At 41.2% G+C, this 144,179-nt stretch overlaps 1 protein-coding gene across 3 annotated transcripts; it reads left to right on the top strand.

Annotated features, from left to right (window-relative positions):
* The first annotated feature begins 29,632 nt into the window (after window positions 1-29,632).
* LOC148018002 (FAD/NAD(P)-binding oxidoreductase family protein) lies at window positions 29,633-116,639 on the top strand. Of its 3 annotated transcripts, XR_015687664.1 has the most exons (10): window positions 29,633-29,901; window positions 51,313-51,394; window positions 51,525-51,668; window positions 51,839-51,897; window positions 53,573-53,640; window positions 53,740-53,791; window positions 53,935-54,096; window positions 54,470-55,072; window positions 110,397-110,538; window positions 116,164-116,297. XR_015687664.1 is itself a non-coding variant. In XM_087661427.1 (9 exons), exons 2-9 carry the CDS (start codon window positions 51,364-51,366, stop codon window positions 116,371-116,373), a joined length of 1,329 nt encoding a protein of 442 aa, XP_087517553.1. In that variant the 5' UTR covers window positions 29,636-29,901; window positions 51,326-51,363; the 3' UTR covers window positions 116,374-116,639. The 3 variants fall into 3 exon arrangements, 2 of the variants coding, with proteins under 2 accessions (XP_087517553.1, XP_087517552.1); XM_087661427.1 differs by lacking the exon at window positions 110,397-110,538 and having other exon boundaries at window positions 29,636-29,901; window positions 51,326-51,394; window positions 116,164-116,639; XM_087661426.1 differs by lacking the exon at window positions 110,397-110,538 and having other exon boundaries at window positions 29,637-29,901; window positions 116,164-116,639.
* Window positions 116,640-144,179: the final 27,540 nt, after the last annotated feature.

Below are 144,179 nucleotides of genomic sequence, written 5' to 3'. Positions count from 1 at the left end.
TCATGTGGATTCATCATGTGAGTAGGCTAGGTGAGAGCTAGTTGTGGGTTGTGTACCAAACTCTTGAAATGATAAGAGTGTGTTCAATGGTCCTAACTTCAATCTTGTAGAGCGTGATAATCTCTCTCTCTCTCTCTCTCTCTCTCTCTCTCTCTCTCTCTCTCTCTCTCTCTCTCTCTCTCTCTCTCTCTCTCTCTCTCTCTCTCTCTCTCTCTCTCTCTCTCTCTCTCTCCCCCACCTCAACCATGCGATATTTGACGCAAAATGCTTCAAGACTAATGGAATTTACCATAAATTAGTCCTTAGGATACCTCATCTTTAACACCCCATTAATCTCTCCCTCCCTCCCTCTTTCTCATACACATACACTCCCTCCCTCCGTCTTGGAAATTACACTTCGAGACCATGCATTAGGTAATTCCAAAGCTATGATAGAAATGAGGATCCCATGAAACTTTAGAGCAACTTTGACCTTCTTTTGCAAAGGATTTGGGTGATAAATACTTGCATGTTTGTTGATAGCAATGTCCTAGAGATAGAGGAGAGCAATAAAAAATCGATAATATTCAAAGGAAGCTCATACATGACAATGGTGTGACAAGGAGCTCTCTACTCTCTATGTGCCTAATGAGAGCAATAGTAGCTTGATAATATTCTGAGTAATCTCGTGCATGATAATGGCGTGACTAGGAGCTTTCTACTTCTCTATGTGCTTAATGATGGTAGGACCAATGAGTAGATATCTGGGCTATGAGAGCAAGCTTCATGCTTTAGGTAGACTAAAAGAGCGTGCAATGTGCTTACTACTATAGGCACAAAGGTAGGCCCACAAGGTGCACCTCATAATAGGTGAAAAGTAGGCCCCAATAAGCATAAGAAAAGAGGTGCACACTAGAAGAGGTGACACACAAACTTCTAAGGTTCATCTTTCTTATTCCATTCACCATGAGAGAGTGGATGGGGATGGAATGTTGATGATGTTATGGGAAAGCTTTTACAGTCAAGTGGTTTATAGTGTGCAATGGAAACTTGCAAGGAGGAAGGAGGACAACAATAGGCACACAAAGTACCAAGAACAAAGATCATAAGTAAACGATGCCAAAGGGTATGATGATCAATGCATATATTATTTAGGTTTGTGGCTAAACCATGGAAAATGCAACTCCCCCAAGCTCTAGTGTCATTAACTCATTGTAGCTTCCCCTCTAGTTGTGTTCTTCCCCTTCCTCTCCTTCCTCCCCTTTCTCTTCTTCTTTTTCTTCTTCTTCCTCTTCTTCCTCTTCTTCCTATTCTTCCTAAATATCATAGCTATTCTCAAGAAAAACCCCCATTTCTCTTAATACTCCCAACCTCAATATGATTAAAATCCACTAGCCCATCAACAAGCTATTCCTCTCCATCAATGTGTATAAAGAGAAACCCAAATTGTAATTGAAGAGGTTATTTTATGGTGATTATGGAGGCCTACATGTACATAGAAATGATGGTTCTTTTGTATGCTTAGTGTGGTCATAATGGTCTTACATGAGTAGCAATGGTATTTATTCTGCATAAGTTGGTAGTAATGGATGAAAAGGGGTTCCAATGTTACATTTATAGACAATATCAATTCATAAAAGAGGTGACTATTGTTAAGGTAAAGGCTAATGGCCAAAGGCCAAGTGGATACACACTATATACTCATATATAAGGGAAGATGATGAAAGATATCATAATTTCCATTAAAATTTGTTTTCTCTCTTTCTATATCTCTTTCTCTCTCCCCCCATAGCTTTGATTATGCATCCTACCATCAATTTCCCTCAATTGCTATCATAACAGTGTTCATGGGAGGTTATGGGTGGAGTGAGGAGCAGGAGGAGTTAGGTTTCATTGTGAGGTCAAGGATTCGATCTTTATTTCAACATTCATGCTTGCTATCTAGATTGGAAAGAGTACCTAATCTCATTATCAAGCTCTTCATTTAAGTCAAATAGGTGTTCTAGTTTGGGGAGCCCTTAGGCTCAATTTTGGGGTTGTTGTAGCCTAATTAGGAAGCATTTGGATAGCCAATATTGGCTGGATTCAAGGTAAAATAGTTTGGTTTTAGCTCGAGGGTTTCAATATATGTATATCCACTATATCACATATGTTCAAGGCCTATTTACAAACCCTTATCTATCAAATTTTTTAAAAAATCCTCCTTGCTTGGAACCACTTGTGGACATCACCCATAACTCTCATTGTCTAGCTAGGGCTAATCCTACTTGAGTTTGTGACTTGAGTCGACTTGCTCATGCCTTGAGTTTCCACATACCCAAGGTACTTCTAATACTTGAATTTTCACATTAGGATCTTATCAAATTTAACACCTTGCAAGCATGCATAACTAGCATGCTTATTCCAAGACCACCCAACTAGTTAGGAGTCAACCACTTAATTAAGCTTGGATTGAGACCCACCTTGAAAATTTTTTGATTAGATCAAGGTATTGAAGGGTATTATTGAAGCAAGCCCAAATCCTTGACATCTATCGAGTATAAAGAGGCTTAGTGATTAACATACTTGATAGTGTAGTGTATAGTCCATCCAACCTATCAAGTGGCTCAAAAACTTGTTTGTGACTTGAGGATCTAGTTACCTTCTAGTTCAAAAACTAAGAGGTATTGTCTTCCATTTTTGAAACCTAGAGGTGTCATGTTCTAGTTTTGGAACCAAGAGGTATTATATTAAGTGTGTTTAGCTACAATCTCTAAGCCCAAACCTTGTGCACTACACTTAACTTTTAAGAACCAATAATACCTTGGTGGAGACTTGTATTGATTATCTAGCCTATCAAATACTCTAAGCCCAAACCTTGTGCTATACACTTAAGTTTAAAAAAAACCCAAAACACCCTATTAGGACTTGTATTGATCATCTAACCTATTAACAAGTCTATGCTTCAACACTAGCTTTGAGAAGCTAATGATCATTTTGTTTCCATTGTCATGACTATAGACGTCCACTTACGAAAACCTCGAGAGATTTACCATTACATAGGAATTTAATGTTCTTAGTCAATGTCATACTAGTCTTTTGTTTTGCCATTCTTCCACTCCCAGAAGTGCTTGTTTTCAAGACACAATGCCAAAAGATTTAGTATATGTGATTGTAAAACAAGACAATGTAAGTGGTAGAGTGAAGAGTAGAAGAACAAGTTTGAAGACAAGTTACAATGTGAAAGGGGATGAGTTTGTGAGTTGCCCATGATCATGCAAATGGTGTCATGTGTCCATGGAACAAGCTCAAGAGATGTCCAAAATAGGGACTAAGGAAAAGAGTAAGTAGGGGAAAAGGGAGACTTTTGGGCGGGAAGATTCTTGGAGAAGAAAGGGGCTAAAATCTCATGCAAGTTGCAGGCTCTAGTGAGGAGAAACAGGATGAAGGTTTTTTGCCTCATAGACTTGTTCAAACTACATTTCAAAGCTATAGGGATTGTCTCGTACCTTGTAATTCTTAATTTACTTTGTAAAAATGGGAAATTTTTTGCTTGGTTCTTGGTATTGGGTGTTGTTCCTAGTCTCACAAGGATCGAGGCTAAAAATGCCACATTACTTCACTCATTAATTGGATTGTCTTGTTGTCCCTTTGGCCAAGGTGAGATCTACTTCAAGGGCTCTTTCTCAATATAACATTTCCACCCAATCCAATTCTTCTAGTGAATATTGAGATGTGTTGAACTTGGTTCAATTTTGCCTCTCTATTTTACTTAATCAATTCTCTATGCTTGCATAAATCTAGTGACTTGTCTCATTTCCCTAGTCTCATTTCCTCTTTTAAGTATGCTAGTATCTCTTGAATTGTCCTCCCAATGTGCACTATCCTTATTTGCTAGTCATATTGCACTAGTAGTTGCTGAGTATCTATTGGAAATTTATTCAAGTCAAAATCTAACTTATCCACATTTCAGATTGAGCCAAACATAGTCATTAACTATTATTATGTTAAGTTCCTTGCGTGCATCCGATCGTCCGTGTGACATGTATGCACGCATGCACTCCATCATCCAACTTGTGGAAAACCTATCTGTCGCGATGGGTATTGAAAACTCCTCATGCAAGGATACTACTATGCAGACCTTGCTCCCCTCAGGTATGCTATTCCAATGATCTAAGACATTGTGCCGAAAAACTTGTTGGCACAACTCTCTCATACAAGCCATCACCCTCCTCCCTCATCATTCATGATGACGGCTCCTGTCCTATCATCTACAAGGTATTCATATCCCTCTGGGGTATAACTAATATGTGTCCTCTCCCACTTGCGACCTCACGACTGCGCTCCCGGGCATATCCAGGAGACCCCTGTACATGACTCTGAAATTATTGTGTATTTGATGTGTCGCATACTAAGTGCTAAAAAAATATTGTTACTTTCATGGGCTAGTAAGGTCCTTTAAGTGCTATGGTTTTTGTTGCATGTGGGCTCTATAATATTCTAATGGTAAGGTCCATTTCTTAGAGCATATTTCCTTTGATTAAGTTGAGATAGGTGATTTTATTAAATGGCTAATATTTGGTCTCTTTGGGTCTCAATTTCCTTAGATTTCTCTCTCTTTGTTTGTTTACTTAGGATTGATTAAATTATTCCCTTATGGTTCTTTTCTAGATTTATGTTCTTATATATAGTATATCCCTTTTTGCAAGCAATGAATCCTTTTACCAATATGCTACTGCAAGCAAGTGCAATGTGCACAACCAAGCTTTCATTTTTCCATAATCAACATGACTCAATGCAAGTGCAATCATCTTTGTGATGATGGTGCTCAAATAGATTGTTTACTTTCCAATTCAGTTGTGATGTATGCAAGCAAATATTGAACCAAAATTTTTAGAATCACATACTTACAATCTAGAAACTCTTTGTTTGATGAGCCAACCACTTCATGAGTGTCTTCGTTGGTTAATTAGGCCAAGGTTATGATCTCCTCAAGGTTGGAGTTGTAGTCTTGATAATCTACTAGCACGATGCCCAAGGGTTTGAATGCAACTTCTAATTAGCGCCTCCATTGTTAACCCCAATGTAAGAGAAGGGGAAAAAAAAAACAAAAACAAATCCAAGAAAATTCAAAAATGTAGACTTGATGGAGGAAACAAGAGAAGAAAAGGAAAAAGGCCCAAAGGCAACTTGAAAGAAGGCAAAGGGAAAATGCGCATTTTAAAATGCAAACGCACCCCCAAATTTTGTAAAAGAGTACCAGGTGGGCCTGTGTATTTTAAAGAGTAGACAAGCATAGGTGAAGTGATAATGAAATAGAGGGGAATAGGAAAAGAGGACCTTGACAAGATGCATGGTCATGTAAAAAGGGGATGGGTGCCCATAGGGATAATGGCAGGTATAAAAACCAAAAAGGGAATGGAAGAGCTCATTATTATTATTGGTGTGTGGCTAAAGTGGCTCTCTTCTTCTCTTCTCCTTGCTTGTGCTTATGCCTATGTTTGAGAGAGGGGGTGTGAGAGTGTGAGGGAGTGTGTGTGTGAGGGTGAGGGACTATGGTGGAGAAGCTCTCCATCTTCTCCTCTCTTCTTCTCTTCTCTTCTCTTGTCTCGCGCGTGCAGCTATGGAGGATGGAGCTTGAAGGTAGAGGATTGAGCTTGCTTGAGCTCACATCTTGGATTTTGGAGCTATCGAAGTGCTTGAGGGAGAAGGCTACTCAATTGGGCATCAAGGTAAGCTCATTACACTCGTAGGATTGAGAGTGCATTGGCTAGGTGAGAGATAGCCATTAGTTGCTCACTTGAAATGCTTGAAACAATAAGTGGTCAGTGGGTCTTGGCGGTCAAGTGTGAGCTTCTAGTTCATTTTTTTTCCATTGCTAGAACCAATGGATTCAAGCTTGAGCACTTGCGCACTTCAAATCGAGTGTCGAAGTAGGGTTTTATCCCCGAATTGGTGCTTGATGTAGGTAGGAGATTTGGGAGTTTAATCTTCCAACCAAGTAAGTATTTTGAGTTTTTAATGAGTAGGCAAGTAGGTTAATTCATTTCAGTACTTGAGTTGTGATTTTTGCTTCATTTAGAGTAGGATATGACCAAGAAATCAAAACGAATCATTTTAGGGTTGCTACTGTAAACAAGCCCAAAATAGGGCAAAAACAAGGGAAAAGGGGGGTTGAAATCCATTGACAAGGCAAGAGCATGAATAGGGCAACACTCGGCCACTAGATCGGGGGTTTAAGACCTAAGGGAAGGGGGGTGAATGCTTATTTGCATTTGCAGCACAGAGAGAGAGAGAGAGAGAGAGAGAGAGAGAGAGAGAGAGAGAGAGAGAGAGAGAGAGAGAGAGAGAGAGAGAGAGAGAGAGAGAGAGAGAGAGAGAGAGCCACGCACACATTGAGTACACATAAGTTGAGGGCTATTTGCAATAAGAAGGAACACACCAAGACATAATAAGTGAATTGAACCCACTAATAGGAGATGACCATCAGACTTAGACGGGTGACTAAGAACCCCGACCAGTAGAACCAAGAGAGAGTCAAGACACTAAGGCTCATGAGCATAGAAGGACTGACACCATTGGAGATGCATCGATGTTGGACTTAATCAGCCTGATAGATAGCCTAGTGGAGCAAGAAGCCACTGACATGCCAGGATCTAGCTCCAACCGCGAGGATGACTAGCTCGATTTGGGAGATTTTTAAGTCGATATCCAACAGATGGTTAATAAATATGACTTACAAGCTAGGATGGAGTACCATGGTAGACCGACTGTGGACATCGTAGTAGACCTCGAGGAGGAGAGGAGATTAGCACATTAAGCACTACAACACATAGCAATGTACAACCATGAGCGGTGGGCTAGAAAGTTGTGGCAAGACATCGAGATGCGAAAAGTCCAACACATTTTAGCTCTAGCCAATAGGAATCAAACATGACCTAATACAAAAAGGGAGAAAGCACTAGAGGCAGACTTGATGCTAAGCGAGCTTCTCACAAGGTAGCTCATAGACAATACGGCCTCAAAGCAGAGCATGGCACCCCTAGTAATCTCGTTGCTCGCAAGGTTAGGAATCAATTAGGGCTCCAAGAGCCAGTCGAAGATCCCTGCAGTTGTAAAGCAGTTAGAAAAATACCAGTCAGATAATGACCTATATAGCTTCGTAGAGCAGTTTGAGCAAGTTTGCAAAGCCAATGGTCTCATGGATCTTGCCTAATGCTCACAAGCCTTTGGACTTTGCCTAGGCGATAGGGGTAGGACATGGTACACTAGCTTAGACATGTGGTGGAATGGAATAACTTCAACAACCTCAAGGATCTCTTCATCAAGAGGTTCTCCAAGGGCTAGGTATTCCAAAAACCTCATAGTACAACTGATGAACATCAAGCAAAAGGACAACGAGGACATTAGGGATTACGTTACCCACATGCAGAGTCTCTTTAAGAGAATTCCATCTAATGAACGACCCAACAAAAGAGCGGTCTCCAAAGTGTTTATAAAAGGAATTTACAGTGAGGAAATCTACAAGGCCTTAGCAAGCAACTCGACCTTGCAGAGAGACATACTAGCAAGGGTCTTCAAAGATGCCATACAAGTGGACAACCAGCTCAAGGGGAGAAGTTCGAGGAGCTCAAACTGAGATAATGCTAATTCTAGATCCTCAGAGAAAGCCACAACATCTAGCAAGAATTGCCAGTCCCAAGCGCCCCCAAGACAAAGGGAAAAGCATTGACTAGAGCCAAGAGCTAGTAGAGATAAAGTTGGAGCTAGCTAGGCTGCAAGAGATGGTGAGGAGACCTACATGCCCACATGTCCAATGCATGCATTGCAGCGGAAATCACCTTCTAGCAGAATGTTAAGACCCTCGGTCTCGACCTTGTGCCGATTGTAGTAGGTTCGGCCATGATGCTATGCATTGCAGGCTACCAAGGAGACTTCCATACTCCCAGCCATACAACTAGCTATACTTAGAGAATAGGCCACCAAGATTCTTTAGAAGGGGAGCCTGGTTGGCTCTTTTAGCACCTAACAATGTGAAACTAGCCATCCCTAGAATGGAGATTAATCCCACAGGCATACTTAGGCCACTTGGACCTTTTGAAACCCACCCATCGAGCAATGCTCCAGTCTATTATGTGGAGGAGCTGAAATGATGTGAGGAAGTATACACGAACCCTTATGTCTTGTATGACAAAGAGGGCAATCCTATTCTCATGGACTATCGAGAGTGCTAGTGATGGCATTAGGCAGAGGTTGGGGTAGAGGCCTAGGAGGGTAGGAGACCCAAGAGCCGATTGCATGTTGGACTTGTGGTCACTCAGGGTATATATCTTCGTGTTGCCTCGAGAGGGAGAAAGCCAATTGAGATAAGGCTGACCTTAGATGCCTAGAGTGTGGAATCACCCACCTATTTGTTGATTTCCCTAGATGGAAAGCACGCTCTAGTTTGGCAATTGTACCATTAGTACTATTGGAGTTGAAACACTCAACGGAGAGGCTACGCCTATCCCGTTGCATGTTATGACTTGAGCACAGATAAAGCACACTGGCATATTACTACTAGGGCCTAGTAACCTAGATGCAACATCAACAGGAAAAAGGAGCCATAGGCAAAGGAGGAAGAGAACCAAAGAGAAGGTCACGCTTAAGAGGGAGAGTGCCATGACACTAACCGCAGGGAAAAAATTCATAGATGCAAAAGCAAAAACCCTTGCTCTGAAGACTATGGAAAAGGGGAGTGCCAAGGTTGGGGAATACCCAAATTGAAGTGCTAGCTTGAAGCTATAGATAAGGTCAAGGAGTGGGTGAGAGAAGCCCAAGAGCACTTGAAGGATGTTGAGCCCATCCTAGAAGATGAAATCGATGAGCTCTCTAGTGTGAGCACACTGGTTTCACCTATGTAACTGAAGTCAAGAGACTCATCTGCACCTCGAGCAGTACCACATAGACAAAGCTCAAGTGCCACGGGCTAGCAAACTAGCCATGGCCATTGGCCAAGAAGCATGGAATTAGGAGGTAAGTAAGCACTTGACAAACTTCTTACAACAATAGTGGCAACCCCTGTGACTTTGCACTTAGGAGACCTGCTTAGGCAACTCCCAACGCTATGGCAAGAGTTGAAGCAGTGGATGGAAGGACCAATCGAGAAAGGGGCAACTGACTTACATGACCACAATGCAGTGACTTAGATACCTAGCTTGATGTTGCACTCAGTGCTACCTAAGTCCTTACATGCTAATGCTTTTTGGAAGGCACAAAGATGCATGAAATATTGCCACATAAAATTCATGTAGTCCATGACATGATTTTCCACATCAATTTCATGTAAGGACTTCTTAGGTTTGTGTCCATGACATGTCTTGTAACAGCCATAATATATCAAAGAGTGATATTCTTCCTCATTCACAAGCAAATATGTATGGATAGTACAACAATGTTTTTAGCTCAAGGATTGTTATAGCATATACATCATAATCTCCACTCTTATAACACTTGTTACATATAGTAACAGCTAACAGTAATCTCTAAAATTGTGAAATCTATAATTTGCAACCTATGTCAAACTATGTACAACCTAAAATTGCTTGTTTCTAGTAGTTGACACTAGTTGCCAATGCTCAAGAACCTATATACATCTTCTCTATAGTAGACAATGTAACCCTTGATCTGTTTTGCAATTTCTAAACAACTTGCATAGAACTGTAGAAAAAGATATAACAACATGTGCATAATAGCTTGAAACAGCCTCAAATTGAAAAACAGAGCAAACTAAGCCCTTATGAAGTATCCGTAAGAATTTGCCAAACATTGAGTCTCATCCAAAATGAGATCTTGAAGTTTTTTATTGGTATCACTAGCTAGAGACTCCCTCCTGCTTTGATACAAGTTGTTGGAGCTACAAGGAGAATTGAGATTGCACAAAGAGAGAGAGAGAGAGAGAGAGAGAGAGAGAGAGAGAGAGAGAGAGAGAGAGAGAGAGAGAGAGAGAGAGAGAGAGAGAGAGAGAGAGAGAGAGAGAATATGCTATGTTTGTGGTGCCTCAAATAGCTCTTTTGTGAGCTACACCTTATTGTAAATCTCGCTCAAATAAGAAATAATGATTGTGTGTGTGTGTGTGTATATATATATATATATATATATATACATACATATATACATATATACATATAGTTAGGGTTAGTGAGTAAGATGGACAGCTGGCTACGTTGGCCTTTACCCTAATAAGTGCTAACCTCACAAGAACCTCACAACTATTGTTGCCAAGACTGAAGGTCTTGTAGCCCAAGACCCATATGTATAGTAGAGTTGAGGAGGTTAAGGGAAAATTTCTAGATGATATCATTGATGATATAAGCATCGTGAGCATAAGCAATGACATGAACAATGCTGATGTAAGTAGTAATATAAGTGTGGTCTTAGAACCTTCCAAAGCATCTTCTAGGACCTTCTTAAGTTCTTCTAAAACTTTCTGGAAACTACTAGGAGTTCATAGAAGATACTAGGTTTCTTGGTATCCATGACATTAGCCCTCCTTTAATGATGGGTTTCATGAGGAGTGGTGGGGTTTCTTGATAAGGCTCTTGGCTTCAATGGATGTTGTTGATAAAACTCCTTTACTTTAGTAGGTGCTCGAAAAAAATGGGAGGCTAGTGTTTGCTCGCTAGCATCATAACCCTTCAAATGAAAAATGTATTCAAGCTTTCCATGAGAGATTCTAGAATCAAGGATAGTCTCGACTTTGTACTTTGGGTGACCTTCAATTTCAATAGATGATGGCAATTGTAAGTTTTTCCTCATTGTATAGGGTGCATGGCTAGTCTTCGAGACCAAGACATGGAATATTATGTGACTTCTTATGGATTATGGTAATTAGAGACGACAAGTGTCCAATGATATTGAACGCCCAAGTATTTAGTAATTTAGCTTTTTTGAACTATGAGAAGAACATAAATCTTATGATAAAAGCCAAATCAATTACCAATATTGTAATTTGGATGCTGCATCCATTGCCAATTGGAATTGTCTTTATATCTTTCCTTGGCTTGTTGAATATGTGACTTTAACTCCTTATATATCTTTGACAAGTGTTCAACCAGATTCATAGATGTTGGATTCTTTACTAGGTGACTCATATAAATGTCCATTTTAGGTTTCTTTCATAGTTAAAAAATAATGGAATTTACCTAGTAAATGTATGACTATAATTATTATAGGTGAATTCAACCAAGCGGAGTAAACCCACCCAACTATTTTGATGGTGATGGGTTTACCCCCCTTGGCTGAATTCCAAGACTTGATTTACTCTCCTTGTTTGTCCACTACTTTGAGGGTGGTTTGCCAAAGAGGGGTTGGTTTGGATACTTAGGAGCTTAAGGAGCCTACTCTAAAAACTTCACATAGCTATGGTCCTTGATCAAAAACAACATAATCTAGTAACCCATAACAATGGTAGGTACAAGGGAAAGTCAAAGCCATGTCTTCACCATCAATAATTATCCTATTGAGGTGGGGATAAAGGGTGCCGTCTTAGTAAATCTATCAACCACCAGAAGAATGGAATTAAACCCCCTTGGAGGAAGGTAGATTAATGATGAAGTCCATTGACACAGATGATAAAGATGATTAGGAATAGGCAAGGGATGAAGCAACCCATGAGGTCAATGGTAGCAAGGGACTTCAGCTTTGTTGCATGTATCATATATGTACAAATTCTTTGACTAATTTTCACATTTGAGGCCACCAATAGTCTTGAGAGATGAGTTGTATTGTTTTGTTGGTTGTTTGTTAGTCCTAGACTATTCTATAGTCAAAAGGCCATGCCTTGTTTGGAGTATATGTAGCTACATCAATTTGGGTGCTATACATAATAGCCTTTGATAATAAAGTAGAGTTTCAACTTCTTGGAAGCCTTGAATACTTGTATACCCTTCTTGAATTTTTGCTTGATATTTTGGGCAAACTGATCCTTGGAAAGTTCTTTTTGAAGTTGTAGAAGAAAGCTCACATCTTCTTGATCTTAGCTTGTTATTGTGCAATGTTGGAATTGTCTTGATTTTAAGAAAATTAAATATTATTGGTCATGAAGTGCATCTCCTTTTTTAGATGCAATAAGATAGGAGCATAAAGACAATGCATCTAGTTTCCCTTGTTGGTTCCCATGTCATTATGTTATTAAAAAATCTAATTTACAAAGGAAGGTACTCCATCTTAGTTACCATTGATTCAAGGCTCGAGAACTCATGAAGTACTCTATATTTTTATGGTCTATAAACACTGTGATTTTGTGGGGTGCCCACTCTAAAAGATCCTTCCATGTTTCAAAAGATTCAATAATAGCCAAAAGCTCCTGATGATGAATTTCATAACTTATTTAAGTTATTGATAATTTTCTAAAATGAAAAGCCACTTGATGTACTTGGCCATCATCACCACCTTGGGAAAGGATAACGCCTCGAGCAAAATGAGATGCATCAGTTTCCAAGAAGAATGGCTTAGATAGATCTACATGTATCAATATGGGGGCCATAGTGAAGGCTTTCTTAAGTGTTTGAAAAGTTTTCCCTTTGCATTAGAGTTCCACATAAGTTCATAATTTCTAGTTAATCGCACGGTGATCTTGACATTATCCTTAATGAAGTATGATAAAAGTTTATGAATCCCAATAAGCACTACATATCTCAAACTAATAATGTGTTTCCCATTCAAGAATAGCCTTCACTTCTTTCCTTTCATTGAGATTCCATTTTCAAAGACAACATATCCAAGCAATTCTGCTTCTATTGATAAAAGGAGAACTCTTTCAATTTAACATGCAATCCCTTGTCACGTAGCTTATCAAGAACTAATTGCACGTGATGCTCATGCTTTTTTTATTCTTGAAAAATATTAGAATTTTATTTGAATATATTTTCACCAAGTCATCTAAGTACTTATAGAAGATGACATTCATTAGATGCTAAAGTTTGTTGGAGCCTTTGTGAGACCAAACGGCATGATAACATGTTCAAAGTGGCCATACCTTGTGCGAAAAGTTATCCTCCATTCATCACCTCTTATTTTAACAAGAGCATAGGCCCCACAAAGATCAATCTTTGTGAATATCTTTGCTCTTTCAAATTGCTCAATGAGTTCGAGGATCAAGGGAAGTGGATAATGATTCTTAATGGTTATCTTGTTGAGTCCTCTATAGTTGACACACATACAGAGAGAGCCATCCTTCTTCTTGACAAATAATATTGGAGCTCTTGCTAGTGGCTTCTAGTGCCATATGAAACCACTGGCTAGATTCTCATCAATGCATTATGATAATCTACCAATTCATCTTGAAATAGCTTAAATAGGTCAAAGGGTGATTCGGTTTCCTCTTGTAGCTTGATGGTAGAATAATAAGGTCAGTACTTGGGAATCATATTTGCTCTCTTATTTTCAAACATATCTTGATAATCATGATATTGGACTTGAAGAACTTGCATGCATTTTCTAATAAAATAACTAGTTTAGTTAGCAAAGCATGTATTAGAAAACTAGGATTTTCATGGTTGGTCTCATGAATACCTTGTTCCCAACGTAAATTGATCTTGCATTTTCTCTTTTAGTAAATTGTGTTAGTCTTGGCTTAACTTTTTGAGTTTTTTAATTGATATTGGGATTGTGTAGTTTAAGAAAAGGTAGACCAATGATGATTGGATTGCTTAGGAAACATATAATAATGAATGTTATATTATAATAAAGTCTCTAAATGTTACTTTTATAGGGTGAGTTTTGTACTTGACATCACCTAAAGCAATATGATGGTTGTCTATTTCCACTATAGGAACATGGCTAAATTTCTCTACAATTGTGATATCATAATGGATAGCAAACTTCTTATCCATGAAACATGCAGAGGCTTTAGAGTCCAAAATTCCTTTAAAATCTAGCTATCAATGTGGTGTTGTATAAACTCTTATTGACAACATAAAACTTGAAGTAGCTTTAGCAAAGAAGGAGGTGCCTTCTAAGAGTTCTTGATTTTCATCCAACCACATAGCTCCAAATGTGGATGGGTATCCATGTTCCCTAGAAATTAGGGCATAGTAGAGCTTTGTACTTGCAACCTCTTATTGTAGGACAAGGTTGATCAATATGTGTAGGCTCTCTAAAATAGAAACACAATCCTTGAGAGCATCATTGTAGCTTTTCTTGAGCTGAGAATGGATTAAATCGAGTTGAATCAATCTTGTATAGGCTCGATATTGATTTTTTATATTCCTTGGGAGGTCATTGTTGTCATGGCATCTAAACTTAATGAAGCTACATGGCACTTCTCTTGATGTCTCTCAAATGGCCAATTATCACATTTTATAACTTGTTGAGAAATGAAGTCGCTAAATATGTGAACATTTGGCATTGTCAACAAAAGCTCTTTCATAGCATCATTCAATCCCCAATGAAATTGACTAATAAAATAATCCTCGTTCAAGTCAAATCACAAGTGATTTGTGGAAATTTAGATGGATAGGTCCAATTTCTTAACATAGACTTCATATTTTGGTCTCGGTAACTCTAGCTCTATTAGTGTCTCTAAAGGTAGATGAGAACTCTTCAACAAAAGATTTGAAATCATAAAGTAGAGAATATCCTTCTCATGTAAGATTGTGAACCAAGAGAGGGTTATACAAGAGGAGTATGCCAATAAGCCCCATTTGAGAAACATCATCAAAATAACACTCAACTTGCATGTGAATGATCAACTATATCTATTGCAAGAAACCTCTAAGCTTTAATCTCATTCCATCAAAGTTTTCAAGTAGGCTAATTTTTTGCTCCCTCCTATACTAGGAGGGAAGCTATAAGATGTTGAAAAGTCTTCTTGATGTAGACTTAACTCTTGGAGTTCTTAGAGTTGATTTTGAAGGTCTTGGATGGTTAACTCAAAGCTTGGGTTTTCTCTGCTATAATCGTGCAATATTACTCTCATGAAGTTCTTGAATTTTTTCTCAAATATTTTTTAAAGTTTTGATGATACTTTCCATTGCTATGTCCCCATCATAACTATGTAAAATCAAGTATGGACTCTTGCCAAACTGTGATCATGAACTTGGCAATGACAAGGATTGTCACCTCATCACTTATATGTGAATAACTTGAAAAAGAATAAGAATTTATTGATCTATTACAAAATAATAATGTACAATAATATATTTCTTGGTACAAAATTAATTCAAGACAAGATCTCGATACAAGTCTAGCTCAAAGACAAGACAAGAAGTAGAGATACATTGCTTGAAATGGAACTAGGAGGACTTACCTCACAAGAACCTCACAACTAGTGTTGGCAAGATTGAAGAGCTTGTAGCCCAAGACCTCTGTTTATACTAGAATTAACCTCCTAATGAGAAATGTCTAGATAATGGCATCATTGATGATATAAGCATCACCAAGTTGAGTGATGACATAAATCATATTGATCTAGCACTAGCACTACATATCAATCAATGATTTCACATCTACATTGAATGGGTTTAAGCTTGTGATGGGTAAATAATTTAAAGTACTTAGACAAGGAAACAAATAAAGAGAGTGGTGCGAAGAAGGTATGTCCCACCTTTCTTGAAGACAATGAAGATGAATGAGTTCTTCAACCTAAGGCGATGAGACTTAATGATGGAAACACATTATTCCAAATTTGTTATTCTCATGAAACAACCACCCAAAACGTTCCTTAATCAACAAGTTCACAATTTTTTCTAAGGATTAAAAGACCCTCTAAATGGCCAACTTAAATAAATGAGGCCAAATTCATTTAAAGGATGCTCTCATCTACTAAGCCCTTAATAAGACCCAATAGGATACAACTTATCTTCAAAAATAGCACCCATACTATAGAAGAGGAAACCCTAAATGGTCTAAATGACCAAGATACTTATCAATAATGCTTTGAATGTGATGGACTTGGACACTTGCAAAGGGATATCCCAATAATCTATGCTTCCAACGTAATGAGTTGGTATACTTGCAAGCTGAATGCCCTATCAAGACGATTGCTTGACCACTCTATGCAATCTAAACTCTTTGTTATACAAATAAAATGAAAGACTATGCCTCACACACTAACCAAAATAACCCAGAATGCTCTATGAACAACCAAATGTACTTCAACCTATTTTCTTTGAAAAAGATTTGTGAAGAATACTCTCTTATAGCAGTAAAAACTCTATCATTAAATAGTGCAATAGTAGGTACCAAAAGCTTCAGATCTATCCTCTCGCTTACCTATTTTGAGCAAGAAGGTACCCATAATAAGGAAGGAAACATTGTATCTTGAGTTTTCTAAAGTTTACTTTAAGAGTGAGCGTATATAAGCAAAACTATATTTAAAACTCCCTAAAATAGTCCAAATCATGCTATTCCAAAGATAGGCAATAACACCAAGTGTATGGCCTAATTTCTTCATGCTTTTGCCCTATTTTCCATTATGCTTGAGTTGGAGATTTTTGATCTACTTTCCATGTTGCCTTTCCTCCTGTTGTTCATGCTAATGATGGTGCCAGACAACCTACACTTCCAACTCCTAAAATCCTAGGAGGGCTACCCCTATTCACAACTTAATGTTGCCTCATTATGCTTTGCTTTTTGTATTCTATTGGGTACTCTCATGTCCACCTGCCTTATTGAGTCTCTTGAATGTCCTAACTAACCACTTATCCACTTGATCTTTCACCTATACATGAAGACTAGCTCAAAATCTTGTCACGTACTCTCAATAGACTAATCATCACAATTCTCATAAACACAATCAATCACACTTAGTCTAAGAGACACATGAAATCTTGGCATGATTTAGAATCATGTAGAATTTTAGTGTGTGGACATGCAGTGCCATGACATCCGCCTATGACATGTGCCACCCTTACTCTTCTATAGGTTTGAGGTCTTCTTTATTCTCCATAAGCTTTGTTTCTTCTTCTTCATCTTCAATATTTTGCTTTGCCTCTTCATCTTCAAGCTATGGCTCTTCATACTCCTCCAATTCCAGCTCCTCCTAGTGTGACCATGCCCATGGCTAGTCAGATGGCTCCACCAAATGTTGGAAGCCAAACGATAAATCCTACTGTTGTTCTAGGAAATCAACAACCAATTCCTAACCAAGTGGTTGAGCCAATGGAATAGTAGGTAGATGATCGCAACTATGAGTCGAGTGCCTCGAATGTCCTTAGCGAAGTTAAGGATATGATGAAGCACTATATTGATATAATCACCAAACAATATAGATAAATAGCCACGGATGTCAATTTCCTTAAGAAGTGGCAAAATCCCTGAAGAGGGTGCCCCCTCAAGATTCAGTTGTAAATGGTGTGGCGGCCAACATTTCCCTAGGAATTGTCCAAATGTTAAATGTGACATACGTGAAAAGTTTGGCCACTTAGCTAGTACCCGTTGGAGCAAGATTAGTTCTCTCCAGCAAGGAAGTAAACAACCAGGTCTAGTTAATTATCGAGCACAAGGAAGCAATCTTTAGAAAGACGAAGGACCGAAGCAAATATTACAAAGAGGGAAAGCTATGGTCGAGGAGCTACTAAGTGGCAGTGGAGTTGGGCTTATAGAAGTTGTTTGTGTCAATGGCATTGAAGCTTCTAATCTGCAAGTCGTTACAAGAGGTCAAAAGGGTAAAGAAGCTGATAAAGACAAGGTAAAACTTATCCAGGCAAACTCTAAGCAAGATGATAAGGGGACGCAAGTCCTTAATCCCGATATGGAAGGTGGACCTCTAAAAGCTATCGATAGTAAAGCTGACCCCAAGAAGGGTAGGGAGTTGCCAAGGAAGAAGGCAAAAGCTAAGAAAAATGCACCAAATCCAGTTCAAAGACCAAAGAAGAGAACGGTCTGGCGAGAAAAGCGAGCTCTTGCTAGCTATCATGAATTTGATTTAGCGAGTTCTCTTTGCGAAGTTAAGTCAAATGTACACCTCCTATAGTTGATTAAGTTGTATCTAGAAGTGCATAAAGAATTTAAGAAGATTCTTTGCACTAGGTATATTGTTGAGCCTTTGGGAATAGCCCGAGTAGGAGATGGTTTGTTTGAACATGTCAAAAGGCATTGTCCAAGGGTAGCAGCATACGTTGATGGAATACTAGTGGACCATGCTATTGTGCACATAGGATCCTTTGTCAACATTATGAGCAAGCAAGATATGTGCAACCTTTCTTTTTTTCTATGCTTTTTTACCAGTGTAGTAATAGTATGCTTAACATGCCTCCACTTTGTTTTAAGCCCTGTCTCTATAGTTTGAACCTCTAACAAATTTTCAATCTTCTCTTGAAGCTCAAGTTTAGCTACTTGTAGAAACAATTCAATTTTTTGACTTGCAAGAGCTTTCTGTTCTACAAGATCTAACCGCTCAAACTAACTTTCAAATTCTTGTAATAACTATGTAGTAGCCAAAGCCCTTATTAAGTTTTAGAACGCACTCTTGGAAAGTCTTGTGGGTAATCAAACTAGTGTCCTTAATGTAAAATTCTTCTTGAAGTGTCTTCTTGAAAGCTACCCACTAGTTAGCATCGCGCATGTACAATTCAATAACTCGCGCTTCAATTCATCTATAGTGACATGTATAAAATACCAACTCCATGAAAGTCAAGCCACCCCAAAGAACTCCATCTTTTGAGGATATGTTTGCAAATATGTAAATACATTCCTGCCATTAAACAACTTCATCTCATGCTCTACTGCTTGCAGAGCACTCATCACAATAGTTTATGCTTGAGCATAAGCCTGCATCACGTGTTGTTGTTGTTGTTGTACCTACATAAGCATATTTATATTTTGCACTAATTGCTGCAAAACATCATTGGACACTATGCTTGAAGGTTCTCCCATCATGCCTTTCCTTCTACCAACCTTTCACGTTGAGTTCACCAATGTCGAAGGGGTTTTAGTCAAAAGATCTTATCCACCAGGATCAGAGAGAGAAGGAAGTAGAGAATAGGATATATAAGAGAAGAAAAAGAATAGGCAAGGGATTCAATTTTGTAAAGGCTAATATAAATACAAAGATGAATGATTCAAAGCATTATGTACCAATAGAACATGAGAAGATAAACAAAATCCTTGTCTGGGACTACTCGGAAGCAATGTCCAAGCATTAGATCTCCTAGAGCTCCCTGATAGACAAAAAGCACACACCAAGCCACTAGCTTTTTCTTTACTACTTTGATGGCAAATCAGATGGTTTTGTTGGCTTTGAAAGGGGGTGAAACTGCAGGACATCTACTCAGCATTCTCCCAAATCGCTCGTTCTTCTTCCTCCTAGTTCGAAATGCTATTTTCTACTTGAATATGCCGATCTTGCGAATTTGGAAGCCCCTCTTTTTGCATGAGATCTCCCTAAACTGGTTGAAAAGCAACTTGCTTTTTGTATGTTATCCTATTCTTGAAGTTGCCTTTTACAACTTTTTCAGATATTTACAAGAAATAATATAAAAAATAGACTAAAATTATCCAAATGTCCCGTATTTTTAAACCATCCATACTATGGACATTGACATTAATGACTAATATGGTATTGACTCTCTAAATCAATAAAAAACCCGGATGATGATGCGCTCTAGGGTTTTTCACACTGAGTTCGCATAGCAGCACGACAACAATCTAATGAACCAACCAACAACTAATACTGCGACATAGCAAACACCATGCAAGGCACTAAATGGCAAGTGGTATCAAAAATCGACATTCTCACTAACACTTGCATATGCATTCACTGGTCACAAATCTCAAGGAGCTATAGTCACCCAAAAAGCTCTCCTTCACGTAAGGAGCACATTCATGCCCGAACTAGTTCATGTGATGCTCTCTCGTATAATTGAAATGAAAAAAAAATTATGTATAGTCAAACTCTTGGATCCATGTGTATTTGTAGCAATATCAAACGTCATTGTGTACACAAATAGCCCTTCTCAATAGAATTCAACATACACCACTATAACATGATCACACAACCCAAAAACATCACCTACACTTATTGCAACAAGAATGAAAAATAAATGATTTTATGATTTTGTTTCCGAAGATTATCACATGAATTCGAATCCCTATACTAATATAATTACTTTTTGCTCTTTTTTAAACAATATTTGCAAACACAAAGATGACTCTAGATTAGATACACACAACACAAATAGTACTACTCAGAAAATCTATTAAAAAATCAATAGTATAAATACATCTAATGACATCGAGCTTTGCATGCAGATGTTCAAGCTATACATTCAAAACCATAGGAACACCCAACAACAAATCGAGTACTGTCTTGAAAATGCACAATGGTGTTGGTACTTGATAATAAACGAAATGAGAATGGTGAACATCTCTGGCCATAGACCATCACATACATCAATGGCTTCACAAACTACACTCATCTTCAAAACTTGATGGACACATCCAAGCATATACTTAACGAAAACCCACAGGTGAATAAAATGGAATCACAAATGGTACAAACACTGCTATCATCTTCAATACTTAGGTTTTCCTAATAATTTAATCGTACTAACACAAACAATACATCTCATTGAATAGGACTCCTAAAACACATACTTGACAAATTCAAACCACAGTACAAAGATACATAGGACAATCCACAATGAATAGTTTTCACCCAAGTTCTACTAGACACTAGAACAAATCGCATCTCCACATATACAATCAAAATCTTGCATTGCAAATTCAACATCTCACTTGAGGCCCTGATAGAATTTTAAAAAGGAGAAGTTGATATGACACTTAAAAATATATATGGCGGCAAATAAGTACACTCATGACCGTGAAAGGCCTACCATGACCATCGAAAAGGTCAGGTAACAACGACATCTACACCCTACTCCATGGCACCCAAAGCAATCAATTCAATGCTATCATATACCTCCCAGGTAAGTACTCAAAACATAGCTTCTTTAAAACCCACAATATGTTTAACACAAAATATATAACAAGGAATAAGTACACTCACAACCATGAAAGGCCTACCGTGATCATTGAAAGGTCAGGTAACAAAGATGTCTGCACCCTACTCCATGACACCCAAAGGGATCAATTCAATGCTATCATATACTTCCCAGGCAAGTACTCAAAACATCGCTTCTTTAAAACCTATTGGGGGTAAAGGTGCCTTCGCCTAGCCGCCAGTGTATTACTACATTGATAGTACCCGCCACTGCACACTACAGGTGGCGAGCGCCCGTCACAATCACTTATTCTTTATTCTTTTAGTGACAGTTTGAATAAAGGAAGGCCCGGCCACACATTGTGGTTGTTGGAGTTCCCACTTTGAGTCTCTCTCTCTCTCTCTCTCTTGGCTCTTGCTCTCCATCCACCATAGCTCTCACCGCCGAGCTTCTTCCTCTTAGGTTCCACTTCCCTTTCAACTGGTATCAGAGCAAAGGCATTGGAGCTTGCCTGGCACTCTCTTCAGCCCAGATTTGAAGAGCTTCAACACGAGCTTCAATGGCAGCCATGGCACCTTCATTTGCAGGTATGTTTTGATCTCCTGCCTCCTCCCCGAGCTTTCGGACCTTCATCGACTTCTTCCCGGGCTGCATTGGAGCCCCCTTGACCTTGCCAAGTGCTGCCGAAGGCTGTTCTAGATCCCCCAGCCCCCAGGAAACAACCAACACAATTTTCGAATCATTTTTAGAGGGCTGGGCTGATTTGCTTCCCGACATTTCCCTGCTCCTCCTCGGCTTCCCGGTACTCTTGGCAACCTTCTCGAGCATTGCTTGACTCCTCGGCATTGGTGCTTCACTCCCGGTGATCGATTCGAGTGCTTCCCCCTTTAGCCCTTTGCTGTATACACAGTCCCAGGACTGTCAAAATAGGGCAGCACTTGACATTTACTGTTTAATGCTTCCTGGCATTGCCCGTTTGATGCCTATTGATGCTCGGTGATACTCGAATGTTATGGGATGCTATGTCTATGCTTTGGGACAGATTTGGAGTAGATTTGAGAACTGTTTGAGCTTCATATAATAGTAAATTGCTTGTTGTAATAAAGTGGGCTGAAGCTCATTTACTTGGTGTATGCATTGGTTCATGGATACGGGGTGCTTCCTGAAGGTTTGAATGATCATACCGATGTATCTAGAGGTTGCCACATGCTTCTTCTTGGTTTCGAAATGCTTTTGGGCTTGTATTAAGCTCCGACTTGGTTGTTCTTCACTGGCATTTGGCTTTAGTTGGCATACTTTGGACGGGTCTATGCCTATTGTCCACTGCTTGACATTTAGGATTCTTGCACTTATACCTTGGTCAGATATGGATCCCACTTGGTTTGCCCATGCTTGACAATTACTTGGAGCTTTATCTTCAGATGTATTTGAGCATTTTGGATCTACTGGGCATTACATTTGGTTGTCAGTTACATGCTCTTTGGATGCTTTCAGGCTTATGCTTTACGGGTCTGAGATAGCTTGGGATTTATGCTCCGGATGTACCCTACTGGGATTTGGCATATTTGATGCTATGTATTTGATGTATTAGAGCGTTGATTGCTCTCTTTGCATCTGACTTCACTTCCAATGGGAGCCTCTTTGTATATTCAGATGTACACAGAGTCTTGTTTACAGATGAGCTTGAGTTTGTGGGACAGTTACATACATTTGCTCTCTTGAGAGCTTTATGTCTGCAGTTTGTCTGTAGTGGGCTGATTTGATATGCCTATTGGGGCATGCACCTATTTCTATCACAGGTTTGTCAGTTTTGTATGCATCTTGGATGGTTATGTATTGAGCTTCTTGCTCTATCAGTTATACTTGTGCTTGGTCTCTTCTCTTACCCTGAGACCCATTACATGCATGACTTCTGGACCTATGAGATGTCTCTTGCTTAACAGGTTATTGGTTTGACAATTCTTGGTACCTTCTTGCCCCTAGAAACTCACTATTGGATGTATCTTGCTACTTGGCAGTTGTAGTGACATATGTATCAGTGATTGCTTCATTTTGGGATAGTTTTACATACTGTTGTCATTTATTATAGCAAGCTGAAATCTACAAATTTTGAGCACTTCTATGAGGGTAATGCTTACTATTTGATGTTATCTTGGTCATATTTGGTGGACAGGTGCTTCTCTTGGTGAAATCCACCTTTTCATCTAGTTTTAGCAGTGGCTTTAGTGCATTTTCTGCTAATTACTGCAACCTGTGATTTTGCTTTTTTGCTTTGATTTGGGATAATAGGGTTGGTCATCTGAAAGATACAGCTCTCTTTAACATTGCCAAGTTGGATGGTACCAACTATGGGTATTGGAAGTCCCAAATACGGCAGGTTTTGGTGCAGAAGTTGCAGATTAAACCCTTGTGTTTCAAGGATGTCAAAACTAAGGATATGGATGATGATGTTTGGAAGGAAGTTGATGAGCTATGCAAGTCTACCATTATTTTGTCACTCTCAGAAGAGGTCCATCATAATGTTGTTGAAGATGAAAATTAGAGTGCATGGGATTTGTGGGAGAAGATTTAGGAGCTTTATGCGCAGTAGAGTCCTATGTCACAGATCTATTGGCTGAAGCAGCTAATGGACCTTCACATGAAGGAGGGGACCTCCCTTTCATCTCATTTCAGTTAGTTTCACACTATCATGAAGAGTATGTTGTCACAGGGTATTGAGTTCAAAGACAACTTGCACCCGTTGTTTCTGCTTAGCACCTTGCCTAAATCATGGGATGTATTCTGTAATTCCATATGCACGAACAAGCTTGATGGGCTAAAAATCAAAGATGTTGAGAGTGCTTTATTGACTGAGGAAATCAATAGGAGAAACAATGATACTTCCCGCTCTTCACATGCATTGACCGTTAGAGGTGGTAGAAATGGTAGGCATGATAATGATCATAAGGGCAGGGACTCTCAGAAGTCCAGGTCCAAGTCACGTGGTCGCAATAAGTCCCGTGGATGGAAGTCTAATCTTACCTGTCATTATTATGGGAAAGCAGGACATATTAGGCCGCAGTGCCATAAAATGCGTGATGATAAGTGCAAGGAAAATGGAAAAGAAAAAGTGCATGAAAATTCTTCTGAGCGCAGTATTGTACCTACAAAGTCTAGTGTGAAGATAGAAGAGGTTAATGTCATGTAGGCCACTAATTCGGATGATGATTACATACTTACAGCTTCTGCATGCGATGCCTTACAGCCTTCTGAGATACATTCTATGTATGCGCAGTGCTAGCTCTTGGATTCAGATGCGTCCTTTCATGTGACACCCTGTAGATATTGGTTTCATACCTATCATACCATGTCTGGTTCCGTGCGTCTTGGTAATGACAGATCTCTTGACATTGTGGGCATTGGAGTTGTTAGGTTGCAGTTTTCTTCTGGCAGTTATTTTGTTTTGCATGATGTAGGCCATGTATCTACGTTGACTCGCAGCCTTATGCCAGTTGGACAGCTTGATGATGCAAGATATTTTGTGTCCTTTGAAGACTCTGCATGGAAGAATACTTGTAGCAAGCTTGTACTTGCAAGAGGTGCTAAGTCTGGCAGCCTCTATACCTTACTTGTATCTGGAGCTACATTGGATCATGTTTTATTTGTGGGTTCTATTCCCCATGTATCCCTTTGGCATGCTCGTTTGGGATATATGTCTCTTAAAGGAATGAAAATGCTCAGTGCTTTGCAGTATCTTTCGCCTTTTAACTTGTCGCATTTTGATTCTTGTGATCATTGTTTGTATGGCAGACAAACTAGAAATACGCATAAAAAGTCTGGTAAGAAACACATGGGTGAGTCCTTGGCTCTTGTGCACTCAGATGTATATGGGTCCATGCCCTGTCAGTCACTTGGTGGGGCCAAGTATTTTGTTACTTTCATAGATGATTACTCACATAAGGTTTGGGCTTATCCCATAAAGAGAAAATCCGATGTCTTAGACACATTTCAGCGTTGGCTTGCATTGGTAGAGAACCAGTCTAGGAAAAGGCTCAAATGCCTAAGGTCAGTTAATGGGGGTGAGTATGTATCACATGCTTTTGAGCAGTTTTGTGATGAGCGGGGTATTAAGCGTCAGTTGACCACCCCTTACACCCCACCCCAGAATGGTATGGCTGAACGCATGAATACGACCATTCAGGAAAGGATCTGTAGCATGCTTAGCCAAGTTGGCTTACCACAGCACTTTTGGGCTAAGGCAATTACTATTGCAGTGATGCCCCTTACACCCCACCCCAGAATGGTATGGCTGAACGCATGAATAGGACCATTTAGGAAAGGGTCAGTAGCATGCTTAGCTAGGTTGGCTTACCACAACACTTTTGGGCTGAGGCAGTTGCTACTGCAGTGCATCTCATTAATAGGTCGTGAAAGGTGAGAAGGATCGAAGCTTGCACTCGAGAGCTATGGCGGGAGAGCAAGAGCAAGAAAGAGAGAGACAAGAAATAGGAACTCCAACAGTCACAATGTGTGATTGGGCCTTCCTTTATTCAAACTGTCACTAAAAGAATAAAGAATAAAGTGACGGTGACGGGCGCCCGCCACCTACAGTGTGCAGCAGTGGCGGTGACTGTCAGTGTAGTAATACACAGGCGGCTAGGCGGAGGCGCCTTTACCCCCAACAACCTCCCACTTAAAGGCGAATCCGCCCTAGTGAGGAGTGAAAAGAGAAAAAAAAGACAATACAACCTGTACACATGTACAACAAGATGATGAAAGACGTCATCTCATCCCACGCCCATCAACCTCCTGAGAAAGGCAAAGCACTTTGTAGAGAGGCTTTTCGTGAGCAGATCTGCAGGATTCTGGTTAGTCGAGATCTTGACAAGGTCAAGAGACTTGTCCTCAACGACCCCACGTATGAAGTGATACCTCACCTCAACGTGTTTCGTCTTTGCATGGAAGACCATATTCTTGGCTAACTGAATAGCACTCATAGAATCCAAATGTAGTGTAGGGATAGTATCAATACCAAGGTCAGCAACCAAACAACCCAACCAAATGGCCTCCTTGCAAGCCTCAGTGTTTGTAACATATTCGGCCTCTGTAGTAGAAAGGGTCGTGCATTTCTGCACCTTGGACATCCAAGAAACAGCACCTCCAACATAGGTGACTACATAGCCGGAAGTGGACTTTGTACTATCTGCATGTCCTGCATAATTAGAGTCAGTGTACCCCACGACTCCTGTATCCTGGTTGCCATAGCATATGCACATGTCTCTAGTGCCCTTCAGGTACCTCATGATACTCTTCACGGCATCCCAATGCTTCTTGCCAGGTGTAGCCATATAGCGTGCCACAACACCAACTGCAAAGGCAATATCTAGATGAGTGGCGATCATGGCATACATAAGAATGCCCATTGCAGATGCATAGGGAATCTTGGCCATCTCGGCCTTGTGCTCATCTGTCTGTGGATAATTAGCTTGTGATACCTTCACATAAGAAGGCAATGGACAACCAATAGGCTTTACGTCGTGCATGCGGAAGCACTTAAGGACTTTATGAATGTACTCCCTCTGTGACAAGTAGAGGAGTCCTTGATGCTTGTCGCATCTAATGTGCATACCAAGTATGTGAGCGGCATGTCCCAGATCTTTCATCTCAAAGCTCTTCTTGAGCTGAGCCTTAAGAGTATCTAGCTCATCATGAGCTTTCCCTGCTATCAGCATACCATCCATATAGAGTACCAAAATCAATAAAGAACCATCACGGGCTTTCTTCGTGTAAAGACACGGATCCATAGCACTCCTGTTGTAGCCCTGTGACTGCATAAAGGCATCAAACTTATGATACCACTCCCTAGGTGCCTGCTTCAAGCCATAAAGACTTTTCTTCAATTTGCACACTAGGTGCTCCCTGCCAGGTTCTGCAAAGCCCTTAGGCTGCTCCATATAAATCTCATCATGCAAGTCCCCATGTAAGAAAGCCATCTTGACATCCAACTGGTATAAATCCAAGTCAAGCTAAGCAACCAAAGCCAAGACTAAGCGCATGGTGGTCATCTTAACCACAAGAGAAAAGACCTCATCAAAGTCCACACCATGCTCCTGCTTAAAATCCTTTGCTATCAATCTAGCCTTGTATGCCGGCTTGGGGTGTCTAGGGGACTTTTCAGCTTGTACACTGACTTGCATGGCAAAGCCTTCTTGCCCTTAGGCAAGGAAACCAAATGCCAAGTGTCATTCTTATGCAAGGAGTCTATCTCAGACTGCATAGCCCTCTCCTAGGAGTGACTGTCACCCCTGCGCATAGCCTCATCATAAGTGAAAGGCTCTCGTGCATTTGTAACCAAGACATAATGCATCGAGGGCTGAAATCTATCAAGTGGACGTCTGTCTCTAGTAGACCATCTCACGGTAGGCTCTGCTGCCTGCCCAGCTGCCTGTCCAACACCCTGACCATGAGCATCTGCTGTAGCTGTAGGCTGTCCAACTAGTTGTGGGGAGCTCTAGGCTCCTCCTGAAATATGACCCTACGGATCTCAACAACTCTCTCAGGCTGCCTATGCACTTGTCTTCATGGAAGACTACATCATGACTGCGGATGACTATCCGCGCCTGCGGATCCCAGAGATGGTAACCCATCTCGCATTCATCCCCATAACCAAGGAAAATGCATTTGACACTCTTGGGATCCAGCTTACTTCTCTTGTCCCTGGGCACATGGCAAAATACCTCACATCCAAAGACACGGAGATGCGTATAAGAGGGAGGTTTTCCAGTCCATATCTCCTCAGCAACCTGGAAATCCAAACCACTAGAAGGTGATCTATTTATGATATGCATAGTTGTACTAACTGCCTCAACCCAAAAGCTCTATGGTAGGCATGCGTGGCTAAGCATACTACGTACACGCTCCTAGATGGTTCTATTCATCCGCTCAGCCAAACCATTTTTTGGGGGGGGGGGGTGTAGGGGGTGGTCAACTGACGCTTAATACCCCTCTCATCACATAACTGCTCAAAAGCACGTGAGACATACCCACCCCCATTATCTGTTCTTAGACATTTTAGCCTATACCTAGGCTGATTCTCAACGAATGCAAGCCATCTTTGAAACACAACCAAGACATTAGATTTCAGCTTAATGGGATAAGCCAAACTTTTCGTGAAAAATAATCTATGAATGTAACAAAATACTTTGCACCACCCATAGACTAACAAGGCATGGGTCCACAAACATCCAAATGTACCAATGCCAAGGGCTCACTCATGCGTGGCCTACCAGACTTCTTATGCATAGACCTATTCTACCTACCATAAAGACAATGCTCACATGAATCAAAACATGCATAATCAAGGTCGGTAAGTACTGCAAACCAGAAAGCATTTTCATTCCCTTCAAAGACATATGGCCCAAACGGGCATACTAAAGAGATACATGTGGGATAGAACCCACAAACAAAACATGATCAAGGAAAGAAGTGTATACAATCAAGGGATAGAGGCTGCAAGCCTTGGCACCTCTCGCAATCACAAGTCTGCCATGAGTGATCTTTCATGTAGAGTCTCAAAAAGATACACGATAACCTGCGCCATCAAGCTGTCCAGCTGACATGAGACTACATGTCAAAGCCTACCATTGCACATTGTAGGTGGCGAGCGCTCGTCACAGTCACTTATTCTTTATTCTTTTAGTGACAGTTTGAATAAAGGAAGACCCGGCCACACATTGTGGTTGTTGGAGTTTCCACTTTTGAGTCTCTCTCTCTCTTGGCTCTTGCTCTCCATCCGCCATAGCTCTCACCGCCAAGCTTCTTCCTCCTAGGTTCCACTTTCCTTTCAAAATCCACAATATGTTTAACACAAAGTATAAAAAATATATCTAACAATAGTAACATTCCTTGTAGAACAATAGAGTCCAACAAACTAATAAGAAAACAAACTTCTAACGACATCGGAATACTAACCTCAACCACTACAAATGTTGCCACCAACTTAAGCATAGCTACATTATCCAACACCAACTCCAAGTAACACTTATCAGCCAATCCAAAAGTGACAACGTAAAGAGACAAGAGCTTGCACTTTAGCTACAACATTAGATGTAAATAAAATGGAAAGGTCTACATAGGTCACACAACGAACATAAAAAAAAGACTCTAGCAACATAAAAGAAAACTTATTAAAAATATGAAAAAGGATATCCAAACCTACCAATCATTCGAAGAATTTTTTTTAGTTTAGGATCGAGGCAATATTGGATAGCAAAGTAACAGCCAAGAACTTAGAGCAAGAAATAATTCTGAAAACAAATTCAACTGTTGCAAGCAACAACAACTTATATGGACACCCAACAAGATGTAAAAAAATTCACTTTTTGAATAGAAGAAACTTGATTTAGAATATCAGTATATTGTATAAGATGTATTCCATCCTTCATGACACTTAATAAATAAATATACCTATCCCACTTTGTACTTGATTGATCTTTTTCAAATTTTTAAAATCAAATATATTCATCATTTCTCAAAAATCAATCAAATATTTAATATAATTGTTAATTTTTAAATATCCAAAATAAAAGAATACCTGAATTTTTGGATATTGTTCCTTATAGAAATTTCACAAATCAACCAGGTGCTGCACATGTCAACCTAGTTAAAATATTTCCTTAGAGAAAATTCTCTAAAATCCAAGAAAAATTAAACGCTATAGCCTTCCGCTTGGGCGTGGGGGTTGACGGGAGGGCGCCGGGCGGAGAGTGGGGGTAGGGGCCAGCAGGCCGAAGAGACGGGACAAGCGTTGCTTGTGAGTAGCAAGCGGGCCAAATTGACAGAACATGTTGTGAGTAGCTATCGGAGAGACAGAGAGCTCGAGAGAGAGAGCGCTTGTGATTGAGAGAGAGAGAGAGAGAGAGAGAGAGAGAGAGAGAGAGAGAGAGTCTGTGTGTGTGAGATCATGAGAACTCTTCTCCATTGGACCAGACGCTCTAAGTTTCGCTTTCTTCCAGGAGCCCAATTTTCAACCCAATCTGCGGTATGATCTGATTCTTAACTCGGCTCACTTGAAATGCTAATCGCCGCTTAACAGTGGCCTGCCTGAGGTTGTCTCAGTCCTTGAGACTGCTTTTGGGTTCGTGCTACTGGTCTTTGAGTCAAATGTGTCCTTTTCTCTGTGCTTGGCACGTTGATCCTTCATGGTACTCCTCCTGATTGAAGGAAGACGGAAAACTAATTGTTTCGGAACAGGTTATGTTAAGGAAGTGCGGGGACGCAAGCCGTGAACCTGGAAAATGAACAGCCCCAAGTTCTCTTAGGGTAAAGGGAAATCATTGTGAAAGATATCCCTTTCAGAATGATCACCTATGTCAGGATGTGAGTGAGGAGGGGGATAGGGAAGCTATGCCAGATAAGGGACAGGTTGGATGTGATGGCAGGGCCTAGTTTGGGAGGGTGGGTTGCCTCATGAAAACTATGGCACCTTGTATTGCGACTAGGAAGAAGGCTCGGGATCAGCCCCTTTGAAGGGAACTCGTCGAAGGACATGCTTTGACTGATAACGATGGAGTGCGATTCCACACCCCAAACTGATAACCGTGGAATGCAATTGTAGATCCCATACCAGATAGGCCTGGAATCTCCCCGTTATTACTATATAGATTTGTGTGATGCAGTGAATACTCTCAGTCGTCACCATAGAGACCCACTCCTTAAACTTCTCATAGGGTTCAAACTTTTGAACCCAGAAATAGACCCAAGCCTCATGAGAGAAGTCATCAACCAATAAGTTTATAAAGAGTTCCCAATTTAGAGTTAAACCTTCCTAGTTTTGATTTCAAGGACACAAACATTTCTTATGGGGGAGGAAGTGTCACGAAAATTAATGGGATAGCTATGGGGAAACATTATTAGGAGCTATGACAGTTCGTGTATTATAGACTATGAAGTATGAGGATTAGGGGAGAATGATTGCATTATAGGTGAGGTATTGTGAGAACACAAAATCGAAGTAGGAATAAGGGAGAAGAGAAGAGTAGATAAAAACACAAAAGAAACAAAAGGAAAACACTGATCTGAACATTGATACAAGGTTGCACACAGTCAGCCCATGTGCTATAAACATAGTCGGGTTCCTACATATGGGTATCAAAATTTCCCATGTGGGAAGAGTTCCACGCGTGGGTAATTTTTACCATTCCATACTTGACCTTTTTTTCATTAAATAGCTTGGAAATGTATGGAAAAAACTATGGCTACAGAGGTGCATTAGTGAGGGTGTTGGATTGATGGGAAAAGATGAGAATCTGACTGAAGAAGATAAGAGAGAATGTCTGGTTGGAATGATGTGATCAATGAATATATGTGGAGGCATGGGTTCGGCGGCTTATAAATAGCCACAAGAAGCTAGAACATGTTGATCTGATGCTAGAAAGGATGATGCTTGCTGAAAATGGCTGTTGGATGAAGATGTTAGGCAAGAAAAGGTGCATTATCCATTAAACTTTCATTAGCTCATTAAATAGCCCCAAAACTTAAATGCACTTAAGTGTATTTCAATGTTCTGTAAGTAGATGTCCCTATTCTATAAATAGAGTGTGCGGTAGGTCACTTAACATCTTGTGCTATCTTGGTCAATCAACATCACGTGGCTACCAACTCCTCCTCCAATTGCTACCCACTCATTCCTCATCACCTCTAGTTGTTGCCATGGTCATCCAAAGGCTAACCACACTTGCATTTGGTTCCAACTTCTCATGGCCACCACCTCGAGATGGAAGCCTCCCTTGTAATCTCAAGGATGCCTCATGCTCAAGCAACATCAAGGACATACAAATGAAACGCATTGACTGTGATTATGTTTGGGCCCACAAAGCATTGGCTACTCCATAAAATCCAAAGGGAGCTTATAAAGCGCAGTCTCGCCATTGGATGAGCCTTTGGAAGCATGGATTGCACATGTTGAAGCTAATCTCGAACTTGTGTTACACACAACAAGAAATATTAAATAGTATCTTTAGGCTCAAACTTTACCTGTTGGAGCTGTTCATAGAGGATCACTCTATGCATGGTCAATAGAGCTTGATGCAACATCTGAAGCTTGTCCCACACCTCTAAAGCTGTCTTGGAGTTTGTAGGAAGTTAGTGTTGGTAGAACCTTTGTAGAAATGCATCATCGAAGAGTGGAATACACACAAGCATCATTTGTATACCATGTAAGCACAGCTTTCTCATAGTTGTCATGGTCCTAATCATTGAGAAGAGGAGTTGGAGTTCGGGGCCACTCAATATCTCTTGAAGCAATGTACCATAAATCACTTATACACAAACCATGCTTTCATGATAGCACTCCATGTCAGATAGTTAGGGCCATGAGATTTATCATCAGTAGAGCAATTGGGAGGTATCATTTTGAAACGATCGGATGAGAAGATAAAGCAAAGAAGAGAATCGGAGAGAAAGTACAGCTAGAATATAGCACAAACTGCACTTAGCACGAGTTCACATGCAGTGTGAAGATAGCTGATCAAAAAACGGCTGCTGAAATAGGGACAACCTGATCAAACACAGCAAACAGAGCTAGAGAAACAGTTGCCCAGCCTGTAGGCAAGAACAGAATCGAAAATGCAGATGCTGAACAGCAAAACAGAGTCAGCAGAAGCATTAAATACAGGTTGTATAGCAATAAAATAATGCAGAAATGAAAATTCAGGCAGCCATTGTCAAAAGAAAAAAAAATAAAGGCGGGAAAATAGCCTGATTTGCACCACAATCAGGTTGCCTAGGCAGCAGCAGTCGTAAAACAGCAGAATCAAAAGTTGGCAGACCTGCAATAGTAGAAAACAGCACTGCAAGACGTAACATGGACGTTTGATACCATGTCAGAAGTTGGTGCAGCAATGGAGGCATAGACGACTGCTGTAAGAGTCTACACAACACGAGAGAAGAACTAGAGATTGCAAGAAAAGAGAGAACACAAGGACACTGCAAAGAGAGAACTCAGATATATTCTTAGGAAATGGAATCCATATACCAAACATGAGATAGTTGCATACAACAATGAGTCAAGGCTGTGTGGGCATTGGCATTGACTCTCTCTCTTTGTGACAAGACCTATTGTGGAAGATTGCAAGTGAATGAATGATTAGGGAGAAGGGAGCTAGTGATTAATAGGCAGCAATATGCCAATATATATGGATTTAGTTAGCCAACAAATAAAATAATAGTAAATACTGGTTGGCCATAAAATAATGGCAAAAAAGCCATAAAAGCAGGCACTAGAAAAATGCATGAAATAATCTCTTGTGCCCAGCCCACTAAACCACACCCATACTCTCTCATGAGTTAACTAATTTGCTAACAATAGACACTATGCTCCTCTTGTCCATGGTGTTAGAGTTCATAGCCTGTTTTTAGGCAGCAGCACAGCTGGTCCAGCAGTCGGACCAGCTGCACAGTCGGACTGTGCAGTCGGACTGCCACGTGGCAGTCCGACTGCCTGCAGCCATTTTATTCCAGGCTGCGCCCTATTTTTGAGCCCCGTTCTAGGTGATTTTTCGCCTATTTATTGCTGACGTTTTCAGCAGTCTGGCCACTATTCTCTGTCGCAGATTACAGACCGGTGCCGTGCAGATTTCTGTCTCTGTTCACAGATTTCAGACAGCAGACAGTGCAGACTGCAGCAGACTTCGAGGTGGACAGCAGGTCGCATCGTCGAGGTGGAGACACGCAGTCCAGCACACTGTGCCCGTGTATATCTTTGTATTCAGCATTCTTTATACAGCCGATCTTCATTGTCCACTGTCTCTTTCTCTCCCTTCTCTCTCTGCGTTCTCTCTCTCTCAGTCCTACGCTTCCGTACCGCTGCACTCTGACATGGTATCAGAGCAGTGTTTGAGGGCTGACTGAGCGCAGAATCAACCTGAAGAGGAGTTTCCATCGCGACACAAATTTGCATTTTTTGCGTTTAAGGGCAGACAGGAGGGCTGCGCCTTGGAACAAGGCTGAAACGAGTGTGGGCGCACAGGAAAGGAGTACAGGTGGTGGATTTGCTGCTGTTTACTGCTGTTTGATGCGGAGAAAGTTTGAGTTTTCAACCTAAAAGTGCAGGTTTTGCTTTTTCATCGCCTCCGGCGGGTGAAGAAGCTTCGGGACGCGGAAGAGCCTTAGCAGGCTGAGTTTACTCAGTCAGAGGGGGCTGCTTTTGCGTTTGAGAAGGCATTGCAGGTGAAGATGTCTACATAGATGGACTTGGAGTTCCAGGCGATTATGGACCGGAAGGTGCCTGTCCTACCGGCTCTTCCTACAGATCAGAAGCTCGACGGCGACAACTACCGCATTTGGCGCGTTATGATGTTGGCCATTCTGGAGTCCTATGATTTGGCGGAGTTGGTACAGGAAGATATTGACCGGCCTTCGGTAAGAGATGAGTCCAAACTCTCTTCGGATGCTCGTGCGGAGTTGGCCAGGGCCCAGTCTCATTGGGACAAACTGAATGCCAAGATTCGATCCTTTCTCTTTCTATCATGCACTACAGCCGTGATCGCTCACATCGAGCACTTGACGGTGGCTCGTGAGATATGGCTGGAGCTTGATCAAATGTACAATCGGATGACCCTGATGAAGAGGGTTTCTTTGGAGGTACAGATGCGGACCTTGTAAGTCAATAAGTCTTCTTTGCTAAGGGAACACATTAACAAGCTAAGGCAGCTACAGATGCAAGTTCAGAATGCGGGGAAGCCAATTTCCTCCGAAGACATGGCAATTACACTCTTGTCCCAGTTGCCGCCACGATTCGGTACAATTTACTCTGCCCTTATTGCTTCAGGGCGAGAGTCTACTCTTCGGTGGGAAGAGTTGGTTCCTATGGTCTTGGACCAAGAGGAACAGTTAAAGGGACAGAATGCTTCCAAGACGGAGGCGTTGACAGGTCAAGCCTCTCAGAAGAAGGGGAAGGACCAAAAGAAGAAGAAGGGGGATAACAAGTCCAAGAAGGACAAGGAGAAGGACAAGGACAAAGACTCCACATGCCATATTTGTGGAAAGACTGGCCATTGGAAGAAGGATTGCCCTGACAAAGACTCGAAGGACACCAAGAAGAAGAAAACCAAGGATTCTGGAGTGGTGGCTGCACCCTCATCAGCTGCATTTCTACATTTAGTTGTCATTGAGGACGTTTCACCGAATGCTTCTGATGCTGCGATGGCGGCTTCCCAATCTCGAGAGTGGATTATTGATAGTGGTGCCTCACGGAACATGACTCCTTCCTCAGATGGTGTTGCCCAGCTGCGACCTTCGCGTGGGCAGGTTCTCATTGGAGACAGCTCTTCAGTTTCTATTGCAGGTCGGGGTAAGATGCAGCTTATTCCGGATGGACGAGGTGGCACCCATACCTCAGAGGTTTTGCATGTACCAGGATTGGGGTACCATCTCCTTTCAGTTCATAAGATTTGCTCCCTTGGTCTTTTAGTGGAATTTGATAGTTCTACTGTGCGAGTCCTTGATCGTGAATCGAGGAAGGTTCTATCATCTGGATATGAGGAGAACGGCATTTACAAACTGAAGTCTTCCACTGCCCTCTCTACTCTTCTTCTTACCTCACAGTCACAGTCTGAATTATGGCATGCTAGGTTTGGTCACCTGAACTATGACTATCTTCGGAAGGCGTCACGAGGACAGCTTGTTCGAGGGTTGTCGGATATAGTGGTGAGTCAGCAGCCATGTGTCTCCTGCATAGGGGGGAAGCAGCATAGGGATGCCATTCCCCACACCGCTTCGCGGCGGTCTACTTCACCGATGGAGTTAGTATCTACGGATCTATGTGGCCCTATGAGGAATGAGTCCCTGCGTGGGAGCTCGTACTTCATGCTGATCGTGGATGACTATAGCAGGATGACATGGGCCTACTTTTTGGCACTAAAGTCAGAAGCTTTCTCGCACTTCAAGGATTGGCTTCTCTTTGAGGAGAACCGATCAGGCCGGAAGTTGAAGACCTTGCGATCCGACAAGGGAGGTGAATTTGTGTCTAATGAATTTGCTCGGTTTTGTGCAGATAGAGGAATTCACCAAGAGTTTGCCAATACCAATACTCCTTAAGAAAATGGTATTCTAGAACGGAAGAACCGCAGTGTGATCGAGATGGCGCGCACCATGATGGAGCACCGACAGACCCCTCAGGTTCTGTGGGCCAAGGTTGTGGCTACTGTAGTCCACATCCTTAATCGATCCCCTACTTCGGCCGTGGAAGGGATGACTCCATTTGAGGCTTATTTTGGGACGAAGCCAGATGTTTCTTACTTTCGGGTCTTTGGGTGTGATGCCTATGTTCACATTCCCAAGGCTCACCGTGACAAATTTGAAGCGGCTTCTCGAAAACAGGTATTTGTTGGCTACAGCTCCCAGTCCCAAGGCTACCGACTGTATGATCCCGTCAAGTGGGATGTATATACTAGCCGTGATGTGCGGTTTGTGGAGGTTCCGGCTTCTTCAACGGGTGAGGAGCATCCCGTTCTTGGAGATCCAGGGGAGAGTTTGGCTCCTTCTACAGTTCCACTGGAGCCTGTGCCGTTTGATTATGATTCTGTTTCTGACACAGAGTCTACTGTTCCACCGGATCCTTCTGAGGAGTTACCACCGGTGGATATTCCAGAGTCTTCTACTGATGGAGAACGACGAGGGGAGGTTCGGCCTCCTCCTCGCTGGGCCCGTGACACACTCCGTGATTCAGGGATCGAGGGGTTCCTGAGGAGTGGGGACCGCAGGATGGTCCGCGGCGGTCACGGAGGCACCAGGCGCATTCTTCAGAGCTTGTTTGCTCCAATTATTGTTTGATGTCCCGAGTTATGCAGGATCGAGAGCCCACCTCCGTGAAGGAGGCTTTACAGTCCGCCCCATGGAAGAAAGCTATGGAAGCTGAGTTGAAGGCTATTGAGAGGAATGGCACTTGGTCACTTGTGCCACGCCCCCCGAAGAAGAAGGTGATTGGAGTCAAGTTGGTCTCTAAGACCAAATATCTCAGTGATGGTACTTTGGATAAGCACAAGGCTCGCCTTGTTGCTAAGGGTTTTGCCCAGCGCCCAGGGATTGACTGTCATGACACCTTTGCCTCTACAGCTCGTATGGCAACCATTAGAGCTGTTCTTGCTTTGGCTGGCCATAGGATATGGCCTGTTTATCAGCTGGATGTGAAGTCGGCCTTCCTGAATGGTGATTTGAAGGAGGAGATCTACGTTGAGCAGCCTCCTGGCTTTGGTTCTTCAGATGGGAAAGTCTACAGGTTGAAGAAGGCCCTGTATGGTCTCAAGCAGGCCCCACGAGCTTGGAACGAGAAGATTGATTCGTTTCTCCAGACTCAGTTGGGATATCGGCGGTCCAAGGCCGATCCGCAGCTGTATGTTCACACTTCCGGGGAAGGTTGTGTGCTGTTTGTATTATATGTTGATGATTTGATTGTCACAGGTGATGATGCACAGCAGGTCCAGGAGACAAAGTCAGCTTTACATCGGACGTTCGAGATGACGGATTTGGGGCTACTCCATTTCTTTTTAGGCCATGAGATTTATCAGTCTCAGAGGGGGATCTTTCTCTCCCAACAGAGATATGTACAGGAGCTCTTGGTGTCTTTTGAGATGGAAGATTGTCGGGCCCTCTCTACTCCTATGGATCTGACCTGGAAGGCCACTTCCCACTCAGCTTCTTTGGCGGATGCTTCCCGCTATCGACAGTTGATAGGGTCCTTGATTTGGCTTCTCAACACGAGGGTTGATCTATGTTTTGCTGTTGGGCTCTTGGCAGGGTTCATGAGTGAACCTAAGACGGTGCATTGGCAGGCTGCCCAGAGGATACTTCGGTATCTGAGGGGGATGTCTGATTTGGGGATTCATTACCCCGCAAGGACAGATGGGTCAGATCTTGTACTTGCAGGTTGGAGTGACTCGGATTGGGCCGGTGACGTGGACCACAGGCGGTCTACAACAGGTTACTGTTTTACTTTGGGTGCAGGTGTTATTTCATGGAGTAGCAAGAAGCAGCCCACGGTAGCCCTTTCGTCTACTGAGGCGGAGTATCGGGCCGCATCTTCCACCACATGCGAGGTTGTGTGGCTTCGGAGATTGTTGGAGGAGCTTGGGTGCCCCCAGACTCGTCCTACATTGCTGCGATGTGACAATGCGAGTTGCATTGCCTTGGCAAGGAACCCTGTTTTTCATGCCCGGACGAAGCACATTGAGATCCAGTACCACTTCATCCGAGAAAAGCTTCTGGATGAGACCATCACTGTGGAGTATTGCAAGACGGAGGATAATCTTGCGGATTTGTTTACGAAGGCGCTTCCTCAGGCTCTACTTCGGCAACATTCCAGATCCCTCAGGCTTCTGCCCTGTCCAGGCTCTGAGAGGGGGTGTTAGAGTTCATAGCCTGTTTTTAGGCAGCAGCACAGCTGGTCCAGCAGTCGGACCAGCTGCACAGTCGGACTGTGCAGTCGGACTGCCACGTGGCAGTCCGACTGCCTGCAGCCATTTTATTCCAGGCTGCGCCCCATTTTTGAGCCCCGTTCTAGGTGATTTTTCACCTATTTATTGCTGACGTTTTCAGCAGTCTGGCCACTATTCTCTGTCGCAGATTACAGACCGGTGCCGTGCAGATTTCTGTCTCTGTTCACAGATTTCAGACAGCAGACAGTGCAGACTGCAGCAGACTTCGAGGTGGACAGCAGGTCGCATCGTCGAGGTGGAGACACGCAGTCCAGCACACTGCGCCCGTGTATATCTTTGTATTCAGCATTCTTTATACAGCAGATCTTCATTGTCCACTGTCTCTTTCTCTCCCTTCTCTCTCTGCGTTCTCTCTCTCTCAGTCCTACGCTTCCGCACCGCTGCACTCTGACACATGGCACATCACCTTTTGCATTTAGCCATCACGAATTCAAAAGGGCTTTGCATTAAACTCCACACATGTCACTATGCCTTAGTGATGCTTTGGGTTGTATGGAAGGACTGATTTGTCCATTGTATTAAGCATTCTTTCTAGATTCAGTGTAGATCATTCTTTCACTCCTGCTGTCTTTTCTCATCTTATTTTCTCTTGGTTTTCATGTTCCTCTTTCGTTGCACACACTCACATAGGCTCATTGCCTAAGTGAGGACAGGAGGTTTCCATTAGAGAAGACCACCCTATTATTGAAAACACAAAATTTTAGTCTACTATTTGCTGTAGAAAACACAGATTTTTTGTGTTTTACAGGTGCGTTCAACAAAGATGGGATATCTACCATTGTTTTCTTGTAGGTGTAGTTGCTTATTCTCTCCTTTTGGGCTCTTCTATAGCCAAATGCAGCAGATTTAGTGTGTTTACAGGGCTCGAGACATGGTATACCACTGGTTCCAAGGCGTTGATGACTTAGATGAGGAGTTTGTTTATACTTCCTTTGAGAGGCAATGCGATCATCGTGAAGATCAGAGGTCTAAGCCGCATTTTGAACATGAACCCTCTCTTGACGGATCACATAGTTTGAGCATCCATCTCCTCCTCCCTCTCTTTATGTCTCTTGTAGTTGGCCCTAGGATGCCTATGATGGCACCTTTTGTACAGGTGCCCATTTTTACTTCTCTACTCAAAGAAGACTGTTTGGACATATCAAACTACTCCCTTTGGTCTTGCAAAGTGGAATGTATTATTGATACCTTTGATCTTTGGGCTTTTGTCACTACCCCTATTCCGCAACTTATGGAGAATCGCAATATTGGTTCATCGATGAATCATGCAACCTTTTGGGATAGACTTAACTCTCAAGCCTTGTCCTTTCTCTTTATGAGCCTTCAAGATTGTATCCTTGGTCATGTGTGTAGGTTAAAGACAACGGCAGAAGTGTGGACAAATCTTTCGTCTCTCTACCATTAGAAGACATCTTCCCACTGTATCACCTTGGAGAAGAGACTTCATATGCTCTTGGTTAACGACTCTTCTTCTATGAAGGATCACATAAACAAAATGGAGGATATGTAGGATGAGCTTTCATCCCTTGGATGGATGTTATCTTTGGAGGATATGGCCATGGTTCTTATTACCCAACTACCATCTCCTAAGTATGTTGTCTTCTATACGAGACTTCTAACATTGAGAGAGTGTGCGACTCTTCTTTGGGAGGAGTCAGCGTCACTTGTCTTGGAGGACGATGAGCATCTTAAAGAGGTAGGAGCTAGTGGATTCGACTCTACTAAAGCTTTTACTATAGGTACAGGAGAGAGAAACAAGAAGGGAAATAAGACAACAAGAAACAGGATGACAGGAAGGATGAGAAAAAGTCTAAGGCCAAATGCCCACACTATGGTAAGGACACTCATCCGTAGGAAAAGTGTTGGGAGAAGTACCCCCATTTGAAGACGAAGGATGGTTCAAAGGACTCGAAGGCTACCCTTTGTTGCTACCAAGTTTGTTTTTGTGCATTTATTTGAGGTGGAGGATACCGCCATTACTTCCTCCATTGAGGAGAAGTCATAGCTTGTCTTGACAATGGGGCTACTTTCCATACAATTTACTGATAGAATTGGTTTCGAGATCTTCATTTGAGAGGAGGTTTGGTCACCATTGGTGACAACTCTTTTGTGCAAGTGCGTGGAGTGGGAATCATTCCCCTTTTGCCCGATTGTCAGGCCTTAGTGGCCGCCAAAGTCCTTTATGTTCCAGATTTGGGCTTTAACATTCTTTCTATCCATGGGGGGTTGATACAATTAATACTCGTGTGCTCTTTGACTGTTGAGGACTCCTCTATAGGTTCTCTTCTTTGGATAGGTACTCAAGAAGGTGGGCTTTATAAGTTTATTGCCCTTGTTGTGCATGCTTCTCATTAGCTTGGGCTACTTTGATATGCTTGTTATGGGCATTTGAACTTCAACTCCATATGCAAGGCTTCTCAGAGTTAGTGGAGGGTCTTCTAGATTTTCCTTCTATTCGCACCTTGTGCCCTAGTTGCTTATGGGGCAAGTAGCGTAGCCAACCTTATCCACATGTTGCCTCTTAGAGGGCTACTACACTATTAGAGTTGGTCCATATCGACTTATGCAAATCTATGGGCACGACCTTTCTTGGGAAGGCCAAGTATTTGATACTGATTATTGATGATTTTAGTAGATATGTGTGCCCCTTTTCTTTTGATGAGGGGAATGTTGAGCTAAAATATGCATTACTTGCTGATTAACCTCTTAAACAGCCCCAAAACACACATTTAAAATGCTCTTTTAGAGTAAAACCCTAAAACGGAGAGTGGTTCGAGAGAGTTCAGTGGAAACCCTAAAACGGGGAGTAGTTTGAGAGAGTTTAGTGGAAACTCTAATTTTTGGGGCGCCCTTCCACATCTATAAATAGATAGGCTATCCCCATTTAGCCATCATCCTTGTTTGCAGGTTACACCAGCCCACACACCCTCTGCTGCTGTTGGCGCCCAGTTTCCAGCCTGCAGCCCGCCTCCATCTACTGTCCAGCCATCATCGACTGCAGCCACATTGTCTTCAGCCCGTCCACTGCTGTAGGCTACAGCTCTTAGCTGCTGGCGACTACTCCAGATCGTCCTAGACTATTGTTCAGCTTGCTGTCCATCATCTCTAGGGTCAGCCAACCTGCGTTTTCAGCATTGCAGGCCCTGATATTCTCAGACACTGTTTTCAGCCTGCTGTTTACAGCAGACTGTGCATAGTTTCCAGCCTTCGATTAGTGGTACACTGCTACGTTTACCAGTTTCCAGCCTCTAGACTGCTGTGTTTTAGTGACCAGCCTGTTGCCATTCACTATTCAATACTCCTATACTCCGACTGGTGGTCATAGACTTGGGATCCGTCTTTGCTGGACGTCACACTTCGACATTGCTCTGCTCTTGAGTATACTGTACACTCTTACATTCATTTACAGCATTTATTTACTTCTGAGTTGTGTTCTCTCTCTCCCTTTTTCTGTTTGTGTTTGAGTTTTGAGTTTTGCGTTTAGGGTTTGAGTTTTGCCCTCTTTGTTTGTGTCTGTCTCTTTGTGTTTCTGTTGTGGTCGTACATTCTGTGTGTCCTTAGTGCAAACCCTAGCAGTTTCCTTTCCTTCACATGGTATCAGAGCCGGTGCTCTTGTAAAGAGTATCCTGCGGATATTGTGGAGAGCTAGTGTTTGTGCGAGGCACACAATACGACTCGTAACCGAATCACAATGTCCCATACACCTTTTTCTCCAGTTCCTATGATGTCTTATCATGCTTCTCCATCATTGGAGGCCTTGAGACGGTATTATGGACTCGGTGAGGAGGACGACACTCCACCTTCACCAGATTTCACTAACATGACAGAGGAGGACTTTGGAAGTACTATCGCAACAAGTATGGTGATGTTTACACCCCTACCAGTTTTGCTACCACATCCGGACTGGTTGATGAGGCTGGCAACCTCTCCGATCATGGAGGACATACGGCATTCGGAACGTCTGGCGATCCATCTTCATCATCTCAGCCAAGTCCAATGTCAGGTTTGTACAATTCTTTTGTATTGCATGAATCAAAACCCTCGCCTGTTTCTTCTTTTGAGGTACAGGATCTGGATGGCTTTGTGTATGTGAACTTTAATAGAGGGGGCTTACGAAGCAGACGAAATTCAAGTACATCTACAACTTTTGTTTCATTTGAGCATATCATACACACTTCTCACTTTCCTCCCATCCCACCCTCTGCTATATCACACCTCTCATCATCTTTCAAAAACCTTGGATTACACTCCACATTTGCATCACACACCCTAGGGGTTGGATCTTCCATCTTCCATCTCTGCTCCTAGCACCTTTTCCTTCTCCACCCCATTCTCTACCTCTTTGCACCATGGTACTTCGTTAGGGGAAATGCTACCCTTTAACACAGTGCCTCTCACCTTTCAGCACATGAGCACACTCATAACTCTTGGGACGACTGTGATGGGCATTCCCCTCACTATCTCCAGCTTCACATCTCCCATGACCACTCATACGCAGAGGTTTCCATCCTCAGCTTATGGTGCGTCTTCACACTCTCCTTGGGTTACACCTACACAGGGATTCCCATCTTCTGCTCACTGTGTTCCCGTCCCACCTCCTTGGGTTCCTCATGTGGTTACCATGCCCATGCCTAGTCAACCCATCCCTATCTGTGGATCCACCTTGCACACTGCACGCATGCCTGGTGGGCACTTTGGGGCCCATTCCCATTTACTCCACTCTCCCATCCTACCCACACTACACTTTTTCACACTATCCATCTCTGAGTACTACCACTCGTGTTGCAATGGCCAAGAATGCCTTCACAAATAAGACACGTTTTAACGGGTCAAATTTCACCACTTGGTCTAATTTCATGCAATAAGTGCTCGAGTCTCAGGGTCTTTGGGACCTCGTCATTGGTCTAGAGCCTATGTCGGACCAGCTCACCTTGATTACATTCGTTAATGGAGAGCCCACAATGCCACAACCAATGTTGAGTTGATGCAGGGATTGCTTCCTGAGTTTCACTCTCAGTTGCAGCACTTCTCGCTCGCGTTAGAGTGTTGGAGTTACCTTCTCGATCGCTATGCGGCTCATGATCGTACTCGGCGCATCAATCTTGACTTTGAGCTTCAAGAGTTTTCTATTAAGGAAGGGGATGATCTGAAAGTCAAGCTGGCTGAATATAGGCGGTTACTTGCTGAGTTCGCTACTACTGGCTCTTCAAAGTTAGATGACGATAGGTTATATTCTTCTTGAATAAGTTGCCCGACAAGTACTTCAATTTCATTGAACACATCATCTCCCAGCCTAGATTGCCAACCTTCTACGAGTTTGAGTGCCAGTTCTTGTGTTACGCGAGGCTGTATGATCAAGTCCACAAAAAATCCTCATCACATCCTTATTTAAAGCAGAGGGGATTGGTTACCTCTTCTTCGGGAGGAACAACTACTAGTGGCAAAAACTCGCTAAATGCGAAGGCAAGCCAATCAAAGGGCGACTCCTCTTCCTTAGATGGAACCAAATAATCTAGATCTATGTGGCAGCAACTCCCCAAGAAAAACCGGTTTTGCACACATTGCCAGAGAGCAGGTCATGTGGACAAGGAGTACCGCTCCAATGCCCAATGTCTTCCACCTAAAAAGCCTCAGCAGACCGCTGCAACTGCACAGTCTAGTGGGGCTATGCCCTCCGCTCCTGCTTCATCTGCTCCTTTAGTACTCGTTGCTGTTGTTGGACATGTGGCTCGAGTACAGCCTCAGTGGCCCATCTCTTTCACTACCCCTAAGGGATTGGCTGATCGGTTTGCAGGTTCCGATCCCGTTGCACTTAATGCATCCATCTCACCTTTCTCTCCACCTTGTCAGGCGTTCCCTTGGTAGAGTCCTACTACTGGACATCCGCGATGGTAGCCACCTTCTTTGACTCGCATGCCTCTACTTGTGTTGATCCTAAGTTGTTTCCACCGGCGGTTGTTGTTACCACACCACCCTCCTTCTTCATCACATGGATACCTCATCACCTATTTTTCCTCGTTATCGATACCTTGAGTGGATGGGTTAGCTTGTACTGTTTTGTGATGTATTGGGTGTACCCTCCCTAATCCCGTTTTTTGGGTCACTTATACTCAGTCGGCCGCATCCCATCAAATTTACTTCTTTTATTCAAAAAAATAAAAATAAAAAATTCCATGTAGTTTCATCTGTCTTTGTAGGGCTTGATAGGCCATTGGGCAGCCAACGTGCACCCTTTGTCCAATGCCCTGTCCTCTTTGGGGTGACTACTTGAATTCCCTTGGTAAGATAACCATCGCCTTTGTAGTCTTGGTAGGCCATTGGGCAGCCAACGTGCACCATTTGTCCGATGCCTTGGCTGCTTTGGGGTGGGATGCCTTGGGGTATATAAACATCACAATGGCTGGCCTAACCTTTCAGCTCAGTTTTGGGCCTGAGAGGGGGTGTTGAGCTAAAATATGCATTCCTTGCTGATTAGCCTCTTAATTTTAGAGTAAAACCCTAAAACGGGGAGTGGTTCGAGAGAGTTCAGTGAAAACCCTAAAATGAGGAGCGGCTCAAGAGAGTTTAGTGGAAACTCTAATTTTTGGGGCGCCCTTCCACATCTATAAATAGATAGGCTCCCCCCATTCAGCCATCATCCTTGTTTGCAGGTTACACGAGCCCACATACCCTCTGCTGCTGTTGGCGCCCAGTTTCCAGCCTGCAGCCCACCTCCATCTACTGTCCAGCCATCATCAACTGCAGCCACATTGTCTTCAGCCTGTCCATTGCTGTAGGCGACAGCCCTCAGTTGCTGGCGACTACTCCAAACTGTCCCAGACTGTTGTTCAGCCTGCTGTCCATCATCTCCAGGGTCAGCCAAACTGTGTTTTCAGCATTGCAGGCCCTGATACTCTCAGACACTATTTTCAGCCTGCTGTTTACAGCAGACTGTGCATAGTTTCCAGCCTTCGATTGGTGGTACACTGTTGCGTTTACCAGTTTCCAGCCTCTAGACTGCTGCGTTTTAGTGACCAGCCTGTTGTCATTCACTATTCAGCACTCCTACACTCCGACTGGTAGTCACAGACTTGGGATCCATCTTCGGTGGACGTCACACTCCGACATTGCTCTACCCTTGAGCACATTGTACACTCTTACATTCATTTACAGCATTCATTCACTTCTGAGTTGTGTTCTCTCTCTCTCCCTTCTTCTGTTTGTATTTGAGTTTTTGTGTTTGAGTTTTGAGTTTTGCATTTAGGGTTTGAGTTTTTGAGTTTTGCGTTTAGGGTTTGAGTTTTGCCCTCTGTGTCAGTGTCTGTCTCTTTGCGTTTCTGTCATGGTCGTACACTCTGTGTGTCCTCAGTGCAAACCCTAGTAGTTTCCTTCACAGGGAATGTACCTTTACCTAGTGAGAAGGAGTTCCTTTCCCAGATATGTACATTAAGAGGTACCGGAGACCTCTTAGTCTCCCTCTTAGTAGGATGAACTTATCACCATTCCTTGGTAGTATTGACAGCTCATGGAAGATAGGGGTATTACTCACTTTCCTGTAAACCCTTCAAGCCTATGTAGGGTAGCTCACTTTGTGTGCACTACACTCTTATGTTATGGATTCTTTAAGATCACGAGTCTTGCAATTGATGAGGCTCTTGCAAAGGATGTTTGGTGCCGTGCTATGTAGGAGGAGCTCGGTGCTATCGAGTGTAATCAGACTTGGGAGTTGGTTTGGTGTTTATGGAAGTAGAAGATGATAGGTCTTTAAGACCAAGCATTTGGCGGATGGCTCCTTCGACAAGCATAAAGCTAGGCTTGTTGCCAAGGGTTTTGCAATAGCGTGTAGGTTTAGATTACTTGGAGACTTTCTCACCTACTGCTTGTATGTCTACTATTTAGGCTATTTCGGCTTTTGTAGCCATCACTGCTAGCGTGTCTTTCAAATAGACGTTAAGTTTGCCTTCTTGAATAGTATCCTGGACAAGGAGATTTACGTTTCATAGCCTCTTGATTTTCTTATGCAGGGGAAAGAGGATCATGTATACCGATTGCTAAAGGGTCTCTATGGCTTGAAGCAAGCTCCTAGGGCTTGGTACTAGAGGATTGATTGATTCTTCTTATAGAGTGGTTTCTATCGATTAGATCATGATCCCAACCTTTATTACAAGGTCGTGGTTAATACATGTGTTTTAGTCATTGTTACGAGAACGTGAAATTTTATTGCTTTGCTTAGTATTTGATTAAAAGTTGATCAAATGTATTAATGTGACTTGCACATGTGAGGTGCAAGTTAATTATTTCACAATGTGAGAACTAGGACCCCAAGATATCAGTTGGTGCCAAAGGTAAAAGTTGTAATAAGTTGTGTCTGATAGGTATTAGGTGGTATCTTGTGTTAGATTAATATCGGTCTAGAGGCTAATAACTGCTTAGGGATACTTGGAAGACAAATTGGCCTAGCCAATTTAATTATTGGTTGGTGGAATTATTTTTTTGGGTACCAGAATAATTATTAAATTAAATTTTAGAATTAATCATTTGAAAATTAATTTAATAAGTTGGATACTGTTGGAAAATAGGATAAAAAGGCTGTAATGCAAGTGGAAAAAACTTTTTTGGGGGTTGGTGGAAGTCTTTTCCAGCCATTATGAGAGAGAAGGAAGTTGTTAGAGAGCAAGGAGATGCTATTGATATGATTTGTAGCCACCAAGGATCATTTCTACAGTAGGTGACAACAGTTTGGAGCCCTCTTGGAATAAGTGACAGCAGCCCAAGGTCCTTTTGGTGCATGTGATAGCATACAAGAGGGGGCAACAACCTTTTTGGTGGTCCTAAGTTGTAGGTTACAACTTCCATGGCTATTTGAGCAGGGCAATAACAGTCATTTAACGTTCCTTGCAATGAAACTCTGAAATCTCTCTCTCTCTCTCTCTCCCCAACATTCTCTCTCTTCTCCCATCTATCTCTAAAGTTATCTCAGTAGGATTCAACAATCTGACTAAATCAGAGGTGGAGATATTGGAAAATCTCTGATGTAAACTCTAATTTATAGTAAAAATTAGGGTTTGATAGCCACCTCGGGATGCTTGATTAGAATTGACGGCCTAGGACTTGAATTCCAACAGTTGAAATTGAGGAATTTCAAGGAGATTCAAGAGGCCAATCAACCAATATCAGATTGTCGAGCGAACAAAGGTGCAAATTGGTTTGGAGGCTTGCTGGTTAGTTTTGACAGAAAGTGACACTTGATTAGTAGAGGAGGTTAGAGAATCTCGATTGTACTCTATCCATTTGCAATAAAAGTTAAAGAAATATCGCAAGAGGTGCCAATTTTGGGATCAACAGGCTGTCCATTGTTCAAGATTAAAGTAAAAGTGTGCATTTTCAGTTTATGTAAATTTTATGCTTGCTGTAATTATTGTTAAATCAGGTTCTTACTACCCTATTTGAGGAAAGATTGGTTTCGGCCATCTTGTAGATATATGACTTGATTATCATAAGGAGTGACTCATAGGAGGTTAATTGGACTTGTGAGATCTTACAGTAAGAGTTCGACATGACGGATCTTGGGATCCTTCACTTCTTCCTTGGTTTGAAGATCTATTAGTGTCATGAGGACATGCATTTTTGAAAGCTCACTTAACATGTGGATTAATTTTTAATCACATGGTTAAGTAAATGTTGCACATGTGAGGTGTAACCGGGGTTAGAGTAAATTTACAAGCTTGGGACCCGAGGAAATCACGGGATGTCAAAGGCAAAAGTTGCTGTAAGCTATGTCACACAAGTACTTGGTGGTATTTGGTGCCAGTTGTTGGCCTAGATCATTCATTTGGCCATAAGTATCAGTTTTGGTGATACTAGAGAAGTGGTGTTTAATGGTACCTAATGCCAATCCCATGGTCAAAGATAGCGCAAAGACACTCGAGAATGGAAGTTGTCTAGCCAATTTGATTATTGGTTAGTCAGATTATTTTTCAGGGCACCGAAATAATTATTAGATTAATTTTAAGTATTTAAAGATTGAAAATTAATATTTAATCATGGATAATGCAAAAAAAACCATTTGGGAAGGTTGCCACTTGTCAAAAATGCCCAATGCAAGACTAAAGATTGTCTTTAGAGGCTAGAGAGAGGCATTTTAGTGTATTCAGTCTGCAAGAGGGAGAAAGGAGATGTTGCCGCTCTGATTTGTAGCCATTGGAGGACCTTTCGAGGCAACTAGGGGTAGGAGAAGACCAATCAATAGCAGGTGACAACATCTACAGGCTGTTGAGAGAGGGTAGTAGTAGTAAATGATTGATTTTCTTCAATTCTTTGCATTTACAAGCTGTTGAGACAGGGCTGCAGTAGTAAATGACTGATTTTCTTTAGTTCTTTGTGAAGAAAGTTTGAATCTTCTCTCTCCTGAGCATTCTCCCTCATCTCCCAACCTTTCTATAGCCTTGCTCTGAAGATTATAGCTTTGAGATCACTAAAGGTTGAGAAATTTCAGATTTCTCTGCTGTAAACCCTAATTTGCAACAAAAATTAGGGTTTAGCAGCAGCCTTTGGAAGCGTGCTAGAAATTGGAAGCTCCAAGACTTGGATTCAACAGGGCTGAAGCTGATTTTAGTAAAATTCAGGTGGAGGAACCAACAAATCAATGAATTTGGGACATTTTCCATCTCGATTAAAGCGGGTGAAGGCCAATTGACTGGCCGAATCAAGGGGCAAATTAGATTGAAGACCTGTTGTCATTTTGGACAGCAGGGGGAGTTGGAATACCGAAAGGGATTGGGAGAATCCCATTGTACATCAACTTCTTCTTCAATTAAGTTAAATAAATATCGAAAGGGGTGCCAGTTTTGGGGCCAACAGGGTGTCCACTGTCCAAGATTGTAAGTTAATTTGCATTTCTTAGTTTTATAATAAATTTTATCGCTATAACTGAGTTGTAATTAGGGAGTTACCACCCATCCACAGAAGGAAGGCTGGTTTCAGATGGCATAGAGCATCTTCATCTTCCAACATAGGTACATCTCCAAGCTTCTTTTAGAGTTTGGTATGGCAGAGTATCAGCCTATTTCTTACCCCATGGACCCTAAGTCCAAGTTGGTTACTTTCGGAGATTCCTTTTTGGATGCCACAAGGTACAAGTGTCTTGCTGGATCACTGATTTGGCTAAATCCATACTAGGCCAAATACCTCTTTTGTGCTGGCATCGATGTCTTCTTTCATGAAGACTCCTACTCAAGTTATACTGGCGAGTTGCTTTGCACGTGTTGCACTACTTACAAGTTACAAGGGACTTGATCCTATGGGATCATGTATGGAGAGGGGGACTACTTTTGGTGGATTAAGTGACTCAGATTGGATATGTGATGTGGAGTAAAGATGCTCAATGATAACTTTTGCTTTCTCCTCTCCCTCACCTCAGGAGCTATGTCATGGAGCAGCAAGAAGTAGCCTACCGTGGCCTTACCTTATATAGAGACTAAGTATCGTGCACTTTGTTCAAGTAGTTTGGCTTGGTCGCTTGGTGGTGGAGGTTGGCTTTCCACAAAGAGGACCCACATAGTTGCACGTGGATAAGCAGATTGCCTTAGCTCTAGCAAAGAACTCTATATTTCATGTTCACATGAAGCACATTGAGGTTTAGTACAACTTTGTTTGGGAGCGGATCGTGGATCTTGAGTTAGCGGTGGTTCATTGTTCCATGGCAGACAATGTGGTAGATCTCTCCATGAAGCCTCTTCCACATGCTTCTATGCTTCATCCTATGAGATTGTTGGGTCTTCGGACACTCCCAGGATTTTTTTGGGGGGGGTGTTAGCCTGCCATTTTATTATGTTAGTCCGTCATCTCTTGGTTGTGAGCTTCATAAGAGTTTGATGAAGACATTGGAGCTCCGATTGTCATTTCCACTTAGATTAGTGTGCATTTCCTTTGTCAATGTGGGCTTTCTTCATTTGCTAGGTGTCTGTCAGTTTGTGCAGCCTTGCCAGCTGTGTTCTGCCCTACTTGTTGGCCACTTTTTGTGCCATGTCAGTGTTTTTTGGGCCTAATTTGTGCTGATCGGCCAGATTTGGCTGGCTGACTGCCATTTAGTGGCGTTTTTGGCTGGTCGGCCACTTTTGGGGTATTTTGGCTATTTATAGCCATTCCCCACTTCGGGGCAGATCATTCTTCTCATTCTTTTGCAAGTGCACACTCTGACTTCAGCATTCTCCTCTATCTCTTGCAGGTGCTGCTGGCCGCACACTCCCTCTCTGTCTCCGTCTTCGTCTTTGGTGCTGTTATCATTTTCCAGCCTGATCCGGTGCCCTCATCGACGCTTTGGGCTGTGTGTAGGGACTGATTAATCCATCACTATATTTAGCATTCTTTCCAGATTTAGTGTAGATTTCTCTTTCATTCCTGCTGCTTTTTCTCTTCTTCTTTTACCTCCATGTTTTTGTTCCTCTTCTGTTGTGCATCCTCACAGTCCCAGCCTGATCATGCCTTGTTTCTGTAGTCAGGAAAATACAGCACGTGACTCTTGGAACAGACAAAATGCTCAGTTTTCTTCCGAAAAATGTTTAAAACTGGCCTTGTGAAAAAACTGCCTCATGTGCAAAAAGAAGGCTTCAATACTCTACCAGCTTGGAGCCCACATGCTCTAGGGAAATACTAACAGCCCCTGAAGCTGCACTACATTGTAAGAGTCAGTTTGTCTCTTCTATTCGAGACAAGCAGTTAGAGGACTGTCTCCATGATTTCTGATTGTACTCTGTTTTTTTCCACCAAATTGAGGCTGAACTTAATATAACTTACTTTTATTGAAACAACGGCTTTTGGCCAGAAAACTCTGTGCTTCATTTTCTTTAAAGCATATAGCTAAGCATCATGTGGCCATTTACTAAAGCAAGCAAATAATCCTTTTTTATGCAATGGACGTTCTGGTAAAGGTTCATATTCATGGCAACAGAGAAAAAATTCTCAATGGTTCATCTTTGTAGGGAGCGTTTAAAGGCGAAGAAGATTATGATGTTGTCATCGTAGGCGGAGGAATGGTTGGTGCTGCTGTTGGCTGTGGCTTAGGTACTGCCATTGTTTAGTCGTCTACTGACAGATTCAGGAGAATGGATGTTGAGTTGTTACTGGAATGATATTCATGTGGGATGCGATTGCCATGCAATTGACACACTTGCTCACAATGATTTTGATTCAGCAAGTAAGGGCCTGACTAGGTCATTGCGAGTTGCCATCATTGATAGCAATTCTTTGGATGGATTACTTACTAAGACACCCAAAGGAGTTATACCTGATTCAAGAGTTAGTGCAATTACTCCGACAACTGCTGCCTTCCTACAAGGTATTAACAAGATCCACTTCATTGTAGAGGGTACTAAACATGATTCTATAATGAATTGGTCAACTGTTCTTGTTGGTGTTTAAAAGTGTGATGCATTCAAAAACCAATAGATTTGCATTTTGAAGCTTGGCACTAATTTGTAGACTACTCTCAATTTGCTGCATGGACAGATGTTGGTGCTTGGAAACATATTGAGAGCTGTAGATATGCACCCTTCGATTCTATGCAGGTACTGTTTAATTTGTAAAGGTTTAGCCATTACTTTGATTAATATCTTATTGTTTGTTACAATTTATTTCTAACATAAACTTACTTGTCACTTCAAGAGTGGCAACTTCACTGCCATAATTCTAGGTAATATGAACATAATACAGAAATAAACCTGTGGAAAGTTTTTACTAACCTTAGGACATTGACACCCAGTTCCTATTGTTACACTTTCTTATAAGGAGCTAGTTGTCATTTCCTTTTTAAGAGATCATTAGCAGATCCTCACCCAAGCTAGGTGGCAAAAATTGCCAACCAAAAGAGAGATGTTGAAGACACTAGCTGAGGCCGTTTACTGCATGACTGATATCACGCATCAGGTGGTAAGATAAAAGGTCTGGATCAAGCTCACTTAAGTGGCTGCTCTTCCTCTATTCTTGCTTAAGGAGGTTTGTGACATTCTTTAAGTGCCTTGTGTCAAAGAGGAAGAGTGACACAAAGATGGTTATTCATGAGAAGGTAACTATCTTTCATGGCATAGCCTAAAACATGGATAACTCTAAGAACCTATGTATAATTTTGTGTTATAGATCATGTGGCAAAAGTCAGAGTTTCAACTTTAGAAAGTGAGTCAAATTGTTTTCTAAACTCAAAAAGACTTATAATTGGTTGGGTAGATCCTTTTTATGTGATGCCTAAATCAAAAGGAAGGGAAAAAAAATCATGAAGAGACCCTTAGCCTCTCAATTATGATGCCAAGTAGCTTTGCTTCACCAAAATTCTCAACAATGCCAAGGATAATCTAACGGATGAACATGATGAAGAAGATAATCCTCTGATCAGCTTTGCCTTGTGTAGATTTAGATCAATCAAGTACAAATTTACGTCACAAATTCACCCTTTAGACAGCTCTTGGAAGAAACTTTTCGCAAACAATCAGCCCGAAGTCACTGAACAAAGAGCTTCGCTTATGAAGCATAAAGCCTTGATACTGTCGTGATCGCTACGAGAGATATTGCTGCCAAGTGTGGGCAAAAAGGTGGTAACTGGAAAAGACAGCTTTGCCTGATGGCAATGAGGAAGCAACAGCTTTCCTGCCCTTGGTCAGTGTGCCAAAAAATGGAGCACCATGTACTGAAATAGGGCATGACCAGAATGAAGCTGGATAGAGTGTCATGACATGTAGTATTGAGAGAGTCTTGGAATCTCCTCAAAGGATGCATTAGTAGATCCCTCGTCGTCATTTATTTTTATCAAGGGGAATTTCACATTATTTTATTTTAGATATCATTTTGTGCTTATGCCTTTATATTCTTTGTTAAATTGTTTGCTACTTCATGCTATGTAGCTCTCCTTTTTCTTCTGTACACACCAGCCATGTCATAAAGCTGTGAACTTGTCATGCTTTGAACAAGTGATGCAATGAATCTTTCCTTGCAAAGAGAAAATCTTGGTACTGTGAACACTAATTTCCAGTCCTCTTGCTCACCACTAAGGTTGTAGGAACATAGGGTGCAGATCTTTCTCTTTGTGACTAAAAAGCAAGTACTTGGAATTGAATGGAATCACATTTTTGTAGACCCTTGGGCCATGGCTTTTAAATTGCAAAGTTGATGTTTGATTCTCCTGTGGCCAAAGTTTATTCTTTGTGAAAAACCTAGCCAAGCATTACTTGTAACAATTTCTACTGGTTGAAGGTATGGGACTACACAGGTCGTGGATACACACACTACAGGGCTGCAGATGTGGAGAAGCCAGTTCTTGGGTAACTTGCTTGTCAAAATTCATTTTGTTAAGCAAACATCCATTCATGAAATGAGAGTGTATTTTCACTTTGACATGTTTTTGCTTGGCTTTTGAGCAGCTTTGTGGTGGAGAACAGGGTTATTGTTTCAGCTTTGGTTTCATACCTACAGGTATAATTTACCTTGGAACAGTCAAAGTCACCTTACAGAACTTTCTTTGAGGCACAGCGTACGATAAAAGTATAAGCTGCATTGTAAACTTAATTGCTGGTATTTCATGGTGGTGCTATGTACTTTTATTGATGCCTCTACAGGAGTCACAGTTTGCTTCACTGCTCTGTCCTGCACGTGTCAAGACAATTATGCTTCCTCAGCGCTTGTCCCATAGTGATGTACGAGGAAATATTGCAGATTCAACAAATGACTTGGTCAAAGTTGAATTGGAAGATGGTCGACGGTTGCATACGCGCCTTGTGGTAGGTAAGATCATGAATAATTACCAAACCTGTTATGCACGTAGATAACATTTTTAGGTTAAAACAAAACTTGGAGAGACTCAAATAACATGTTTATACTGCAACAGAGTTCTACTTACAGTTATTAGTGGACTGTAAGCTATTCTCTAGGCATGTCCATCTATCATGGTTATACAAAATGAAAAATTTCATGTGTATAGCTAGGATTACAAATCTAAAAAGTTAGCACAGTGCACTTAAGTGAATCAGCACACATCAATAGACTGCAGATGCAAGTATTCTTAACCATTTTTATGCAGGTGGTACTAGATCATATTAAATTGGGCACATTTCAGGAAGATTGCTTGCTTATTGTTGTTCTTACTTTTATCAGGTTGGAGCAGATGGGGCCAGGTCAAAAGTCAGGACACTCGCTGGAGTGCAAAGTTTCAAAAGGGATTATGAACAACAGGCAGTAATCTGCACTATTGAGACTGCACGAAAACATTCCACTGCATGGCAGCGTTTCTTACCAACAGGACCTCTGGCTATACTTCCAATGGGGGATACTCTCAGCAATGTTGTGTGGACAACTAGTCCAGAACATGCACTTGAGCTGAAAAATATGAGAGAAGAAGATTTTGTAACATCTATCAATCAAGCTCTTGTGGAAGATTTTGGTCCATTTCCATCCTCAACTGTTTCTGGGCTGTTTGGAGACAGATTTGGATCACTTTGGGGGGGTCTACCTCCTTCATGTTGTGAGTCATTTGAACCTCCACCTCGTATAACAAAGTGTCTATCTGAAAGGTTGTCCTTCCCTTTGTTCCTTGGCCATGCATACAGTTACGTAGCTCCTCGTTTGGCATTAGTCGGAGATGCAGCCCATACGGTCCATCCTTTGGCAGGCCAAGGTGTAAATTTGGGCTTTGGTGATGCATTATCATTGACTAATACTGTTGCTACAGGAGTTGAACTTGGCAGAGATCTGGGAGAGGTACGATTTTTGAATAACTGAAATGACACACTGTTTACTCGGTTTATATTAACTGGCTGAAGAAAATTGATTTCATGATTTCCTAGACTTTTGACAGTTGTAACCTTAGATTTCAAAATAATTTAAGACTTACAAATCTTTCTTTTCATGAGCAACATTGAAATATATCAAGTTCAGGTTGCTAACTTGATCTATCAATCAGGGTTTGATTAACATAAAATATGAATAGATTACACTTGAATCACAACTAGAAGATGAAAGAGCTTGCTATACACCAAACATTTGATTGTCTAGAGTCAAAACTGTGAATTGAACACTTTGAACTTTTCTCGAGGAATAGCTCTTTCAAACATATGTGCCACTTTGCTCTTTGTATGTACTAGGCATGTAGAGCAAGTTGATCTCACAACACGAAGTCTTTCAGGACATAGTAATAATGCTCCACAATATGCTTCTTATGGGCATGGACTAGTTTTCTTGCAATTGTGATGGTGCTTTGATTGCTGGTGTAAATGGTTGTGATAACTCCACACAAAGGTAGGCTAATAGGCATCTAAGACATAAACATCTAAATGTAGCTGTCCACCCTACATTCAACCTCGTAGTTAGAAGTGGCCATGATGTCTGCAGTTACTTCTTGCTGAGCCATGAACTACATTGATCCCCAAACATAAAAAGTGGTGCGGTTCAGATGTTCTTGGTATATAGCTTTATGTTGGTGCTTCTCTTCATCATGTGTTTCTTAATTATACTATGTACTTTAGAACTTGTGGTCTGGTTGGGATGGTTCAAGGGATTTCTAAACCAAAGTGGCTTGGCAGACCATCATTTGACACTGCTTAGACAGAGATTTGGGCATTATTGATCAAGAGTACCAGAGTCAGAACCTTCTGGACAAGCAGATTGCTTGATGACTCATGTTAGGTGCGCAGACTTGAAAGCCTCTCCTTGAGGAGGTTTTCCAAGAGTGTTGTCCCTGTTTTGGAGGAGACTAGAGACCATCTTTGATGTGGATCTTCACCACAGGGTCAAGGGTCGACCATCCTCCCCATATCATATTTTGTCTGCAGTTTGTTACAAGTTTGGTAGTATGTGTAGAAGGTTATAGAGCAAAGGTCCCCATGCTGTCCAGAGGAAATCAATAGACAACCAGTCATCTTAAATCTGCAGTTATGGATAGAGACAAGCTGCAACTTGGGGAGTCGTTCACATTCAATGGGCTATTTGGGAGGCTGCACTTGCTTGTTCCCCATGCTTACCTACTTCTTGCATTGCTGCCTTAGGCCAATGTTGCATTGAAGGATCTCACTGGGCACTTCCATTTCATGATGTGGAAGAGAAATTTTGTGTACGTAGGTATATCTTGGATATCTTGGCATCACGTTTGCACCCCGAAATCCATGGGAGGTGGGGATGTTTTGGATGTGGAGACCCATATGGAAGCCCTTTGTTGGTCCTTGTTTCAAGCGCTGTGTATTGGCCAACAACCTTGGACTCTTATTGCTTGTGCTTTTCTTGAGGATCGGGGCCTTTGGCATGGTAATACGAGATTCAGGGTTTGTGGTGGCATGTGCTTAATGCTGAGGTTCATTTTCTACATTTGCCTTGGTTCTTCTTAATCATTTGGTGTGCTCATGGAAAATTGTGCTTTCCAAGGCTTGTCCATGGCAAGATTGGAATCTTGTATGGCATTTGACCCTTCAGTCTTCTTTAGTCAATCAGATTTATCATTTCATGATTCGAAGCTGCACATGGTTGACTGTTGAGATATTGGCAATCATACCTAGCTTAGCCTCCTTGTATAGAGCAGTGTGGGCTCAAGCTGTAGAATCTCATATGCACAGTGGAGGAAAGCGCAACCTAGTCTATTCCTATAAAGCATTGTACTTGCTCTTTTTTTGAAACATCTATGGCTAGAAATTATACAAAATTGGATTTGAAGAATGCTTTCTTGAATGGTATATTGGAAAAAGAGGTATACATGGATCAACCAAAAGGGTATGTACACCATAAATATCCACATTATGTATGCAAATTGAGGAAGGAATTATAAGGATTGAAGCAAGCACCAAGAGCTTGGTGTGAGAGGATTAGCAAGTTCTTATGTAGCATGGGATTTTAGCAAAACATGGCTGATTATTCACTTTATATCAAACAGATAAAAGCTGGAATGGTTGTTGTGGTCATACATATCGATGATCTCATCGTTATATGTACTGTAGAGAGAGATTTTGCTGAAGTAAAGCATAGGCTACACAAGGAGTTGGACATCAAGGACCTTGGTTTATTGAGATACTTTCTTGGCATTGAGGTGATTGACACTTTGCATAGAGTTTGGCTAGTGTAGAGGAATTGATGGTTGTAAATAAATGCTTTATTTGTGAACAAGAGGGTCACATTGCAAGGGACTGTTCCAATAGGTAGCAAGTTGGAAAATCGGAAAATGAGGGAGATCCTAAGGAAAAGAAGCCCAAATCATCAGTGGGAGCCCAACGAGAGGAGATTATGAGTCAGGTGAATGAGCTATTAGAAAAAGGGTTGATTTAACTCAACTTATCTCCTTTTGGTTCTCCAGTGCTTTTGGTGCATAAAATGGATGGTTCATGGTGTATGTGCATTGATTATTGTGCTCTAAATAAGATCACAATAAGAAATTGATTTTCGATTCCTCGGATTGATGATATTTTGGATAGATTGTAGGGGGTAGCCATATTCAGCCATATAGATTTGAAAAGTGGGTATCATCAGATACGCATTAGACTGGAGGATGTGCCTAAGACAGCTTTCATGACATCTTTTGGATTATATGAGTTTCTTGTTAGCCTTTTAGGCTTATGAATACTCCTGCCACTTTTAATTGGATGATGGACCGCATTTTCATGCCACATAGAGGATTTGTGGGCACTTTCTTTGATGACATGATTGTTTACTCAAAGAATGAGGCAGAGCATAGAAAGCACTTGGACATTGTGCTTAATGAACTGTATAAGTATAGGTTGGTTATCAATGACAAGAAAGCGAATTCTTTTTGCATGAAATCCACTTTTTGGAGCATATTGTATTGGCTAATGGTGTTTGTATGGACCTTGCAAAGGTTGAGGTAATATGATCATGGCCACCTTTAAGAAATGTACATGAGATCTGCAGCTTCGTGGGTTTATGTTCTTACTATAGGAAGTATATACGCGAATTTGCTGAAATTGCATCTCCATTGTATACTTTACAAAAGAAGAATGTGTCATTTAGATGGTCGGCATTGAAAATTTCAGCATTTGAAAAGTTAAAGGAAAAGATGACTTCAGATTCTGTGCTTGTATTGCTCGATCTAAGAAATTCATTTGTTGTTTAGTGTGATGCATGCATGTGTTAATAGCATTGGGGCTATTCTTATGCAAGATGGTTGTGTTGTGGCTTATGAGAGCCAAATTCTCCACGGTATAGAGAAGAATTTGCAAGTCTATGAGAAAGAGCTCTTGGCTATAATTCATGCACTATCTACATGAAAACATTATTTATTGGGGGACTGATTTTATACTGCAGACAGACCATCAAACTTTGAGGTACTTTTTGATATAGACAAAGTTGCTAGAGAAACATAAGAGATGGGTAATTTTTCTCTTTATGTTTCATTTTCAGATTGTGCATATTAATGGTAAAAAGGGTGTGAAGATATGCTAGGGTTTGCACTAAGGAAACACATCATGTACGACCAAGACTGAAACACAAAGATTCAAATAGAGATAAGCAAAACCCAAACCCTAAACACAAAACACAAAACACAAAAACTCAAAAACTCAAACATAGAGAGCAATGTAGTGTCAGAGAGTGACGCCCGTTGGAGACAGATCCCAAGTGCTGTAACCACTAGTTGGAGGTGAGAGAGTGTTGAATAATAAAGGGCTGCAGGTTGGTCACCGAAACATAGCAATTAAAGGCTGATATTTGGTAAATGAGTAGTGTACCAACAAAGGGAGGCTGAAAACTGATCACACGAGGCAAAGAACTATCAAGTGACAATAGGAGAGATGTTTTCTGATGTAGATGGTCTACAGGATAGCAAAAATGTAGGTACCGTAGCAGTTGCCTGGTGTGCGAGATGGTAGTAGCCTGTCGCGTGGCACTAGATGTTGAAAACATAGGCTCATGAAGTGTTACGGTGATGCGGTAGATAGAGATCTCCAAACAGTAGGGTGATGGCTGAAAATAGGCCGCTTGGGGTTGGATAGTGATGGGTTGTAGTTGGTGATGGCTGGACTATAGGTGGTAGGTTGTTGATGGTTGAAAGTTGCACGGTAGAGTGAGAAACCTGCACAAAAGGATAAGGCTGAATGGTGGGCAGCAGACCGGTTTATTTATAGATGTTAAAGGCGTCTTGAAAAATCAGGGTTTTGGAGGACCACTAAAACTCTTTTGAATCGCGCACTAAATTTCCAATTCTCATTAATTGGGGCTGTTTAAAAATGCTAATCAGCTTTAAAGCGTGTTTTAGCTCAACACCCCCTCTCAAGCATAAAACTGAGCTTGAAAGGAAAGGCTGACAATGTTTATTCCATGGCATCTCACCTCCATAGCAGCTAGTGCATCGGACAAAGAGTGTATGTCAGCTGCCCAATGGTCTACTAAGACTACAGAGATGATGGTTATCTTACCAAGGAAGTCCAAGTAGTTACCCCAGAGAGAACACGATATCGGACAAAGGATGCTCGTTGGTTGCCCAATGGCCTACCAAGCCCTACAAAGATGGATGGAACCACCTTGAACTTTTTTTTGGTTTGGGTGGAAAGTTGTAGAATACTAAGAAAGGTAAGAAGCTCCTCTCAACTTGGATGTTGATGCCGAAAAAGTAAGAGGAGCTTGAGAACATCGTTGTTAGACTTTGGGGAGCCAGTAGTGGCAAACGCGGCGAGTAACCATCAATTTTCTGTTAACTTGACTTTCAGATCATTCCCTTCGTTAATGGAAAACTCTCGAGGCTCAAAATCGAGATTGATATGTCAAGTGCGATCTCGAACCACATAGCGGTCAATGAGATGACTCCAATGCTCAAATGTGAGGGGAAAATGGTGTAATTGAGAGTGGAATTTAGGAAACAACCCTTGCAATACTCAATATTGGCTGTGGCATTGTGGGCTTTCCATTGACGGATGTGATCAGAGTGAGTTGGTTGAGGGTGCTTGGTACCAATGACTAGGTTCCAAAGTCCTCAAGATTTAAGTACTTATTACATGAAGTTTGACCAAGTGGTGAAATTCGACCAGTTAAAAGGAGTCTTATCCATGAAGGTGTTTTTGGCTGTTGCAATAGGAGTGGCAGTGCTAGGAGATAGAGGTGTGTAATGGGGGTAGGGTGAATAGGGGGAATAAGGTGGGGGAGCGGAGTATACTTGGAAAGTAATCCCAAAGTGCCCACTATGCATATGAGAAGTGGCATAGTGGATCCATATGTGGGCAAGGGCGGATTGGGTATGGACATAGTAACTGCCTATGGAGCCCAAGATGGAGGAATAGGGACATGGGGAGTAGAGGATGAAAATCCTTGTGTAGGTGTGACCTGAGGGATGTGCAATGACAGTCCATAAGCACAAGATGGATACTCTTATGTTTGAAAGGTCGTGTGGGGGGTTTGTGAGTGCTTGGGGGTAGTGAGGGGGTCCTATCACGGTCATTCCAGAGTGAAATGATGTGGTAAAGTAGGGGGTACACAGGGAGAAGAAACTTTGAAGTGAATGAATGCTGTAAATGAATGGAAGAGTGTACAGGATGCCCAACGGCAGAGCAATGTAGTGTGGGAGAGTAGTGTCCACCAGAGATGGATCCCAAGTGTTGTAACCACCAGTCGGAGGTGAGAGAGTGCTGAATAATGAAGAGTAGCATGCTGTTCACCAAAACATAGTAGTCAGAGGTTGAAATTTGGTAAGCGTAGCAGTTTATCACCCTAGAAAGGTTGAAAATAGATCACTCGAGGTAGAGAATTGTCAAGCAACATTAGGAAAGGTGTTTGTTGATGTGGACGGCCTTTTAGACATAAAAAATACAGGTACTGCAACAGTTGCTTGGTGTGAGAGATAACAACAGTCTGTCGCGTGGCACAAGATGCTGAAAACACAGGCTGATGAAGTGCTACAATGACACAATAGATGGAGATCTTATTGGGATAAAGGCCCTTTTCACCTGCGTGTATAGTACACGTACATTATTTAGTTGTACATGTGAATGCACCCCTACGTGCCCTAAGTATAAATACATTTTATTCTTTGTGTACCAACATATTATTGGTACACTCAAATCTAATTGTACTCTCTGCGTCACTCTCACTCCTTGAACTACTATTCACCCCTCCAATTGAGCTCCAACAAGTGATATTAGAGTACAGGTTGTACATGCTTCTCGAGACCACAGGCATTAGTCGCCAGCTACAGCTCAACAAGTCAGGCGTGACCAGCGGGGAGTGAACGGTACTATGACCGAATGGATTGCTCGACAAGTTAGACGGGGCTGACGGTTGACAGCTAATAGTTGACGACGACCAGCAGGCAGGAGTACGCGGAAGCCCAGCGATAGGAGTAGACACACAAAGCGGGTAGCTAAGCTGGCACTAGTAGGTAGTCGGGTGATTAATGGGTAGGTGACAGGGGTCTAGCAGGTGATGTGATGGGTCCAGTGGGGAACCAGCGAGCAGGTGTACGTGTCACATGACGAGCCGGCAGACGATGACCCGACGTGATGGGGCAAGGTCAATGGGCCACCACTCCCACCGCCCTCCCCGGCGCCCATCACCCATTACTTTCTTTAAACTCAGAAATTTTCTTTTACCTTCTTTTCTTTTAATGGGAGTTCGTGTGTGGAAGCACAAGTCTCAGACTTCTGCAAATTTGAGCCAAAAAAGTTGGAGATTTTCGAGTTCAGACATTACTCGAGGATGTCATACCTAGAGGATTTTCAAAACTAAGAAACACACTAAAAAATGAAAGTTGTACAAGGGAAGTATGAAAGTTCCACCCCCTCTATGGATAAGAGATCCCCCTTTTATAGTTGCAAGGAAGTTCCTTTTTACAATATAATAGATGGATTTTTTATTCTAGAGAAGGAATCCTCTAGAAGGTGGTTTTTCTAAAACGGTGGGAGAGTCACATGGTTTTCACGTGAAAGGGTACATTTTTTCCCTTAGGAAATGGTTTTTCGTATGGGAGCCATATGTTTCTTCACGTGGAAGAGTACTATTTCCTTATTAATTGTCTTCTTAATTTTTCCATGTGCCAACTCTTTGGTTTTTTGTATTCTTTATTTTGATACCATGTGCTTTTTTAAAAGTCTTTTTGTACATGGTATTTTGGTCCATAGATTAAAGAAGTGGTTTTCTTTATTCGTGATTTCTTTTCTTTAAACCATATTGTATCTTTTGTCCATCTATTGTTTTATTTATAATCCATATCTTTTTTATTATAACCATGTATCTATGCATATTTCTTTTGTATTTATTCTGACAAGACTTTGTTATGCATGGCTTGTTCCTTTATTTTTTTTTTGTTAATGTGCTTTGTGCATGGTTTGGAGCTTCCAAAAAGAAGTATGGCTTCAATTTTTTGTATAGGACAAGTTATGGATATGCATGTGTAACCTTTTTCACCTTTTCACATTTGCACATATTTTTTGAATCCTTCTAAGGGTTGTTTTTGGATCAAATGTGAATTTTTTACATTTGCACAATGCTTTTGGACCCTTCTAAGGATTGTTGCATGCTTTTGAATCCTTTGAAGGTTTTTGCTCAAATGTGAATTTCTTCACATTTACTCACATTTTGGATCCTTTTGAAGAACTCTCTTTTCCCCTTTTAATAAAAGCAAAGTAGGCGTTTTGTCAATGGAGCTGTAGTAATATTTGCTTAGGATTAATTTATCCTTTGGATTTGTGGGCATAACAGTCACCATTGTAGGTTATTCTAGAGAGCTAGAAGGAAATTCCCTTGCGAAAGATATGCCTTTTGAGTGTTCCATGCTAGGTTTGGGTTGTTCATTTGCATAGAACTTTTAGAATTCCCCTTGTCATGAGCTTGTTCGGGGATCAGAAGAAAGAGAACCCCTAGATTATCATCTTTGTAAACTTCTTTTAGAGATTTCCACCATTTTCGGAGATCGCCTTTTGAACCAAAATTAGCATACATAGAAAAATGTGGAATTCTTAAAGAGAAGAGAATTGTGTATGCAATGTTGGTTTGCGAATTGTGCAGGGATGGCCAAGATAATGAATTCACCCTCATTGAAAGCATACTTAGAGTTAGTAACGAAGTATCCTCATCTCCAAGGAATGCATTTTGTAGAGATAGTCAGAACCCCAAATCATCATATATAGTTTTTCGTCGGAGTCTGCATAGTCGAGGGCGCCCACGTAGTGCTCATTGTCGTCAGTGTCGCATCTTTTACAACTTCCCAATTTAGAGCTAGGTGGATCATAGTCCAACTGGTTAAAGGTGGGGCATCCCATTATGCGAGGATGGTATGAAATATATTCAGGAACATACTGCAGAACATTAGTTGAGCTAAGGATAATTCTTTCAAACTGGCGTATTTTATCATAGTTTGGGTTATATGGATATGGGTATTCATATTGATTATCGCTATAGTAATCCCAACCAGGATCATCGCCAAGGTCTTCAAGTCTGGCTTGGATTTGGGAATCATCATTACAATTTTCCCAACCAGAGTCATCCGTCCATTGAGCACAGATATCACATGTTGGTTGCCCTTCAGTATGAAACTGTTGGAGATTCTGTGGATAGTTACCTTCTAAGAGCCATGTAGGGTCATCCTTGGTTGCATAGTTTAGATCGGGATTAGAGGCTTCTGAGTCTGACAGGGCGTTAGACGAACCATCTCTGTTGTTAGTTTGCTATTTTATGTTTTGCCAACGAAGGATGTCCTTTTTACATATGTTAGCCCAATCTTCATAGCAAAACTCATTTTCATCCTCCTTTGCAAGTGTTTTCTTAATTGGATTTGGAGAAGGAAAATAAGAAAAGGATGAAGTCTCACCATCAGATTGCGTTATAGTTTTGTGATGCTTCTTCTTTTCCTCCAGTAGTTCTTTGATGATGTCACCATCGGATTTGGATGTAGCATCCTGATTCTTCTTCTTCTTCTTCTTCTTCTTTGCTAGTTCAGCATAGACTTCAATCCTTGGTACATAGCTGGCTAGCATTGTAGGCTTTGAGATCTTCGTGTTGGATTGCCTTTAGGATTCAATGTCTGCTTCAGCTCCTGAGTGAATAGGAGACCATTGGTTGTCTAGAGGAGCTGTCTTGCTAGATTTTGGTAGGTCCTTTTTTTTGCCTTTCTTATTTGGAGAATTAGGATTCATCATGTAAAGCATGTCTTTAGAGATAGGCCTTTTGGAGATCTTTTGAGGATGTGAGAAAATCAAGAGGTAATGATTTCTTTTCTTCTGCCAAAATAGAAGCTTCAAATCTATTGATGAGATTAAGAGATTCAAAATCCATTTTACATCCTTTGATGCAGTTTGCATGAGACTGCTTACTATCTGGAAAAGACATGGTTGTATTTTCGGTTGCACCTAGATTTAGAAAAGACTTTTGAGATAAGGATTTACCTTTGTCTTCAATGGTCTTGGGGGAATCATCTTTTCCAGATGTAGCTTCAGTAGCCAATATCATTCTGAGAGAGGGTGAGGCTTTCTTAATCCTTCGTTTGACTAATGCTTTAGCAGAGGTATTGATAGGTTCTTCTTCTTTCTATCCATTTATCCAGGCATGATCATGTTCTTCACTTGGCTGTGTAGGGTTGTTAATGGGGATGAGAGGTTCATCTTCCCATACTCTAAGGTAGCATGATCATGTTGTGTGATTGACTAAGGAGAGTTGCAGTTGTTTATGCAAGGACCTATTGTTTGAGAAGATGATATCGGAGAATTAGGATTTGTTACTTGGGAAGAGGAGTGGGAACTGAGATATTCACCCAAGATGTCGTAGAGTGTTTCATCCCATTCTCTTTCTTGCCAATGCTTTAGGTCAATGTGTTGAACCTCAAATTGGTGATGAGGTGTATCTTTGTAGCAGAGGCCTTTTAGATCTTCTCAAACGTGAATAGACTTCTTTGATGTGTCCACGAGATTGAACTCTTCAGTAAACTTCTCTCTATGGATACGAGAATCTTTCCAATGGCACCGTCTTTTTTTGGCTTCATATGATCTTTCATCTAAGACTGGTTCATCTAGAAAGGAGGCAATGAGAGGCCGATTAGAGTAATCCTCCGTCTTGATTAGGTAATCTTCTAGGCTGAGAGAATATCTCTTAGTAATGTGTGGTTGCTGGTATCTTGCTTCAAGAAGCTCTTCTGCATTATCTGTGTTGTACCATGATCCTTGTTCATTGTCAAGGGACAGTATCCAAGATATAGGGGGAGGAGCTCTAGGAAGCTTTTCACACATATGTCACAGTTCTTGTTCATTGTCTGGAGACAATGTCCAAGATGTTGGAGGGACTCTGGGAAGTTTAGCAAAGATTTCTACATTATGCTTTCGGGGAGAGAGCTTAAGAACAATTATGTCAATTGGGGAAGAATTAAAAGAGAATACGTCTTTTTCAAATTCTTCCTTACTTTTACGACTCCCGATTATCTCCTTATATTTCCCTTTGTTATGCATCATGTAGAGAATATCTTGATTTTTCAAATCTTTTTGTTTTAAGGGATTTAATGAATCACAAGAAGAAGTGGACAGTAGCTCTTGATCTGTACCTTTGACAGGATTTTGAGTCGGAGATGCCAAATCTTGGTTCTTCAAGACACAAGTAGTTGGACCAGAAACAGTGGTAGATAGTGATCTCCTTTGGTCTTGTTGGATAGGATCTTCTTTGTCCAAATGTTTACCCTCCGATGGATGGAATGGAAAATAAGAAGGTGAAGGGAATGACTGTCATTTTCTCTCGCTCAGAGGAAGATAGTGTTGTTGAGGAAGAGGAGAGGAACGTGATACCAATTCTTTAATTCCTTCATTAGGATTGGGAGGAGAAGATTGTGGAGGACCAGAAGACCGAGATGCATCATTCTTGGTTTGATCTTGAGGATCATTAAGTTGAGGCCATAAAGCAACACCAAGATAGGACTGGACAGTAACATCTGAATTCTTTCCCTCAGAAACAGGTAAAGAATCAAATGCACGATCCTTGTGTTGATTTTGGAAACCATTAGAATCAGATTGTCGAGGCTCCGTTGAAGAACTAGATGTAAGATCTCTGTGTTTGGCTTGAAGAGCAACAGGGAGAGACTGTTGGAGCATGACAGAAGAAGAACTAGATAAGAAATGCTGTTTTTCTTCTTTAAGATCACCGTAAGAACTTAATGTAAGATTCTCTTTGCTTATGATAAATCTGCGGTTGAACATTGAGAGAATCAGGTGCAGGATGTTCATTCTTATCTTCGGAAAGAAGAGGATGAGATTGTAGAGGAACTTCAGCACTAGTGGAACCGGATTGTTCAGGTTTAGTAGAAGGGTTAGGTACAATCGGAGAAGAACAATATGAAACAATAGGAGGAGTAGATACAAGGCTTTTTTGGTTTTTTGCTACAAGTTGTCCTATGTAGGTATTTTGGAGATTAAAGTTATCAGTGAGTTTTGTAATACAATCTTTAATAGATTGTATACTAGACTTTAGATTATGTAACTAATAAGAGTTTTATGGATATTAGTGAGGTGATTAGGATAGGATAAGGGCTCAACAAGATTATTGCTTTGGGTGGATTTTCTAGAAGAGATGATATGGGATAAGGATCCTAGGGGATTAGAAGAAGAAGAGGGTTTTCGTAAGAGATAGTGAGGTTTAGTGCGAGAACAAACCCTTTTAAGGATATCATTAAAATTTACCTTAGAAATAGAAACTTGGTTACGCTTGGAATCTCTTTCGTTCGTATGGAGTACAGGTGGTTGTCGTGCAGAAGTAGACTCTGCTTCTTCTTTAATGTTGGAGGTACGCGAACTCATTCGAACTTGAAACAAAGCCATAATAATTTTGGAATGGACAATCTTGGATTGCAAGAGAACACAGGGTCTCGAGCCAAACGCCAACGCCACCACGGCCAACGGCAAACACGGCAATAATGCCCTTACGGGATCTTAGATTGTAAGAGAACACAACTACAAAACTCGAAACTCTTACGGCTCTGATATCAACTTCAGAGCCGATATATTGCATGCGGAGTATGAAGCTTCTTGTACAAGGTAGAGAAGGGTAGAGGTTGGGATATATAGATACAAGGAGATATGGATACAAGGATGATATAAGTATATGAGTAAGTGAAGAAGGGTAGAGAGAAAGTGGTGTCTTCTTCTGGTAATGGTCTCCCTTTTATACATCTTTGGGATAGTGTAGAGGGCTATAAGTTAGGGCCAGTTGGCTGGGAATAAAGGATTTGTACATTAGAGTCCATGTGATTCGTAAGGAATCTCACATGGCTATAGTGAGGAGATAAGGTTTGTACATAGAACCCATGTAAAAAAGTGAGGGTCTTCACATGGCTACAGTAGAGATGTTCTTTTCATGCCACATGGAAAGTATGTTGGCCATTATGTTTTTATGTCCAGGTACATGCTTATAGGTTATTTGTAGATTGTCGAACCATAATGACCATCTTAGCAATTTTTTATTGCCAATTTCATAAAGGTTTTTTGAGGATAGGAATCATTGCATATTTTTTAGGTCTATTTTTGCTGTGAATGGGACATGCTCTATGAAAATACGAAAACTTTTTATGCATTTTTTTAGCGCTAATATTTCTCGGTGAAAGGAAGGATAGTTCTTTTCTGTAGAAGTGAATGTGCTAGAAGCAAATCTGCAAACTTCTTCTCTTCCTTGCTTTGTTTGCGTTAGGATTCCTCCCCAGCCTAAATCTGAAGCATCGGAATAAATAATAAGAGGATATCTTGGTGAGGGAATGCGAAGTGGTGATAATTGGGAAACAACTTGCTTCAGAGATTAAAATGTTGTTTCATGGTGAGGTGTCCATTTAAAATGAGTTTCTTTTTGAGTAAGTTTGTCCATTGGGAGGTGTATTTCTGAAGGGCAGGAACATGGGAGAAGATCCAATTGAGACACCTGAGTAATTGTTGTAGTTTTCTGACATGGGTAAGAGGAGTCTAGAAATTTTCAATGATCTTTTTGACAACATGTTCCTGGAGTCTGATAGTACCATTATAGACAATTACTCTCAGGAATTCTGCTTCAGGTGTGGTAAATTCACACTTAGTGGGAGAGAGTGTTAAGCCTTCTGTTTGTAGTAGTTGGAAGAAGTCAGATAGGTCCCTTATGTAATTTTTGAAGGTTTTTGAAAAGATGAGGATATTATCAATATAGGCCACACAGCAGTGGCAAAGAGGCAGGAATATGGTATCCACCCGTTGCTGACAAAGGGAAAATGTAGTTTTAATACCAAATGGGAGAACCACCCATTGGAAGTGGCCTTGGGGAACAGAGAAAGCGGTTTTGTACCTGTCAGAAGGAGTAATCTTAAACTCCCAAAATCCAGATTTTAGATCAAATTTTGAAAAAAATTGAGCACCTTGGAGCCTTTGGATTAGATCATCTTTTAATGGCAAGGGATGTTTGTTGCTAATAAGGAACTTGCTAAGAGGCTTATAATTAATCACAAGCATTTTCTTTCTCCCTTTTTGTTCTGAATATTTATTAACACAAAAGGTCTGGCATGCTTATGGGCTTGAACTTTTTTCAATCAGACCTTGTGAGAGGAGTGTTTTAATTTTATTTTGGCAAATTTGCATGTCTTCAGGGCTCATTTCTAGGTGAGTGGCTTTAGTAGGAGTGCTTTGGGGAAGCTTGGGAAGAGAGAGAAAGTATTTGGTTTCTTCCCAAAACTGAAGAGGATTATGTAAAGAGTAAGTCATAATATGATCCTTCCATTGCTGGAGTTGAGGAGCATAGAGCTGTTGTTGTTGAAAGAACAATTTTTTGAATCTTAAATCACAAGCATCTGTAGACGTGAGTGTGATGAGTGAAAGGGTTCTGGAGAAATGTTGAAGAAGAGGGACATCAAAGTGTTTTCTTTTGAAGAAGAAAGAAACCTTTTGGAAGTCCAATGTTATTGGCTTAAAGTGACTTATAACATCCATGCTAATAATTATATCAAAACCTATAGATTTGATTAGGCAAATTCTAAGAGGAGCTTGTAGGTTACCTATTTAACATCGTACCTTGGCTGTTTTTTTGGATAGCTAGTCTTTTATTAGAAGCTAGGGATACGTTGATCTCTTCTTCAAGATGTTCTGCCTTGTTGGGTGGTACATAATGGTCTTCACAAAAAGCATCTAATTGCATATGAGTATGCTTAGTGAGAGACATGCTGATGGGAATTAGTGGGAGCTGGGCTCTGCCTATAGCTGAAATATGGTGTTCTTTGGTGGCCATTATGTGGGCTTCATTTATTGATTTATCCTTGGTTGCAAGCCTTGTCAATTCCTTGCCATGTTGTTCTACCTGGGTCGTGAGATTTCTCAGTGCTTGGGTGACTTGAGAAAGCTCTTGGGTGATGCAGGCAAGGTTATCCTTTTCTGTAGACTGTTTTTCCATTCTTAAAGTGGTGAGAGGGGGAGGTCGATCTTTGTCAAGGGTAGTTGATTCATTAGCATGTTTGAGAATTTATTGGAGAGTTCGGGGCTTAGGAAACATTTTGAAAAGATTAGTAGTGACAAAAGCTTCTTCTTTAAGAATAGTCTTAGAACTTTTCCCATTAAGAAAAATAGTATTTATTTCTTTCGAGAGAAGTTTTGAGAAGATATCTTATCTTTCTTCATTCGAGGAAGATGATGAGGAGGATCTTGGGAGGTTGGGTGAAACCAAATCATAATTAGAATGCCATTTGTAGGAAATACCTGAAGAGGGGGCTTTGATGAGTCTTTTCCTAAAAGGTTGTTTGCCTCCTCTATACATGCCGCGTCCGTGTCCTTGGTAGTTTTTGTGTCTGTTTCTTTTGGAGGATTTTCCAAAATCATCTTCTAATACATTGATAGTATGGATGGTACCTTCATCACGGAAGGAAGCATCAGACTTATTGGCAGAAGTACCATCAGAATCAGAGAGATGGGAAGCACTTTGCTCTTAGTAATCATATCTGCCTTTAAGAGGAAGGCCAGACTGTTGGAGGATATTGATCTTTTGCGGGAATTTGCTTTTATTAGGGCACTTATTTGCCCAACGGCCGAGTTATCCACAAATGAAGTAAGAGTTGGGATTTTGTGAATGTCTTCGGAACAGCCGTTGCTTTGAAGAATGAATGTTAGAGAACATTTTCTTGGGTTTATATTTTTTATGGGGGTTAGATTTTTTGCAACTGCAGCTTTGGTGGAGGCATCCAAAATCTTTAGTTAATATATTCTTTGTACAAAACTCCATAGATGGGGACTGGGTTATTTTTAAGAGCTTCTTCCCCTTGATCTGAGTACAAAGATCATCTATTACCTTGCGGACTAGTTGGGTGATCATGCCAAAAGAGTGCTCATAAGTGATCTGTTGTTGCTTCATTTTATCTGCCACCATCCGAGGAATAGAATTAGGAAGAAAATTCACAAAGAAACTCTTGTTATTGGCTTCATGTTCTCCGTTGAAGCGATATAAGAGAAGCCGCACATAGATGACATAATCTTCTATTTTGTTGATGTTACACAAGCGAGCCTGGTGGAAGGTCTGCATAGCATCTCGTGCCTCATCATACCTGTTACCCATCCATTGAGAGACCAAGATCTCAAAGAAGATTTTACCAGGATTAAGGTCCTTTCGAATGGTAAACTTGGCATTAGGGTCAAGAAATTTTCACCAATAGCGGAGATCGCCGGTGAAGCCATGGGTAATATGATTAATTGCATTTACCTGGGCAACTCCTTGGTTTCTATATAATGAGCAAAAATATCCAAACATTTCATGGAAAACATCTTCAATTTTTGCTCGTGAAAGATTATCAATATTCCATAAGAGAAGATTTTCAACTTTGTGTCTCTTGGGCTTGTTCTCTTACCTGTTTGGGTCACTTTTCATCATGTTGATTGTGGGAGGACAACCTCCATATTTTGTAAGGTCTATGACAGGGGATTTAGTGTCATTTTTTGGATTTACTAATTTTTTTCTCATCTTGAGTTCCTTTTAAACAGAAGGAAGATGAGTAGGATCAATACCTCGAATTATATCATAGAATTTAGTCCCTTTGTTATATTGGTCCATTAATCCTCTGTTTCTTGAATTATTGTTTCATCCCAATCAGAAAAGTCGGGCCAATCTAGAGGACCATCAAGAGCATCCCATCCAGGGGTTGATATTGGTGGGGAAGAATGCCATTCATCAGAATTATAATTGATATGAAGCCCTTTAAGATAATACGTGATTTCATGAGCACTCTGAGGGGTGTCAGGGTGAGTAATTTCTGCATAAGAAGTGGAACTAGGCATATCTGTAAGGAAGGATGCATTATGCTGATCATATTCCAGATCTTGTCAATGGATGAGGTCAAGGCGATGGACTTCAGTTTATTCATGGGGATGATCTTGGAAGCAAAGATCTCTTTTGTCAGGTCGAGAGATGAGTTTGGGCCTTTGGGATTTTCATGAACATTCTTCAGGGTCCGCAATGATTTCTTCAGAAATCGGAGTCTTCCCAATGTCGATGATGCTTTGCTGTAGTATAGCTTTGTTCTTCATGCAGACAGGTAGTCGGCTCTTTTTTTGAGTGGATAATCCAATCTTGGAGTTGATGAGGATACCACTTGGTGATGCGAGGCAGGTGGAGACAATTAGGAGGAGGAATATCTTCTGCTTTGGTATCAACTTCATAAGCTAGTTGGGGAAGCATTTCTAGGGGAACTTTGGGAAGATATGGCAAAATATTGTTGTTTATGGATCCAATCATTCATTTCATGATGATTTGATGTCATCTGTTTGCTACATCCGATGATGTCTTTTCCTTTGCCTTTACTATGCATAGCATAGAGAACATCTTGGGAATGATCTCCTTGGAAAGATTTCAATGAAAACCAAGCTAGAAGTTTTTTGGTATTTTGTTGGGTTTTCGAGAGATCAAGAAATGAGCTAGATGCAGTATGAGAGATTACATTTTTTTATTTTTGTTGAAGATCAATAAGGAGTTCTATATTAGTGAGTTGTTCACTGACCTGAGCTAGATGTTCGCTAAGATTGTAGAGAAAATGGCTTTGCTAATTTATGGCCATGTCTTGTTGAGAATAATTACTTGAAGATGGAATGATGAAGGGGGCTCCAATTACTTCTATGTCTTGAGCATAGAAAGAAGTTCGATTGTGTCTGGATGACATTTAGAGTAGAAGAGGTAGACGCAGACTCCACTAGCTTTCGGCAATGAAGGCATTGTAAGCCATTTGTAGTCTTTTGGAGTTCTTCATGTGTGCAGACAGAAAGCCGAGTATGAAGCTTTTGCATTGCTGAGATTGGAGGCCTTGGCTGAATTTGTTGCTGTTTTTCCTTTGAAGGTCTAGCCATAGCATAGTTGTTAGCAACAATCTCTTTGATTGATATGAGAGTAGGAGGCAACATTTCATTGTTTTGTGTAATACTAACATCCATGTCCCATTGTTCAGGGAGCTGGAGCTCGGACCAATTGATGACCTGAGGAGTCAGTCTTTTAGTAGTAGCATCTGTTTTCATGATTATGTTCTGGCCTTTGTCCTTAGGATTTAGGGAAAGTCCTTCAAAAACACGAGTTGACCAGACGAAGGACTACTCAATATTGGATTGCTAAGTGCACACTTCCTGATTTCATATCCAGACGTTGAGGTTGGAGTTGAGAGTAAGAATCTCAGAAAAGTATGGATCATCTAAAGATGTGAGAAAATTAGAGCGAAGTTCTATATAGACTGGGCCATTAGATAAAGGGGACATTATACCACCTACTAACATATTCTTTAAGGCTTTGTGTCTAGTATCTAAGTTAGCTGCTAGAGCTGTAATAGGTAGAACTTTTCGAAATAGAGGAACTAGTCCTATAGCTACATAGCCTAAATGCGTGTAATTGTAACCCTTAGATTTTGCTTCTTAAGTAATTCTGATGGTTTTTCAAGGAGTCTGAGAAACTTGTTGTCTACCTGGCTATCTGAAATAGTGAAGTTACCCTTCTCATCGATGTACATTGTAGAAGCTTTGAAAAGGTGAAACTTTTTTTCATAGATTTCCGTAGGTCTAATGGTAGGAAGTTGCCACCTTGGAGCTGATTTAGCCTCATCTATTGAAAGAGCACTGTGCGCGAGGGACTGATACTTCTTTGAAAGGGAACGAGTAAGAGCCATAGTACTTCGGAATGGACGATCTTGAATTGCAAGAGAACACAGGGTCTTGAGCCAAACGCCAACGCCACCACAGCCAACTGCAAATACGGCAATATCGCCCTTATGGGATCTCAGATTACAAGAAAACACAACTCCAGAACTCGAAACTCTTACATCTTTGATAAGCTAAACTCTAAATCCTAAACCCTAAACTGGTTGGTATCAAAGCCATAAGAGTTTCGAGTTCTGGAGTTGTGTTATCTTGCAATCTGAGATCCCATAAGGGCGTTATTGCCGCGTTTACCGTTGGCCGTGGTAGTGTTGGCGTTTGGCTCAAGACCCTGTGTTCTTTTGCATTTCGAGATCGTCCATTCCGAAGCACTATGGCTCTTGCTTGTTTCCTTTCAAAGAAGTATCAGTCTCTCGCACACAGTGCTCTTTCAATAGATGAGGCTAAATGAGCCGCAAGGTGGCAATTTTCTGCCATTAGACCTACGGAGATCTATGAAGAAAAGTTTCGCATTTTTAAAGCTTTTACAATGTACATCGATAAGAAGGGTAACTTCACTATTTCAGATAGCCAGGTAGACAGCCATTTTCTCTAACTCCTTGAAAATCTATCAGAATTTGCTCAAGAATCAAAATCTAAGGGTTACAATTATATGCATTTAGGTTATGTAGCAATAGAACTAGTTCGTCTATTTCGAAACGGTTTACCTGTTACAGCTCTAGCTGTTGTCTTAGATACTAGATATAAAGCCTTAGAGAATATGTTAGTAGGTGCTATAATGTCCCCGTTATCTAATGGCCTAGTCTATATGGAACTTCGCCCTAATTTTCTCATATCTTTAGATGATCCATACTTTTTTGAGATTCTTATTCTCAAACTCCAAACTTAAGGTTTGGAAATGAAATAAAAAAGTGTGCACTTAGCAATCCAATATCGAGTGGTCATTCGTTTGGTCAACTTTGCTCTTTCTAGTGTTTTTGAAGGGCTTTCCCTAAATCCTAAGGACAAAGGCTAGAACATAATCATGAAAACAGATGCTACTACTGAAAGGCTGACTCCTCAGGTCATGAATTGGTTCGAGCTCCAGCTCCCTGAACAATGGGACATGGATGTTAGTATTACAAAAAAAAAAAGAAATGTTGCCTCCTACTCCTGTATCAATCAAAGAGATTGCTGCTAACAACTATGCTATAGCTAGACCTTCAAAGGGAAAACAACAACAAATTCAGCCAAGGCCTCCAGTCCCAGTAATGCAGAAGCTTCATACTCGGCTTCCTGTCTGCACACATGAAGAACTCCAGAAGACTACAAATGGCTTACAATGCCTTCATTGCCGAAAGCTAGTGGAGTCTGCGTCTACCTCTTCTACTCTAAATGTCATTCAGACACAACAGACTTATTTCTATGCTCAAGACATAGAAGTAATTGGAGTCCCCTTCATCATTCCATCTTCAGGTAATTATTCTCAACAAGACCTGGCCATAAATTGGCCATAAATTGGCAAAGCCATTCTCTCTACAATCTTAGCGAACAACTAGCTCAGGTCAGTCAACAACTCACTAATATAGAACTCCTTATTGATCTTCAACAAAAATAAAAAAATATAATCTCTCATACTGCATCTAGCTCATCTCTTGATCTCTCGAAAACCCAACAAAATACAAAAAAACTTCTAGCTTGGTTTTCATTGAAATCTTTCCAAGGAGATCCTTCCCAAGATGTTCTCTATGCTATGCATAGTAAAGGCAAAGGAAAAGACATAATCGGATGTAGCAAACAGACGACATCAAATCATCATGAAATGGATGATTGGATCCATGAGCAACAACATTTTGCCATATCTTCCCAAGGTTCCCCTGGAATGCTTCCCCAACTAGCTTATGAAGTTGATACCGAAGAAGAAGATATTCTTCCCTCTAATTGTCTTTACCTATCTCGTATCACCAAGTGGTATCCTCATCAACTCCAAGATTGGATTATCCACTCAAAAGAAGAGCCGACTACCTGTCTGCGTGAAGAACAAAGCTATACTACAGCAAAGCGTCATCGATATTGGGAAGACTCTCCGAGTTCTGAAGAAATCATTGCGGACCCTGAAGAATGTTCATGGAAATCCCAAAGGCCCAAACTCACCTCTCAACCCGACAAAAGAGATCTTTGCTCCAAGATCATCCCCATGAACAAACTGAAGTCCATCGCCTTGGCCTCATCCATCGGCAAGATTTGGAATATGATCAGCATACTGCATCCTTTCTTGCAGATATGCCTAGTTCCACTTCTTATGCAGAAATTACTCACCCTAACACCCCTCAGAGTGCTCATGAAATCACGTATTATCTTAAAGGGCTTCATATTAATTATAATTCTGATGGATGGCATTCTTCCCCACCAATATCAACCCCTGGATGGGATGCTCTTGATGATTCTCTAGATTGGCTCGACTTTTCTGATTGGGATGAAGCAATAATCCAAGAAACAGAGGACCAAATGGACCAATATGACAAAGGGACTAAATTCTATGGTATAATTCGAGGTATTGATCCTACTCATCTTCCTTCTGTTCAAAAGGAACTCAAGATAAGAAAAAAATCAGTAAATCCAGAAAAGGACACCGAATCCCTTGTCATAGACCTTAGAAAAGATGAAGGTTGTCCTCCCACAATCAACATGATGAAAAGTGACCCAAACATGCAAGAGGACAAGCCCAAGAGGCACAAAGTTGGAAATCTTTCCTTATAAAACATTGATAATCTTTCACAAGCAGAAATTAAAGATGTTTTCCATGAAATGTTTGGATATTTTTGCTCATTATATAGAAACCAAGGAGTTGCCCATGTAAATGCAATTAATCATATTACCCATGGCTTCACCGGTGATCTCCGCTATTGGTGGGAATCCCTTGACCCTAATGCGAAGTTTACCATTCAAAAGGACCCTAATCCTGGTGGAATCTTCTTTGAGATCTTGGTCTCTGAATGGGTGGGTAACAGGTATGATGAGGCACGAGATGCTATGCAGGCCTTCCATCAGGCTCGCTTGTGTAACATCAACAAAATAGAAGATTATGTCATCTATATGCGGCATCTCTTATATCGCTTCAACGGAGAATATGAATCCTATTTCTCGGATGGTGGCAGATAAAATGGAACAACAACAGATCACTTATGAGCACTCTTTTGGCATGATCACCCAGCTAGTCTGCAAGGTAATAGATGATCTCTGTACTCAGATCAAGGGGAAGAAGCTCTTAAAAACAACCTAGTCTCCCATCTATGGAGTTTTCTAAAAAACATATATATACTAAAGATTTTGGATGCCTCCATCAAAGCTTTAGATGCAAAAAATCCAACCCCTTTAAAAAATATAAACCCTAGAAAATGTTCTCTAACATTCATTTTTCTAAGCGGCTGCTGTTCCGAAGACGTTCAGAAAATCCTAACTCTTGCTTCATTTGTGGACAACTTGGCCATTGGGCAAATAAGTGCTGTAACAAAAGTCAATTCTCGCAAAAGATCAATATCCTCCAATAGTCTGGTCTTTCTCTTTAAGACGGGTATGTTTACTATGAGCACAATGCTTTCCTTCTCTTTGATTCTGATGGTACTTCTGCGGATAAGTTTGATGCTTCCTTCCATGATGAAGATACCATCCATACCATCAATGCATTAGAAGAGGATTTTGGAGAATCCTCCAGAAGAAACAGACACAGAAACTACCAAGGACGCAAACGCGGTATGTATAGAGAAGGCAAACAACCATTTGGAGAAAGTCTCATAAAAGCTCCCTCTTCAGGTTTTTCCTACAAATGACATTTTGATTATGATTTGGTTTCACCCAACCTCCCAAGATCCTTTTCACCATCTTCCTTGGATGACGAAAAAGAAGATACCTTCTCAAAACTTCTCTCAAAAGAAAAAAAGATTGTTTTTCTTAATGGGGAAAGTTCTAAGACCATTCTTGAAGAATAGGCTTTTGTCACTACTAATCTTTTCAAAATGTTTCCTAGGCCCCAGACTCTCCAACAAATTCTCAAAGATGCTAACGAACCAACTACCCTTGACAAAGATAGACCTCCCCCTCTCACCACTTTAAGAATGGAAAAAAGTCTACAGAAAAGGATAACCTTGCCCACATCACCCAAGAGCTTTATCAAGTCACCCAAGCACTGAGAAATCTCACGACCCAGGTAGAACAACATGGCAAGGAAGCAAGGAATTGACAATGCTTGCAGCCAAGGATGAATAAATAAATGAAGCCCACATAATGGCTACTAAAGACCACCATATTTCAGCTATTGGCAGAGCCCAGCTCCCACTAATTCCCATCAACATGTCTCTCACTAAGTATACTCATATGCAATTAGATGCTTTACTTGACACTGGCTCTTTCCTGATAGTTTGTGAAAACCATTATATACCACCCAACAAGGCAGAACATCTTGAAGAAGAGATCACCGTATCCTTGGCTTCTAATAGAAGAGTAGCTATTCAAAAAACAGCCAAGGTACGATGTGAAATAGATAGCCTACAAGTTCCTCTTACAGTTTGCCTGATCAAATCTATAGGTTTTTATATGATTATTGACATGGATGTTATGAGTCACTTTAAGCCAATAATATTCGACTTTCAAAATGTTTTTTTCTTTTTCAAAAGAGAACACTTTGATGTTCCTCTTCTTCAACATTTCTTCAGAATCCCTTTCACTCGTCACACCCACATATACAGATGCTTGTGATTTAATATTCAAAAAACGGTTATTTCAACAAAAGCAGCTCTATGCTCCTCAACTCCAGCAATGGAAGGAACGTATTATGACTTACTCTTCAGATAATCCTCTTCAGTTTTGGGAAAAAACTAAATACTTTATGTCTCTTCCCGAGCTTCCCCAAAGCACTCCTACCAAAGCCACTCACCTAGGAATGAGCCCTGAAGCCATGCAGATTTGCCAGAATGAAATTAAAACACTCCTCTCACAAGGTCTCATTGAAAAAAGTTCAAGTCCATGGGCATGCCAAGCCTTTTATGTTAATAAACATTTAGAAGAAAAAAGGGGAAAGAAAAGACTCGTGATTAATTATAAACCTTTTAACAGGTTTTCTTATTGACAACAAACATCCCTTGCCATTAAAAGATGATCTCATCCAAAGGCTCCAGGGTGCTCAGATTTTTTCAAAATTTGATTTAAAATCTGGGTTTTGGGAGTTTAAGATTACTTCTTCTGACAGGTACAAAACCGCCTTCTCTGTGCCCAAGGCCACTTCCAATGGGTAGTTTTCCCATTTCGTATTAAAATTGCTCATTCCCTCTGTGAGTAGCGGGTGGATACCATATTTCTACCTCTTGCCACTGCTGTGTGGTCTACATTGATGATATCCTCATATTTTCAAAGACCTTCAAAAATCATAGAAGGGACCTATCTGACTTCTTCCAACTACTACAAACAGAAGGCTTAACACTCTCTCCCACTAAGTGTGAATTTGCCACACCCGAAGTGGAATTTCTGGGAGTAATTGTTTGTAATGATACTATCAAACTCCAGGAACATGTTGTCTAAAAGATCATTGAAAATTTTCAGACTCCTCTTACCCATATTAGACAACTACAACAATTGCTCGGGTGTCTGAATTGGATCTTCTCCCATGTTCCTGCCCTTCAGAAATACACCTCCCAATGGATAGACTTACTAAAAAAGAGAACTCATTTTGAATGGACACCTCACCATGAAACAACATTACAATCTCTGAAGTAAGTTGTTTCCCAATTACCACCACTTCGCATTCCCTCAGTAGAAAATCCTCTTATTATTTATTCCGATGCTTCAGATTCAGGCGAGGGAGGAATCCTAACTCAAACAGAACAAGGGAGAGAAGAAGTTTGCAGATTTGCTTCTGGCACATTCACTCCTACAGAAAAGAACTATCATTGCTTTCACCGAGAAATATTAGTATTAAAAAAATGCATAAAAAGTTTTCGTATTTTCATAGAACATGTTCCATTCATAACAAAAACAGACCTAAAAAATATGCAAGGATTCCTATCCTCAAAAAACCTTTATAAAAATGGCAATAAAAGATTGCTAAGATGATTATTATGGTTCGACAATCTACAAATAACCTAGGAGCATGTACTTGGACATAAAAACACAATGGCCGACATACTTTCTAGGTGGCATGAAAATCACATCTCTACTGTAGCTATGCGAAGACCCTCACTTTTTCACATGGGTTCTATGTACAAACCTTATCTCCTCACTATAGCCATGTGAGATCCCTTACGAATCACATGGACTCTGATGTACAAACCCTTTATTCCCGGCCAGCTGGCCCTAACTTATAGTCCTCTACACTATCCCAAAGATGTATAAAAGGGAGACCACAACGAGAATAAGGCACCGACTTCATAGCGAACGCACAGAAACGCCAACACGAACGAAGAAAGCAAAATGAGACAGGAGACATAGACCACTAGTTGTAGGAGACCAAGCTGATATATTGCACGAGGAGCATGAAGGTTTTTGTACAAGGTAGAGAAGGGTTCATGGAGTAGGTGGATATGGCGGAAGGAGTAGTTACAAGAGTGTGTGGAAGGCTAGATGGAAAGGTATAAGGCTAAGGCTAAAATGGTAGAGTTAGGAGGAAGCTTGGGAGAAGTGGTGGAGGTAGCTTGGTGGCGAAAGTAGTCGGGAAGCTTGGAGGGGTATGGAGATGAGCTTCGTGAGACGAGGGTATCGACAAGAGAGAGTATGGAAGCTTGGAGTGGTTTACGGCTATGGGGGAAGGATGCTTGAAGCGGCTTGAGGGTAAAAGGAAGGAAGCTTTAGAGAGAAAGGGAGCAGGGAACGGCTTACGGTTATGGAGGAAGGAAGCTTGAAGAAGCTAGAGGGTAAGAGCTTGAGATAGTGAGGATTTACACAAGGAAAGCTTGAAGAAGAAGCTTGTGGAAGAAGGCTTGCATAAGGGAAGCTTGGAGAGGAAGCTTGAGAGAGATGCTGTGTACAAGGAAAGCTTGGAGAAGAAGCTTGGAGAGGAAGCTTGAGAGAGGAAGCTTGGAGAGAGATGGAAGCTTGGAGAAGAAGGTATGTGTATAATGAAGCTTGGAAAGAAGATATGCGAGGCTTGTTGAGCACCTCCCCGAAACTAAGAAACACACTCACAAAATGAAAACTGTACAAGGGAAATATGAAAGTTTCACATATGAAAGTTTCACCCTCTCTATGGATGAGAGATCTTGCTTTTATAGTTGCAAGGGAGTCACTTTTTACAATATAATAGATGGATTTTTTATTCTAGAGAAGGAATCCTCTAGAAGGCGGTTTTTCTAAAACGGTGGGAGAGTCACATGGTTTTCATGTGAAAGGGTACCTTTTTTCCCTTAGGAAATGGTTTTCCGTATGAGAGCCATATGTTTCTTTATGTGGGAGAGTTCTATTCCGATATGAATTGTCTTCTTGATTTTTCCATGTGTCAACTCTTTGGTGTTTTGTATCTTTTATTTTGATACTATGTGTCTTTTCAAAACTCTTTTTGTATATGGTATTTCGGTCCATAGGTTAAAGAAGTGGTTTTTTTCATTCGTGATTTCTTTTCTTTAAACCATATGGTATCTTTTGTCCATCTATTGTTTTATTTATAATCCATATCTTTTTTATTATAACCATGCATCCATGCATATTTCTTTTGTATTTATTTTGACAAGACTTTGTTATGCATGGCTTGTCCCTTTATTTTTTTTTGTTAATGTGCTTTGTGCATGGTTTGGAGCTTCCAAAAAGAAGTATGGCTTCAATTTTTTGTATAGGACAAGTTATGGATATGCATGTGTAACTTTTTTCACATTTTCACATTTGCACATTCGTTTGCATATATTTTTTGAATCCTTCTAAGGATTGTTTTTGGATCAAATGTGAATTTTTCATAGTTGCACAATGCTTTTGGACCCTTCTAAGAATTGTTGCATGCTTTTGAATCCTTCCAAGCTTTTTGCTTAAATGTGAATTTCTTCACATTTGCTCACATTTTGGATCCTTTTGAAGAACTCTCTTTTCGCATTTTTAATAAAGAGGTAGGCCTTTTTTAAAAGGATCCAAAAATGCGAAAATAGAGTTTTTCAAAAGAATCCAAAAATGTGAAATAGAGGTAGGCCTTCTTCTCCAAACAAGAAATGCCTTCTTCTCCAAACAAGAAAGGCCTTTGGAGATCTTTTGAGGATGTGAGAGAATCAAGAGGTAATGATTTCTTTTTTTTTGCCAAAATAGAAGCTTCAAATGTATTGATGAGGTCAAGTGATTCGAAATCCATTTTACACCCTTTGATACAGTTTGCATGAGACTGCTTACTATTTGGAAAAGACATAGTTGTATCTTCGGTTGCATCCAGATTTAGAAAAGATTTTAGAGGTAGGGATTTACAATGGTCTTGGGAGAATCATCTTTTCCAAGTGTAGCTTCAGTAGATAGTATCATTTTGAGAGAGGGTGAGGCATTCTCAATCCTTCGTTTGACTAATGCTTTAGCAGAGGTATTGATAGGTTTTTCTTTCCATCCATTTATCCAGATATGATCATGTTCTTCACTTGGCTGTGTAGGATTGTTAATGGGGATGAGAGGTTCATCTTCTTGTGCTCTAAGGTAACCATGATCATGTTGTGTGATTGGCTGAGGAGAGTTGCAGTTGTTTATGCAAGGACCTATTGTTTGAGAAGATGATATCGCAGAATTAGGATTTGTTACTTGGGAAGAGGAGTGGAAACTCATATTCTCCCAAGATGTCGTAGAGTGTTTCATCCCATTCTCTTTCTTGCCAATGCTTTAGATCCATTTACTTCCCAGAGTTCCTCCAACATCTTGGACTTTGTCTCCAGATAATGAATAAGAACTGTGGCATATGTGTGAAAAACTTCCCAGAGCTCCTTCCCCAACATCTTCGACATTGTCCCCTGACAATAAACAAGAATCATGCTACAACATAAATAATGCAGAAGAGCTTCTTGAAGTAAGATACCAGCAACCACACATTACTAAGAGATATTCTCTCAGCCTAGAAGATTACCTAATCAAGACGGAGGATTACTCTAACCGGCCTCTCATTGCCTCCTTTCTAGATGAATCAGTCTTAGATGAAAGATCATATGAAGCAGAAAAAAGGTGGTGCCACTGGGAAGATTCTCGTGTCCATGGAGAGATACTTACTGAAGAGTCCAATCCCGTAGACACATCAAAGAAGTCTATTCAGGTTCGAGAAGATCTAAAAGGCCTCTGCTACAAAGATACACCTCATCACCAAATTGAGGTTCAACACATTGACCTAAAGCATTGGCAAGAAAGAGAATGGAATGAAACACTCTACGATATCTTGGGAGAAGATCTCAATTCCCACTCCTCTTCCGAAGTAACAAATCCTAATTCTGCGATATCATCTTCTTAAACAATAGGTCCTTGCATAAACAACTGCAACTCTTCTCAGCCAATCACACAACATGATCATGTTTACCTTAGAGCACGGGAAGATGAACCTCTCATCCCCATTAACAATCCTACACAGCCAAGTGAAGAACATGATCATGCCTAGATAAATGGATGGAAAGAAGAACCTATCAATACCTCTACTAAAGCATTAGTCAAATGAAGGATTGAGAAAGCCTCACCCTCTCTCAGAATGATACTGTCTACTGAAGCTACACTTGGAAAAGATGATTCCCCCAAGACCGTTGAAGACAGAGGTAAATCTCCACCTCTAAAATCTTTTCTAAATCTGGGTGCAACCGAAGATACAACTATGTCTTTTTCAAATAATAAGCAGTCTCATGCAAACTGTATCAAAGGGTGTAAAATGGATTTCGAATCTCTTGACCTCGTCAATAGATTTGAAGCTTCTATTTTGACAGAAGAAAAGAAATCATTACCTCTTGATTCTCTCACATCCTGAAAATATCTCCAAAGGCCTATCTCTAAAGACAGTTCACATGATGAATCCTTCTTCTCCAAACAAGAAAGGCAAAGAAAAGGACCTACTAAAATCTAGCAAGACAGCTCCTCGAGACAACCAATGGTCTCCTATTCACTCAAGAGCTGAAGCAGACATTGGATCTGAAAGGCAACCCATTACGAAGATCTCAAAGTCTACAATGCTAGCCAGCTATGTACCAAGGATTGAAGTCTATGCTGAACTAGCAAAGAATAAGAAGAAGAAGAAGAATCGGGATGCTACATCCAAATCCGATGGTGGCATGATCGAAGAACTACTGGAGGAAAAGAACAAGCATCACAAAGCTATTACGCAATCTGATGGTGAGACTTCATCCTTTCCTTATTTTACTTTTGGAAATCCAATTAAGAAAACTCTTCCAAAGGAGGATGAAAAAAAGTATTGCTATGAAGATTGGGCTAACATATGTGAAAAGGATATCCTTCATTGGCAAAACATAAAATGGCAAACTAACCACAGAAATGGTTAGCCTGACGCCCTGTCAGACTGAAAAGCCTCTAATCCTGATCTAAACTATACAACCAAGGATAACCCTACTTGGCTCTTAGAAGATAATTACCCACAGAACCTCTAGCAGTTTCAACCACAGAAATGGTTAGCCTGACGCCTTGTCAGACTCAGAAGCCTCTGATCCCGATCTAAACTATACAACCAAGGATGACCCTACTTGGCTCTTAGAAGATAACTACCCACAGAACCTCTAGCAGTTTCATATTGAAGGGCAACAAGCATGTGATAACTGTGCTGAATGGACGGATGACTCATGTTGGGAAAATTGTAATGATGATTCCCAAACCCTAGCTAGACTTGAAGACCTTGGCGATGATCCTGGTTGGGATTACTATGGCGATGATGGATATGAATACGCATATCCATATAACCCAAACTATGATAAAATATGCCAGTTTGAAAGAACTGTCCTCAACGAATGCTCTACAGTATGTTCGTGAATATATTCCATACCATCCTCGCACAATGGGATGCCCACCTTTAACCGGTTGGACTATGATCCACCTAGCTCTACAGAATTGGGAAGTTGTGAAGTATGGGGCACTGACGACAATGAGGACTATGTGGGCGCCCTCGACTATGCAGACTCCGACGAAAAACTATATATGATGATTTGGGAGTCTGACTATTCCTACAATGCATTCCTTGGAGATGAGCGTACTTTATTACTAACTTCAAGTATGCTTTCAATGAGGGTGAATTCATTATCTTGACCGTCCTTGCAACATTCGCAGACCAACATTGCATACACAGTGCTCTTCTCTTTAAAAATTGCATATTTTTCTATATATGCTAATTTTGGTTTAAAAGGCGATCTCTGAAGATGATGGGAATCCCTAAAAGAAGTTTACAAAGATGATGATCTAGGGGTTCTCTTTTTTCTGATCCCTGAACAGGCTCATGACAGGGGGAGTTCTAAAAGTTTCATATAAATGAAGAACTGGAATCTAGCATAGAATACTCGAAAGGTGTATTTCGTAAGGGAATTTCCTTTTGGCTCTCTAGAATAACCTACAATGGTGACTGTTATGTCCACAAATCCGAAGGATAAATTAATCCTAAGCAAATATTACTACAGCTTCATTGACAAAACGCTTACTTTACTTTTATTAAAAGGAAAAAAGAGAGTTCTTTAAAAGGATCCAAAATGTGAGCAAATGTAAAGAAATTCACATTTGAGCAAAAACCTTCGAAGGATTCAAAAGCATGCAACAATCCTTAGAAGGGTCCAAAAGCATTGTGCAAATGTGAAAAGATTCACATTTGATCCAAAAACAACCCTTAAAAGGATTCAAAAAATATGTGTAAAAGAATATGTAAATGTGAAAAGGTTACATATGTACATCTATAACTTGTCCTATACTAAAAATTGGAGCTATACTTCTTTTTGGAAGCTCTAAACTATACATAAAGCACATTAACAAAAAAAAAAAAGAACAAGCCATGCATAACAAAGTTTCGTCAAAATAAATATAAAAGAAATATGCATGGATGCACGGTTATAATAAAAAAGATATGGATGATAAATAAAACAATAGATGGACAAAAGATACCATATGGTTTAAAGAAAAGAAATCACGGATGAAGAAAATCACTTATTTAACCTATGGACCAAAATACCATATACAAAAAGACTTTTGAAAAGAGACATGGCATCAAAATAAAGAATACAAAAAACGAAAGAGTTGACATATGGAAAAATTAAGAAGACAATTAATATGGAAATAGTACTCTACCACGTGAAGAAACATATGGCTCCCATACGGAAAACCATTTTCTAAGGGAGGAAATGTATCCTTTCACGTGAAAACCATATGACTCTCCCACTGTTTTAGAAAAACCACCTTCTGGAGGATTCCTTCTCTAGAATAAAAATTTTCATCTATTATATTGTAAAAAGGGGGCTCCGTTGCAACTATAAAAGGGGGATCTCTCATCCATAGAGAGGATGGAACTTTCACACTTCCCTTGTACAGTTTTCATTTTTGAGTGTGTTTCTTAGTTTTGAGGAGGTGCTCAACAATCCTTACATATCTTCTTCCTCAAGCTTCCTTGTACACATACCTTCTTTTCTAAGCTTCCATCTCTCTCCAAGCTTCCTCTCTCAAGCTTCCTCTTCAATCTTTCCTTGTACACACCATCTCTCTCAAGCTTCCTCTCCAAGCTTCCCTTATGCAAGCCTTCTTCCACATGCTTCTCTTCAAGCTTCCCTTGTGTAAACCCTCACTACCTCAAGCTCTTACCTTCTAGCCGCTTCAAGCTTCCTTCCTCCATAGCCGTAAGCCGCTCGAAGCTTCCTTTCTCTCCCAGCTTCCCTCCTCCTATCCTCACTCTGCTTTAAGCTTCCTTTCCCCTATGCAAGCCTTCTTCTCCAAGCTTCCTCTCCAAGTTTCCCTTATGCAAGTGTTCTTTCACAAGCTTCCCTTGTGTAAACCCTCACTACCTCAAGCTCTTACCTTCTAGCCGCTTCAAGCTTCCTTCCTCCATAGCCGTAAGCCGCTCCAAGCTTCCTTTCTCTTGTAGCTTTCCTCCTCTTACCCTCGCGCTGCTTCAAGCTTCCTTTCTCCTAACCGTAAGCCACTCCAAGCTTATATACTTTCCCTTGTCCATACCCTCATCACACGAAGCTCTCTGCCATACTCTGCCAAGCGTCCCGACTACCTTCGCCATCAAGCTACCTCTACCACTTCTCCCAAGCTTCCTCCTTTCTTTACCATTTTAGCGTAAGCCTCATAACTTTCCATCTAGCCTTCCACGCACTCTTGTAACTACTTCTTCTGTCATATCCATCTACTCCATGAACCCTTCTCTACCTTGTACAAGAAGCTTCATGCTCCTCATGCAATATATCGGCTTGGTCTCCTACAACTAGTGGTCTCTGTCTCCTATCTGGTTTTGCTTTCTTCTGGTTGTGGTCTCCCTTTTATACATCTTTGGGATAGTATAGAGGGCTAGAAGTTAGGGCCAGCTGGCCAGGAATAAAGGGTTTGTACATAAGAGTGTCCATGTGATTCGTAAGGGATCTCACATGGCTATAGTGAGAAGAGAATGTTTGTATATAGAACCCATGTGAAAAAGTGACGGTCTTCACATAGCTACAGTAGAGATGTTCTTTTCATGCCATATGGAAAGTATGTTGGCCATAATGTTTTTATGTCCAGGTACATGCTTATAGGTTATTTGTAGATTGTCGAACCATAATGACCATCTTAGCAATTTTTTATTGCCAATTTCATGAAGGTTTTTTGAGGATAGGAATCATTGCATATTTTTTAGGTCTATTTTTGCTGTGAATGGGACATACTCTATGAAAATACGAAAACTTTTTATGCATTTTTTTAGTACTAATATTTCTCGGTGAAAGAAAGGATAGTTCTTTTTTGTAGAAGTGAATGTGCCAGAAGCAAATCTGCAAACTTCTTCTCTTCCTTGTTTTGTTTGCGTTAGGATTTCTCCCCAGTCTAAATCTGAAGCATCGGAATAAATAATAAGAGGATTTCTTGGTGAGGGAATGCGAAGTGGCGATAATTGGGAAACAACTTGCTTCAGAGATTGAAATGTTGTTTCATGGTGAGGTGTCCATTTAAAATGTGTTTCTTTTTGAGTAAGTTTGTCCATTGGGAGGTGTATTTTTGAAGAGAAGGAACATGGGAGAAGATCCAATTCAGACACCGGAGCAATTGTTGTAGTTGTCTGATATGGGTAAGAGGAGTCTGGAAAATTTCAATGATCTTTTTGACAAGATGTTCCTAGAGTCTGGTAGTACCATTACAAACAATTACTCCCAGGAATTCCGCTTCGGGTGTGGCAAATTCACACTTAGTGGGAGAGAGTGTTAAGCCTTCTGTTTGTAGTAGTTGGAAGAAGTCAGATAGGTCCCTTATGTGATTTTTGAAGGTCTTTGAAAATATGAGGATATCATCAGTGTAGGCCATACAACAGTGGCGAAGAGGTAGAAATATGGTATCCACCTGCTGCTCACAGAGGGAATGAGCAGTTTTAATACCAAATAGGAAAACTACCCATTGGAAGTGGCCTTGGGACACAGAGAAGACGGTTTTGTACCTATCAAAAGAAGTAATCTTAAACTCCCAAAATCCAGATTTTAAATCAAATTTTGAAAAAACCTGAGCACCTTGGAGCCTTTGGATGAGATCATCTTTTAATGGCAAGGGATGTTTGTTGTCAATAAGAAAACCTGTTAAAAGGCTTATAATTAATCACGAGTCTTTTCTTTCCCCTTTTTTCTTCTAAATGTTTATTAACATAAAAGGCTTGGCATGCCCATGGACTTGAACTTTTTTCAATGAGACCTTATGAGAGGAGTGTTTTAATTTCATTCTGGCAAATCTGCATGGCTTCAAGGCTCATTCCTAGGTGAGTGGCTTTAGTAGGAGTGCTTTGGGGAAGCTCGGGAAGAGACATAAAGTATTTAGTTTTTTCCCAAAACTGAAGAGGATTATCTGAAGAGTAAGTCATAATACGATCCTTCCATTGCTGGAGTTGAGGAGCATAGAGCTGCTTTTGTTGAAATAACCGTTTTTTGAATATTAAATCATAAGCATCTGTATATGTGGGTGTGACGAGTGAAAGGGATTCTGAAGAAATGTTGAAGAAGAGGGACATCAAAGTGTTCTCTTTTGAAAAAGAAAGAAACATTTTGAAAGTCGAATGTTATTGGCTTAAAGTGACTCATAACATCCATGCCAATAATCATATCAAAACCTATAGATTTGATCAGGCAAACTGTAAGAGGAACTTGTAGGCTATCTATTTCACATCGTACCTTGGCTGTTTTCTGGATGGCTACTCTTCTATTAGAAGCCAAGGATACGGTGATTTCTTCTTCAAGATAATCTGCCTTGTTGGGTGGTACATAATAGTCTTCACAAACTGTCAGGGAAGAGCCAGTGCCAAGCAAAACATCTAATTGCATATGAGTATACTTTGTGAGAGACATGCTGATGGGAATTAGTGGGAGCTGGGCTCTGCCAATAGTTAAAATATGGTGGTCTTTAGTGGCCATTATGTGGGCTTCATTTATTGATTTATCCTTGGTTGCAAGCCTTGTCAATTCCTTGCCATGTTGTTCTACCTGGGTCGTGAGATTTCTCAGTGTTTGGGTGACTTGAGAAAGCTCTTGGGTGATGTGGGCAAGGTTATCCTTTTCTGTAGACTGTTTTTCCATTCTTAAAGTGGTGAGAGGGGAAGGTCGATCTTTGTCAAGGGTAGTTGGTTCCTTAGCATCTTAGTTTGGGACTTTTAGTTTTAGAGAAAGAAAGCCTTTGAACCAATAGGACGAGAGCTACCATTACCGAGGGGTATGCACAAACATATGGCATTGATTATGAAGAAACATTCAGTCCGGTTGCAAGGATGGCAATCGTAAGAGCAGTCATTGCTATGGCTGCATCAAAGGGATGGTCTTTACATCAGATGGATGTAAAGAATGCCTTCTTGCATGGTGATTTGCAAGAAGAGGTCTATATGGAGCAGCCACCAGGTTATGTGCATGCTGTTCATCCTGAGTTTGTTTGTAGGTTGAAGAAAGCCTTGTATGGCTTGAAGCAAGCACCTAGAGCATGGTCTGACAAGATATGACAGTTTCTTGTCACTATTGGCTTTCAGATTTCCAAGGCAGATTTCTCACTTTATGTGAGAAAAACAGAGAAAGGTATTATGTTGCTTGTCATTTATGTTGATGATTTGATTATGAGAGTCCGGGGCTTGGGAAACATTTTGAAAAGATTAGTAGTGACAAAAGCTTCTTCTTCAAGAATAGTCTTAGAACTTTCCCCATTAAGAAAAACAGTCTTTTTTTCTTTCGAGAGAAGTTTTGAGAAGGTATCTTTTCTTTCTTTATTCGAGGAAGATGATGAGGAGGATCTTGGGAGGTTGGGTAAAACCAAATCATAATCAGAATGCCATTTGTAAGAAATACCTGAAGAGGGGGCTTTGATGAGTCTTTCCTCAAAATATTGTTTGCCTCTTCTATACATGCCACGTCCGTGTCCTTGGTAGTTTTTGTGTCTGTTTCTTTTGGAGGATTGTCCAAAATCGTCTTTTAATGTATTGATGGTATGGATGGTATCTTTACCACGGGAGGAAGCATCGGACTTATCGGCAGAAGTACCATCTAGATCAAAGAGATGGGAAGCACTTTGCTAATAATAATCATACCCGTCTTTAAGAGGAAGGCCGGATTGTTGGAGGGTATTGATCTTTTGCGGAAATTTGCTTTTGTTAGGGCACTTATTGTCCAATGGCCGAGTTGTTCATAAATGAAGCATGAGTTGGGATTTTGTAAACGTCTTCAGAACAGCCGCCGCATAGAAAAATGAATGTTAGAGAATATTTTCTTGGGTTTATATTTTTTATGGGGGTTGGATTTTTTGCAAGTGTAGCTTTGGTGGAGGCAACCAAAATCTTTAGTCTATATTATGTGTACAAAACTCTATAGATGGGGACTGGGTTGTTTTTAAGAGCTTCTTCCTCTTTATCTAAGTACAGAGATCATCTATTATCTTGCGAACTAGCTGTGTGTGTCAGAAGTGGAGCAGCGGTGGAAGCATAAACATGTGCTGAAATAAACTGCTGAAACACAAGACAAAAAGAGAAAAGAAAAGGACACGATACAGATGAGAACTCAGATGTATGCACGGGAAATGGAATCCATAGGCTGGTGCATAAAATGCTCCACTGGCATAAAATGCCACACCAGAAAAAAACCTAAAATACCTAATAAAAATGCCCAGCCCAGATCAAGCTCAGACTTACACATGAGCTGACAAATACTCTGCTAACACCCTCTCTCAGATCATGGGTGAGCTGATATAATATAATAGTACAAGGAAAAGGGATCAGAAACTATACAACATAGAACCACCAAGTAGAACCATGGATACCCAAGCAGTGGGTGATCAAGCCACCACCAAGGTGCCTCGGAGAGAACCTGATGTTGATGTCGATCGTACCAAACACCTGAAAATAGAGAAGATCATAGCATGTCTCTGTGTCCATCACCAATGTCTCGCAGTAGCATACGAGACCATCCTGTCAAAAATGCCCCTGAACATAGGTGACCATGGATTCCCCGCCTTTGGCCAGACCGCCAAAGTGTCCCCTCATGTGAGCTCCAGACGAAAGCCTCCCGCTCTCTGTCAGATGACCGGCTCATCATGAACCTAGATGTCAATCCCAGCTCTAGGATTTGATTCCGCCAGATTGAAGTCGATGCGTCAGGGACGTCCCTCTCTGGAACCTGTGCACCTGTATAAAAGTATAGATGTGGCGGGACTGCCCCATCTGAACACCCGCTCACACTCCCCTCTGGCACAAGAGAGTCGTGAGGGATGACCTCATCACCACCACTAGAAAGCAGCCGAGGAAGGGGCCACCAAGCCCTTCCCTCGATCCGAAGAAGAGGATCCCTTCCGCGCCTTGGACTTCACCTTGGTTGGAGGATCGGAGTCGGAGTCTAATGAAGGAGAGGACTCATCGGTAGAGTCAACATCCCGCTTCGTCTTCTGCTCCTCCTTTCTGAAAGCCGCTAACTTCTTGCAGTCCTTCCGCAAATGTCCCTTCTTGCCACAGTGGTAACACTGGGCCTTCGACTTCTTTTTCCCATCACCCCTCTCTAAGGCTACATAAGTCTCGCCGCCATAATGTGCCGGAAGCCGCCTCTGTAATCTCAAGGATGTCTTATGCTCAAGAAGCATCGAGGTCATATGTGTAAAACTGACAGGAGTCGATGATGTCTGCGCCCGCAAAGCGTTGGCCACTCCATCAAACTCCGGGAGGAGCTTGTAGAGAACCGTCCCGACGAGATGCGCCTTGGAAAGAGCAGATTGCATGTGCCGAAGTTGGTCCTGTACCTGCGTAACACGAAGAAGAAAAGACTGAATAGTATCTTTCGGCTCAAACTTCATTTGCTGGAGCTGGCCATAAAGTGTGACGGCCCGCATGGTGGAAGGTGCCTCATACATCTGTTGCAACTTCTGCCATACTTCAGGAGATGTCCTACAGGAGGTAACCGCCGGTAAGACTGCTTTAGAAATACACCGAAGCAACGCCGAGTAAGCACGGGCATCGTCCGAGTCCCATGTGAGCACTGCTTTCTCATGGTTGTTCTCATCAAAGTCTTCAGGAAGAGGAAAATGATGGAGAGGTCGAGCAAGAGCTCCACAGACGATGTACCATAACCGCTTCTGCACAAACCAAGCTTTCATGATAGCACTCCATGTGAGATAATCAGGTCCATGTAACTTATCATCAATGGAAGTGCACAGAGGAGCCATATGGAAGGTAGAGAAGAAACACAGCCAAAACACAAGCACAGACTGCAGAAAATGAGAGTTCACATGCAATATAACCCAAAATTTGATCAATAAAAGACAAAATTTGCTGCAGAAAGTCAAAAAATCAGTCAAAAACTGCCAAAAACAGCAAAAACGGCTTGAATTAACAGTCACCCAGCCATGAGAGATGTGGAATCAGCAAAAACGCAGGCTGTAAACTGGAGAAAAACAGGTAAAAAATTGTCGCCAGCAGCTGCAGATGAAAAACTCAGGCAGCAGAGGGTGCGTAGGCAGCAGGTGATGACAAAACTGCAGAAAACGCAGGCTGAAAACAGCCCCAAAACAGGTCGCCTGGCTGCGACAGCAGTCGTCTGATCAGCAGGGGTACAAAACAGTCCTGAAATCAGCAATAAAACACAGCAGAAACACAAATCTTGAAAACTGATACCATGTCAGAAGTGGAGCAGCGGTGGAAGCATAAACATGTGCTGAAATAAACTGCTCAAACACAAGACAAAAAGAGAAAAGAAAAGAACACGATACAGATGAGAACAAGGAACTCAAGATGAGAAAAAAATTAGTAAGTCCAAAAAAGGACACTAAATCCCCTGTCATAGACCTTACAAAAGATGGAGGTTGTCCTCCCACAATCAACATGATGAAAAGTGACCCAAACAGGTAAGAGAACAAGCCCAAGAGGCACAAAGTTGGAAATCTTCCCTTATGGAATATTGATAATCTTTCACAAGCAAATATTGAAGATGTTTTTCATGAAATGTTTGGATATTTTTGCTCATTATATAGAAACCAAGGAGTTGCCCAGGTCAATGCAATTAATCATATTACCCATGGCTTCACCGGCAATCTCCGCTATTGGTGGAAATTTCTTAACCCTAACACCAAGTTTACCATTCGAAAGGACCCTAATCCTGGCGGAATCTTAATGGGTGGATAATAGATATGATGAGGCCCGAGATGCTATGCAAGCCTTCCACCAAGCTCGCTTGTGTAACATAAACAAAATAGAAGATTACGTCATCTATATGCGGCATCTCTTATATCGCTTCAACGGAAAATATAAAACCAATAATAAAAGTTTCTTCGTGAATTCCCTTCCTAATCCTATTCCCGGATGGTAGCAGACAAAATGAAACAACACCAGATCACTTATGAGCACTCTTTTGGTATGATCACACTCTTAGCAGAGTATTTGTCAGCTCATGTGTGAGTCTGAGCTTGATCTGGGCTAGGCATTTTTATTAGGTATTTTAGGTTTTTTTCTGGTGTGGCATTTTATGCCAGTGGAGCATTTTATGCACCAATCGACCAGTATTAATATTGTCCGACCAGTATTTATTGCTCCCCACTTTTTTAGCCTATTTATACTCAGTGCTCCTCCTCAGTCATCATCATCATCTTCACCATCTGCAGACTCTGTGGAGAGAGGAGCCAGAGCCAGTGCCAGTGCCCACACAGCCAGTGACTCATTGTTGTATGCGACTGTCTCATGTTCAGATATATGGATTCCATTTCCTGTGCATACAATACGTGATTTCATGAGCACTCTGAGGGGTGTTAGGGTGAGTAATTTCTGCATAAGAAGTGGAACTAGACATATCTGTAAGGAAGGATGCAGTATGCTGATCATATTTCAGATCTTGCAAATGGATGAGGTCAAGGCGATGGACTTCAGTTTGTTCATGGGGATGATCTTGGAAGCAAAGATCTCTTTTGTCATGTCGAGAGGTGAGTTTGGACCTTTGGGATTTCCATGAATATTCTTCAGGGTCCGCAATGATTTCTTCAGAAATCGGAGTCTTCCCAATGTCGATGACGCTTTGCTGTAGTATAGCTTTGTTTTTCACGCCAATAGGTAGTCGGATCTTTTTTTGAGTGGATAATCCAATCTTGGAGTTGATGAGGATACCACTTGGTGATACAAGGCAGGTGGAGACAATTAGGAGGAGGAATATCTTCTGCTTTGGTATCAACTTCATAAGCTAGTTGGGGAAGCATTCCAGGGGAACCTTGGGAAGATATGGCAAAATGTTGTTGTTCATGGATCCAATCATCCATTTCATGATGATTTGATGTCATCTATTTGCTATATCTGATGATATCTTTTCCTTTGCCTTTACTATGCATAGCATAGAGAACATCTTGGGAAGGATCTCCTTGGAAAGATTTCAATGAAAACCAAGCTAGAAGTTTTTTGGTATTTTGTTGGGTTTTCGAGAGATCAAGAGATGAGCTAGATGCAGTATGCGAGATTACATTTTTTTATTTTTGTTGAAGATCAATAAGAAGTTCTATATTAGTGAGTTGTTCACTGACCTGAGCTAGATGTTCGCTAAGATTGTAGAGAAAATGGCTTTGCTAATTTATGGCCATGTCTTGTTGAGAATAATTACCTGAAGATGGAATGATGAAGGGGGCTCCAATTACTTCTATGTCTTGAGTATAGAAAGAAGTTCGATTGTGTCTGGATGACATTTAGAGTAGAAGAGGTAGACGCAGACTCCACTAGCTTTCGGCAATGAAGGCATTGTAAGCCATTTGTAGTCTTCTGGAGTTCTTCATGTGTGCAGACAGGAAGCCGAGTATGAAGCTTTTGCATTGCTGAGATTGGAGGCCTTGGCTGAATTTGTTGCTGTTTTCCCTTTGAAGGTCTAGCCATAGCATAGTTGTTAGCAACAATCTCTTTGATTGATATGAGAGTAGGAGGCAACATTTCATTGTTTTGTGTAATACTAACATCCATGTCCCATTGTTCAGGGAGCTGGAGCTCGGACCAATTGATGACCTGAGGAGTCAGCCTTTCAGTAGTAGCATTTGTTTTCATGATTAGGTTCTGGCCTTTGTCCTTAGGATTTAGGAAAAGCCCTTCAAAAACACTAGGAAGAGTAGAGTTGACCAGACGAAGGACCACTCGATATTGTATTGCTAAGTGGACCCTCTGATTTCATTTTCAGACCTTGAGTTTGGAGTTTGAGAGTAAGAATCTCAGAAAAGTATGGATCATCTAAAGATATGATAAAATTAGGGCGGAGTTCCATATAGACTGGGCCATTAGATAGAGGGGACATTATAGTATCTACTAACATATTCTTTAAGGCTTTGTGTCTAGTATCTAAGACAAGAGCTAGATCTGTAACAGGTAGACCTTTTCGAAATAGAGAAACTAGTCCTATAGCTACATAGCCTAAATGCATGTGATTGTAACTCTTAGCTTTTGCTTCTTGAGCAAATTTTGATGATTTTTTAAGAAGCTTGAGAAAATGGCTGTCTACCTGGCTATCTGAAATAGTAAAGTTACCCTTCTCATCGATGTATATTGTAGAAGCTTTGAAAAGGTGAAACTTTTCTTCATAGATCTCCGTAGGTCTTTTGGCAGGAAGTTGCCACCTTGTAGCTGGTTTAGCCTCATCTATTGAAAGAGTATTGTGCGCGAGAGACTAATACTTCTTTAAAAGGGAGCTTGAAAATCCTCAAGTTCTTATGGTGAAGAGGATTGAAAGAGAATGGGATGAGATACTCTACGATAGTTTTCATTTTTGAGCGTGTTTCTTAGTTTTGAGGAGGGTCAAAAATTGTAGACATTGCACATGGCGACCTTAATCAAATTGGGGATTTTACCAAATTTGTTGGAATTTTGCTCTTTCGAGTAAAATTTCTTGACATTGGATCCCAGAAAATTGGGGCTTTTTATGGATTGGTAAAATTTTGCTCAGTTGGGTCAGATTGGCTGATATTTATGGACTATTGGACCTGAAATTTTGAGGCTTTGTGCATAATTTGGTAAATTTTTGTAGTTTTTGCCCGTGTGGTGGCTGGTTCATGTACAAACAACGGAGATTTATTATTGTTTGAGGAAGAACGACAGCGTATTTGCTCGTTCAGCTCGTGCTTCTGCAGTCCAGGGCATTTACTCGTATTTGTATGGCTACAACTTCTTATTCCAATTCGGATATCAAGAGTTTGATGGAAATCAAACGGTTTGATGGTCATGGCTTTGACCTTTGGAAAGATTGTATGCATGGCATATCGTTCCTAAAGGATTGTGAGGATGCTTTATAGGTAGATAAATCCGTACAAAAATATATGATGCAGATTGGGCCAGAGTTAACAAAAAGACTGTGGCTTACATTAAGATGGGTGTCACTGATGATATCTTGACACACATTAAGGGTCTAGATACATGCTATGCAATTATGAGATTACCACACCTGTTAATCAGGTGCATTTAATGCGCAAGTTGGTGAATATACGATCGGATGAGTCAAATCTTGTAGCTGAGCACTCGAGTGCATTTATTGGCATTTTAAATCAGCTCAAGGACGCAAATTTGGATTTTGATGATAAGTTGAGGGGAATCTTTTGATCATGACACTGCTTGATTCTTGGGAGACCTTGGTGGTTTCTCTTATCAATAACCCCAATCTCTCATATGATGGGGTGAGGGGTTCAATCTTGAACGAAGAAATTAGACGTATGTCTAGTGGAGAAGGTAGCTACTCAGCTTATAATGTAAGAGGCAGGGCTGAAAAGAAAAATGCAAATGCTGGACAGAGAAACAAAAGCAAGAGCAAAGGAAAGGAAAAGAGTGACATTACTTACTATCTCTAGGGTCGGAAGCGCCATAGGAAGCTTGATTGCAAGTATTATAGGAAGGAACAAGAGAGAAAGTAGAAGGCAGGAGACAAAAAGACGAAAGAGGATGAGATAGATGTATCTGAGGTAGCCAAAGGCAAGGAAAAGGCCAATGTGGCCTCCAGCGTAGTCATGGAGGAGCTTTCGGATATAGAGGCTAATGTATTATGTGTAGTTGATTATGATGCCCTTGTATGTCACATGCAGGATATGCAGATTACCAAGGCTGATGTGATTGATGCACTTTTATCAATTGATGATGGTGTCACTCAGACTTTCCATGTAACTCCTTGCTTGGAGTGTTTTGCTATGTTCAATGCAGGCAGTTATGGAAAGGTATATCTTGGAAATAATCATGCTTGTAGCATTGATGGGATTGGCATTGCATACTTGTCTTTAAATAATGGACAAGAGTTGGTGTTGAAAGATGTCAAATATGTGCTTGGCATAAAAAAGAGTTTACTATTTGTTGGTTAGCTTGACTTGCATGGTTACACGACACTGTTTGGTGTTGGTTTGTGGAAAGTGAAAAAGGGTTCCATGTTGATTGCAAAAGAAACCAAGAAGGACACTTTGTATTGTTTGCACTGTAAAGCTTTGAATGGCAAGTTTCTTGTAGTAGCTGAAATTGACTGTCATTTGGAGTTATGGCATAAGAGATTAGGCCATATGAACCAGAAAGGACTTGATGTCCTTACCTCTTTGAAGATGGTTGATGGAAAAGGCTCTAAACTTGACTTTTGTAATGAGTATCAATTTGAAAAGCAAATAAAAAATTCCTTTTACTCTGGTGCCTCTTGTAAGTCCAATGTCTTGAACTTAGTGCATTCTGATGTATGTAGTATGCTCGTGAAATCGTTGGGTGGTGCTGCATATTTTGTCCCCTTTATTGATGATTGTTCCATAAAGATTCGGGTTTATTTGTTGAAAAAGAAAAGTGAACTGTTTGTTGTTTTTAAAACTTTTCATGCAGTTGTGATCACTCAGACAAGTAGAAAGCTGAAATGCTTGAGAACTGATAATAGGGGTGAGTTTACATCTACTAAATTCAAGTCTTTTTGTGACTTGCATGGAATTAAGAGGGAGCTTACAGCTCCTCACAACCCTTCTTCAAATGGGGTGGTTGAAAGATATAATAGGACTTTATGTGAAAGGGTGCGGTGCATGATGTCCACTGCTAATCTTCCTCATGAATTTGGGGGAGAGACACTCTAAACTGCGGTTCACATTTGCAACCACTCTCCAAACAGGTTCTTAAATAATGGCATCCCTGTGGAGGTTTGGTCTGGCAAATCAGCCTCATATGACCATTTACTCATATTTGATTGTGATACTTTTGTGCATGTTGGAGATGAGCTGAGGAACAAACTTGACCCAAAATCCACCAAAGGCATTTTCATGGGCTATGGTGATGAGGGTGAATTTGGCTACAGAGTGTGGTTACTTCAGTCTAAGAAAATTATTCGCAGTCGTAATGTTGTGTTTAATGAGGCGAAATTGTCGATGAAAATGACATACCTCCAGATGTAGACCCAATTCTTGAAAATGTAGATCATTGGGTATGCAGGTCTACACGCGTAAGAAGGCAACCATACAGGTTTGACCCCTCCTTGCATTATGTGATGCTTATAGATGAGGGTGAGCCTCTTACATACAAAGAGGCCAAGTCATGCCAATTTAGCAGTAAGTGGGAGCTAGCTATGCAGAAAGAGATTAAATCTCTGTATGCTAATGATACTTGGGATCTTGTGTCGTTGCCCAAAGGAAGGAAGCCTCTTTTAAACAAATGGTTCTACAAAGTAAAGACAGTTGATGGGAAACCTAAGTACAAGGCAAGACTGGTTGCTAAAGGATATGCACAGAAGAAAGGGATTGACTTCCAAGAGGTCTTCTCACTTGTTGTGAAGATGACCACTTTACGTGTGCTTTTTGCTCTCACTGCTGTATTGGACTTAGAGCTGTACCAAATGGATGTGAAAACAACTTTTGTGCATGGTGACATTGATGAGGAAATCTACATGAAACAGCTCGAGGGATTTTTAGTTTTTGGAAAAGAGCAGATGGTGTGTTAACTAAAACGCAGCCTGTATGGGCTGAGCAAACACCACGGTAGTCATACAAAAAGTTTGACACTTTTATGTTGTCTCATGGGTTTACACGTAGCCATGCAGATCATTGTTTGTATATGAAAAAGGATACAGATGGCAGCCCCATCATACTTGTTTTGTATGTGGATGATATGTTGCTAGTTGGGAAAAGAAATGCAAGCTTGGATGCTCTCAAAGATCAGCTGAAATCAGTCTTCTCCATGAAAGATTTGGGGAATGCATAGCATATTTTGGACATGAGGATTCGTAGAGATGGAATGCAGAAATTGCTGTTTTTATCTCAAGAAAAGTACATTGAAAAGGTACTGGACAGATTTAACATGGTTGAAGATAAGCCTTTTGGGGTACCCTTACCTCCTTATCTTAAGCTTAGTAAAGCCAACAATCCAAAAGATGACATGGAAGCCAATGCTATGAAGGGAGTCCTTTATGCATAAGCTTGTGGCTCTCTTATGTATGCTATGGTTGTTACTCGTCTAGACGTCGCTCTTGCAGTGGGAGTTGTTAGCAGGTTTATGTCAAAACTTGGCAAAACACATTGGGAAGTTGTGAAGTGTATTCTTCGATACCTAAAGGGTACACAAAGAAAGTGTATTTGCTATGGGCAGGGTGCACTTAGTTTGCAGGATTATTGTGATGCAGACATGGCAGGTGAGTTGGACACTCGTAGGTCCACTAGCGGGTATGTCTTTACAATTATTGGTGGGGCCGTTTCTTGGTGTTCTAGGTTGCAGAACATTGTAGCACTAAGTACTACTAAAGCTGAATACATATCAGCTACTGAAGCTTTTAAGGAAGCTATATGGTTGAGTTGACTTGCAGAGGATCTCGACATGTCTATGGGTATTGCAGTGTTGGGATGTGATAGCCAAAGTGCTGTGTATCTGGCTAAGAATGCCATGTATCATTCACGCACAAAGCATATAGATGTGTGATATTACTTTATCAGACAGATTCTGGAAGATGGTCTAATCACATTGACCAAGATCAAAACACAAGACAACCTTGCAGATGTTCTCACTAAAAGTCTAAGCAAAGCTCAGCATGAGCATTGCATATGACTAGTGGGAGTTGGTTAGAGGTTTACTTCGGACCTTTAAGTGGGAGGTTGTTGGGATAAAGGCCCTTTTCACCTTCGTGTATAGTACACGTACATTATTTAGTTGTACATGTGAATGCACCCTTATGTGTCCTAAGTATAAATACATTTTATTCTTTGTGTACCAACAGATTGTTGGTACACTCAAATCTAATTGTACTCTCTCCGTCACTCTCACTCCTCGAACTGCTACTCACCCCTCCAGCTGAGCTCCAACAGATCTTCAAATAGCAGGGCGATGGCTGAAAACAGCCCGCCGCCTAGGGCTGGATAGTGATGGGCTGCAGTCATGCTAGCTGGACAGTAGATGATAGATGGTCGATGGCTGAAATTTGCATGGTATAGTGAGAAACCTACATAAAAGGATAAGGTTGAATGATGGGCAGCTCGTCTATTTATAGATGTTGAAGGGTGCCCCAGAAAATTAGTTTTTTGGGGGACCATTGAAACTCTCTCAAATCATGTATCAAATTTGTGTTTTTCATTAATTAAGCATATTTTGGGGCTGTTTAAAAATGCTAATTAGTTGTAAAGTGTGTTGTAGCTTAACAGGGGTTTACCACGGGGATGTGAAATGAGATACTTTAATTTTGCAGATAACATTTGATTAATTTATTAATAAAATGTGCAGGGTTGCTTTGCACATGTGATGCGCATGGCAGTTATTTCATGGTAATAGGCCAAGGATCTTGAGGATGCAGTGGATGTCAAAGGCAAAAGCTGTGATAAGTTTTGCCAATTGGGCATTGGGGATCGGTTGGTGTCAGTTTTGACCCTAGGATAGTTCTTTGGCAAGTAAGTGTCAGTGGTGACATTAGGGACTAGCATTAATTAATTAATGCAAGTCTAGGGGTCAACGGAGGTTGGGGACCACTCTAGGTTGCAAATGGCCTAGCCAATTTAATTATGGATAGGCACATTTAATTTTGGGCAGGGTCAGAATGGCTGAAATTAATCTTTAGGATTATGTAATTATGTAATTATTAAAATCAACTAAATGGCTGGATAATGTTGAAAAATGGGTTTAGAAGGCTGCCACTTGGCAAAAATGCCCATGCAAACTAAGAAAACGTTTTTGGGAGTTGGATCTTAGCCGTTCAGCTAGTTTATAGCCAAGGGGAGAGAGAGAGAGGGAACTACTGGTGCATTTTCTGATCAGAGAACAACAATTTGCTTCAAAAGACAGCCGTCTAGGGGTCTTAGTAGGCAAGGGATATCAAGGAGATATCTTCCAAGGGATGGCAATAACATTGCTGATCAAGTGACAACATTTTAGAGGTGCTTGGTAGTAGGTGATTGCATTAAATGTAGATTGGAGTAGGCAGCAGGTAGATTTTAGGGTTTTCTCGCTAAGAAAATCAGATTTCTCTCTCATCTTGGCTCTCTCATCTACTTCAATAATTTCTCAAAAGATCTCAGCACTTCTTAGTCATTCTCAGCAGATCTCAGGCAGATTTGGTGGATAGCAAGAGGATTTCTATTGTAAACCCTAAATTTATGCAGAAATTAGAGTTTGGCAGTCACCTTGGGACTTGTGCTAACATGAGAAGGCATCGTATACTGAAATTGGCACTTGAAATTCTTGGAATTGACGAGGATTTCAGATGCCAGCCCATCCATTGCAAATTGGGACAGTATTTGGCTAGTTGGTGGTTCCATTTGTGCAAGTCTTGGGTGAAAATCAAGGGGCAATTGGCCCAAATTGCTTGTTGATTGTATGTACAACGATGGGCTTTTGGATTAGCAAAGGAGATTATGGAATCTCAACTTGTACATTGTCCATTAGCAATCAAAGTTAAAGAAATACCAAAAGGGGCGCTAGTTTTAGGGCAAATCGGGTCTCTATTGTCTAAGATTGTTAAGGTAATGTGTGCAATTTAGTTTGTTCTCGGTTTTTAATTGAGGTAATTAAGTGCTTGATCGGGTTTTACTATCCTATTTGAGAAGGAAGATCGGTTTCACTTAGCTACCATCTCCTAATTATGATGTCTTCTATACCAACCTTCTGACTTTGAGGACTCGTGATATTCTTTTTTGGGAGGAGCTTTCACCACTTGTGTTGGAGCATGATAAGCATCTTAGAGAGGCGGGGACTAGTGGATCCGGCTCCACAAAGGCTTTCGTTGTAGGTATTGGGGACAGAAAGAAGAAGGGGAAGCCACAAGCTAAGAAACAGAAGGACAAGAAGGATGATTCCCTGGATGGGAAGAAGAAGAGGCCCAAGCGTCCACAATGTGGAAAGGACTCTCATCCTTAGGAGAAGTGTTGGAAAACGTACCCCCATTCGAAGCCTAAGGAGGGATCCAAGGATTTGAAGGCTACACGTGCTATCATTGAGTCCATCTTCGTACACTTCTTTGAGATGGATGGAGGATACAACTCTTGCTGCTTCTTTAGAGGAGAAGGTGTTGCTCATGGATAGTGGGGCCTCTTCACACATGACTTTCCGACATGATGGCTTTAGGATATGTGATCTAGAGGGGGATCCATTACCATTGGTGACAATTCTTCCATCCTTATGCGTGGAGTGGGGACTATTTCCTTGTTACCGGATCAACACTCTTCTTTGGCCAAAGTCCTCTATGTATCAGATTTGGGCTTTAACCTTCTGTCTATTTACGGTCTTACATAACTAGGTATGCGAGCTATCTTTACGTAGGTTGCAGTCACGGTGGAGGATGATGCATCGTCAGGAGCTGCTCTTTGGATAGGTGAATAAGAGGGTAGACTCTAAATCCTCACAACCCTTGTTGCACGATCTTCACATGAGCTTTGATTGCTTTGGCCTGCTTCTTATGGGCATTTGAATCTTGATGTTATTCGGTGGGCTCAAGGAGGAAGATGGTCAAGGGACTTCCGGATTTCCTTCCCGTTTACACACTAGGCCCTAGTTGCTTAAGGAGCAAGCAACATTGGTAGCCTCATCCCTAGATTGCTACTCCGAGGATTTTTACTCTGCTTGAGTTGGTTCATACCGATCTTTGTAGCCTTATGGGCACGGCTTCCCTTGGGAAGACCAAGTACCTTTACTGATTGTCAATGACTTGAGTTGTTATGTATGGCCCTATTTCTTAGAGTACAAGAGTGAGGTGTACTCCCATTTTTGGGAGTGGTAGGTGTTTGCAGAGAAGCAAACCTCCTTCAAAGTTTGGGATGTTCGAGTTGAACATGGTGGCGAGTTTTGTTCTAATCTATTTTCTGAGTTTGTAGGGATCAAGGTATTTGGGTGGAATACTTCCATCCGAACACACTATCAAAAAATGGTTTCGTGGAGCATGCCAATTGAAACAATGCTTGAGATGGTCCTTAATCGATGTTGAAGCATAAGGGTCTTCCCCATTCTTTGTGGGGTGAGGCCGTGGCTACTACGGTTCACATTTATAATAGGTCACCTACTTTGGCATTGCAGGATATGACTCTCTACTAGGCTTTCTTTGAGAAGAAGCCTTTTGTTTTCCTCTTTCATATCTTTGGATACAAGGCATATGCCCATGTGGACAAGAAGAAAAGGCAAAGCAAACTTGATTCCAAGTTGAAGAAGCTTATTTTCATTGGTTATAGTATGACCATGAAGAGCTATGAGCTCTATGACCTGATGACACACGCAATATCGAGGTAAGTAAGGATGTGAACTTTGACAAGGTTGCAACCTTCAAGGATCCTATTGATGGTTCCTTTGTTAGAGGTTGGTTATTCATCTTAGATTGACTCCCATCGCCTCCGTTGCCCCCCCAACCCAACCGAACACACACACACACACACACACACACACACACACACACACACACACACACCCCAAAAGTTACCTTTAGCCCCTCCCCTTCCTTTCGGGTTATCCCTTAGCACCCCCTCTTTGTCCGCGACTCCTCCCCCTTTTTCTCCCACCCCATCACCCTCTTTCATTCCACCCTTAACGGCTCCTTCATTGAGTACTTCGTCATGGAGTATTCTCGCTCCTTCCCTGTCTCCTTAGGTTTCCTCTGGGGGGGGGATAGAGATATCAGAGGGGGAGCTCTCTTCATTGAGTGAGGAGAATCCACCTTTCCTTAGTGAGGGGTGGTCCCTTCCATAGAAAAGTACTTTACAGGTATGTACTGGAGATCTCTCAGTTTCCTTCATAGCAAGATGAGCCTATCACCATTCCTCTATGGTATTGGCAGCTCATGCAAGATTTAGGGATTACTCAGTTCCTTGAGATACCTCTTGGCCCATGCAGGTCGCTAGATTATAGGGCCGGTGGGATAGTTGGCTCTGTGTGAATTATGCTCTTATGTCTCAGACTCTTCAAGAACATGAGCCTACTACAGTTGATTAGGCTCTTGCATTGGATGTTTGGTGTATTCCTATGTAGATTGAGCTCGATTCTATCGAGTGGAACCATCTTGGGGAGTTGGTTTCACGTTTGAAGAAGCAGAAGGTGATTGATGTGAAGTGGGTCTTTAAGACCAAGTATCTTGCACATGGGACCTTGGACAAGCATAAGGTACGGCTTGTTGGGATGCAAAGTGAAAATAGAAGGGGCACGCTCCAAGCATGCAAAAGATGTTGAGATACATATGTTGTGGTACTTTCATATTAGTCTTTTATCATGTTGTAGACTTAGTTCTTTTATGTGGAAGAAGAAAAAAGAAGAAGAAAAAGATTTTAACCCTATTCCTTTATATCCTCGCGTTTCCATTGTTTTTGTGTATGTGATATCCACTATTCGAGCTATTCTGGCTTTAGCTGCCCATTATCATTGACCTGTTTATCAAATGGTGAAGTTAGCCTTTTTGAATGGCATCTTGGAGGAGGAGATTTACGTCTCATAACCTCTTGGTTTTCTTGTGTGGGAAAAAAACCATGTTTATAGGTTGCGGAAGGCCCTTTATGGCTCGAAGCAAGCTCCTAGGGCTTGGTATCAACTGATTGATCGATTTTTCTTAGACCATGGCTTCCATTGATCAGATTATGACTTTAACCTTTATTACAAGATTGTGGAGGATATGTGTGTCTTTGTCGTCTTGTATGTTGATGACCTCATCATTACAGGAAGTGACGCATAGGAGGTTGATTGCACTCGATAGATATCGGGTTAAGAGTTTGATATGAAAAATCTTGGGATCCGACACTTCTTTCTTGGACTGGAGATCTATCATATGGTACATGGCATCTTTATCTCACAGCACAGATACATCTTCGAGTTTCTTTTGGAGTTTGGTATAAGCATTGGAGAGAACATGAGAATGACAATACTTTGAACTTAACCAAATCGATCAATTATTACCATGAAAATTGGAAGATAGAGAGAGAAAGAAAAGAGTCGATACCATGTTGAGAGGGATACTGGTTCCTCCTCTTTTACAGGAATTTATTAAAACAAAACCATGGGCACCAAGTGCCTGAACCATACACAAGAGGGCTGATTTGCTACAATTTTAAAAATGAGGGTTTTGAAACCCTAATTTTTGCAGACTCTGAGCAGCAAGCTGATTTTCTTCTTTAGTGCTTAGATTATATCAAGCTAAGTAGAAAGTGCTTCCTGGATGAGAGATAGATAGGAGAATACAAAGCATGTGGCTGAAATTTCAACATGAGATAGACATCCAATATATAGATTTGGGACTTGGGTGCTCAAAAGTGAAAAGTAGAGGGTACAAATGATAAGTGTAGGGATACTTGCCCTGCACTTGTCTCTTCGAAATGACATGTCCTATTCTAGATGCCACATGTCCCTTTCCGAGAGAAAGAAACTTTTAGATTTTCTACTCTAAAAATTTCTCAAATGTTTAAGAATTTGAGATAGTTGCTGAAGATAAAATTGTTAAAATTCTGGAGTCTTTGGCGTGAACATAATTTTCATTTGAGCAACTTTCAAAAATAGTGACCTAAATTTTAGGAGTGGTTAAATTTAGCTCATGGAGAGCTTCATTAGATAGGTTCACCGGTTCATGGTTTGTTTCTTCGATCATGAGCATTTGGTTTTACTTTCTAAAACCACTCATTATACGAGCTTCTAGTCAACGAGACGATTTGAGTATAGAAGTCTTAGTCATCTGAGCTTGTTGGTTAATCTGACTCCTCGGCTAAATTTTTAATTTCTCTTGGGCATCTCATCAATGATGACCAAGTATAATTATAGGGCATTCTAGCCATTGATTATCCTACATAGAAAGATGAACATTTAATCATATTTTGAAACACTCAAATAATACAAATCGCCTTTCAAATACATGAGCATTAAATTAATTTCAAATCATTGAGTTAATATGTCTTCGTAACAATTGATATACAAAAGGTTTGTTACGTTTAGTATGGCCAAGTGTCGGCCTATTTCTTGCCCCATAAATTCAGAGTCCAAGATTTTGGTAGCAGGAGATCCCTTAGTGATGCCACTTGTTACAGATGCCCTGGTGGCTCTTTCATTTGGCTAATCCATCGGAGATCTCTTTTGTGGTAGTGCTATTGTCTTTTTTCATGAATACTCCTACTTAAGCTCACTGGTAAGCCGCCTTGCACGTTTTGTGCTATCTATAGGGGACTCGATCATACGAAATCATGTATGGAGATAGGGCCACTCTTTCAGGATGGAGTGTGTTATGGAAGTACTAGACTGTGCTCGAGAGACTAGACTAGATGCAAGATTTGTTACACGAATTCCGATTTCAAGATAATCCCATGTAGGGGCACAAGGTACAATGATAACTTAACAAGATACGGAAAATCCCATAACTTGGGATCGTAGGCATAGACAACAGGACTCGATAGGACATGAAGGATCCCACAACTTGGGACGGTAGGTATGGATACAAGATATCTGAAGTACAAGATCTCTCTCAATAGGGATGAACAAGGTACAAGACAGTATTAGACAAGATCTCGTACTACGAGATTACAAGGTGACAAGACAACAGGAGTATAATGGAAGACAATACAAGACTAGATACCATGACTAGACAAGAACTGGAATTGGAACTCAAAGTTACTTACTTGGAGGTCTCGACTCCTTGAGCTCCTAAGATTGACATTGGCAAGATTGAGGAGCTCTATGGCGAGCCTCTCCTTTAAAGATCTTCTATAATGTTCCATGATGACATCATCAATGATGCAGACGATGATATGGCATATCTTCTAGAAGGTTCTATGATGACATGGCAAGGGTGAGTTCGCATGGTTGGCTCGAGGATGTCTTGCTAAGGGTGCGTTAGCATGGGGTGTGGATTCATATGGCATGAGCAAGAATTAGTTCGTACACTTGATCATCGCATGTCCGCGATAGAGTGCTTTGATGGGGCAAGTAATGTGGACTCACAACGGTTTACTATTGGATATGCATTCTTTGTTGGATTGGGACCTATCTCTTGGAGCAATAAGAAGCAGCCTACTATGGCTCTTTCATCTACAGATGTTGAGTACCGTGCCCTTTGTTCTACAACTATGGAGGTAGTTTGGCTCTATCGTTTGTTGGCGGAGATTGGTTTTCCATAGATAGGACCTACAGAGTTGTGCGGTGGACAACTAGAGTGCCCTTGCTTTGGCAAAGAACCCTGTATTTTGTGCTCACACGAAGCACATCGAGGTTCAATACCACTATGTTCGAGAGTAGATTGTGGATTCCAAGTTAGTGGTAGCCTATTGTCCTATTGTGGATAATGTAGTGGTTCTCTTCACGAAGCCTTTGCCCAAGGCTTCTATGCTTCATCACATGAGATTGTTGTGTCTCCAGAGACAACTGAAGATTTGAGACGGGGTGTTACCTTGTCACTTTTAGTGTTGTTAGTCTGTCATCTCCCAATTGTGAGCTCTTGTCAGAGTCTAGTGGAGACATGGGAGCTTTGGCATTTTAGTATGTATTTCTTGAGTTCTGTGAACATTTTTCAACATTCCCCAGCGTGGGCCACTTTGTTAGACATTATCTTGTCTCCTTGATTTTATTGCCATACCAACTACATTTTTTTTGGCATTTTTTAATGCAGCTGGCTACATTGGGTCAGACAGTTTTGGTTCTTTTTTGCCATTTATAGCGGGCAGGCTTGCTGGGGCAGATCACCTCTTTTGCCGGCTGCTTCTCTGACTGCAGGCACACTCCATCCCTGGTGCTATTGCTGTCGTCATCATTTCAGGCCAGATCTAGTGCCCTCACTGATGCCTTGGGCTGCAAGCAGGGACTGATCAGTCCATCTGTTTGTATTCAACATTTATTTCAGTAAGTGCAGATTTCTTTCTTTCTTCATCTTCTTGTTGTCTTCTTTCTCTGTGTTTGAGTTCCTTATTTTGTTGCGAACTCTCACAGATTTATTGTTGTTTTCAAATCTGAAGTAAACTCATCAGTAACAAAAATCTTATCTAGTAATAAAAATCTTATCCTTAGTTCGAATGATTAGGGGAGGAATTACTTTATCCTGTAGTATCTCGTTTGGAGCTTTTTGTGTGAATAAGTGCAGTGTATGGTTGTAAGTAAACTCTCGCAATGGAAGATACTTTTTCATGGTGACTTATTTTCACTGATGTAAGCTTTTAATATATCGAAAAGAGTGAGACGGCTATAAGTTTGAGAATAAAAAGATGATTACACCAATTTGAAGTCTTTGTTTGAGATGATTTCAAAAGGCATACCATGTGATGTGAAGATATGTTGAATGAAAAGTCTTGGAGCTTGTGAGGATTTCTATGTTTTATGACATGGAATAAAATGTGATTGCTTGTTGAATCTATCAGTTATGACTCAAATCATATCACAACCTCGAGGTGTTCTTGGAGTACATGAGATGAAATCCATTGTGATAGATTCCCATAGAGTATTAGAAACTGGAAGAGATTACTGCAATCTTGGAGTCTTTTTCTTGTTATACTTGGATTTTTGATATATTAAACAAGCCTAAATGAAGCTATGTATATCTCTTTGTAATGTTGGCCAATAAAAGAAAATGTTCAATTGCAATTAAAGTGGTTACTATTCCTCTATATCTTGCATAAGGAGGTTCGTGACTTTCTTTAAGCACTTTGTGTCGAACATGAAGAGTGACACAAAGGTGATTATTCACGAGAAGGTAATCATTCTTGATGGAATAATCTGGATGAGAATCTTCTTGTTGAAAGTTTGTCTAAATTGTTACAAAATCAGCATCTAGTCATAAGTATTCTTTATCACTTCAAAATGTTCATGATGAGCCACTAAATAGTTGCAATGTGACGTACTCTAAAAAGTGCATAATAAATTATATTATGTTTTCTTGAAGTGTACATAATTTGAAAATGAAACATAGATTAAGAAAAATTTTCATCTTACATGTTTCTCTTCTAAATGCCTTTGAGTCTTGAAATACTTTTAAGCTTTTATGTATACTTTTTATAAGGAATTTATTGTGTAAAAGACAATCCTTCCACATCTTCAAAGCATGAACCACAACTAAGAGCTTATACTTTTAAGCTTTTATGTTTAGTTTTTATAAGGAATTTATTGCGTAGAAGAAAAATCCTCCCACACCTTCAAAGCATGAACCACAACTAAGAGTTTCTTTTTTAAATGTTATACATTTTCTCCTTATCATTTAGATGATGACTTTTAAAGGCTACAATTGCTTTGCTATGTAGCATGTTTTTCCACATTTAAAACACTTTCCTTCTTTCATGAAGTGTTGTTTTTCTTCGGAAAGTTACTTGGCTTATGGATATAGATTGGAGTGGAATTGAGGAGCATTTGGAGTTGCATAAGGCTTTATCTTCTTTTGATTTGATGGTTGCTTTTGGTGCTGTTTTTATCTTCTTTCAGAGCTGAATACTCCTCATGATCAGCCACTCTTCTCTTACCGTTCTTTTGGAATGATTTGTTGCCATTATGCTTCATTTTCCATGTCTTAGCATGATCAATGAGTTCCTTGAGACTAGAACAATGATAATGATTAAGAGTAGTGTGAAGTTAAAAATGCAAATCTTCTTGAAGATTTTCAGAGCTGCAAATTTTCTTGAAATGTTGAATCTTTAAGAGTAGCTCCCCAAATTTCTTTGTATTGTTATTAAATGATTCATTTTTTCTTTGTCAGAGTCGATCCCATTCCATTTTTACATTTTCTTTGAAATAAATAGAAAGGAATTGGCCTTGTATCATGTGAATAAAGAACTGCTAGGATTTTGGGATAGCATGGTCATATTTCAATCCCATTCTCCAAGTGTGGGTTAGATTGGTCAAATGTAGAGTTGCAAACCTAATCTTTTCTTTTTTTTTATACCTATCACAACCATATAAGATTTGAAATTAACGAATAAACTTAAGAAGAAAATCAAGATTTTGAGAACTATTATACATATTGAATTTAATCTTCCTTTCAAGTTGAGATAAGAATTTAGCTTTCTTTTTCTTATGTATTCATCTATGATTGGATGCTAAGGTTAAAGATGATAAGGCGGTTGATAGGGATGAGGATGGAGATGAGGGTGAAGAATGTCGAAACCTCTATTGATGACGAGGTTTTCCACGAGAAGAATGCGACTCTTTATCACTTAACGAGGGTCCACAAAAAAAGACACCAGGTGAATTTTAAGCAGAGGATGGGCTTCGATATGATCTCTTTCTTTATCTTGAAGTAGAACGAGATTTTTCTCTTGTTCCACTATACCTTCAAGAAGTAGGGCTTTTTGATTGACTTCTTTCATCGGTATGACTTTGTTTCCTTGAAAGTAGATGGACTTCTTTCCTTGGATTCTTTGGGCTTTTAGACTCTTTCTAGTTTGAGTAGTTGCTCAAGTGTATGATGATTCTTCTGTCTAAGGCTTTGATTGGCTTGAAGGATAGCACTCGGATCTTCCATTGGATTTCTTAGAAAAATATACCCAAGCACTCAATGTAAGGGCTAAACACAAACTTACTTATAATTGCAAGCGCTAGTGTTGGGGTGGGGTCGAGGATTGAGCCAAAGCTCTGATACCACTGTAAATGCCTCAAACAATGTAGTATGCTTAATATTTATAATATTTGTTTATTGCAAACGTCTCCAACAACTTAGTATGCTCAATAATTATAATATTCTTTTGTTTTTAAGATTTAAATTTTCAAGAAATGGAGAGAACAAATACTTAAAGTTGAATACATTAATTTATAGCTATGAAAATGAAAAAGGAATGAAGATAGGATCGAGGCTTGAAGATGGGTAATCCAAAATTAATTTTGCTCAGTCCAAGTTCTTTAGGGAACAGCTTAGTTACAATCAACCAAAGAGTGAGGAGTAGTTTTCACTCTCACAAGGTCATATAAAAATGTACATGCATACATGCCTAATTTACTATGTAGTAAAATAAATTAATGTCTTTATAGATGAGAAAGAAAAAATGAATATTAGTCTTTCTTCATCATTGATCAGCAATATATTGATATGCTTGGTTTTTGTTTTTGAAATGGAAGAAGAGCTTGAGGAGAAAGGACTGTAATGAATTTATAGGTTTGCTATCTTGTAAAATAGCAGTGAGAAGAGGGAATATAGAGGTATTTGATGATAGCGGAGTGGAAGATGATGATGTAGATGGATGGGGCTGACTTTACGCTATCTTCAGTTGTTGTATAAGAGTTTAGAGCCAAGCAAATTAATGTAGAATGAAGAAAAACGAGCTCTCTTTATAGGGGAAATGGGAGAGCTAGTGCAAAAAGGAAAAGTGGACTAACTTGGTAGGACACTTAGAAGCTTGTGTGACAAGTGTCTTGACAATTATCTCTTCTCTATGGCCCTTCCCTTTTGGGGTGAGTATTGTCAAGAATAGAAATAACCAAATTTTGTAAGCACTGCCAAAACGCAAAACTTACAATTGTTAGAATATGACCTCTATTATTTGGCAATAGTATTTTTAGATTGGGTCGACGCTTCTAAAATTTAAGGACCTTCTAAAAATTAGAAATTTCCTAAAATTTAGGGACCTCTCCAATATGGGTATCATGAAGCTCTTTACAAGTATATTACAAAAATAGTGCTGAAATCTTCAGACAAGTTTTCCATACAAAGATATGTGTATTTTAAGCTTTTAGTTTACACGTGCACAAAGTACAAATATCTTGCTGATTAGAATTGTTTGTTTTAGTGAATCTAGCCTACACTTTAAGGCATTAATTTTTTCTATGTATGAGCTTGACCTTGATATGCTTGAGTTTTGGTCACAAATGCTTAATTAGGTGATATAGGTGGAAGTGTGTACTATCTTTTTTTTAACCCATGGCATGAGTTTATCGTATCTTGTGACTACTCATTAGTAGCTAGCTCTACTACACATTTCTTTATATCTAGTAAGTGCAAAGAAACCTACTTTAATAAACATTTAAACATGCTGAATAATAGAAAGGATACAAATTTTGTTTCTAGTGTGATGTGACATATAGCTTGCTAAGTTATATTTCAAATCATCCCCTTTCTTAGTGAAGAACTCTTAAACCTCATGATCGTGAGTGATATGGTGGGTTTGATCCATTGTTGCATAATGGTAAAGTAAGATGGATGTAATGATCTTGTGCAAGGGAAAAGTGCTATAATTGAGAGTGTAAAGCAAGTAAGAGCCCTTATTCTAAGTAGAAATTAGCCTTAACATTGAGTGTTTAATTGATGGACAAGATCAAGGTGGGCAAGTTGAGGGTCAAGCACAGCCCCTAGACCAATGAATGGTTCTTAGAAATCACAAGACTCAAACACTTGTTGCATGAGGTTCAACTAAGTTATGAAATTTTGTTACAATATTTTGTTAGTGATGTGTATGGGTACACTTAGGATTACTAGGATACTTTTTTCCTCACTAGGAGGACCCTTTTCCTTGCCTTTGTATATATTCCTATTCTCTCTAGGATAAATTGTCACTAGGTGGTGATACTTTTTGTAGTTGCTTTCCTTATTTACTTATATAAATATTTTATTTATCTTTTCTTTAGTTGTTATTGCTTTTTACCCCTAGAGTTCTCTTGGATTAAGCCGGGATCTTTGTATGGCCAAAAGAGATAGCCATTGGGACAAATTGGACTAATGGTTTGTTTGAGCCTTGGGACTGGTTCCATATTGAATGGGCATTGAAGAATAGAATGCCAGTGGTTTGGGATTGTGTGCTTAGCCACTGGAGATGGTGCAAGTCAATGAGCCTGGCTAAGACAGAAGATGCATATGTGAGAATGCTCATGGAATAAAAGTCACCGTAACTGAGCTACATTACACTTTTTAATCTGGTTGCAATGATAAAAGTTACTTAGAACAACTTGAGGAATGCAGGGGTCACCATCCCTAAAATTTAGAGAGTTACTATTTTTGAACCCGAGAATCTGTTCGCGTCATTATCTTCGTTTTTGCATGAGGATTAATTCTGTGGTTTGTGCTGAGGTCAAATTTTGCATTGAGCATGGAGAAATTTAGACCGGAAGGTTTAAATCGGAAAATTGTTGTGTATGCTTTGTCACAATTTGGGTAGAAATTCCCAAAAGAGAGAGAGCAGCAACGTTTAATGCTAGAGGGGCAGATCTGAGCGTGAAGTTTTGTTTTCGGACTGAGGGCAGATTGCTGCAAGTTTACCAGCTATGGAGTGCACTTCTTTGTCTCTGACTCATGTATGGAGGTAGAGCTTGCTCCCTCTGGTCAACTCTCTCTCTATTCTTAGAGAAAATGCTCTACATGATGGGCTGATTCAATCTAATGTACAGTTTTGTGTTTTCTTTGCTCTTATGCTGAGGCAAGAGTCTTACTATTCATGTTCAAGAGCAGCTGATTGCTTCTTCAGTGCAGGAACTAAAGAAAGTGATGACCATGCCACACATGAACAATGTTTTCGGCTCTAATTTAGTGCTATTTGTGGGACTGTTTTACTACTGGAATGATGCTAGGGTCAAAGGGTTTGTAGTCCAACTGGTATGGAACAGGTCTGGAATGGAATAAGGCAGAGAACAGGTCAGGAAACATGTGAAAAACAGTAAATACAAAGTTCTGGAGATTGCAACTCTACACTTGAATTATTGAGTTATGGTCACAGAAAGTGTTTTCCTACTTGGGATGTTATTCTGGATATGCTATACTGTCCTTATGCAGCTGAAATTTACTCAGAAAAGATAAAAGCCAACTTTTCACAGGTTTTGTACTTTGGAACATTTTATTTTTGTAATTTTCCATCTTTTAACTGAAAAAGAAATACTGAAAGGGGCGTCGGACTTTGGGGCCAGAGCGAGGGAGTGAGGTCTCTGTTTGTATGTGTATGTGAAAAGATCGGGTATTAATTGAAGGGAATACCGTTTTGTGTGAGTCATAGACTGGTTTCACAAACTTAGTCTTGTAAATCTTCTTTGTTGATATTTCTGAATACACTTTGTGTTGTGTGCTCTCAAGCTTCTTGTTTTCCTAGCTATGCGCATGCATTATGGCAACCTAAGTCCAACATTTGGTATTAGAGCAGGCATAGGCTTCTTAATTAGAGTTGTCAATATTCTCTACTTCTCCTCCAATTGTGATGAGATTTGACGAGCATTTGTAGGTTGACTAATACTGTGGTTGTTAGATTATTGATTTGGGTTCCCTTTAGGTTGTGCTTGTACCTTTGCTAATATTGCGTAGGCTATTTTGTCCTTTTGGGTTCCCTTCAGGTTTTGTTTGTACTATTGCTAATTTTGCATAGGTTGTTTTGTCCTTTGTGCTGGGTAGCATAGGTTGGTTTTGTGTAGATTTTTCTCTATACACGTAACTTTTGCATCAAGTGCAATCAATGGCCATGGTTGACAACAATGACATATTCAATATGTCAGTTGTTGAGGAAAAGTTGGATAGAACTAACCATCCATTGTGGGCTTATATGGTGCATCATGTTTTGGTTGCAGAAGTGTTGTGGAACATTGTGCACAGAACTGATGTATATTTCGTTGTGGTGATGGAAGCTACAAGGTTTGTCGACGATGTTGCAGGTTCTGACTCTATGCGGTAGTTAATGTTGAAGCAGCATTACCTATTGCTGAGCAAATTTGTTTGCATGGTAGAGATGTGCATGCTCACACCCTTAATTTCATTATCTGTTGAATGTACCATGATCCCACATAGTCACTCATACAAGACAACTAAAATGGGATACACTTGCATATTTGTATCAAGGGAAAAATGAGACTTGTGTTGCTTACTTGTGTAAGCAGTTAGAGAGTAACCACAAGGATGAAGGTAAATCTATGGACTATTTAATATCAAAGATCTTAACGAGCAGTTAATTGCTATAGATGGGATTTTGTGTGATGGTTCACTCTTGTAGATTGTTCTCAATGGTCTTGTTGATTCTTATCAAAGTTTTGCTTCTATGCTTTTGGTTTATTATGAATGGAAATCCCAGCCATTTGAGGAGTTGGTTTCTGTTTTGCTACATGAAAACCAATCTCGGCAAAACACATTCATCACAAGTGTTATAGATCAAGCAAGGAGAATATTTTGGACCTCCTAGGGGCCTCGTTGTGTGATTGTAGTGACATGGGATTGAGAATGTCAAGCATGCACAGTTTACAATAGCTCTAATGGGATACATGAGATGGTAAATCTTGTACAACTTGTACATGGGAGATAGTTAATAGGGTACTAGTCATTGTGTATTCTGTTTCAGGTTTACATTGTTTGGCTATATTGGATGATGCTTCCAGTGGCAGCTGGTTACCAACCCTCATCCTTGCATGTGATCCTTAGCTCAATTTTGGCTGCAAAGAGAGATTGTGTGGTCAAAATCACCATAACAAGAAAATGCAGGTTTGGCTGCAAGGAAAAATTGTGCAGTCAATGATCCTGATGACAAGAAGGTGCAATTTTAGCTGGAAAGAAAGACCATGCAGTCAATGATCATGATGACTACAAAGAGTGATCATAAAATCAGATCACAGAGGGGGATGATGTGCAGTTTGCTGTGTGGAAGGTTGCTTCTGAGCAAAGCAGCATCTTGGGTGCATGATACTACAAGATATCCTTGTATTTGATATTAGCTCTGATTGTTTCAATTTGAGGATTAATTCACGTTGGTGATATAATTCTGAATTCTGATTGCATTCTACTGACTTTGGCAGTGAGTCCAGGTATGATGTAAGCAGTGCACACATATGTGCTGTTCTTGTAGTGTGTGCATGAGTGGAAATGGAGAGAGGGAGAAAGGCAAGACATCTCACATGCATCCTTCATTCTTTTTTGCCAGGTATCTCTATTGAAACAGTATGAGAAAGAGCGCATGTCAGCAAATATTCCAATGATGGCGTTATTGGATGGGTTTCAAAGGGTATTTTCAATAGATTTAGGACCTGTCAATGTTGCTCGAGCAGCAGCCTTTGCAGCTGTACAATTTATCGGCCCTTTAAAACGGAAGGTGGTCTCTTATGCAATGGGTGAATTAGAACTCCTGAAATAGGTCCATTTGCTAGCTATAAAAATGGAGCAAAATAGGTGATGCATATTTCTTGTAGGCTGGAACTTGACCCCTGTTTTGCTTGAAACTTTGCAAACACCTGCAATTGTGATGATTTCCTTTCCATGTGAAGGATGCAGTGACAATGTTAACTAAGGTCTTGCTTATGGGGTATTGGCAAGAACCATTAGATGGAATCCAAACTGAGGTTCGCGTGGTTCACTAAGTGTGTTACTTTTGACAAGCTGATTGGATTTTTGTTTTCAGTTTTTGTGGGTGTTTCATTGATGGTTCTAGATTGGTAAATTAGTTAAATAATGCCATTTATGCAGTCTCTTGATTTCAGAAGTCTGTGTTGACAAATACTTGCATCTTTGGGAAGTGATATCTGTGACCTTCGAAAACATACTAATGTTAGACCCTGGACAGGGGTGCATAGTTTGAGTACAAGAACAAGGGACAACGGTTATGTTTGTGTATATCGTGCTGCCCCCTAAGGTTTTTGGCAATGATCCTTTTTTGGGGGGCCTAACTTGGCACACATTGTACCTCTTCTGTTCACAACCCCTTTATAATCTACTTCAGTTTTTGCACTGACTTGAAGTTTTACTCATAGGATAAAAGTAACTTTTGGCCACCTAGGTAAAATTTAAATGTGTCATTGATTTCCTTGACAACTTCAACGTCCATTTTTCATGGTTTTTTGGTCACTGTCCATGGAGTTTAGACAGCATTCTCTTGCTCATGGAGTTTAGACACGACATTCATAATGGTGCTTAGTCAGTGTTCATCACATCTACAATTGCATACGAAAACCTTTCATTTGTCATGGCCAGTGGTCACATGGATTTTTATTTTTGTCCTTTGGGCTGAAAACTATTGTATAGATTATGAAATGCACAAATGGCTAAACATTCTTGAAGAACCTTAGAAACATTGATTAAATGGATCATATTGAGGTTCAAGCATGCGCGTCTGCACACACCAGAGGACATTACTATTGCTAGCATCTATTCTTGATACAGAATCCATACCTTAAATGTGCACATGCACATGCGCGCACACACACAGGAAATTACCATTGTAACATATATTCTTGCTGCACAATCCATGCCTTAAAAGTTGTATGTTGCTCAGTTTCTAGGTTACCTTTCCGTGCTCATGCCTAGTGTGCTTTTCTGTTGTGTGGCATCTTTGGAAGTTGGTAGCAACAATGAATCATTTTCGGAGCATGGTTTTTCAACTCCTTTGGTGCCACATTTCAAGAGCTTCAACACATGTTCCCTCTCCTCAAGGTTAGATCTAGTACCTTAATACTTTATTAATATTGTAAGACTTGAATGGAAGAAGCTATTAGTGGGTTTCATCTTCTCACAGTCTTAGACTTATCTTAGCTTGCACCAAGCCAAACAAGGCTATGGCAAATATAAAACTCTATGCGATGGTTGAAGTACAACTCATAAAATTCATATTAAATAGAAATGCGGTTTATATGTTTTGCACATTGTACATTCCAAATAATATCTTAATTATTGTTAAATCACTAATATTTTATGTGAATGATAGTTCCTACAAGACCTTTTTTTTGTATGAAAATAGTTTTATCGGTACAAAGCATTCTTTTATATGAAATATGTAGTTTATATTAAAAGGGCTTCACAACTTAGATTTTGCTTGCACGAAAGAAAAGCATAATTTTAGTATTGCTAGTAACTTCTAGCTCTTTTTACAACTCTAGCAAATATGTGCACAAGATAATATTGATTTAAAAATTTACATAATGCCAAAATTGTTTTGTATGTTTAAAATAATAAACAAAAAATAGTAAGCATTAGATATTAGTAGCACCTTGGTATAACATGCTTTCATCCTCCATGAACATGCATAGGATAAGAAAAAATTAATAGTAGGAACTAGTAGCACCTTGGTGCAGAATGCTTGCATCTTACACCAACATGCTTAGGTAAAAAATGCCATAGGACTTAACAACAAAAATTGTTAAGTGTGATATATGTAGGTTAAAGTTTGGTGCACATCATGATATAACCTATGATGTGGAGACTTACATATATTGGGTATCAATAGATAATTAGTGTTCAACAAACATTTATTAAAATGGTTGTGGTGTGACCTATGTATTTTTATAATATATTATACAATTATCTAGTAAAAATAAAAAGTTGAGTATTATATATTATTTTGATAAGTAGGATATTTAACATCTATTTTATTTTTTTAAAAGTTCATGTTTATATTTTAGGAGAAAAATGTCCCCAAAGTTGTTTAATATTTTATTCTTGTTACGAAGAGAAAATAAGTGTGATAGTGAACATTTGGAAATCATACAATAAAAATGTGTCAATCCCTCTAGCATTAGAATATTTTATAGACAAATTTACACAATCACCCCATCATTTTGGAAGTTCTCCATGAGGAAGTTGCACTTGAAGAGCATATAGTGCCATGTCAAGCAAATGTTTGGTGTGGAGAGTTGGGGCTTGACAAGCTCACACAACAAAAGATAGGAGGGGCAAGAAAGCTCTTTGCATAAGCAAAGATCTCTCCTGTTGTCAGACTTGAACATTTCGAAGCAAGAGTAGAGTGCTTATGCATAGGGTTGCCACATGGTAGTTAAAGTGTATGATGGAGGACTTGTTGAGGAGACTTACACCAAAACATACTTCTAGCATATGAATTCATTGATCATAGTAGAGGTGCACGTTACATAACAGAGCCTTACAAAATTTCTTCATCTCAACATGAGTTGTTAAGGATTTACCATTCATGTATGTCAAGAATGCCCCAATATTTCCTATTTGGAATGACTCTAATTTTGAGTAATGGATAAACGTCACCAATTCAATGATAAATGCAAGTGTTGTACCTCTAATATCTAAATTAGATTACCCTAAGATGATGAGTGGTTTCAATGTATCTAAGAAAACACCCTATCCTTGGTGTGTTTGGGCCTTGTAAGAAATTCCTTCTCAACATAGAGAGAGGTGATTAAGAAATAATTAAAAACGGCAAGTCAAAATATTTCAACTTTTTATTTTTTTGCAAAGTACAAAATTTAGCCCATAGCCTTTAAGTTATTAGTGAGCCCTAATTAAGAGTTTAGATGTTAGTACTTGGAATTAAGTGTTCACTGCTCAAAATTTCATGGTTCATATCTAGATTGATTGAGATTAATAGCATAGGTTCTAATTATCAAAAGATAAGCCAAAAGACTACAAGAATCCTTGAGTTGTACTTGCCTTATCACGTTTTGAAACATTTCACATATATTCTCTCATTTTTTGAAAGTAACTTCACAAACAACACAAATAAGGATGGTTGGGGCCAAAACATCACAAACAGAGATAATTGGTGTGAAATGAGTAGAGATGGATGCGGCCAATGAATCAACATCACAAATGGAGATGGCTAGGTTGGAATCAATAGGGATGGCAAGGGCCAAATCAACATCACAACTGGAGATGGTTGGGGTGGAATCAACATCACAAATAGACAAGGTGCTATCCCACTCATCATCAAAGAGGTATAGGAGAGAGGTATATCACCTTCACGTTGAGCTTGAGCATGTGACTATGAGCCACTATATAAGGAAAAGAAACCTTGTCCAATGTCTTATGCATCCAAAGAACTGTGCAGGTCACAAGGAAAGAGGAATATAGATCGATGGATTGATGGAAAATTGTATCAAAATGATCCTTTGATTAATTCTACACCATTCAAGGATATTACATCTTTAGTGAGCTTTGTTGAAGATGGCTATAATGGCCTCTTAAGATACACACAACATTTGGATGCCATTAGCAATGTACATAAGTTGGAAAGACATTGTTTGGGGAGGAAAATGTTTCCTTGAGGCTAACATTAAAGTAATGCAAGTACAAACTACATCAAGACAGAGACTATTTTAGAGTTGAAGAAACAAAGAGATTAATTCGGGCTTGCTCCCTCTCACTAACCTCTTATACCTTATCAATCTTAGCTTCAATAGGATGTGGTGTATCTTTTGGGTCTTGGATAGGTTCTTTCCCTTCATCCCCTAGCAACACATGTAGAAAGCAAGTGAAAGTATTCGATGACATGACATTTCTAATTCTGTACAGGGCATTGTAAATTTGCCTTCTTTATGCCCTTAAGAACCCTCAAAATAGCCCTATTGAACCTTCTTCTTTGGGTCTTTTCGAAAAAGATATCGTTCATATGAATGTACCAAAGGCCCTCAATATGAACCTCTTTAGCAAATGTTTGCTCCCCAAAAGTGGTCTCTTGCTCTTCAAGGTACAATGGTGAGGCCTTGATCAATTCCTCCATAGAGAAGTAATGGAAAACGCCTTGGACACCTTTGGTAGCAGATGTTCTTGTTCCACTCAAGAAAGGAAATCTAAAAGCATGTCGTTAGGGGTGCCTTCACACTTCGCAAGCTCTTGAGGCTCCTCTACATGCTGCAACTTGGTAGCAACCATATGCAAATGCATAACTGCATAAGAAACTCCAATGGGCATTATATCTGAATGTGGACTCATAGAATGTGGAGGGGACCCACACAATGCGAGGGAGGGGAGTTGGTGCAAAAATATCAAAGCTCTTCCTCTCATTGTGCAAATCACTCCCGATGCCTGCACTATACGAAGGGGTGGTGTGCAAAATCCTCAAATCCCCTCGGGGCATATAGCCAAGCAGCTCATAAAGAACCTTGTATTTTTTTGACAATTCCAAGTATGTATTGCCCAAGGGGAGTCAAGAATATGGAACCCTTGAGTTTATACATGTATTGAATCTCAATAGCATAGAATGACCATTGTATAGTAGCGACATTTTACACATATATAACATAAAATTTTTGATAGACATTTTGAACTTATGAAGCTAAGAACTGGCTCAAAGAATATACTCCTAAGTTGGTTCATGCCAATTGTAATTTTTACACATGTTCAAGGAATGTGAGGGTTTGAGATGTACCAAAAGTATGTATGTCATAAAAAGTAAATCGGAGGATTATGTAATAAGGAATCTAGGAAAAACTTGGACGTAAAAAATCACTCATAATCTTGACATAGTAGAGTGTCAAGTCACAACAAGGGACATCGCTTTCAGGTAAAATTTTACCCTCTTAGTCAACTATTTTCTTACTTTGGGATGGATCAACTAACTTTCCTTTCCAATTGCAGGTACTTTGTTGCACGAGAGGTTTTATGCCTAGTGTTCAAGTATCTAGATGGAGGGTGCTCAAGGGTAAATGGTTGTGCCTTAATCAAGACGTGTGAAAGTATAACTGTGGATGTTACTATCATTATTTGGCCCTTCAATATAATGCGCTAGAAAAATCACAATATTAATAGAGAATCCACTTGCTAGCTTTTATTTTAAATTAGATGGTAGGAAGATTTAAAGCCGAGCTGAGGGTACTATTCCCAATGAAAAGTGCATGGCTCCACGTATTTTAGAAATTTAGAGTCTCCTTAAAATTCCAACTTCACAAGTTGTAATATCCAACACTTGCAAACTTTTAGATTTTTTTGGCTAATGAAATATTATCACTTTGCAAAATCATTCACTTGTAATATTATAAATTTTGTTATTTTAAAACTTATCTTGTGTTTATCAATTATATTCAAAACTATTTGAACACATGTATGCATACATATAATTTAAAATTTGAGATAGGATATATGCACCCAATTGCACACTACCGGGGAAGAGAAATGCCAACCCTATCCTTGATTCTTTTGAACATGTGTGTGTGTGTGTATAAAATTGAGATAAGGTGCATATATCCAAGCATCCTCTCGATGGGGAGAAGGTGCCTTCCTTTCCATGTTAATTGATAGAGTAGGTGTGTATTCTTGCAATTTACAATGAAAATTTTGAACATGTATAATATCCTTTTGTTGATATTTAAAACACGCGCGCGCGCGCGCGCACACACACACACACACACACACACACACACACACACACACACACACACACACACACACGTGTGTGTGTGTGTGTGTGTGTGTGTGTGTGTGTGTGTGTGTGTGTGTGTGTGTGTGTGTGTGTGTGGCAAGGGGGGGACTTCTTCTAGATATAGAGTTGATACAATGCGCAATTGTCATATCGACGCGTTTATATATGTATGAAAACTTTACAAATACGTTAAATAAAGCCATAACTAAACATCATATGCAAACAATTCTTTAATGGCTTAAAACTTAGGGTCTTTAAGGTGAAACTACTTTAGTTCTTGTTTCATTGTTCCATTTCACACAATCTCTCTTCATCAGTTTAAATGCACCAGATCCCTCCTCCTTGCTATAATGGATGCTCATGTACAATTTGATGCATGGATCCATAAGACTCTTGCTAGCCAAGGTGACGAGATCTTTGAGGTCTTCTTAAAGAACAATCTTGAATAGGTGCTCTCATTGCTGAATCCCCCCTTTAAGTCTTAGAAGACAATGTCCATAGTTGGCACCTGCACATACTCCATCAAGGGAACATGACTTGGGTGCCTTTGAAATAGCTCATGGTATTTCAAGTAAGGAAAAACCACCAAAAAGTGGTGAAGAGGTGTTTGAATCACCTATATCCTTCACACAGATTATGCATTGTTCCCATGGGTAATTCACTAGGTACAACACTTTGGAGCTTGTGGAGCATGATTGTGCACTGGCAATTTACCTCCTTGCAATGGATACATCCGTGGAGGAGAGTGATGAATATACAACTCCACAGGTTGTTGCTGTCACATAATGGGGAGAAGAGCTAATAAATATTCAAGAGGAACATCAGGTGTAGTGGCAGTTGGCTCTCACAATACCATCCTCCTTGATGCCCATTGAAGTAGATGGCATACAATGCTTGCTTCTATAAAATGTGTTGCAATACTTGGAAATGAAGGAAGAGGAGTTGTTGTCCATCCTAGTCAAGGATTCAATGGAAAGACTCATCGATTATGATTATATGGATATGCATCCGAAGATGGTAGAGACTGGAAGATATGATGGCACAAGCTTAGATACAGTCACTACCATCATAGCATCACATGAGTAGATTAACTTGGCCATAGAAGATTAGCTTGTGCTGAATGCTGAGTTTGAAGTACCACAATATGATCTATTTATACCAAGGCCCCAGCTTCCTACCAAGAAGTTTGTGGATCCCTTTATCTAGAGAGGTGCCTTGCTGATACACAAGAAAATGAAGATACCATATGATCTAGGAAAGGTGAGATTTCTAACTATCATACATTCTTATGCAATGAAACTTGATTGTAGGGTAGATTGGGTCCCTTGGAGTGTTCAGTGGTGAAATATTGACAAAAAATGAAGCTTGTAGCTATCTTGTTTGAAGCTTGGCATTTGGGGCCACTTTCATCCAAATACCACTTTCATGAAATGAAAGTGGCCCTAGATGCTAGACTTGGGACATAGCATGAAAGTGGCTCCAGATGCTACAAACTTAAAAAAAGGCAATCACATTCAATATTTTTACCAATATTTCACTGGTGGACTCTGAGGGACTCGATGCACCCTAGGGTAAAATTTTGTTGCATTTGATAACTCTAGGTCAATTACTAATCATGTTGTTTGATTTGAATGTGTCATTTAGGATATACAGTGTATAGATGAGTTTGCATTCAAGTCAAGTGAGGATCTCGACATGCAGATTAATGGAAGGAATTCAGTTCTAAAGGAGTACATTGGCAACCTTATCATTGACTTGATGGTCTTCCACAAGAAGTGATCACCACAAGGAGAGAAAAAATCACGAAAATTTGGGACCTAACCAAGTTTGGACCTTTCTGAGAGACCTTTGACATCTAGCTTGTAGAAGGTGGTGCTATTAAAGTCATTAAAGCTTCTCTACCTGTTTGACCAAGCATGTGGTGGAGCAATGTATGTGCTTACTACATTAGGTGAGCCCACAAAAGTGTTAGTTTCGCTTCTCTTGGAGAAAGAGCTAAAGGGAAAGTATATTATTTTTTAAGCAAAGAAGGAACTTCTATTTTCATCAAAAGCTTACCCTCCTCTTCATTGATGAAAAAGCCAAGGAACGAATTGTTGAGATGGCAAGCTCAACATGTATGGATATTAATGATGGACCACCTGGTTAGATGGGTCTACACGTCTACACTTCATTATTATCCTCATATGGCCACAAAATTTATCACTTATTATATTTATTTTATTTCATCTACCTACAGCTAGCATGGTTATAGCGCCAATCGATTAGTATAGTTGATTTACTATTCAACTTAATAGACCACTTTCCTTATATATTATATCTTATCTATACTTTGTGCACATTGTATTGTGTGAAAAAGAAGAAGAAGAAACTAGCAAGAAAACATTTTGCTCTCCATCTCTGTTCTTGTGCCCTTGAGCTTCCTTGTGTGTATGGTTTGTGTTTGGTGCAACAAGTCAAGCAAGTTTTCCCACCATGTGATTTTTGACATGGTATCAGAGTAGTGCCATTGAGAGGGGATGGTTTTGAAGGATGAAGTGAGGGAGAAGAAGCGAAGATTCGAGCAAGCAAGCAATGGGTAAGAAGCTATTCCACTTCTCCACTCATTCTCTTGGATAGTGCTTGTAGAGGCATCAAAAGCAAGGAAAAGTGAAAATCTTAGATTGCTATGAGATTTGATGTCTGAGTAGAGTACTACAAATAAACCCTTTAGGGCATTGTCATAGCTTTTTTGGCCATTTGAGGCTGCTTCAAGGCCCATTTTGGACCTACAATATTGTGGAGAGTAGTTTTAAATTGTATTGTGATTTCAATTGTGTTGATCGAAAGTGAGTGTACAGGTTATAGATTTTGAATCTATAAGTTCAAGGGTGTTTTCCTAGAAGTAAACACCCTTGAAGTAAATACAAGTTTTATCTACTAATAGGTCGTTGATTACATGTATTATTGAGTAGTAAATGAAAAATGTTCTTAGTGCATTGTTGTGAAAGATTGCAAAAGACTATCAATTTTGTGATAATGGAAAAAGAATAGTGGAAAACCCATCATTGAGAAGCTAGACAAGAATAACTACCCATCATGAAAGTTTCTGTGACAAACTTCCTTTGGAAAAGGCCTCTATGAGTTTATTTCATGTGAAGAAAAGGAGCTAGAGCAAAGTAATCCTACAATTGTAGAAGAATTAAAGGCGTGGAAAGAAGGGAATGCAAAAGACAAAAAGGTAATCTTTGGCTATTTGTAGTCATTGATAATACTATGCTAGGATATACAAAAAATATAGAAACTTCACATGTATCTAAGATAATTTTTGAGAGCATGTTTTCAGTAAATATAAAGGCATGAAAGATTCAACTCAAGCAAGAGTTGAATACTTTGAAGAAAGGAAATATGTTTGCAATGAGTATGTTTTGAAGGTAAGAAGCATTGCAAATGCTTTGGCAGTAATTCATGCAATACCTGATGATGATGGTTTGGTTTTCTTTACTTTGGTTGGCTTTAATAATGAGAAGGCTTAGAATTTCTTTATCACGTGCATGTACGGAAGCCATTTTCAGTTTTTGATGAGTTGGTCTTTCTCATGATCACTGAAGAATCAAGATGTAAAGTGAATCATTTGAAAGAAGTGGTGAACATGTCTAAGTATCTTCCTCAAGTTCAAGAACTAGATGTGGTAGATCCTCTTCAAGAGGCCATGGTATGGGAGTGATAACCAGTAAAATGTTAAATCAAGAGTTCGCTTTGTTTCACCTGCATGGTAACATTGTCGCATATGATGAACCCTATCTTAGGTGGGTGCTAGTTCCATGACACTTGCGGTTTTGAGCTAATGAAGGTTCGATGAGAAAGGGTAGACATGTAAGTCAATGATGATGGGGTCTCGGGGAATTGGTCTTGGGAAGAAACAGATCACCCGGTTAAGGTGGTGGAGGTCGGGAACGAATTGCATGGATGATGGGGCCTCTGAAGTTGGAGGATTGGAGCCTTGTTTGTACCTGAAAAGAAAAGAGGGTGCACTACCTTGGGGTGTGCCTGCTTTGCTATGTGGTGCATTGTGCTTGTGCTAGTGGGCATTCTCCCTCACTTGAGGACCCAATTTGTGCATAAGGGAGGTGCGGTGCGTGTGACTTAGGGTGACGGGTCTCTAATCATAGGCGAGTGTCACCTCCCTAGGTATGTCCTGCTCTTAATGTGCCCTAAGCGTGAAGTGGGGAATCAAAATGAGGCTAGGGGGTTATGGATGGAGCCGGCCGACTGAAGCCACCGGACGCACCCAACTTGAGAACCCCTAAGTGTAGTAAGTGTGGCCATTTCTTCTATTTTCTTCTTCATCTTTCTTTCCTTCTCTTTCTCATTCATTTTCTTTTCTTTTCTTCCTTTTTTTTTTTTGTGGGGGATTACAGAGGTAGGATGAGAGCTAAGCTTCGTTGTCCAAGTGGGGTGGAGAAGGGGGCCTAAGAGACTTATTTAGGAATTGCCAATTCTGCAAGTACCCCTTGAGGTTCAAGCAAACTTGCAGAGTGGTGATAGAGAGAAATGGATGATTACATCACGTAAAGCAGCTATCATTCATATCTTCTACAAGGGATAAACAAAATGAAGGGAGAAGTTTAGCGTGCATCATTAGTCGAACTATCTATGGCATTGGGATCAAAGTAAAGGGGCGCAAGGTTGCATTCTTGTGGTGTGGGATTTTGCCTAAGTAGCCTAAGGTAATTTACAAGTAGTAATGAATGCGGGGTCAGGGCACGAGGAGAATTCATCCACAAAACAGATAGAGTCATCCAAAATTTTTGGGGTGAAGATAAGGGCCTCCTCTGGTGTGGTACAATTTGGGTTGTAGATCACGGGAAAGTCGTATTGATCGTGGACATTGGGGTCAAAATCCACTCCCATTTCTTGGGGGTATGGCATGAATATCAGGTTGTTGCATTTGAATGTGACAGTGTTGTAGAATGCCACGCAAGTGTCCATATTTATGTCATAGAGGCGCCTTCTCCATGTAGGTTGGCACTTGTAGCCCATCATTGCTCTTGGGACCTCAAAAACCTTGTCCTACCAAAAAAATGTATCCTTCGTGCCCCAAAGGGTGGGGTTCTGCTCTCTTTCCTTTAGCCATTTGTCTCCTAGCCTACTTCCAATGGCAATTACCTCTTCCACCACCTTAATGGGTAGGACTCGACGCAAGTTGGTGGGGAAGTGGTAATTAAGATCAAAGGGCTGCCATGCATTCTTCTGTTGCTCCTAGACTATGAGATCTGTATGGAAGCTTGCTAGGAGTTCATTTAAGATTGGTGGAATGGATGCAATTGGCCCTATTACTAGTCTAGAGTTCAATCTTCTCATGGATTCCTCCACCATCTATTTCCTCTTTTCTTTCAGTACTGCTCTCTTCTTGGCAGAGGTGTCTGTTGGTTATGCTGGTCTTATGGGGGTTTAGAGGGAGGCAGTGGGACTAATTCCTCCTCATGAGGTCCCATCTCGAAGTTCAGTCTAGTCTCTTCCTCTCAATGGGCTTCTTGTTGCACCCCTTTGGCGAACCCTAATGCATCCACCTCTTGTGGGGTTAGGCCTGCTTGCAATATATACTTTTTTTGTTCTTCGGAGCTTAGGTGGTTGTGCTGGCATCTGTAGGCATGTGCCTTCAGGGCCTTACATGCAATCCCAAGCTTCTTCTTAATTGTTTCAATGGTCTCCCTTTCCTCTGTCTGAGTGACATCAAGTAGCATATTGAGGAAGGCGCGTTGCTAGGTCTCGAAACTCATGTGGACTGTTGTTGCTCTGCTTTCAGCCAATACTTTGTCTTTCTCCACCTGAGCTAGATAGAGCGCCAATGTTTTAACTCTTCTTTTGTTTTGATTGGCCCATTTTTCTGCTCTCTTCTTCATGTCTTCGAGGCTTTCCCCTGCCTCTAGGCTAGTACTGTTAGCCTATGTTCTTGATCTTCCATTTCTCCTCTCAAATTTTGTTGCTCTTCTTGTGTCGAGGTTGGCTCTTCTATCAAAATTTCCACCTCTTTTTCGTACTTGCATGCTCTTTCCTCCCTCAGTGCCTCCAGTTCTTTAGTGGCTTTAGTGATTTTTTCCATTTTAGCTTGCAAATCTTCATAAAGCCCCATGATCTCTTTGTTGTGTCTTCAAAGGCGATGTGTGGCTTCGGTTTCTTCATCCAGTCTTGCCTTCTGTTCGGGTCCCACTTCTTAGCTTGGAGCTGTTATTTGAGCTCATTGATCTCCCTTCGGGCCATGGCTATTTGGCATGTTTTCTCCAATTGGAATGCAGCCATAGCCTTCTTTTTAGCTTTGAGCTTTGCTGCCGCTATTTTTTTTCTTCCTTGGATTTTTCCAACTGTGAGAGTAGTTGTTTTACATACTCATCATACTCCTTAGCTGGAAGCTCTATCTTGGGTATGGAGGTGGTAGAGGCTTCCACCTTCTACCTCTTCGAATCTTGCCTGGACTTGTCAACTGGCAGTCGACGGTCTCTTAGTCCTTGCCATTGGGGTACCCTCTCCAGTCCCATGGGTCACCTCCTTATTTACAAGGTACTGCACCCAGGCTAAGACATTGTTGGAGTCTACTTTTGGCGTGGAGCCCTTGATGGTTGTGACTGCGGGCGTGGTTGGCACTAGGAGGGTAGGAATGGGCACAATTGGTTACTTGCCTTTGCCTTCTCTTGGAGGAGGCGGTGTGATATCTGGCACATGGGTGCTCAAGCTTAGCCCTTCCTCTCTTGGCAGGCTCATGGTATCCATCTCATCTCTCTTGCTCTACTGCTCTATTGATCGGTGCGTAGCTAGAGCCATATCCTCATCCTCCTTTCTTTTCAGCTCTTCCTCTTCTTTGATTAGCTTCCTTTTTCTCTCCTCCTCAAACCTTCTTGATTCTTCTCTCAACCTTTGTGCCTCTTCTTCTGCTTTCTTGTTTCTTTCTTCTTTGGTATTTTTAGACTCCCTATGAGCCCTTTGCAAATTCACTTTTTCTTTTTTCCTCCCTTCTTCTTTCGTCATTCCCTGTGAAGCTTTCCTCCTTTGCTCCCCGCGCCTCTGTCAGCTAGTCTGCAGCTCTCCTTCCCCTTCATCATCAGTCTTCATCTCTTCACTTGTTTGCATTTGCTGCTCTTATTGAGGAGGTGATCTTAGTGGTGTCTCTCCAACTCTTTCTTCTTCTCCTTCTCTCTACCCTTTCCCCAAGGCTTCTCTGATAATGGCCGTAAGGACCCTATCGAATCTAGTGGTTGAGGTCTTAGAAGATATAGCTTTTCTTTTGGCCTTGGTAGCTAGGGACTCTCCTCTTGCTGGCATTCCTGTTGCCAGAGCCTTAGCCAAGGTCTTGATGGTCTTTCTCACAAAGCCATTGAGATTCACCTTATCTAGTGATTGTGCGTTGCTATACTCTCTAGCAAAGGGACATTAATGTGGCTCATGATGGTGTTGTATCTTTGACTAGAGAACAATGCATGCACCATTTTTGCTCGGAGTTGAATCTTAGGGTCGGGGATATTTTCCAAGCTGATGCCATTGTTGGTATGGACCTTCATCTTGTCCAGTCCCAGCATGGCATACACATGTCTCTTTGGCTTCTGTTCCACCTTATTGGCTAATCCTAGGGCCCTTTCCACTAGGTTTGGGGTTAGCTCAATCTGTACTTGGCGAGTCTCTTCCCCCTCTCGCATGGTGATGGTGCCACGGTTCCTGTTAAAAGTTCTTAGAAATTCTGCACAGTAGATATAATCGACTCCTTGACTCACTCCTTCCATGTTTTTTTTGCAATTGGCATTGGAGTCTATGATCCGCCTCACGACGCGTTCCTTGATGGCCACATCCTCTAGGTTGAAGACATGCCGGGAACTTAAATTGGTTAAAGGCCCGTGTTTCCATCGAAAGGCCATATTTCATGTGCTCTTCTTCTAAGAAAGGCAATTTGCTAGCCTTTTCTTAGCTTGCCATGATGGGTGCTTTTCATGAAACCATATTCACCATTAGTGCTTTTCAGAATAATTACAAGCAGAAGGAAATGACTACATACTTGCTGAATTGAATTGCTTGAGTGCAGAAGTAGACTTTTTCCTTCAAGTAGTCTATTGATTTCAAATTTTATTGACATTTTCCTCAATCACAAGTTATTTCGTCCTTTCATTTCTATTTTTAGGCATTGATTGAGGTTTCTAATGTGTGCCTTCCTTTATTGTTTTCCTAATGTGTTTGGTTTGATTTCCCTTATCCCCTCCTCCCTTTGAAATGAGAAGAATTCTTCCTAGGATTACAGGCTACTAGAGGATGAAGAGCCTTCAGTATCATCTTAGTGTTTTACTTTCATATGAGCCAAGCATAGAAATTCAGATTATATTCTAAATTAGCATAGCTATCCATGTCAAAAGGGCGGATGCCTACATGAGTAATGTAAGTGAAGATATCAAGCAAGAAGTCACCAGAGTTCACTTTGCTAGTAATGTGCAGCTCCTCCTCGGTGAGGATGCAATCTAAATAGGGATGTCCCCTAATGTGTTCTTTTAGGGGTTGGTTATGAATTGTAGTCAACACCCTATAGGAAGTTGGAGCTACATAGGTGGGTCATATTATTCCGATGCCTTGATTGCTTGTCTCGCTGCCTCAGCATTGGTCATTATTTGGCATCCCTCTAGCTCCCATTGCAAATAGAAGAGCGTATCATTTCTGCAAGAAAGAGGAGTCATTGTCAGCAAATTGTTTCAACTCATCGATTTCTTGGTTTGTGGCCGTGATCGTGTTCTTGTTATATGACGTAATGAGATGCTATTTGATTGCCTATTGTCTAGATATCTCAGTGGAAATTAACTCCTTAGTTTCTTTAGGAGCCTTAACGAATACACATTCTGACTCCCTCCTAAGAGCAAGGGAGTGTATGCACTTCTGTTACTATAGAATCTTCTAAAAGACCTAAGTCTAGTCAATCGTAGCTTTTAGCTAGTGTCATGAAAGTAGCGCCCAAGCATCTAAGGCAAGCAACCAAGTCATCCCTCGTATTTTTAGCTAAGTCTGCGGCCAAGGTTAGAATTGATTGTTGGTCATAAGAGGGTCTAAGGCCAACAGGTGGTTGAGATTTGGCAAAACTAGAGATTTTAGCAAGTTGATGGTTGTTGCTTGGTTTGCTCATGAGGTTGTGGCTTTTGGCCTCATGTTCGATGGGTTTGGTTGTAGCTGTGGGTGTTATGCCACTAGGTGCTTCTAAGGTCTGAGGGGCACTATAGCAGGACTAGATTTGGATTGTTTCTTAGTAGCAGGTTGCGGTTTTGGGTGATAGATTAGTTTAGGCCTTGGTGGTCTAGGCTTTGGAGGTTCTATGGACTTAGTAGTAGCTTGATTCTCTTGTGGCCTGAGTGCCTGCCTTGTCTCGATGTTCCGTGTGGTCAAGTTTGAGGGTGGCGTTTGAAGAGTGCCTTTGGTCTTCTTGGCTTTAGGCACATAGATACGGGTGTTACCCTCATAGTAGCCTTGCACTTGTAGTAAGTCTTTGGGACCCATCATGGCTTGACCATTCATTGATATCAAAAGCTTCTTCCATATCTCTTAGATTTCGAGTGTGGGTCCTTAGCCTTGCAAGGGTGTGGGTGTTTGCTCCTAGGCAGGGTGGTCCTTGATGTTTAGGTACCTATTTGAAGTGGGGTTCATAGGCTTTTGCATTGGGTTCCATGGGTTGCTGGCATTGAGGCTTGGTGGGTTGTGACAAGTCACGACACCCTCAGACTTGACAGTGGGTTTCCCTACCTGTGGCTTTAGGGACTTTGATGGAGTTACGCAGCCCTTGTTGAAAGCTGTGACAATACATACATTGCCTGTGGCGAGGTAAATTTGCTGGGACTTGTAGTCGACATTGCAATGAGTTTGCTTTTTAAACGTGTGTCCTAACAGTGATTCTGTACCTACATCTTTAGTGTTTGGCAACGCACATAAGAACATCGGTATGCTTTCAGACTCGATAGAGATGGAAACCTTGCACTTCCCCAAGAGCGCATATGATCGGCCCCCATACGGGTACGGGATGAGTTTGGTGTTGGTGGGCTGTAGTTGTAGTTTGCCAATTTGAAGCCAATGATCATGAGTTAGGATATTAAAGTTGGCTCTCAATGCATTGAGGGTGTGTGTTTGCTTGGCAGTGACCGTTATGCTTAGGTAAGCTAGTTCTACGGCTTTCTCATCCTCATCATCTATCTCAGTGATAGTGGCCACTCGTACGTTGACAAGGGGTCCCAACATTGGAGGCTCATGTAATAGGTGCATGGGAGGGTAATACTTCTTGATGCGACTGCCATTGAAGAAGCTTATGCCCTCTCCTTCTAGGGTTTTGAGTTCCACATTACCGGTCTTGCTGATGGCGTAGACCCTGAAAGGCCTTAGCCCTCGAAACTTCATCTTCTATTTATGACCCTTGACTATGTTGAAATGCTCTCTCGCTATTTCGCCATGTGCCTCTACTAGTGCATCATGCATTTCATGCTCGCATATATATCTACGCAACAATCCATCTTGCCCTAGCCGATAGAGTTGGCCTGCTACTATCAATTGATAAGGTTGGACTTTGAGAATGAGTTGCCTAAGTCAGAATTTTTCTATTGGTTGTTCAGGGAGTTCGTGCTCAAGAACTAGGACTATGTCGTTTGCCCAATAAGGCGTCAAATCAGCTTTAAACAAATCTCTTTCATTGGATAGACTGAATAGATGTGCATCAGGTAGTTCATCTGCAATGCCTTGCCTAGCGGCTTCTCCTGTGGGGATGCAAGACGTGTGGTCGGCCATATAATGCTGCTTTCCTTTATGCACGACCATGGAGAAGTCAAATTCTAAAAGCAAAAGCAGCCATCGAGCTATGCGTCTTGTGGTGCACGATTTATTAACAAGGTAGAGCAGGGCTTGATGGTCGACAAAGAAGGTAAAGGGAGTAGCCAAAAGATACAGCCGAAACTTCTTTAGAGTGAATACCGTGGGTAACCCCTCTCCCTCCATTGTTGAATAATTCATATCTGTATTTGTGAGTTTTCTAGTGAACTTAGAAGCGTCAATGTGAACATGAAAATTGATTGTCTAGTTTGGGGTTCATAGAATTAGTATAGTGGTTAGAGCCTTTTTCAACTCCTCATACATGCGTTGGCATTCCTTAGTCCACTCAAATATAATCAGCAGCTTGTATATAGGTCCAGCAATCAATGCATAGTTTAACACAAAACCGCCGATAATACCTATACATCAGGTTTAAGTCGTGCACTTTGGTCCATTGCCACTTAGGTCCATTTAAGAAATCTTCGAGTGGTTTAAGGTTTGCTAACGGGTTGCTAGCTAACTTGTTGGTCAGGTGTTCCAAGATCTCATGGAGCTCTCATTTGTTATTCGACACTTGCAATGAGACCAGGTTGGGTCCCTTTCTGTGTGCTCATGGCCATCATGCCGATTACCACACTGAAGGTTCTTCTCGAGTCTTGCCAACTGCTTTAACAACTTGCTTATATTCCTTATTGTTTGAGAATGGCAGGTCGATTGTAGCAAGGACATGCATCCAGTCTTGCTCGTCCTGAGGGCAAGGGATATACTTAGTTAGTGGCCTATAAGATTTTCTATTTTGGCCTCACGTTTCAGCATAGTGGAGATGGCATCTAGGTCGATCGGTGTGGTCTTCCAGGTTTCTTCATATCTACTCTTACTGCTTCCTTTTGATTTCCTAGGAAGATCAGTCCATTGCCCCAGTCTTCTACGACTCTTGCATTGCACATCTAGGGTCAGCCTAGTAGGATATCATAGTCCACTCCCTTCATGATTATAAAATTAACTGAGAATCGGAATCTTGCAACTTTTAATGGCCAATTCTTTAACACGCCAAATGGCTTCACTTTTGTTCCATTAGCCAGGGTGACGTTAGACCTAGTTGTCTTGATTGGTGGGTTACCCCAGGTGTGAAGCACTTCATGGCTCAACACACTGACTCCCGCTCCCATATCTACGATTCCTTTCCTTGTGGTGTCACCTAGAGCTAAGACCGGAAAGACAACATGCGTTTCAGTGCCCTCCCAGTAAGCATTGACATGTAAGGATTTTGGCACTGAGTGGAGCATTAGACTCGGTATCTGCGTTTCTGCATCATGTTCATTCAAGTTGGCGGCACCTTGTCCCATTGGTCCTTTAATGCACTGTTTCAGCTCCTGCCACAATAGCCGATGCTCCCTAAGCAAATCTCCTAGGCTTAGCATCACAGGGTGGTTACCAGTGAGGTAATGAGATTGGTAGTGGCTACTTGCCACGCTCCTGTCTTTGCACTTTCTAGCTAATGGCCTTGGTGGCTGATTCGTTGGCCCATAGCATTTAGGCTTTCTTTATGCAACATTGTTTGTGGTACCACCGCATCTCTCAATTTTGGTCGTGGAGGTGACACTGGCATGCTTATGCTTGAGAGATCATCGATCTCGTCCTCCAAAATGGGGTTGGCATCTTTTAGATGTTACTGGGCTTCTTTCACCCACTCCTTCACCTTTTCAATGGCTTCAAGTTGGTTCTTTCGGTTGGGGTACTCCCCCCTTGCACTTCCTTTCTTAGTCGTCCTTGGGGCTGATGTTTCTACTTTTGTGTCTGCCGTCACTTTCTTTTTCGCAGGCAACATTGTGGCACTCTTTTTTCAGTGTCACCTTTGTGTCCAGTTTCTTCCTCCTCCTATGGCTCCTCTTTCCGATTGAGACTTCATCTAAGTTGCTAGGCCCTGGCAATGATATGCCAGCCTGCTTTGTCTGTGCATGGGTCATGACATGGAACGAGATAGACGTGGCCTCCCTATCGAGTGTCTCGACACTGAACAAACCTAATGGGGTTGAGGGTTCATTTGTCGAGTTAGAGGAGTGCTTGTGTCTGGGAAAATCAACAAAGAGGTGCGTGATTCCACAATTAGCGCATCTCTGATCGCCATTGTATCGATTTGCTTGCCAATGTGAAGAGATATGCCATGGCTGACCGCAAGTCTAGCATGTGATTGGTTCTTGAGTCTACCCTCCTAAGCCTCTACCTCTTCCTCTATCTAACACCATCACTGGTATTGGTCAGTAGTCCATAAGGATTGCATTGCCCTCTTCTTCATATAAGGCATAAGGGAGTATGTAAGGCTCTTTGTTGTTCAGCTTTTCCAGGTAGTGGATTAGAGGGTCACTCAGTGGATGGGTCACGTAGGGTCTAGGTGGTCTAGATATGCCCATAGGGTTCATCTTCATCCTAGGAATGGCTAGCTTGGTATCATTGGGTGCCAAGAGAGCCAATGGGGCTCCCCTTCTGAAGAAGTTTGGCAGTCTATTCGCTAGGTATGGTTGATTATATGGTTGCCAGTACGGGAGTCTCCTTTGCAATTTGCAATGCATGGCATTGTGGCCAAACCTACCACAATTGGCACAAGGTCATGATCAAGGATCTTGATACTCAGCTGGTAGGTGATTTCTGCCGCAATATATACATTGGATGTGAGGTTGTGTTGGTCGTCTCATTATTTCTTGTATACTAGCTAGCTCCATCCTCATCTCCGCTAGCTCCTATAGCTTGAGTCAGTGCCCTTGCCTTTATACTGAGCACTTGACCTGATATTTTGCTTGTCATTGAAGCTCTCTCGGGATTTCTAGAGGTAGTCTCTTCTTGATTCGAGCTCTTGGAAATTCTCTCCTTGAGCTGGTCATCCACTGTAATGGTCTCTTCAAAGATTCTCGTGTTAGCGCATCTCACTATAAGCTAAAGTTGTTGGCCAAGGCCTTGTAGAGATCTGTGGGAGCTTTCGTTGTACAACCAAGACCCACGGACTGCTTATTGTTTCAAGCGTTTCAAGTGAGCTCTAATGGCTATCTCTCACCTAGCCGACGTGCCCTCGATCCTATGAGTGTAGTGAGCTTACCTTAGTGCCGATATGAGTAGCCTCCTCTCTTACACATGCCGATAGCTCCACGATCCTAGATGCAAGCTCAAGGATCCTCAAGCATCCTCCACCTCCAAGCTCCATCCTCCATAGCTGCGCATGCAAGAAGAGAGAAGAGAAGAGAAGAAGAGAAGAGGAGATGGTGAAGAGATTCACCCTCTTGATCCCTCACTCTCACATACTCACTCCCTCACACTCTCATACTCCCTCTCTCAAGAGCACACACAAGCAAGAAGATGAGAAGGAGAGAAGAAGAAGAAGACTCTTGTTGCCACACACCAAAGAATGAGCTCTTATTCACTTTTTGAACTTTATATATACAAACCTTAAAATCCCATGGGCACCCATCCATTTTTTACATGACCGGCCATTGTGGCAAGGTCATTTTTTCCATTTCCCTCTTCTAGCCTTATGCCTCTAGCCTACAACCGTCTAGGATTTTACAATTGGCACAGGAGGGAGCCTGGCGCTCTTTTACAAGAGTTTTGCGAGTTTTTTGAGGCGCCCTTCATTTAAAATTGCGCTTTTTTACCCTGGCTTGGTTTTGGAGGTCGCCTGCATGTCTTTGCTCTTTTTCCATGTTTATCTGCTTTTTTTCTTCCTCTTTTCGCCATCTCGATTTGGGGTTAACATTACCCCCTTCTAAACAGGTGCTAGTCCCATGGCACTTCGGTGTTGGGTTGGTGTAAGGGTGAGGGCCACATGTAAACTTAGGTGCTTGTGGAAGCTTAAGAATGATGTTTATCGGAGCAGCTAACTGGACGTCATGGGTGGACGAGGGCCTCCGAAGTTGGTGGTTTGGCGCTTTTGGGGTGCCTGAAGGAGAAGGTGTGGTGCTCTACCTAAGGGGAGTGCTTTCCTCAGCGTGTTGGTGCTCTGTGCTCATGCTAGTGGAATGGGGAGGTGGGTCTAAGCCTGGGTGGTGGGGGTCCCACACTTGAGGACCCCATTTGTGCCAAGGGGGGTGCGGTGCCAGTGGCTTAGGGTGACAGGTCTAACCAGAGGTGAGTGTTACCTCCCTGGGTGTGTCTTGCCCTTGATGGGCCCTAAGTGTGAAGTGGGGGAGCAAAAAGGGCTAGGGGGGTGGGAGTGGAGCCGGACGGCTGAAGTCACCGGACACGCCTAACTTAAGGACCCCTAGGTGCAGTGATCGTGCTTTTTGTGGTGATAAGTGCTTCCTCAAGTGGGTGATGTTGACCAGTCAGTTTTTTTTTTCGGTGGAATGAATGATAGCTAGGCCTAATCCTCTTCGTCTGAACGAGGGGGGAAAGGAGGGTGGATGGATTTGTGCAAAAATTGGTAGCTTTGCATGTACCCTTTCAGGTTCATGCGGTTGTGGAGAGAGGTGGTGGAAAGGAAGGGGTGATTACACCTAGTGAATTGGCTGTCATTCATGTCCTCTAGGAGAGCTAGGCAAAAGGAAGGTAGTAGGCTAGCTCTCATCATTAAGTGTGCCATAGCGTAGCTATCAATAGCATTGGGATCAAAAAAGAGGGGAGGCAAGCCATTTTCCTGCGGTGCCGGATCTTGCTTGAGTAGGAGCTTAAGAAGCCTAAGGTAATTACATGTAGTTATGAAAGCGGGATCGGGACAGGAGGAGAATTCCGCGAGAAAGCGTGTCATGGAGTCGGTTAGGCTTCCTAAATAAAAAATTAGGGCATCCTCAAAGGAGGTGGCATTGGAATTGTAGATGATGGGGAAGTCATGCCTCCCATGGAGGGTGGCGACAAAATCCACGCCTACCCTACGAGGATACGCCATGAATGTGGGGTCGTTCCTCTCGTAGGGTAGGGTGTTGCAAAATGCCATCCAGGCGAGCATGTTAATATTGCATATTCACCTTCTCCAGAGGGGTTGGCAGTTGTAGCCCCTTACGGTGTGTGGCACTTTGTACACTTTGTCTTGCCAAAATTCTACTTCCTCCATGCCCCACAGAGTGGGGGTCTTTGCCTTGTCATCCAGCCATTTTTGGCCCAGTCGGATGCCATCTGCGATCACCTCCTCCATTACTTTGATCGGCAGGACCCTTCTCAGGCTGTCAGGCATAAGGAAGCTGAAAGAGAAAGGGTCATTTTTGATTTCCTGCCATTCCCAGACCACTAGCTCTGCATGGAATTGTGTCGGGGCATGGTAGGAGGGATGCGGATGGCCGCACGACTGGCTTGGCATGCAGCTGCCTTCTAGCTTCTTCCACCAACATTTTTCGTTGTTCCTTGAGCGTGGCTTGTCTGTCCAGGGGCGGGTCAAGTGGTTGCTGTTCCTGAATGTGCGGCAAGGGGGGTTGTGGGATCACATCTTTGCTGAATCTGTTCATGTCGACTTCGAGTTCGGCTTTCTCCCCCTGCTGGTTTCCCTGTGGTGCTCTCTCTTCAAATCTTAGGGCATCCACTTCTTGGGGGGTTAGGCCGGCCAGCAGTAGGTATTTCCGTTGCTCGTCCAGGCTCAGCCTAACCTCCGCAGGTTGGGGTGGCATTTGCAGTCCTGCGTGTAGGGCTTTGCGTACAATGCTGAGCTTCCTTTGTGCCACCTCCAACGGCTCTCCCTTCTTTGAGCAGGTAGTGTCCATGATGGTGTCGAGGAAGGCTTTTTGTTGGGCACCGAAGGCCACTTGGGCAGCTTCTACCTTGCTCTCTACAATGATCTTTTCCTTTTCTACCAGAGCAAGGCATCGTGCCAGTGTCTTCACCCTCTTTTCATTATTCACCACCCACTCCTGTGCTTTCTTGTTCATTTCTTCCATGCTCTCCCCTTGCTTCAGGGTCAGCATCATGAGCCTTTGCTCTTGGTCCTCCAATTCCCTGATCAACCTCTCCTATTCTTCTCTTTCAGAGTTCAACTGATCGGTTAGATGCTCAATCTCTTCTTGCTGCTCCTCCATGTCCTGCTTTCTTTTCTCATCCCTGGCGTTGAGCTCAGCCATGAGATCTTCAACTTTAGCAGTTTTTGTAATGAGCTCCTGGTATTGCATTATCAAGAGCTTATGTTCTCTTTGCATCTTCACCAGCTCCTGTGTTTCATTCTCGAGCTGCTGCCTCCAGTGCTCTTCTCTGTCATCCTTAGCCTTTATTTCCTGCTTGAGATCTGCGATCTCCCTTTGTTGCATGGCTATCATCCTTATTTTGTCAAGCTAGAAGGTGGCTATTGATTCCTTCTCAGGTGTCAACTCAGCCCCCACTGCTACCTTTCGTTCCTCCTTAGCTCTCTCCAACTGCGAGAGTAGCTTGGCGACGTAGTCGTCATAATTAGCTGGCGGCGTCATCGTTGTTTGGATGGGTATTGTTGAGGCCTCCACCTTTTGTTGTTTAGGATCTTGCCTAGACTCTACGTCTGTGGCCGGCCGCTCTTGCCCTGTAGCCGTAGTTTTAGTGCTCGTTCCCTGGGCTATCTCCTTGTTAATGAAGTACTGCATCCATGCCACAAGATTTGATACATCTGTACTGGTGGGGATGCTGGGAGTGATGGTGGTTGGCTCGGTGGGAGGCACCAACAGAGTAGGAATTGGGTGGATTGGGGCCTTGGCCTTGCCCTTGCCCTCAATGACGGTGGGCGGCACAATCTCTGGCACCTGTGTGCTTGACCTAGGTCTTTCTTCTCTATGTGGGCTCAAAATCCCCAGTTCATCAGCTCTACATTGTTGTTCGATGGACCGGCATGTAGCTTTAGCTAGGTCCTCTTCCTCCTTCCTTCTTAGTTCTTCCTCTTCTTCATCAGCCTTTCTTTGCCTTTCCTCTTCTGCTTTTCTATGATCTTTCTTCTTTTTCTCTTTTTCTTCCTTTTCCTTTCTTTTTCTCTCCTCTGCCTCCTGCTTTGATGCCTTCTTAGCCTTCTGTAATTGCTCATTTTCCTTTTCTTCTTCTCCCTCTCCTTGGCCTCCCTAAGGGATTCTTTCTTGGCCTTCTCTAAGTCCTCTTTCTCTTTCCTGTGGCCTCGTCATCCTTTTTCTTTTTCTTTTGCGCTGCCTTCTTCTCGGTCTCCTTGACCTGCTTTTTGCCTTTCTGTTCTTCCCCTTCTTCCTCGGTCTCAGTCCTATCACTGGACCTCTCCTGGTGTTGATGAGGAGGTGATCTATTTGGGTATTTTCCCCTCCCCCTCTTCTACCTCCTACGCCTCCTTCATGGCCTCCTAGATAAGCGCCGTTAAGACACCTCCATACCCGATGTAAGAGGCCTTGGATGAAGCTTTCTTCCTCTCTGTAGCCTTGGAGGCTAGAGACCCTCCACTTGCTGGCACACTTCCTAAAGCCAATGCTTTAGCTACCTGGTCGATAGTTTTTTGTACATACCCATTCCAATCAACTTTGTCCAGAGTGTGGGCCGCTATGTTCTCCAGCACAAGCATGCTAATTCGATGCATCAGGGAGTTGTAGCACTGGCTGGAGAAGAGGACATGTACTAGCCTTGCTTGCAGCCTAGCTTCTGCATTGGGGATGTCTAGGATGCTGATGCTGTCATTGGTGAGCACCTCCTCCTTTTTCATTTTCACCATCGCATAGACATCCCTCTTCTGTTTTCTCTTCGTCTTTGGCTCCAATCCCAACGCCTTCTCCACCAAGGCTAGGTCTAGACGGACCTGCACCTGCTTGGCACTTTTTCCTCTACCCACCATCACTGTGCCACATTCTTGGTCTAGGTCGTATGATCTGAGGAACTCTACACACTTCTGGTGGTCTGGCTCATGTGAGAATTTTTCAAGGTACTTGCTGAGGTTACATTGCTCGACCACCCTCCTAGCTGCTTTCTCCCTAGCCACCACAACTTCTATGTTGCGGACGGTTCGAAACTTAAGTTGGCCGAAGGCGCGATATTCTAGGTAGATGCGATATTGCTCTCTTTCCTCGTCTATGAACGGGAGTCGGTGGGCGCGGTCTTGCTGCGACATCTTTTGTTCCTGTCATAAACCATAATTTTCATTAGTGCTTGCGGCATAATAATTTGCTGAAAAAGAAAAACTCTATGCTTTTGAATGAATTCATTAAGATCCAATGTAGATTCTCCTTTTTAGACTTTGAGTTTTTGCCCTTTACTTCAAAATTTTCATGCCCTTTTCCTACCCCATCCGTTTTCCATAATATATGTCTATGTGCTTCACTGACTTTGATTTGATTTACCGATTCCGATTTGATTCACCTTACCCCCCTCCCCTTCCAGCTTGAGAAGAATCCTTCCTAGGATTTAAGGTCAGAAGGTTAAGGGCTTTCAGCATGGGGATGTAGGGGTTACTTGTGAAGGAGCCAAGTATAGAAATTGGGATTGTATTCCAAATGAGCTTCGCGGTCCAGGTCAAAGGGTTTAATCCCCACTTGGGTGATGTATGTGAGAACATCTGTTAGGAAGTCACTAGAGTTGACTCAGCTAGCAATGTGTAACTCTTCCTCGGTCAACAAGCGGTCAAGGTAGGGGTGCCCTTTAATGTGTTCTTCTATAGGACGGCCCCGAAGAGAGGTTAACACTCGATATGAGGTTGGTGCGATATATATGGGGTCGTACTCTGCTGTTTTGATAGCGCGACACTGCTTAGCGTTGGTCATTATTCGTCATCCTTCAACTTCCCATTGCAACCTAAGAGTGCACCAATGCCTTAAGAACTGGGATTCCGTCTCAGCAAGTCTTGATAGCTCTGCAACTTCTTGGTCAATGATGGCAGAAACGGTTCATTAATCATACGACGTGATGAGGCATTGTTTGATTGCTTGCTCTTTGGAGATCTCAGTGCTTAGCAATTCAGCAGTGGAGGTAGCGGCTTTTGCGAACGCGAATTCAAACGTTTCCCAAGAACAAGGCATCGTTTAAACTTCGATTGTGAAGGATTCGTCCAATAGGCCTAAGTCTAGGCGATCATAGCTCAGCACTAGCAACACAAAAGTGGCATCCATTCGCTTAATGCAATCCACCACGTCATCCCCTGTTTCTTCAACTAAATCAGTTGCTAGTGTGAGAAAGGATTTCCTCTCGTAAGAGGGTCTAAGGCCTGCGGGTGGTTGGGGTTTGGTAGGACTTGAGCCTTTGGCGACGAAAGGTTGTGGTTGTGAGTGTTCTTGAGCTTGCGATTGGGTCGCTGGGACTATGGCTAGGTTAGCAGCAGCCTTGAGTGATGGCCTGCTGCTTTCAGGATGGATTTGGGAAGTCGGATTGACTTTGGCAAGTGATGACTCTTGTGACGTTGGCTGTCGCTTGGGTCAATAGGCTTGGGCAACTCTTTTGGGTTCACGCGTGGATGAACTTGAAGGTTGAAGGTCAGGGAGGCTCTGTAGCTTGTGGTTTTGAGGTTTTACGGTGTTTGGGATGATCAAGCTTGGGGCTGGCATACAAGTGGTGCCTTTGGCCATGTGGGCCTTAGGTATCCATAGCCAAGCATTGCCCTCATAGTAGCCTTGTGCGTGCAAGAGGGATTTGGGGACCCATCTTTGACTGATTACGCATCTATTCTTGTAGCTACGTTTGGGCCTCCTAGGTTTAGAGTTTCTCGTCTTATGAGGTAGGAGCGTCGACTCTGAGGCAACTGTTGTGACTGTTTAGGCATCCATTGAAGGCAAGGCTGTTGGGCCTTAGCTTTGGCTGCCATGGGTTACAGTTTATGAAATTCGGGGAGACGCGGCCGTGCACTACTCCCCTCCTTAGACTTGACTACATATGTTTCTATCGGTGGCTTTGTGGCTCGGGATGAGGTTGTGCAGCCCTTGTTGAAAGCTGTAACAATGCGAACGTTGCCTATTGCGAGGTGGATGCGCTGCGATGCATAATTGATATTGCAGTGAGTCTGCTTTTTGAAAGTTCTCCCCAGCAGCGACTTCGTGCTCGCGTCTTTAGTGTCTGGCAACACGTAAAAAATTAGTGGTACAGTCATAGACTCGATAGAGACGGCGGCTCTGCACTTGCCTAGAAGTGCGTATGAGTGGGCCCCATATGGGCTTAATTTGGCAGTGGTGGGTTGAAGGTGTGGTTTGCCAAGTTGGGTCCAATGATCGTGAGTTAAGACATTGCAGTCTCCTCCCTCATCGATTAGGGCATTGAAAGCGCATGTTTGGTTGACAGTGACCGTAATATGGAGGTATGCGGCTTCCTCATCCTCATTGTCAATTTTAGTGATTGTAGCTACTCGTACTTTGACAGGCGGTTCTAACATCGGTGGCTCATGCAAAGGATGTGTAGGAGGGTAGTACTTCTTGACACGACTGCCATTGAAGAAGCCTATTCCTTTGCCATCTAGGGTCTCAAGTTTGACATTGCCTGTTCGGCTGATCGCACGAGCTTTGAAGGGTCCAAGACGTCTAAATTTTATTTTTTGCTTATGCCCCTTAACTGAGTAGAGGAGCACTAAGTCACCCTGTTCGAACTCGCGCTGCTTGATGTGCTAGTCAAACCAGCTCTTGCGTCGGGCTTTCTCATAGATCAGCGCATGGATGGCTAGAAGACAAGTCTCTGAGAGGTGTTCAAGTTCAACTAGGCGTTGTGTCCATGCCTCCTTCCCTTCCCATTGTTCTTGAAGCACTATTCTCAGGCTAGGAACGAAGAATTCTAATGGTAGAATCGCTTCTATTCCATATGTCAGTCTAAAGGGGATTTGACCGATAGCCATTTTATAAGCTGTTCAATAGGCCCACAGAGCTTCCATCAGCTTGTTGTCCCAGTCGCTGCGTGAAGCAGAAACAACCTTGGTTAGGACATTGACAAGAATCTTATTCGTTGATTTGGCCTGGCCGTTTGCTTGAGGGTAGTATGGCGAGGATTTGTGATGGATGATGAGGAAGGTGGACAGAAGATGCACGATCACTTCATTGATGAAGTGTGTGCCTTGGTCACTGACTAGTTTGATGGGGCAACCGAATCATGAAATCACTTGCTCCCATAAGAACTTAGCAGTCGTTCTAGCATCGTTTTTTCGTGTTGCTCTCACTTCTGCCCATTTCATGAGGTAATTCGTGGCCACAATGATGTACTTTGCC

The sequence above is a fragment of the Lygodium microphyllum genome, chromosome 21, assembly GCF_053477565.2.
Source record: "Lygodium microphyllum isolate KBCC chromosome 21, Lygodium_microphyllum_v1.1.10, whole genome shotgun sequence".
NCBI lineage: Eukaryota > Viridiplantae > Streptophyta > Polypodiopsida > Schizaeales > Lygodiaceae > Lygodium > Lygodium microphyllum.
The sequence above is the reverse complement of the archived record's forward strand: the minus strand, read 5'-3'. Positions and strand labels throughout refer to the sequence as shown.

Excerpts from the sequence above, each read along its gene's own strand:
- LOC148018002 (XM_087661426.1), top strand. The coding sequence starts at position 29,824 with ATGAGAACTCTTCTCCATTGGACCAGACGCTCTAAGTTTCGCTTTCTT. Across the intron at positions 53,641-53,739 it reads GTGGAGAAGCCAGTTCTTGG|CTTTGTGGTGGAGAACAGGG; the intron begins GTAACTTGCTTG and ends GCTTTTGAGCAG. Across the intron at positions 55,073-116,163 it reads TTGGCAGAGATCTGGGAGAG|GTATCTCTATTGAAACAGTA; the intron begins GTACGATTTTTG and ends CTTTTTTGCCAG.